At 40.1% G+C, this 121,896-nt stretch overlaps 2 protein-coding genes and 1 long non-coding RNA gene across 6 annotated transcripts; 2 read left to right on the top strand and 1 right to left on the bottom strand.

Moving 5' to 3' along the window:
* Window positions 1–341: 341 nt before the first annotated feature.
* Dennd4c (DENN domain containing 4C) lies at window positions 342–104,884 on the bottom strand. Of its 4 annotated transcripts, NM_001427785.1 has the most exons (33): window positions 103,184–103,455; window positions 88,900–89,224; window positions 82,156–82,408; window positions 80,033–80,102; window positions 78,195–78,364; window positions 72,703–72,941; window positions 70,238–70,304; window positions 69,061–69,119; window positions 67,291–67,435; window positions 63,563–63,738; window positions 60,547–60,647; window positions 59,297–59,515; window positions 55,723–55,868; window positions 53,870–53,905; window positions 53,648–53,778; window positions 52,326–52,458; window positions 48,628–48,834; window positions 47,763–47,891; window positions 46,673–46,817; window positions 46,281–46,427; window positions 41,029–41,148; window positions 39,735–39,881; window positions 34,235–35,382; window positions 32,204–32,384; window positions 24,482–24,591; window positions 24,037–24,212; window positions 18,917–19,099; window positions 17,986–18,178; window positions 15,734–15,979; window positions 14,616–14,733; window positions 11,787–11,937; window positions 8,853–8,917; window positions 6,333–8,115 (listed from the first exon to the last, which is right to left on the bottom strand). In NM_001427785.1, the coding sequence occupies exons 2-33, from the start codon at window positions 89,205–89,207 to the stop codon at window positions 7,979–7,981; spliced, it is 5,856 nt and encodes a 1,951-aa protein (NP_001414714.1). In that variant the 5' UTR covers window positions 89,208–89,224; window positions 103,184–103,455; the 3' UTR covers window positions 6,333–7,978. The 4 variants fall into 4 exon arrangements, with proteins under 4 accessions (XP_038967017.1, XP_038967018.1, NP_001414714.1 ...); XM_039111089.2 differs by lacking the exon at window positions 46,281–46,427 and having other exon boundaries at window positions 342–8,115; window positions 103,184–104,884; XM_039111090.2 differs by lacking the exons at window positions 80,033–80,102; window positions 82,156–82,408; window positions 88,900–89,224; window positions 103,184–103,455 and adding an exon at window positions 79,421–79,557 and having other exon boundaries at window positions 342–8,115.
* Window positions 1,286–4,146, top strand: Rps6 (ribosomal protein S6). Its single transcript, NM_017160.1, is given in 5 exon segments — window positions 1,286–1,306; window positions 1,819–1,950; window positions 2,294–2,504; window positions 2,633–2,779; window positions 3,857–4,146. Coding segments are annotated over 5 exon segments (750 nt in total). The 5' UTR covers window positions 1,286–1,300; the 3' UTR covers window positions 4,111–4,146.
* On the top strand, window positions 103,734–106,050 carry LOC134486947 (uncharacterized). The gene is made up of 2 exons (XR_010066542.1): window positions 103,734–103,870; window positions 105,597–106,050. It is a non-coding gene; the product is annotated as an uncharacterized LOC134486947 (long non-coding RNA).
* The last annotated feature ends 15,846 nt before the right edge of the window (window positions 106,051–121,896 follow it).

The following is a 121,896-nucleotide window of genomic DNA, read 5'->3' as shown; positions in this document are numbered from 1 at the left end:
TAGAGGCAGTCACTAATGGCAGGTCTAACAATCCAAAATTTAAAAATAATAGGTAACAGGGTCTAGAGAGACATCTCAGTGGTTAAGACTAGTAGCCACTCTAACGGAGGACCAGTATTCAATTCCCAGAACCTTCATGGCAGCTGACAACCATTTGTAACTCCAGTTCAAAGGGATCAGACACCTTCTAATGTCTAAAGGGCTTGAGGCATTCATACTCAAGGATGTTGTGTACGCAACTTGAATGTTCATCAAAAGAATCAGTACACAAAAATGTGAACACACACACACACACACACACACACTGCCTTTAAAAGAAAATTCCATCATACAATAAAATATAAACCTTAAAGACTACATTTAATGAAACCAGCCAGTTATAAAAAGGCAACTCCCATTTGATTCCATCGCATGATGGGCTTAATCAATATTTCATTGTCAGAAATGGGTGACAGTAGTAAGCAGACCAGTATGGTGTGCATAGGGAATTTCAGAACAGCCAGAGTTATACAAAGACACTTAGTCTCAAAAATTGAGTTCGGACAGAACAGCATGTAACTGCAGTAAACAAGAGAAGCACAGAAATGGTGTTGTTTTGAAAAAGAGCTGAAGATGACAGTGACACTCGGGAGACTAGGTTCAATCTCCGATCTGAGTTGTCACCCTCACCCCACCTACAAAGCAGAAAGTTTTGGCAGAAGAAAACAGAAAGCCGAAAGGCTCAAGACTGAGGCATCTGATAGTTGTCTGTGCCAGGTAGACGTGATGGATCGGCTGGACTGCTTGTCTTCTGCGGTCCGGCGACTATAGGAGTCACTCTGATCGATGCAGAACAAAGCCTGGCTTTCAAGATTTCTCCCGTCAACCGCTGGGACCAGGACAAGATCCTGAACTGGAAATCTTCCGCAGAGATGAGGGACAGGCCAGCCCGGGCGACAATTCTGATCGAGCTTTTCCATTTAGGTACTACTAAAAACCATGGTCGGAAACGGGGATTCGGCTCCTCAGTGGACCAGTCTGGTCGGAAACGGGAAAAATTAGCTAAGAAGCGGCTAACATTCGTGATAAACAAGTTGCCCTGTCACCGGGAACATCCAGAATACCAACCAACACCTCACTACAAACCAGCCTCACATTATTCCGGCTAGTACCGCCCCCGGAAGTACCACCCACCTCAACTCACTTCCGCCGGCTCCAGCTCGGGCTATTCTCGCGAGAACTTAGAGTGCTATGTGACCTGGGCTAAGCGGAAGTCGGGCCTCTTTTTCGTGACGCCTCCTAGGCGGTCGGCTGTGTCAAGATGAAGGTAGGCGTCCCTGACTGGGACTGAGTGAAGCAGTTCGAGTCCCAGAACGCGGGACTGCCTCAGCCCCAGGCTTTCACAAAACCCGGACTAAGCGGGGAAGGGTCTGAGGCAGGAGGAAGCTTGCTTTTAGGGCCTTGGGACCCTTTGGGAGAGCGGATGGCGGGCGATTGCAACGCCGCGACAGCGGACGTAGAGCAATGGCGGCGCCCGGTACCCGACCGGGCACATGCGGGCCTGAAGCCCCACTTGCAGCGGGTGTCCCGCGGCATTTGACCCCTCCTGGACACTCTGCTATCCGAGATCGCGAGGGTGAATGCTCTGACGTCCTCATAGCATTCTACAGAGCTTTGGCAAAATGTTCCATTGACGTGTGGCACTTTGCAGGGCCTGCGAGTCCGAGTCGTGGGTTTTCTGCTGTGTGTGGGAGCTGCTCAAAACGTTCTGCGCACGTGAATTGTTGAAGTTGTGTAGGTGCCTAAAGTCGTCTTCTTTTGCCCCCTTTAAAATCCTAGCTGAATATCTCCTTCCCTGCCACTGGCTGTCAGAAACTCATAGAAGTGGATGACGAACGCAAGCTTCGTACGTTCTATGAGAAGCGCATGGCCACAGAAGTAGCTGCTGATGCTCTTGGTGAAGAGTGGAAGGTAAAGTTTTTGGCATCATTACCCCAACTCGTCACAGCAAGTGCTGTTGGGTTTGGTTAAGTTTCATTGCTAGAATCAAATTTGGGGAAACGTGCCAAGAGGAGTCTCTCTTGCTTGTTATAATTCAAGGCCTTAAGTCTTGCGTGTTGTAGTAAGACCTGGGTAGTTAGGAGTAGAAGTTGAAATGGAGAGATTGCTTGTTGACCTTAGTTGGAAACGGAGACAAAAAAGTGAGTGGCTGAAGTTGAACTCAGTTGTTCTTCCTAATGGGGTTGCACACAAGAAGTTAAGAACCACACTTTGGAACAGAACTGGTAAATGTACCGTTTTATGTTCGATGCAGGGTTATGTGGTCCGGATCAGCGGTGGGAATGACAAACAAGGTTTTCCCATGAAGCAAGGCGTTTTGACCCATGGCAGAGTGCGCCTGCTTTTGAGTAAGGGGCATTCTTGTTATAGACCTAGGAGAACTGGAGAGAGGAAGCGCAAGTCTGTCCGAGGATGCATTGTGGATGCCAACCTGAGTGTTCTCAACTTGGTTATTGTAAAAAAAGGTAAGGCTTTTGTTGGAGTTTATTAGTTGAAATTGGTTGTCCTGGACACAAGGTTCTGCCTCCTAGGTAGTGGGGCATTGACCAAAGTGGGACAGATTTGATGTCTTAATTCCGATTGTTTCTTCAAGGAGAGAAGGATATTCCAGGACTGACAGATACCACTGTGCCTCGTCGGTTGGGACCTAAAAGAGCTAGTAGAATCCGAAAGCTTTTTAATCTCTCCAAAGAAGATGATGTCCGCCAGTATGTTGTCAGAAAGCCCTTAAACAAAGAAGGTAACAGGGATTTGGGCCTTTGTGCTATTGCTGCAGCTGTGCTTGCCACACAGCTAAATTCATGGCTTCGGCATTAGGAGCGACAAGGATTTTTTACAAAAGTATTCTCATTTTAACATGAAAAACTTTTAAAGCACTTTGTGTGTATGTTGGGGGGGTTAAAGGACAACTTGCAGGAGACAACATTTTGGAGGGACCAGGCTCTAAGTTGGTGCTTTGGATTACAGAAGAACCACTTTAATTTACTAATGAATGGCTCCACATATTTTTCATCTCTGGGACATAGATTGTGAAAATCAGGAGAAACACCCATTTTAAAGGGAAATGTATGAACAAATACATACTTTTTAAAGCTTTTATGTATATGAGTACACTGTTGCGCCTTCTAACACCAGAAAAGGGCATTGGATTCCATTATAGATGGTTGTGATCCACCATGTAGTTGCTAGGAATTGAACTGTGGTCCTCTGGAAGAGCAGGAAGAACAGTCTGCTCTTAACCGCTGAGCCACCTCTCCAGCCCTCATAATGTTAATGCTTCAGTAGGAAGCATAGCATGTATATTAATACAAATAACTCAGGACTGTTGACTTGTATTAAGAGTGTGCTATTAGAGAGAATGTGTAACTTAGTTGACAAAAGGTTTAAAAATGGTCCATCATCCCCTCATGAGCAGTTCAGAGTGGCTGAACTGTAGCAGAACTTGGCTATCCAGCTTATTTTACAAGGGTCTGAGCTGAGATGATAGCAGGGTTCTGTTTCTAGAGAGGCCTGTAATGTGGGGTAAGGAGTGTAAATCCAAAAGGCTAAAATGAATAATTTATAACATACCGTTAATTTCTAATAGTAGGCACGGACTGAAAATAGGATTAAAACATAAATGAGAAGTTGAAAATACGGTGGGGTTATAACAATGCAGACCATGGGGCCAGAGTAATACTTATGTTTGGGGGACAGCACTGGCCTTGGGTAGATGGTGGGGACTGAGTTGGGCTTGGGTGTGCTAGGCGTGTGTTATACACTGGGCATCGCCATCCAGCATGGTGGATGTTAAGTGATTACTCATCTGGATTTTTAGGTAAGAAGCCCAGGACCAAAGCGCCCAAGATTCAGCGTCTTGTTACTCCCCGTGTCCTGCAACACAAACGCCGACGTATTGCTCTGAAGAAGCAACGCACTAAGAAAAACAAGGAGGAGGCTGCAGAATATGCTAAACTTTTGGCCAAGAGAATGAAGGAAGCCAAAGAGAAGCGCCAGGAACAGATTGCCAAGAGACGTAGGCTGTCTTCGCTGAGAGCTTCTACTTCTAAATCTGAGTCCAGTCAAAAATAAGTCTTTAAAGAGTAACAAATAAATAATGAGACCTTGAATCTCTTTTACTGGCTTTTATTAATAATGTAACTACATAAATGAAGGAAAAGAAATGAGTCATAGAAAAAGGAATACAAATATATAGGATATACAAATATCCCTAGAATATGGGGCAAGGGATTCTTTTCAAATTATGTGCATCTAGCCTCTACCCCAAAGTAAATGAGTACATTTGGAGACCGTTAAAAAGTAGGATGGCGTAGAAGAGGCCTTAAATCGATAACGTTAAGGTTAATAAAGAAACACAGCTTTTAAAGGCCTTTACTAAAGATAACTAGTCCCAAAGGAATCACCCATCCACTGCTACCCCTAATGTACCCTAATTTCTACAGTGGCAATGGCCTAGTAGGTTGCATTCTTGGTGAATGGTAATGGCAGGAATTAAGCCTAGGCCTCAGTCATTCTTTCCCAGTCACTGCCACTGATTTGTATGCACCCTCTTAGGTGAAGGTAGTTTAGGTTGTGTTTCACAAGTTAGAAGCTGTGAAACAAGTTACTTTCTCCATCTTATTTTTGTTACACATGACTGTTGATCATAGGTGTACTGCAAACAGTAAAATGGCAAATACCCTTCCAAGGACCTGCTCTGGATTTTGTTTTGGGGTGAGGAGTTAAAGGCAGGGTTTCTTTTGTCTAACTTTGGTTATGGAATTCACTCTGTAGACCATCACACCTGCTGCAACTCATATCTGGACTCTGCCTCCCATGTACTGGGATTAAAGGTGTGTTCTAAAATTGCCTGACAGGTTTAGGATTTTTTTTTTTTTTTTTGGTTCTTTTTTTTCGGAGCTGGGGACCGAACCCAGGGCCTTGCGCTTCCTAGGTAAGCGCTCTACCACTGAGCTAAATCCCCAGCCCCAGGAATTCTAATCTAGTAACTTAATAAGATTTTTTTTCTAGTTAAAGAGTTAATTCATACTTGGGTGTTAGGACACCATTCACAGGTTATGACCCTACCAGAACAAGGCAACCTCTTGTTTTAATGCACAGGTTTTACAATACAAATTACCTGTACTCAAATGAAAGCCTTTAGTTTGTAAAACATTCCAGGTGCTTCGGATCACTTTTGGTAGTTGCCTGTAATTCTGTCTTATGTCATATGCCAAGATTTAACTGATCTCTGAAACTAGTATTAAGTCCCAGGTGGTATTGATCAATGTTCAAGTACATTGTAATTCTGGAAGCTGGTTAACTTTGGCTGTGAATATCAGAATTCCTAAACCTGTCAGTCTTGGGCCAGTCATTGATAAACCCTTCCCTCAATCTCTGTTGTCTTTTCCTTGTACATCTTGTAGGCAGGATAAACTTTGGATTGAAAGTTTTTTGGTTGGGTTCATGACCTCTCCCTCCATTGGAAGTCCCACCTGGCTGGCTATAGGAGGCCACTTCAGTCTCCATATCCCCCAGGTGCTAGGAGTCCCCATAAACTGGGAGATGCCCCCGTTTTTACACACACACACAGGATCCCCACTCCTGTTCCACTATTCCCCCTTCCTCCTCTTCTGATGTCTGTTTTATTTTTCCTTCAGAGGGAGATTCAAGCATTCTCCCTTGGGGCCTCCTGTTAATTAGCTTCTCTGGGTCTGTGGTTACCCTGTATTTTATGGCTAATAGCCACTTTGTACTTTTTTTTTTTTTTTTTTAAAGTCTCCTATAGCCCAAGCTGGCCTCAAATTCTGAATCCTTAAATTCCTGGATTTAGCTGTAAGCTATTAAATCCAGACTGTACTATAAATGTGATTAGTACCTCTCTATCTCTACAAAGGTACTAGAGAAAGCACTTAAAAAAAAAAATGAACAAAGCCGGGTAGTGGTGGTATACACCTTTAAATCCAAGCACAGGTAAGCAGGCAGATCTCTGTGAGCTTGAGGTCACCCTAATCCACAGAGCCAACCAAGTTCCAGGATAGCCAGGGATACACAGAAATCAAAAAACAAAGGAACACCAGAAAGTGGTTCTCATGAATCTAAATGGTAGCAAAATTGAAGTTTCTAAAAAGATAACAAAAGGTGTAACTTCATATTTTAAGTATGTAACTATCTCATAAATTTGGTAAGTAAAGTACTTTCAACAAGTAGCAAGTCAAGTTTCACAGAGCAGAAAAAAAACCCCTCAAACAGAAAATGGAATAGTAAATCCTGGATATTGCAGCAGCTTTAGAAATTGAACAGACACACCAAACTTGAGGTTTTTCTTTTTATTCAACTTTAATTTTATATATGTAAGATAATTTCAAAATTTGTTGGGTCAATAAATGTTAAGGTATAAGCTGTAAAAAATATATATATTTGAAACTGTAAAAGATCCAATTTAAATGTAAGAAAGCCTTTACAAAACTCTGATAAAACTTTTAACACTCAAATTCAGACTAGAATCTGCAAAGTCAGATTAACAACTTTTAATGTTAACATTGAAATGTTGGTACATAATTTTAAAAAGTTCCCACCACATTGAAGAGATTCATGCTATTAGCGTGTACCATGTTGAGGTAAGTCTGTCAACCGGTTTAGTCATCTGCACTATTATTATAAGTGCACACATAGCCACTGGTTTTCTAAACCACACAGACAGCTAAGGCAAACTTGCTGTTCTTAAATGGATGTTTTAACAAAAAGCACAATTTATGTCAAGGTGGGGCATGTGAGGTCATGATTTCCTTAAACCTGCCAATGAGCTCAATAAGCTTTAAAGTTTTTAGACTTAATTGATTCAACCTAAAAAAACAGTATTTACAAATACACACTTTTATTCACAAGCATATAAATCAAAATATTGTACAAGAATAAAACTTTTATGTGCAGTGCAAATTCTCCATCCCACAGGTTTTATCTATGTATTTATTTACTTACTTACTTATTTTGTGGTACTAGGAACTGAACCTAGAACCTCATGTATGCTAGGCAAGTGCTCTACTAGTGAGCTACATTCCTAGATCTCCTTTCAAGTTTTTGAGACAGGGCTCACTAAAGGTTGTTCAGGCTGGCCTTGAACTTGAGATCCTCCTGCCTCTGTCTCCCATGAAACCAGGATTATAAAAAAGTAAACAACACCAACAAGTGGCCTGCCTGAATAAGGATTTTGGGGTCAAAGACTATTCATTAGCATTTTAAAACATGTTCTGGATAATTTTGTTAGGTAACAAAAATTAATTTCATTTTACCTATTGGATTCCAATGAAAGCATTGCAGATTAACTTAGTATTGGAAGAAGATGGAAAGGAGCACCTGGATATCTAAGATATAACCTATTAAGCAAGATAGTACATAATTTAAAAGGCAAAGATATGTCACAGGGAAGGCAGTTGTTAAGAAAGACCTAAATGTTTTTGGAACTGCTGACTACAAACAAGTGTAGTAGTCACTGACGGGGCAACGAGGCCTCCTTCAGAAAACTGCTGCAACATGCAACCTCAGTATTGTAATAAATAGACACACATACACATAAATTGACTACATAGCCTCACACATACAATCATACACAGCTACTCTTGTAAGTGAAATATAGCATGTCTTTCGGTTAGGCAAATTTGATTTGCCATTCCCTAGCTGGACAGTTTCAATAAAAGCAAATTATATAGAAAGATGAAAATTTCATTTTTTTTTTTACACATACTATGCGTTTTCAGCAGAGGCAGGGAAATAGGTCAGGAATCTCCAACATCAATAAGCCTTGGGGAACTGAGTGGTGTTTTACATTCTGAGAGATTCAGTATGAAATACAGTTCATTTGTATTTCATCCTCAGCTTTCACCAAGTTATGATTTGGGAAGAACAGTTTCCCGACAGGTCTATTTCCCCAATACTCTACCAAAATTTGAATGAATCTTATTTAAATGAGAGGTGCTCCAAAACACTTCCTGCACCACTCCACACTGATACTGGGTGGGGCATCGATTTTCTGTAACTTTTCAAGAATCTCTGAAGACAGACTTCTATATGCGAGTCCATATTCATTGTCAAAAGCCTCTGAAAGACATTTTCAAAAATGCAATTGTAATTTGTTAGTTAAACAAAAGCTATGTACTTTAAAAATTATACTGAATCATGTGACACAGATTACATTGCTTATTTATAAGTACTGATTATTTATTATCTATTTAAATAGAAATTTTTAGGGTAGAGTGGAGTAGGCAATACAGGGCCACAGCATAGTGTGGAGATCAGAGGACAATCTGAAGGACTCAGTTCTCTAGCTCCATCATGTGGATACTGGGGATGGAACTCCAATAAGCCATCTCCCCTCTGTCTTATCTTAAGGCAGTCTTACTAGAATAAATCCTCCCACCCCCACTGCCCTCCAACTGTGGTCCTCCAATCTTAGCCCCAGGTGCTGAGAATATAGGCATGTGCACTGGGCCCAGCTAAAAGCAGTAATCTGTTTTGCTTTTCTCTTTAAAGAAAGGCTTTATTTTAGCTTACAATTCCAGTGGGACAGTTCACAATGGTACAAAGGCATATGACATGACAGCAGGTGTAGAAAGCTGTCCAATCACACTGCAACCTTTTTAAAGGCAACTACTTAATAATACCACGATTTCTTCCCTTTTTTTTTAATGCTGATGAATGAGCTCATGTCCCTGTATGCTAGGCATGTGATCTAACACTCCCACCAGCTCCATTAAAAAACAAAACAAAACAAAACAAAAATAATCTCTTAACTTCGAAAATAAACTAAAATTTTTATTGATCCCCCATTAACTTACCAATATCAATGTTTTCTCTCCCAAGAGACACTAATGATAAGAAAAGGATTTCTCTGTATAAACTCCTATTAAAAAAAAAAAAGATTCTGAAGTAGTCAGCAGAACAACAAAATGCATACAGAAGGAATGTTGATTTGGGGGCTTCATCATGACAGAGGGTCATTCTAGTCCAGGGTAGCTTGGAACTCACTGGTTAAGACTGACCTCAAACTCTTGGCCATCTTCCTGTCTTGCCTAAGTGCTGAGACCACAGATAGGAAGCAGTACACCTGGCAGGGTACAGTAAAAATACATTCAACTGCATACTTAGCTAATAGCTATGTAATTATTTCCTGCTTTCATGTAACACCTCAGGTACGGGAGGTATCTTTGAGGAAAGCAGTTGAATGGTACACTAAACTTTACATTATAAAAAGTACCCTGTGAGCCTCTGATTCAAATTTTAAACTTAAAAAAGGTAAGGGGGTTGGGAGGTGTGTTTCCATCACACAGCCCTGGCTGAACATGTACAAGGCCTTCTCTGGGTTTGAACACCAGTACTATTGCTCGAGGGCTGTGACACAGTGGCACTGTGTTTTTCCACCAAGCACAAGAGCCAGAGTCTAACCCTTAGCTACCAAGACAAACATTAAAAAGAATGATGAGGTGGACTTGCAAGCTGTCCTGGTGGCTCATGCCTGTAATTCCAGCACTTGGGTGATAAAGACTTCACCTGTATCAAAAAGCAAAGAAACTTGGGAGCAATGCAAATTGTAATTATGCCTCATATGAAGCTTTCTTTAGAAGCTTCAGAAACAGTAAATGACATTCAAACCCTTTTTAGCATGCAAACTACAAATGCAAGTTACTCCTGAGACTTAAAAATCATCTCAACTTCAACAGTTAGATGCTAAATAAGTACACCATCAGGTACCAGTGTGAATTCTTTTTTTTTTTTTTTTTTCCGGAGCTGGGGACCGAACCCAGGGCCTTGCGCTTGCTAGGCAAGCACTCTACCACTGAGCTAAATCCCCAACCCCACCAGTGTGAATTCTTGTTCTCTTACTTTTGAGGTCATCATCTAAGGGGCTATAAGTAAGAAGTCCCCAAAAGGAGTCTGGGAATTGGTGTGCGGTGGCGCATACCACTGATCTCAGCACTCTGGAGGCAGATACAGGTGATATCTATGAGTTCAAGGACAACCTGATCTACACACTGAGTTCCAGACCAGTCAAGGCTACACTGGGAGACCTTATCTCCAAAAAAGGAAAAATAGGCCTCTGGGGAAATTCATAATGTTTGATATAATTATGCTCCACTTCCAAAGCTTGCACAGTAAAATTCACTTAGTCAAGAGTGGAATATGTATAGGTCCCAACAAAAGGTTAGGAGGAGACTCACATCTGAGTTTTTATTATTTCCATCTCTTTCCTTAACCAATTCTACTTCCAATCTCATAATCTTTTTACTCAACAAGAAAAATGTATGAAGTCATCACAGGATGGCACATAGATACTTATGTATATAAAACTTTAGAAATTAACAGATCTCCAGTGAAGAGGAGAACATTTCCAAATATATACCACATACCATCATCATCTATGATTTAACCTCTTTGGCTCATTGTACATTTGTGATGAGATATGAAGGCATATATTTGAGTAGCACCCGTTTCTTTTATGACTGGGGGTATTACATATAATATACAAGCTCGTGTGGCCTGGGCAGGCAAAGCAAACCCAAGAGAACCCCTTCCTGGTACCTGCTAGGATCTCTTATGCACTGTGTATGAAGCTTCACCTATCTCAGTGTTTTATAAGCATCTCCAAACCTTCTGATTGCTTTAATAAAGAGTTAATGGCTTCCAGCAAGGCAGGAAAGGATAGGCATTATTTTGGAGAAGAGATAGGAACTCTGGGAAAGCATAAGGAGAGAGATTCACCAGCCAAACTCAGAGGAAGAATCAAGTCTTGGTACTCAGGAGGTAACCAGCTATGTAATAGAATGTAGATTAGTATAAATGGCTCAATGTAAGTCTAGGAGCTAGTTGAGAACAAGCCCAAGCTAAGGACAGCTTTCATAATTAATAAAAGGTCTCTGCATCATTACTTGGGCAGCTGGCAGGCCAGAGACAATCAGGCAACAAGCGATAGGCTGGCCCTCGTTATGGAGGTTGCAGGTGGGACCCAAATGTGTGAGCAAGAGCTAGCCCTGATACTTGTATGCCATGCAATGGTAAGAATGAGATGCCACCCCATCGTTCTTTGCCACCTACAGCAGGCAGGAGAGCTGGCCCTGCTGGTATGGGTATGGGTGAGCCAGCTCCAAGGGTATGAGAGCCAGCTCTCTGGATCTGCCCCTCGTTGGCTGTTGCCTTGGGTGAGCTAGCCAGGCCAGTGCTGGGGAACTTGCCCCAGTGGGGTGGGTACTGGAGAGCTGGCCAGCTGATCATCTCAGCTACCACCCAGGTATAAATCTAGGACTTTTGAGTTGGAACATCCCAACAATGCCCCCATCTATGAACTGCTATAGCACATAAAGGGACCAGTCCTGCAGATTCAAAGCTGCAGGACCTTTATGACACAGAGCAACAACCAATCTGCATGGAGTCCTGATGAGGATTTGGTATTAATAGAGGACCAGGAGCCAGAGGTCTGGAACCAGACCAATTGCTCATTGTAATGATCATTTGCAAGTAAAGAAATGTGGACAAAAGGGTATACTGTGGGGCACATACTGTACATTGTCACGCTGTACAGCATCTATAATGAGATTTCCCCCCCTTTTGGTAGGGAGGTTGCAAGGGTGGAAGGCAGGTAAAAAGGGACAGGGAGATGAGTGGGTTTGAGGCATATAATGTAAAATTCACAAAAACTAAAATAAAATGTTAAAAAACCCATATATCATAACATGTTAAATCAAGTGGAATCAAGTAAAAGATAGTGAAATCATTACCTTTGTCTTTTGGTGTCTGGCTTCATTTGCTGGGAAAGCAGGTTGATGGGCTTCAGAACATCATTCTGCTGAATACTCTGCCGGATCGTCTCCACTAACGCGCTGGCTGCCTGCTGCTCCTCTGACAGAAGGGACAGCTTCTTCTCAGAATCTAAAGAGCCATACATGGAGAGCAGGTTTCCAGAGCTATGTCACCTCTCACTGTCTACTCAATATCACCTCCAGTAAAATCATGTGACAGTGCGCTTATAAAACACATTCTCTGTTCTTTTCAAATAGGATAACCTTCTTCCCTTTACAGTTTCTTCCCAGAGGCTGGGGTATCATACTATATTTCAGAAACTGTGGTGGGACCAAGGTGCCCTCATACCCAGAAAACAGTGTCCAGGATCCCCTGGAACTGGAGTACAGGTGGCTATGAGCGGCACTGACTGCCCACTTCGTGTGGGTGCCGAACTGCAGTCCTCTGAATGAGCAGCAAGCACTCATGACGTCACTCTAGCCCCTCCAGTTCTTACACCTTTACTGAGCTACAATCACTAAACCAAGCAATTCATCTTTAAAGTTTTCTTATTTCTGTATATGTGTATTCATAAATGCACACACATACGTGGAGGTTAGAGGACACCTTTCAGAAGTTGGTTCTCTCCTCCCATCTTGTGTAGTTAGGCTGGAAGCAGGTGCCAAGAGCTGAACCATCTTTCTTTCTTTTTTTTTTATTTATTTTAAAGATTTATTTATTTATTGTATATAAGTACACTGTAGCTGTCTTCAGACGCACCGGAAGAGGGCATCTGATCTCATTACAGCTGGTTGTGAGCCACCATGTGGTTGCTGGGAATTGAACTCAGGACCTCTGGAAGAGCAGTCAGAGCTCTTAACCGCTGAGCCATCTCTCCAGCCCCCTGAACCATCTTTTTATTCATCCTTTTCTTTCTTCCTTTTTTTTTTCTCTCAAGACAGGGTTTCTCTGTATATCCCTGGCTATCCTGATACCTAATCCATAGATCAGGCTGATCTTGAACTCAAGAGACCCACCTGCCTCTGCCTCTCAAGGGCTGGGATTAAGATGTGCACTAGCTACCACTGCCCAGCTACCAGTCATTTATCTGTCTGTCTGTCTGTCTGTCTGTCTGTCTGTCTGTCTGTCTGCCTGTCTGTCTGTCTGTCTGTCTGTCTGTCTATCTTTCTTTCTTTCTTTCTTTACTTATTTCTTAGAAAAGGAATTAATTTATTTTATGTATGTGAGTATAGTGTAACTGTCTTCAGACACACCAGAAGAGGGCATCAGATCCCATTACAGATGATTGGGAGCCACCATGTGGTTGCTGGGATTTGAACTCACAACCTCGGAAGAGCAGTCAGTGCTCTTAACCACTGAGCCATCTCTCCAGCCCCAGAAAATAATGTTTAGACATAGATAAAAATGTCAGCAATATAGATGAAAAAGTTGTCAACATGGATGAGAAATTGAGATTAAAAGACCAAAACAAAACTAGCAACAATAGAAATGAACTCGGTCAGATGACAAACACAAAAGAAAACATCCTGTTAGTAGAGGAGGAGCCAATAGAAGAAAGAACATTGGACTGGAGAGATGGCTCAGGCTCAGTGGTTAAAAGCACTACTGCTCTTCCAGAGAACCTGAGTTCAAATCCCAGCAACCACATGGTGGCTCACAACCATCTGTAATGGGATCAGATGCCCTCTTCTGGTGTGTCTGAAGACAGGCACAGTGTACTCATATATAATAAGTAAATCTTTAAAGAAGAAAGAATATCGAGAATATGGAAAAGGGGACAGGTTGAAGAAAAGATATATTCAGATACCAATAAAGGATAGATGGATGGATAGACAGACAGACAGACAGCTAGATAGAGCCATCAAGATGGCTCAGCAGAGCAAAGTCCTTGCTGAGTACTTCCTAAAATGTAGGGAAATAGATATCTAAGCACAAGAGGCATTTAGAACCCAGAAAGACATGACTATCAAAATAATCCTCCATGACATTATTTTACTTAAAATGCCAACTACAGGAAAAAAAAATAATACACACACCCAGACAGACAAACTGACACATACACACACACACACACACACACACACACACACACACACACACACCCCAAACTAAAGTGAAAACAAGCAGTCTATATCCACATCTGAGAAAGAAGACTTAAAGCCAAAGATAGCATAAAGATTACTATATTTATTTATTGATTGATTGATTGTATGTCTATGTGTATACACATGTATGTGTGGAGACCATGTATGTTTGGAGGTCAGAGGTCAAGTTTGGGGAGTCTTTCCTTACAACCTGTGGATACCTAGACTGAACTCTGATGGACAGGCTTGATGGCAAGAGCATTATCTGCTGAATAACCCTGCCAGCACAGTTCTGTCTTCGTTTGTTTGTTCATGCACTCATTTATTTGGTTTTCTGAAACTGAGTTTCTTTTTGTAGCACTGACTGTCCTGGAACTTGCCCTGTAGACTTAGCTGGCCTAGAACTTGCTTCTGCCTCCAGAGTGCTGGGATTAAAGACACTATTTTGTCTTTTTTTTTTTTTTTTTTTTTTTTTTTTGGTTCTTTTTTTCGGAGCTGGGGACCAAACCCAGGGCCTTGCGGTTCCTAGGCAAGCGCTCTACCACTGAGCTAAATCCCCAACCCCTATTTTGTCTTTTTTAAAGACAGTGTCTTACTATGTTGTGAGTCCTGGCTGGCTTAGAACTCACAGAGATCCACCTGCCTCTGCCTCTGGAATCCCAGGATTTAAGAAATGTCCTACCAAGCCCAATCCTGTTGTTTCTTCAATTTTCTTTTACTTACTCAAGTTCCTCCAAGAGACATACAGAGGCTCTCCTGGCTCCTGATGAAGGTTGATATTATCCCATAGCAGTTGTATATATACCAGTTTGCTGTCCTGGGACAAAGATGATAGAGGAAGCTAAAAGAGATTAATAAAATTAGTTTTCCAAATAAAATGTTACCAGTAATAAGAAAACTTGTGTGTGTGTTTTTTTTAATTATAGGCTCAAAGTTCTGAGCAAAAGTTTTAATTTTTATTAATGCCTGATGACAAACTGTCTTGCTTTCTGGCACATACGTTTGGTTTTTCTAACATTAAAAGACTGCATGGATAATTTGGTAAATAGTACAAAGGTACAATGATGTAATCATCATTACAATAAATCATCATCTGTTACTTTTATGAGGTATCTTTTTTTTTAACTCATTACTTGTTAAAATAAACAAGTCAAACTAGACTTTATAATACTTTAGGAAAGATTGTTATGTGGCAAGTGTGTCGGGTCTGGTGTCTCCCAACGTTCGGTAGTATAAAATAGAGGCATGCCGGCAGCTCCTTGTCTGCAGTGAGTGACCCCAGCATGGACTTTGGGAGGCAGGCAGCTACAGTGATCTTAGTGTAAGCACTAATTAGAAATTTACCTTACACAAATACTTCCCTAATTTTTAATTATATTTTTTGAAAATTATGAATATTTCCAATAAGATAGCTGTGCATTTTTCATGAGAAAATATGATAGTTAATGATAAAAGCTTCCTTTTCTAGCCACCAGCACAGCTAGACAGAGCAACCTAAATCCAGGCCATATGACACATACATGTGGAAAGACTATGTGCAACTCCATGAGCTCTAAGAGATAAGATACTCTCCTGGCTACCAATTTTTTCCTCACTGCTGGCTGGGATATGACTATGGTAGCCTGAAAACAGAAGTCAGTTATCTTAGCATGGAAAACCTTAAAAATGGAGAGTACACACAGCTAAGAAAAACAAAATAGAAACAGAAGACTCAGAGCTCAAACACTACCTACCCTCCGGGGTCTTAGCTCCTCTGTGGAGCTCCTGTTACAGCTCAGGAGTTGAGGTTCATCCTCACCAACCTTCAGCAGTGCAGTCGAAGTGCAGAAAGCAGTACTCACCTGCACACCTTCATTACAGTGTTCAGAGGTGAGAATAAGTCCTGGCAAGTTGCTAGGAAGGTCCAAACGTCTGAAATACCAAACCAGGTTCCAGAAAATGATTGGGTGTTGATTGATAAACGAGGATGTATGAATAACCTGATCCCCTTCATTTTCTAGCAAAGATTCCAGTTCCTTCCGAAGCACCAGAGGACTCAAATAGGGCACAGACACAGGAGGAGGATTGGGCCGCTTTCCTAGATGATCCTTTAAAAATGGACAAAAGTGGGCATTATCTAACTCTGTATGCTTGCCAGTACTCTGCAGTGAGACTATCCTGTTAAAATTGTTATTTCAGGGCTATTATTATATGTGGTAAGACATTTTAATGAACAAAAACAGAGACAGCCTAGATTATGTTTAAGTTAAATCATTATAGGACAAAATTGATAATATATATTTCAATAGACTCTTTCGTCTAAAAGATGGATGTTTTGTTTTCTTTGTTAGCTAGGAGTGTGGCTGGCAGAGACAGAAGTGCTCAAGTGTGAGGCCAAAGTGATCTACATACTGAATTTAAGTCATCTAGGCCTATAAAGATGTCTCACAAAGGCAAAATTTACAAAGACAAAACGTGAAAATGTAAAATCCAACATGAAGGCTTACAACCTCAAAGTACTTATTCCAGATGGGTCTGGTTAATTTTGGTGTCTAATATTTTATTTCCAAGTTTTTTCTATTTCCAAGTTTTTCTATTTTCCAAGTTAATTTTAGAATTAGATTTAAAATTTAAAATGTTAAATTTAGAATAAAATTAAAACACAACAAACCCTGAAGCTAACCATGTTTCTAGATTCAAATGTCAATTTGTAAGGTTTCAATCAACCAAATCAGGACTGTGGAAACCTCTAGTACCTAAAGGACAATGGATCCAATTCTACCAACAAACAAACTAGTGAGAGAAAAAAGGATGCTTGCAATTTAAAGACTAAAGTGTCCCAACCAAGCAAGTCGTGACTTGACTTTACCTTGATGCCCGAGACCACACCCTGCTCCAGACACACTTTTGACACAACTTTCATGATTAAAACTCTGAACAAAGACTGAATATCCTGATGATTCCCTAGTTTAGGGGTGTGTGCGTGTTACAGATGCCTGCTGAAATATTTACATGTAGCATAAACATTGCTTTACTTTCAAATTAATCTAGTTAATAAGGATTTTCATAAAAGCAAAAAAAGAATGGCCATCAACTAAAACTTACTAAAGTAGCTGTAGTGTCAGGAGACTTTATGAGCTAGATACAGAAGTGTGCACACACACTACTTGGAAGGCAGAGGCAGGAGAATCTCTGTGAATTGGAGGCCAGCCTGGCCTATACTGTGAGACCGTGTACATCTTTGAACATTTCAATACTAAGAGTTTAATCAGGGTGTGGCGGCACATGCCTGTAATGCCAGTACTTGGCAGATTGAGGCATGAGGACTCCCACAAGTTTGAAGCAAGTCTCATTTACATACCAAGTTCCAAGGCAGTTAGAGCTACAGGGCAAGATCACGTCTCAAAGGAGCCAAACACATGCACACACAAGTACATTTTCAGTTTGAAAATCTTTCAGTCTCTTTATGGATTTTTTGGGATAGGCATGCATCATTATACCTGGCAAATTTCTATGTTCCTATGTGTTTGTGTATGTGCAGAACATGACACTGGGTATCTCCCTCAACATTCTCTACCTTATTTTTTTTTTTTGTTGTTCTTTTTTTTTTCCGGAGCTGGGGACCGAACCCAGGGCCTTGCGCTTCCTAGGCAAGCGCTCTACCACCGAGCTAAATCCCCAACCCCTCTCTACCTTATTTTTTGAGACAAAGTTTCTCATTGAACCTGGAGCTCAACAATTCAGCCTGACTGACTGACTAGCAAGCCCAGTAATCTTCCTGTCTCCACCTACACAGTGTTTGCATTATTAGGCATGTACTATTCTATGTGGCTGCTATCGCTGGTGCAGAGAGCTCAACTCCTGAGTTTTCATGCTTGTGCAGCAGCCTTTTAATGGCTGAGCCATCTCTCCAGCAGGACAGGATCTTGCTATGTAAGTAGTTCTGCCAGGCTTAAAGTTCACTGTGTATCACAAAGATAAATTTAATCCTCCTGTCTCGGCCTTGAGTGCCACTAAAAAAATTGTACCTATCACTTTCACATGATACCATGAAATTGTGAGGTGTTCCAAGTGATATTACAAAAGTATACAGTGTGGTTACAACAATACACACCACATCTTCCTGTAGACTATTTGGAAGACTAACTGTTGAAATGCCATGAAATGGTCGCTGGGAGACGTCAATATTTTGCAGAGGACCTCCAACACTATGACTTCGAGTCAAAGATACATTTCGTTTAGATAAACTATTAGGCACAGAGGACATTTTCACACTCTGGACATCACTGGTTTTCTTTATTTCATCACTGAAAAAACAAAGAAGCAATGTTAGTCATGAAAAACAATCTAAATTCCAGAGAGGCACAGTATTTTCTACAGTGGATTTAAATGTTCTGAATCCATTGAGAAGAACTGGCATCTGTTAAGAATTAAATGTGGGGCTAGAGAGATGGCTCAGTAGTTTAAGAGTTCTTCCAGAGGTCCTGAGTTCAATTCCTAGCAACGGCAGCTCACAACCGTCTATAATGGGATCCAATCCCCTCTGCTGGTGTAAACCTTAAATGTGAAGCTGGAGGTGTGGCTCAATGGTGGAGCACTTGCCTCCTGAGGCCTGCCATTCAATCTCTACCATCTCTCTCCCCATAAAACCATCAAACATTCACCGAACATTCTCCTAACCCTGGTCAGATGGTTAACTGGTGACAGGTATGAGAGGACATGCCTAGTCAGTTGTTTTATTTAAACATTACTTCATCTTTATTAAACACAATCTCAAAGTACTTGTCCATGTAAGTAAATACAGATTTGCTGAGAGGCTTTTAATTTCTACTGGGCTATGATCTAACTAAAAAACAGAGACAGGATATGATTTACACTGGCAGGAGGGGCAGGGATGGGACAGACTGGTCTTGAATTTATAATCTTCCTCATTCAGCCTCCTCATTCAGCCGTGCACCACCAAGCCCAGCCAGGCTATGTGTAGGTGCAGAATGTTTACAGGAATACTGACTTTCTTACAGTGAACTCTGTGCACCCTTCGGTACCTCGATTCGACTGTATAACTTGCTTCTTCTGTTATGGTCTCGCTGTGTTTCGAATAGTCCATAAAGCTGATCAAGTCAGGTTCTGCTGAACTGGACACAGGTTTGTGTTCCAAGGGCTCATTTGCAGATGGAATGCTGCCACTTTGTAAACTGTCACCAGATGTACTTGGTTTCAAGAAAAAGCTAAGTAAGGAACAGAAAGGGGGAAAAAAAGGCTTAAAAAAAATTCCCAAGTCTAGGTTAGTTCAGTGAGTAACATGCTTGCCATGAAAGATTGAGGACCTGAATTGAATCCCTGGAATCCACAGTGAAAGAAGAAAACCAACTGTGGAGAAATCAGTCTCTGACCTCTACACACACTCCTGTTTCCACACATATACAAACACACTCACACCCACAATGTGTGTGTGTTTTATTTCTTTATTTACTTTGAGACAGGGTTTCTCTGTGTAGCCCTGGCTATTCTTGAACTTACTCTGCAGACCAGGCTGGCCTCTAATTCAGAGATCTATCTGCCTCTGCTTTAAAGATGTGAGCCACCACCAGGCTTACAATATATTTTTTAAGGTAGGGTCTTACTGTGTAGCCCTTGTTGGCCTGGAATACAGTATGTAGATCAGGTTGGCTTCCAATCTCTGGTCTCTGTGACACCAAGTGCCTCTGCCTCCCAGTACTGGAATTAAAGGTATGTGACCAATTCCCTCCCTTTAAATCTCCATGTCCTCAAATAATCGTATTTAGAATCACTGATTTACAGGAAATCAGCATTAGCTGGGAGTCTCCGGGGCCGTGCTCCCTCCTCAGATGCACGCTTTTGCTTTCCTCCCCCTCTCCATCCTAAGACCTGCAAATGAGAGGGCCGCAGTGCTGACTTCTGACACTATGAAAGAAAACTTGAAAAAGGAAAACAAAACATTCCCTAATTTAAAAAAAAAAAAAAAAGGCATGGAATCTGGAGTGACGGCTCAGCACTCAAGAGCACTTGCTGCTCTGCTGAGGACCAAGTTTGGTTCCCCTCCCCGACACGGTGCCTTATACTATCCATAAAGCTCAGGTCCAGGGATGATGTTCCAATGCTCCCTGGGACTGGGCAGACACACAGTGCATATACATATGTGCAGACAACAAAACACGCATACACATAAAGTAAGGATAAAAGTCTTTTAAAGAAAATTTAGTAGAGACATGCTAACACAAGCCTGTAATCTGAGAAACAAGCCTGTAATATGAGACACTGGAGGCTGAGGCAGGAAACATTGAGTTCAAATTCAACTTGTACTACCTAACAAGATCCCTCTCAACCACTCCCAAACCAAACGTAGGACCAGGTAAGGCTAGCTCCAGCAGTATGTTTTAGGTTGATCTTCCTGGGCACTGTGCTACACGCCTATAATCTCAGTCGTTAATCTATGTTAATCTTTTTTCTTTTTCTTTTTCTTTTTTTTTTCTTTTTTTCGGAGCTGGGGACTGAACCCAGGGCCTTGCGCTCTCTAGGCAAGCGCTCTTCCACTGAGCTAAATCCCCAACCCTCTATGTTAATCTTTAACTGCTCATAATGACACATTTATAGACCTCTATGTTGTGTCCTTAATTTTGTCTTCTCTTTCCTTCTTTCTCTGGGTCAGACTGGGTGACAATAGGGCCATGCAAAGGACATTATTATATATATTTTTTTATTTTATGTGTGAGTACACTATATCTGTCTTCACACACACCGGAAGAGGGCATTGGATCCCATTACAGATGGTTGTGAGCCATCATGTGGTTGCTGGGAATTGAACTCAGGACCTCTGGAAGAGCAGCCAGTGCTCTTAACCACTGAGCCATCTCTCCAGCCCCAAAGGACATTATTAACTAAGCTAATGATGTTTTACTCTTGATAAGGGTTTGATTTCCACTAATGTATACATTTATTCTTCAAATGATATTTTACATTTGCCTATTTTCTGTATGTAATGCTAAATTACATGTATGTAATGACAACTCATTTAAATTAAGAAGTACATTAATATTTACTGTGTATTTATTTGATTTATAAATAATTTATTATATATATATAGCATATATAATAGGTACCTGTGTTTATTACCTTGTATTTATTTGATTCAAAAATTTTAATTTTACTGATTATTAATGTATGTACATATATGTTGAGTCCCTAAGGTATGTGATCCCTAAGGCATGGTAGCAGGTGACTTTACCCACTGAGCCAGTCTCACCCCTTTTGTTTTGTTAAGACAGAGACTCACTCTAGCCTAGACTGACCTCAAAGGTGCAGCAACCCTTTTGCCTCAGCCTCCAATTCAGCTACCATACCTGGCTTTTACTTTTCAATGAATAAAGGTATACAAGATTAATAAACATATGGGGAGATAGATGATAGATGAATGTGTGTGTGTGTGTGTGTGTGTGTGTGTGTAAAGGAAAATTTAGCAAGGAAGCATAGACAGTAAAAGAAATCAACCATGAATATTATATATGAAAGAATAAATCAAGTAACACAGCAGCAGCATCAGATAACACTAAGCAGGAAAAATATCAGGAAAAGAGGACAGCGTTGAGACAATACACACACGGAGAAAGACAAAAACTAATGAAAAAAACTTGCAAAAAGTTGGGTATACATTGAGACCAAACTTAAGAGCTGGATAAAATCTAAGGACTTGGACCATATATTCAAGATAATTATAATTGAGAATTTCCAAAACCCAGAAAAAGGAATAGACGTGCAGTCATACACATGGCCAGACACACTCCACACATATCACAGTGATGTCAAAATACAAATCTGGGGGTAGAGAGATGGTGCAGCGTTAAAACAGCACCTTCTACTCTTGCAAAATAATAGAGTCTGGTTCCTAGCTCTCATGGGGCAGCTCTCAACTGCCTGTAATTCCAGCACCAACACCCTCTTTTGCCCTATATGCACATAGACACAGACAGATACACACACACACACACACACACACACACACACACACACACACACACACTAAATCTTAAAATAAACAAACCAACAAAAATCACAAAGCAAAGTAACAATACTAAAAGCTATAAAAGAAAAACACTGAGAGAGAAAAATAACAGAATAACATCAGATTTGTCACCAGCATCCCTAAAAGCCAAGAAAGAATTCTTTTCCCAGCCCCAATCTTACCAACCAAGTAAGAACAAAACCAACAACAACATGGAGAAGTAAGACCATTTCAAGACAGAGCTGGCTTAGCAGTTAAGAGCATTGGATGCTCCTCCAGAAATCCTAGGTTTGATTCCAGCATCCACAACCAGCATCAACAACCATTAACTCCAGTTCCAGGGGATCTGATGCCTTCTTCCAGACCTGGAGGGTAGGGTACCAGGCACAGATGGTACACAGAGATACATGTATCCAAATATTCATACACATAAAAATAAACTAATTATAAAAAAAGATTATCTCAAGGCAAACACAATTCAAGACAATTCATGACATTTAAGCCAGCAGTGCAGAAAATTCTTAAGGTAGTGAAGGACGACAGTTTCACACAAAAGAATGCAGGACAGTACACAGTCCATAAATATAACAGATGAACAGAAGAGAACACGGGAGGGATCAATCATGTCCAACACAGCAAACCAGTGAACACCCAACACTGCCAAGACTGAAAGAATTACCAACTGACCAAGCAACCAGAGCAAACCACCATAAAGAGCAACAAGCCCTCACCAAAAGTAACCTTTAGTACCAATGGCCTTAATACACCAATCAACACACAGACTTTACAGACTGATGGAAGAACACACAGCAGGGCCAGGAAGATGCCTCCATGGGTAAAAGTGCTAGCTGTACAAGTCTAAACAATCTGAGTTTGACTCCAGGAACCCACATAAAGACATGTGTGATCCCGCTCCTAAAGCAAGATGGGAGGTGGAAGTAAGAAAAACAGGAAGGACCTTGCTTCAACAAGGGAGAAGGTCTAAGTTGTCCTCTGACCTCTACATATGCATCAGTGTCACACATGTATCTGTAATCACGCTCACTGACATGTAATAATATGAATAAATAAAATTTTTTTAAAAACACTTTAATTGAAAATTAAACAAAATCATCAGCAACAACAAAAATCCCTAAGGGGCTAAGAATGTAATCAGAGTGCACGCTTATATTACATGCATGAAGTGCTGGCTTTGATTCTCAACAATCAAAACAAAACGACAAAGCAAATAAAATATTTCTCAATTACTCACCTATTTTGTCAACTTTCAATTGATCACAGACTGATTAGTCTCATTTCTTTTGTTTCCAGGCTAGGACCTTATGCATGCTAGGCCAAGAGATCTACTATTAAGCCATATCCCAGCCTCTAATTTGTGGCATTTCTATTATCTAGGATTTGTTCATCTCACTATATCAGACAGTGGCAACAAGATGTGAAGATTTAATTTAGATCACTATAGCAGAAATTTTGTGTGCATATGTGTTTGTGTAGTTGAATGCACAGGTGTATACATGAATGAGTGTATATATAGGATGTGGAACTCAGAGGTCAATGTCCTGTGACTGCTTCAATCACTTTCCAGAAACTGGTTTTGCTTTTATTTTCAAGACTCTGATTATATTATATAGCCCAGTCTGGTCTTGACATCTGCTTGCCTCACATTTTGAGTAAAGGTGCCAGACCTGGCTTCACTGTATTTTGTTTTTATTGTTTGTTTGTTTTTAAAAACAGCATCTCTCACTGAACCTGGAACTCAGTGACTTAGCTAGGCTAGCTGGCCAGTAAGCTTCAGAGACTTAGCTGTCTTCACCTCCAGTGCTGGCATTTCAGATGGGTGCTCAGCTTTTCCCAGGAGCTCAGGATCCAAATTCAGGCTCTCTTGTTTGATCAAGAAGCACTATCGAAACCAAGCCACCTCCTCAGCCCAGGAGTGCTAAAGTGTCCCTAAAATATTAGTTCTGAATCAGCTATACAGAGTTTAATTTCAAGACACTGCTCCTGTTATTCATACATTAAGCAGAGCAGAAAGGTAGTCTAGAGAGAGGAGAGGACACCCTTACACAGTCCGCTGGGTGTGGACCTTTCCTGAACAGTCATGTCTTTAGGGCACTTACCTCCTGAGGGAGCTTGCACAATACTAACCTGGCAGAGCCTCTCAGGTCTTTAAACTCTACATTGAGAAGAGGCAAGAAGTTGCTTTTACAGAATGGGCAGGTTGTATTCAAATTTGAGTCATCTGCTGTCCACCCAGCCATGATTTCTTCATCGTAAACCAGAGCTCCACAAGCTCTACACTGCGAGCAACTTGACATCAAAACCTAAAGGAAGAATAGGAAGACAGAGTCTCTATGGTGGAAATGGATCTCAGTGGTCTATTCTACTGGGGAAAAATACAATTTTTAGTTATTTTATTGGTTTCAACTAGAGGTAAAAGCTCTTTTATATTACAGACAAACTAATGCTTCAAAGATATTAAACACTCCTCTGACTATCCTCATAGATCCCATTGAATCCTAGTAAGGGTTATTATGAGGTAAGAATGTTTACAGACACTTTACCACAGGTACAAGAACTATAGAATCTTTACCTCCATCGCACAATTTTGATAGATGCTAGACATACTGGTATTCTGAGAAGAACCATGGTCTGATTTTTCAAAGTCCTGCCCTTTGATATTTCTTGAAAATGGAACTTCACCTAAAGAAAAGAAAGAAGTGGAATACATAATGTAGGAGAATGTTCTCAATGCTTTGGAAATACATGCTGAAATATTAAGGTGGTAAGTACCATGAAATCAGGTATTAATAAATATTTACTATATAAATGTGGGTGCATATAGATATAAACTGATACAATTGATGAAAGTTAACTAAATGTAGGTAGAGGATATATAAATATTTATTAAATAATTTTCTCAACTTTTCCTACTACCAACTTAGATGATTACAGGTATATATCTGTACTACCAGTACTTATAAACAGGGAAAAGGAGAACTGGCTGGGGGGACAGGTCTGTGCTATACGATGAGACTTTGTCTTAAAGAATCAGAAAAAAAGCCTTCCAGTCTCCATCTGGACTCAGAGCTAAAGCTGTCGCACAGCCCTCCTTATCCAAATTCTGCCTGGAGAGAGCTGGTCTCCTACGAGCACTGTCACTCCTAAGATCACAGGCTCACAGGCCCACAGGAGGACAAGCTCCAGTCAGAGATAGAAAGGTCAACTAAGATCAGAGACAACCTGATGGTGAGAGGCAAGTACAAGAACCAAGACTACAACAGAAACCAAGACTACTTGACATCATCAGAGCCTGGTTCTCACACCACAGCAAATACTGGATATCCCAACACACCAGAAAAGCAAGATTTGCATTTAAATCACATCTCATGATGATGATTGAGGACTTTAAGGAATTAAATAATTCCCTTTAAGAAATACAGAAGAACATAGGTAAACAAACAGAAGCCCTTAAAGAAGAAACATAAAAATCCCTTCAAAAATTACAGGAAAACACAACCAAACAGGTGAAGGAATTTAACAAAACCATCCAGGATCTAAAAATGGAAATAGAAACAATAAAGAAATCACAAAGGGAGACAACCCTAGAGATAGAAACATTAGGAAAGAGATCAGGAGTGATACATGAAAGCATCACCAACAGAATACAAGAGATAGAAGACAGAATCTCAGGGGCAGAAGATACCATAGAAAAATATTGACACAACTGCCAAAGATAATGTAAACTGCAAAAAGCTCCTAACCCAAAACATCCAGGAAATCCAGGACACAATGAGAAAACAACCCTAAGCGTATTAGGTATAGAAGACAGTGAAGAATCCCAACTTAAAGGGCCAGTAAATATCTTCAACAAAATCATAGAAGAAAACTTCCCTAACCTAAAGAAAGAGATGCCTACAAACATATAAGCAGTCTACAGAACTCCAAATAGACTGGACCAGAAAAGAAACTCCTCCCATCGCATAATAATCAAAACACCAAACGCACGGAACAAAGAAAGAATATGAAAAACAGTAAAGGAAAAAGATCAAGTAACATATAAAGGCAGACCTATCAGAATTACACCAGAATTCCCAACAAGATCCTGGGCAGATGCCATACAGACCCTAAGAGAACACAAATGCCAGCCCAGGCTACGATATCCAGCAAAACTCTCAATTACCATAGATATAAAACACAAAGAATTCCGTGACAAAACCAAATTTACACAATATCTTTCCACAAATCCAGTCCTACAAAGGATAATAGAAGGAAAACTCCAACACAAGGAGGGAAACTACACCCTAGAAAAAGCAAGAAAGAAATCGTTGACCAAATCCAGAAGAGAGCCACACAAACATAATTCCACCTCTAACAACAAAAACAACGGAAAGCAACAATCACTATTAATTAATATCTCTTAATATCAATAGACTCCATTCCCCCAATAAAAAGACATAGACCGACAGACTGGATATGTAAACAGCATCCAGCATTCTGCTGCATACAGGAAACAAACCTCACTGACAAAGACAGATATTACCTCCAGTAAAACGCTGGAAAAAAATTTTCCACATAACTGGTCCCAAGAAACAAGATGGAGTAGCCATTCTAATATTGAATAAAATAAACTTTCAACCAAAAGTTATCAAAAAAGATAAAGAATGGACACTTCATACTCATCAAAGGAAAAATTTACCAAGATGAACTCTCAATTCTGAACATCTATGCTCCAAAGGCAAGGGCACCCACATTCATAAAAGAAACCTTACTAAAGCTCAAAGCACACATTTGCACCTCACACAACAATAGTTGAGAGATTTCAACACCCCACTCTCATCAATGGACAGATCATGGAAACAGAAACTAAACAGAGAGACAGTGAAACTAACAGAATTATGAACCAAATGGATTTAACAAGTATCTACAGAACATTTCATCTTAAAACAAAATATACCTTCTTCTCAGCACCTCATAGTACCTTCTCTAAAACTGACATATACTTGGTCACAAAACAGACCTCAACAGATGCTAGAAGACTGAAATAATACCAAGCATCCTATCAGATCACCATGGACTAAGGCTGGTCTTCAATAACAACAGAAACAACAAAAAGCCCACATACACATGGAAACTGAACAACGCTTTACTCAATGATATCTTGGTCAAGGAAGAAAGAAAGAAAGAAATTAAAGACTTTGACAATGTAGGCACAACATAACCCAAATGATGGGACACAATGAAAGCTGTGCTAAGAGGAAAATGCATAGCTCTGAGTGCCTCCAAAAAGAAACAGGAGAGAATATAATATGTCAGCAGCTTGACAGCATACCTAAAATGAAAAGAAGTAAATACACCCAGGAGGAGTAGAAGGCAGGAAATAATCAAACTCAGGGTTGAAATCAACTAAGTAGAAACAAAAAGAACTATACAGAATAAACAAAGCCAGGAGCTAGTTCTTTGAGAAAATCAACAAGATAGATAAACCCTTAGCCAGACTAACCAGAGGGCACAGAGAGTGTGTCCAAATTAACAAATTCAGAAATGAAAAAGGAGACAGAACAACTAAAACTGAGGAAGTTAAAAAAAATCATCAGATTCTACTCAACAAAACTGGAAAATCTGGATGAAATGGACAATTTTCTAGACAGATACCAGGTAGCAGAGTTAAATCAGGTTCAGATAAACCATCTAAAAACAGTCCCATGGGCTGGGGATTTAGCTCAGTGGTAGAGCGCTTACCTAGGGAGCGCAAGGCCCTGGGTTCGGTCCCCAGCTCCGAAAAAAAAAAGAACCAAAAAAAAAAAAAAAATAAATAAAAAATAAATAAAAACAGTCCCATGACTCCTAAAGAAATAGAAGCAGTCATTAAAAGTCTCCCAACCAAAAAAAGCCCAGGACCAGATGGGTTTAGTGCAGAATTCTATCAGACCTTCATAGAAGACCTCACACCAACACTCTCCAAACTATTCCACAAAATTGAAACAGATGGAGCTGTACCTAATTCCTTTTATGAAGCTATAATTATACTTATACTTAAACCACACAAAGACCCTACCTACGAAGAAAGAGAACTTCAGATCAATTTCCTTTATGACTATCAAGGCAAAAATACTCAATAAAATTCTTGAAAACCGAATCCAAGAACACATCAAAACAATTATCCATCATGACCAAGTAGGCTTCATCCTAGGGATGCAGGGATGGTTTAATATACGGAAAACCATCAACGTAATCCACTATGTAAACAAACTCAAAGATAAAAACCACATGATCATTTCATTAGATGCTGAGAAAGCATTTGACAAAATTCAACACTCCTTCATGAAAAAGTCCTGGAAAGAACAGGAATTCAAGGCCCATACCTAAACATAGTAAAAGCCATATACAGCAAACCAGTAGCTAACATCAAACTAAATGGAGAGAAACTTGAAGCAATTCCACTAAAATCAGGGACTATACAAGGCTACCCACTCTCTCCCTACTTATTCAACACAGTACTTAAAGTCCTAGCCAGAGCAATTAGACAACAAAAGGAGGTCAAAAGGATACAAATTAGAAAGGAAGAAGTCAAAATATCACTATTTGCAGATGATATGATAGTATACAAAAGTTCCACCAGAGAGCTACTAAGGCTGATAAACAACTTCAGCAAGGTGGCTGGATATAAAATAAACAAGTCAGTAGCCTTCCTCTACTGAAAGGATAAACAGGCTGAGAAACAACACACTTCACAATAGTCACAAATAATATAAAGTACCTTGGTGTGACTTTAACCAGGCAAGTGAAAGATTTGTATGACAAGAACTTCAAGTCTCTGAAGAAAGAAATTGAAAAAGATCTCAGAAGATGGAAAGATCTCCCGTGCTCCTGAATTGGTAGGATTAATATTGTAAAAATGGCCATCTTGCCAAAAGCAATCTACAGATTCAATGCAATCCCCATCAAAATTTCAACTCAATTCTTCATAGTGTTAGAAAAAGCAATTTGAAAATTCATTTGAAATAACAAAAAACCCAGGATAGCAAAAACTATACTCAAAAACAAAAGAACTTCTGGGGGAATCACCATCCCTGACCTCAAGCAGTATTATAGAGCCATAGTGAAAAAATACAGAGACAGGCAGGTTGGTATACAGGAACTGAGTAAGGAAGAAATAAGGGTTTTCCACCACACCAGGGATACAAGACCCTAGGCTAAGATGTCAGACCTGAACAGAACTACACTTGGTTCATGTATGTACTAACAAGACTTTTCTTCCAGGAGTTGAAGTATTGACCTAAATCCTTTTGCCTTCCTGCAGCAGAATAAAGAGGAACTAGCACAGAAGGCAGCCTTCTGGGAAGACATAAAAGACAGCATTTTCAACAAATGGTGCTGATTCAACTGGAGGTCAGCATGTAGAAGAATGCAGATCGATCCATACTTATCACCCTGTACAAAGCTCAAGTCCAAGTAGATCAAGGACCTCCACATAAAATCAGATACACTCAAACTAATAGAAGAAAAAGTGGGGAAGAGCCTGGAACAGAAATTTCTTGAACAGAACACCAATGGCTTATGTTCTAAGATCAAGAATCGACAAATGGGACCTCATAAAATTGCAAAGCTTCTGTAAGGTAAAGGACACTGTCCTTAAGTCAAAACAGCAGCCAACAGATTTGTAAAAGATCTACATCCAATAGATGGCTAATATCTAATAGATACAAAGAACTTAAGAAGGTAGACTCCAGAGAACCAAATAATCCTATTAAAAATGGAGTACAGAGCTAAACAAAGAATTCTCAACTAAGGAAATGTCTAATGGTCCAAAAGTACCTAAAGAAATGTTCAACATCCTTAGTCATCATGGAAATGCAAATCAAAACAACCCTGAGATTCCACCTCACACCAGTCAGAATGGCTAAGATCAAAAACTCAGTGACAGTTGATGCTGGTGAGGAAATGGACAAAGAGGAACTGTTGGTGGGATTGCAAGCTGCTACAACCACTCTGGCAGTTCCTCAGAAAATTGAACATAGTACTACCTGAGAACCCAGCTAAACCACTCCTGGGCACATATAGTCAAAAGATGCTCCAACATATAACAAGGACACAAGCTCCACTATGTTCATAGCAGCCTTATTTATAATAGCCAGAAGCTGGAAAGAACCCAGATGCCCTTCAACAGAGGAATGGATACAGAAATGTGGTACATCTGCACAATGGAGTACATATACTACTTAGCTATCAAAAACAATGACTTCAGGTTAGAGAGATGACTCAGTGGTTAAGACTCTTCCAGAGGTCCTGAGTTTAAATCCCAGCAACCACATGGTAGCTCACAACCATCTGTAATCAGATCTAATGCCCTCTTCTGGTGTGTCTGAAGATAGCTACAGTGTACTTATACATAATAAACAAATTTTTTTTTAAAAAAAGATAAAAACAACAACAACAAACAATGACTTCATAAAATTCTTAGGTAAATGGATGGAACTAGAAAATATCATTCTGAGTGAGGTAACCCAGTCACAAAAGGACGCAGATGGTATATACTCACTGATAAGTGGATTAGGCAAAAAGCTCAGAATATCTATGATACAACTCACAGACGATATGAAGCCCAAGAAGAAGGAAGACCAAAGTACAGATGCTTCAGTCCCTCTTAGAAGGGGGAACAAAATACTCACAGGAGGTAGGAGGTAGGAGGGACTTGGAAGGAAGAAAGGAGGAGAAGGGGAAAAAGCGGGGCAAGATTTGGTATGAGCGGAGAGGGGATGATATTCAGAGGGCCAGGAATTTGAACAGAGGTATGTAGTAATAGGGAATAGCGATGGGGAACTGCGGGTATTACTAGGGATTAGTGATGGGAACTGCGGGTAGTGATAGGGAATAGTGATGAGAACTGCGGGTAGTGATAGGGAATGGTGATGGGGAATTGCGGGTAGTAATAGGGAATAGCGGTGGGAACCGGGGCAGCCACCAGCAAGTCCCAGATGGCAGGAAAGCAAGAGGCTCCCAGGACCCAGTGGGGATGAGATTAACTGAAACGCCCACCCAACAAAGGGGAGGGAGAACCTGTAGAGACCATACCCAGAGGTTAGGCAAGGATGGGACCACCCACCCTTCTCAAAATTTTAACCCAGGATTGCTCCTGTCTAAAGGGAATACAGGGACAAAGAGTGGAGCAGAGACTGAAGGAAAGGCCATCCAGAGACTGCCCCACCTGGGGATCCATCCCATATACAGACACCAAACCCAGTCACTACTGCTGATGCCAAGAAGTGCTTGCTAAGAGGAGCCTGAAATGGATGCCTCTTGAGAGGCTCTGCCAGAGCCCTACTGATACAGATGCAGACACTTGAAGTCAACCATCAGACTGAGCATGGGGACTACAATGGAGGAGTTAGGGAAAGGACTGAAGGGGCTGAAAGGGTTTGCAACCCCAGAGGAAGAACAACAATATTAACCAACCAGACACCTCAGAACTCCCAGGGACTAAACCACCGACCAAAGAGTACACATGGAGGGACCCATGGCTCCAGCTGCATATGTAGCAGAGGATGGCACTGTCTGGCATCAGTAGAAGTCCTTGGTCTTGTGAAGGCTCCATACTCCAGTGTGGGGGAATGCCAGGGCGGGGAGGAGAGGGAGCATCCTCATAGAATCAGGGGAGAGGGAATGTGAGAGAGGAGAACCAGGGAAGGGGATAACATTTGAAATATAAATACATAAAATATCCAAAAAAAAGGAAAAAATTATCTTTCATAATTTCACAATGGCATTGCTCTTTTCCTTCCCCTTCGCACAATTATTTAGAACTTGTTTTTATCTTGTGGTCTTCCTTCTGCATTTGTAGGCCTTCCATCAATTATAGATTGAAATAATTATAAAAAAAAAGAATCAGAAGAAATATAGATAAAAGGCTTAATAATAGAGGTGATACTTCTCTGTCTTGAAATTGTAATTGTATTCTCAGAGATCCTTAAAATCTATTTCAATCACTGATTTACCCAGAGAACAAGTTAAAAAAAATACATACTCCCAAGGCCGCATTCCACAAATTCAGTTTCGGAGGAGGAAGGGAAGAAGGAGTGGGGAAATAGAAGGGAGGGGATTCCTAAGTGGTTCAGTTGACAGCACATGGTAATAATACTTGGATATCATAAAGTCAGAGTAAAACATATACATGGGGTATAGTGGAAACTGAATGAGAGTGTAGCTAAGTGGTAGCACTGCTGCCCATATGTATAGGCCCCAGTCCAATCTCCAGCACCACAGATACATAAACAACACGCAAAACCAGAAGGCGAGAGAACAAACGTTCCCATACCTGTTGGACACTGCGATTTCCCAACATCTCCACTGCTGCTACTACTGCCGAGGCTGGTGCTGCTCTGGGTAAGTTCACTGGGAACCAACCCTGAGATACTTGTAGTAGGCGACAGACTCTCCCCCAGTATATGATGATCTTCTAGGCCAGCTGGGAAACTATAATCTTTATTAGGTTCTTCCTATAATTAAAAAGAATAAAACCTTGCATCATAAGTAATATCTTCTGCAATGGAAATGGATTCACTTTACTCCTTTCAGATTGATTGAAATTTTGTATCTTAAAGCAAATAACCCCTATGTCTTTTCAAAACTGTCAAGTTATCTCACTGACTTATGAAATTTCCAGTCTTAAGACATTCAAGAAGTGACATACCTGGATGGGTGCTCAAAAACTGTCCCCTCACAAGGTCACCTACTATCTGCCCTAGGTGAACTAATCATTCACTTACATATTACATAATTAGTAAATCCCCTATTGCTTAATTAAGCACCCCAAATACATTGATTCTTTACGAGACTGTATACAGTTATAGAGTCCAAGTTCAAATGGCCATGAAAAAAAATCCTTTCTAAAAGTCAGAAAACATTTCAGAAATAAAATGATTCATTCTGTTCTTTATCATAATGCTAAGTAAGCTACCTCCTCACCCCTACTCCTATCCACTACAACTCAAGGAGGGGAAAAATCAAGGGCCTTCTATATAAAGCTGGCACTCTACCAAGTAAGCCAAATCTCAAGCCTTGGATGAACACTTTTGAAGTTATTCTGTGTATGGACTGATCTTATAAAGCTCTTTAAGTACAAAGGCTAAGAAAGAATGCAGAAGGTTTAAAGCTAACCTAGCATGTGCAAAGGCCCTAGTACTGTACAGGCAAATGTCAGTTTGTTGTTGTAATCCTGCACTTTTTATTCAATGAGTACCTTTCCTAGAAGCTTTTCCTCAATAAGTCTTATTTATCCAGCTTATTTTCCAGCTTCTTTACTGTCTTTGCCATTTTTGTTTTGGCTGACTTTACACCAGAGGGCTTTAGCAATCTGGAGTCATATTATCTTAAAATACTCATGTACCAAACAATTCTGTGAACATGAAGGAGAAATTACAACTTTTTTTCTATAATTAGTTTTCCTATTTGTATTTTCACAAAAAGAAAATAATGATTTAGTCTATTCACAACATTTTCAGCTGCAAGGAGACTTGGTATATAGTAAGGAGGTAACAAAGGCAAAAAGCTATGAAAAATGGAAGTGCCCATGGAAAGTGGGGTGGCAGACACGAGCAAAACCAATGCTGAAGAGGCTGAGGAGGGAAGAGAATAAGACTAAAGCCTGCCTGGTCTGCACAGTTACCTTCCCATCTCTAAAAACCCCAGAAGAGAAAGTAAAATGTTATGTATATATAACAATGATGATGTTATAATTTCAAACACTATCAGTACTTTCAAGTTTTAATTTAGACTTATTATGGAATTATAAAGTGATTCTAATGTTTTTACTTGTTCATTTTTATTTACATTTATTTTTTTATTTTATGTTCATGGGATATATTTCTGCACTACCTGTGTACACCACATGAGGAGGTCAGATCATATAAGATCCTCTGGAACTGGAGTTACATATGGTTGTGAGCTGCCATGTAGTACCAGGAATTGAACCCAGGTCCTCTGGAAGAACAGCTAGTGCTCTTAACCACAGGGCCATCTCTCCAGCCTCCTATTTTTCCTTTTTAAGACTCATGTAATCCATACTGGTCTCAAACACATAGTGAAGGATGACCTTGAGCCTCTGATCTTCATGCCTTTACTTCCCAAGTGCTGGGATTATAGTTGAGTGCCACCATACCTGGCAATTCTGACACTGTATTTTTACATCATTTAAGTCACTTTATAAAACAGAACATGAATAAAGTTTTTAAAATATAAAACTACCCTTAGCAGAAACCCCTATATTATGCAAACACAAACATGCGCATATACAGTAAAGCACTACAAGCATCCTACACAGACGGCCTACACAGTACAGTATTCTTACCTCATCATCTGAGTAGCTGTAGGCAGACGCTACAGCCACCCACATCTTACTGGCTACTGTTGCTGCTTGTTTCATACTAGATTTTAGGACATCTATCTTGGGCCCTGAGAGTATATTGTCCAACTTTAGCCCTGATAGAGAATTTACTACAGAACCCAGAGAGCTGTTTGGTGAAGAACGGACTAATGCAGATAAGGAAGTGGACCGGTCTTTGTAAGTGCGGTAAGGAGTCTGTGGCTTGAAACGCCCAGTCAGCGTTTTAGACCTGGACACTGCAGGGGGGCTCTTCTCAATCTCAGTACTGTCTTGTGCTGAAGGTAGACTCGATCTCCTTTCTAAAGGGTGAGTAAACAAAGCAGGAGAGCCAGGTTCTTGGTTCCCCTCTCCATGCAATTCCATACTAGAAGATTTACTACCTAGCGGACTCTTTAGGTTCATGTAACTTTCAATTTCATCAGCCAGATTACGTGAAATTACTGGAGAAAATAACTTATCTTCGGAATCAGAAGTTTTTTCTACACATTCAGTGGCTAAAAGAGACAAAGGATCTAGTCCAGTTTCAACATCTTCCCTCTCAATGGCTTTCCCAGTAGTATAGGAACTGCTCCTCTTATTCACTGTATCTTGGGATCCTGCTTTTGTGTCTCTGGACTGGTTACTGTTACTGTTACTTTGTACATTGTTAAATGACATCTCTACTGCAGTCTCTGCCACAGTATCACCAACCACAGGTTCCAGGAGCTCCTGGCTTTCCTCCAGCATCTCTAGCACAGGAGATGATCTATGCTCAGAATCCCAGATGCCTTCGGACACACGAGTCCTATTGTCAGCTAGATGACAGTTAACGTTCTCGAAGCTATGAGTTCTTGCGACGTGAAGCGGAGAAGTCTTAGGACATGTCAGTGCTGCTGTGAGGATCTTGGCATCAGCTCCCATCATGATGGCCATTTCACTGGAATTGAGATCCAAACTGCTCTTCTTAAGCAGCATCCCCGCTCGACTTTCAGAACTAAAGCTACAGCTCCTCTCTGGAAAATGCTTCTGTCTTTTTTCTCCTCTATCACCACTCTTCTTGAAATTAGTAGCCTCACCGAAGACTGCATCCTCGACTGGAGCTTGAGTAGAAAATAGCGCATTTGAAGAACTACCTAAAGGGGGCAGCAATATATCAAAGTGAAACATAACTACTTTCCAAAGTAGCAAAGTGATTATTGTTCTCATTATACTGAGAGCAAGACTACAGAGAATCTGGAGGGTATAAAAGCAGCATCTCCCAAGGGGTCTAGCAATTAAAATGCCTGGTTTTCATCTAGAAGCTACATAAAGTGTTGCAGAACAAGTACAGCCCAAACCTATCCAAGCCTGCCTCTTACAGGTAATATCTACCCTCCTCCTCTGTGCACAGCATGCCTATGAAAACACACCATGCAGTCCATGCTGGATATGCCTGCACTGCTTACCTTTGTCAACATACAACTATTCTTCTTATATTTTAATAGTCAATTTAGGAAAAATACTCTGAGTTAAATACCAAACTCAAAAAGAAAAATTCTCTTCTAGTTTAACTTTCATCTATTCAATTCTGCAAACACTCGCCAGGAGTCTGGGGATATAGCTAAGTGGTAAAGCACTTACTCAGCTTAAAAAGAGAAAAAGATTTGGATTTAATAACTCTGCACACATAGAGGGGGTGGAGAAGAGACCTACTCTATATAAAACAAGTTGGTAATTATGGAGATATTACACATTTGTTACAGCCAAAGCATTACTATATTAAAGTAAGAGGATTGCTTCAAATTAAAAAAGAAAATAGAAAAATCCTTGATGGTTGATGAAATCTTAAGTGAATTTTATATTTGACATTTGAACAAATATGTGAATGCTAGTTATTAACTATATAAGGTACTACAAAAACAATGGCAACTAAACCAGGCTGAACCATTAGATCAGGTAAACAAAAGCATGCAAAAAGTCTGAAGAAGCAACAACTGCTTTAGGGAAACAAGTGGTCTTTTTGTTTGCTTGTTTTTGTTTCTTGAGACAGGGTTTCACTGTGTGGCCCTGGCTGTCTTAGAACCAACTCTATAGACCAGGCTGGTCTAGAAATCAGAGATCCATCTGCCTCTGCTTCCTGAGTACTAGAGTTAAACTCATGAACCACCACAGCCCTGCTACTCTGTCTTTTTTTTTTTTTTTTTTTTTTTGGTTAATTAAAAACTTTGTTAGGTTCATTTTGTGAGTATGAATTAATGTTCTGCCTATGTCTATTTAAGTACAAAACATGTATGTAGTACCCATGGAGGCCAGAAGAGGGTGTCAGATCTCCTGGAACTGAAGTTCTGGATGGTTGGGGAATTACAACCATAAGGGAAGCACATGAGTGCTAGAAATTGAAACCAGCTTCTCTCTGCAAGAACAGCAAATGCTCTTAGCCACTGAGCCACTTCTCCAGAATGCAAGTTTTTTTAAATTCTTTGTTACCATACAATTTTTCATTTCCTCTATTTAAGTGAACTGTATGTATATGCATATGTGCATATATATATACACATATACGTTTATATGTACACATATAAGTTTATAAACATATATGAACAAACTTATTTTATGTATATGGATGTTTTATATGCATGATATGTATGCCTGTACAGCGTGTATGCCTGGTACCTCAGTATATCCAAAGAGGATGCCCTGCAACTGAAGTCGGTGCTCTAAATGGCAGACCATCTCTCCAGCTCCATGTTATTATAATTTAGCATTTAAGTCCAACATGGTTGCATGTCTGTAATTTTAGGTTTAAATTTTAGCCACCAGCACACAGGTGGCTGAGACAGGAGGATCAGGAGTTCCAGTCTATCTTCTGTAACACACAGCAAGTTCAAGGCCCTGTCTCTAACAACCAGAGGGCTGTTGAGATGATTTAGCAGGCAGAAGCACTTGCCACACAAGCCTGCCAATCTGAGTGTGATCTTCAAACCCTGTACAGAGGTGAAGGAGAGAATCAACCCCACAAAGTTGTCCTCTAACCTCCACATATGCACTATGGCACATTCAACCCACTCAACAATAATGAAATAAAGTTTAAAAATTTAACACTGGGGAAGCAAAACAGGAGGATCTTGAGTTTAAGGTTAGTCTGTGCTACATAAGGAATCCTAAGCTAGCTGCACAGTGCAACTATCTCAAAAAAAACAAACAGACAAACAAAAAACAAAAACAAAAACCCCCAAAACATAAAACCTGGAAAAATAAAGACTTAAGTCTAAAATCTGAATACAGGAGATAATTAGGGCATAACAGTAACATTCTTATGAATGGATTATGATACTTATGGAAAAGAATCCAGAGACCTGTCTTTGATCTCTCATCCGACCTGTCTCCCAAGTTCTAGGATTACAAACACGTTCTACCACACCCAGGCCTTTACAACCCAAGAACACAAAGAGAAGTAGGTAATCTGCAATCTAAGAAGACCCTCAGTCAAACTCATCATGTGGCAACTCCAGTCTTAGACATTTCTGCCGTCATATGTAAGCTGCAATCTGCAGTGTATTCTCTCAACTAAAATATCACCCACTCACATCTGAATTTGTTGTTTTTCCAACTTACTACTTTATTTATTGGAGTGGGTGCATGGGAGCTCATATGTGTATTTAAATGTGCCAGCCACAGTACACACGTGGCATCAGAAGACAGCCTGTAGGAGTTGGATCTCTCCTTCCACAACATGGATCCAGAAAGTTGAACTGGGGTTGTAGCACCTTTACCTGCATTTTCCTGAGGGGTGTGGGAGGGTAGGGTCTCATTGTGTAGTCCTGCCTGGCCTTGAACTCACAGAGATCCACCTGCCTCTGTCTTTAGGTGCTGGCTTTAAAAGTGTCCACTACCATAACTGGTTGGTGTTCCTATTTTGGAGGTGAATGGGGTGATATTTCAAGACAGGGTCTATCCTGGAACACATTATTTAGACCAGGCTGGCCCTAACATCAGAGATCTGCCTGCCAAGTGCTAAGATTAAAAGAGGTGTGGCACTATGTTAGCTTTAGTTTAGTTTTTTGTTTCTGTTTTATTTGCTTATTTGTTTTTAAGAGTATAATGATCTAGAAGCTTTGAAGGAAAAAGTTGCCTTTTATATAATATACTTTTAATCTTTCAAACTGGTCTAATTAACTATTGACTGTGTTTCACATATTTGTAAACTGTTTCTTTTAAAAATAATTTATACTTAATTTGTTCTTTGAAAAATTCAAAAAGGATTATTTTTTTTCTTTTCTTTTTTTTTTTTTTTTTTTTTTTTGGAGCTGGGGACCAAACCCAGGGCCTTGCGCTTGCTAGGCAAGCGCTCTACCACTGAGCTAAATCCCCAACCCCAAGGATTATTTTTTCATTTTAACTTTTTAATCATTTATTTTTGCTGTGTGTGGTCAGGGGCACACTCATCAAAGAGTAACTTGTGGGAGTCAGTTCTCCCCTTCCACCATGTGTGTCTCAGGGATTGAACTCAGGTTGTCCAGCTTGACAGTTAGGCTTTACCCATTGAGAGACTTTTAGAAAAGGCTTTTGGGGGAGTTCAAGTAACCTACTCTATAGTTAACTACAACACTCTATAGTTATGCCTGCTTTGACACCTTTCTCAGGTCTCTGTGGTTATTTAGGCTCTTACTGTTGTTCCGGCTTGTTTGAACAGCTTATTTCCAACTTAAAATAAAACTGACTGACACAATACCAAGGCCCTCTCACTGCCTCTCCCTTTCTTCATGGAATAAATCTTCTAAGATAGTGGTACATTCTCCCAAGTCAGGAGCAGTAGTGATCACGTCTGTGATCATGGGGCAGGGGTGAAAACTAAAGGATCACCGCAAGGTCAGAATCAGCCTGGGCTCTACACCAACTCTGCCTTGGCCTCAATCCCGTCCGTCCGTCCGTCCGTCCATTCATTCGAGACAAGATCCCTCTGTATAGTCCTGGCTGTACTATGTAGACCAGACTGGCCTCAAATTCAGAGATCCACCTGTCTCTGCCTCCTCAGTGCTGGGGTCTTATCAAATCACTGCTTCTGTTCTTGACAAGCACAACAGAGACCCTCCAGTACTCCCATTATCTATCATGAAAAGGAACGACCAAATAGATGAGGTACTAAGGCAAAAAAGCACACCAAGTTAGTAAACACCTCATACCTGTACTTCAGAAAGTTTTATCAGGTGACTACCAACATACCAACACTCAACTCCCTTACATAAAATGGTACTGTATTTTCATATAACTTACATATTTTCTCACATCTGCTTTAAATTACTCCATAGTACTTTTTTTGTATGTGCCGCTGTGTAAAGCTCTCAAGCTATCCCTTTAAGTTACAAACTTTAACTTTACTTTAGCTCACTTATGGAATTCAGACTCAATCATGGCTTCCTAGTACATCCACTGTAATAAGTCAAGAGAAATAATATCATTAAAGACACTCTAACTGAGCATGGTGGAAACAATGCTTTCTACTCACCAGTACTACTTGTCCTATTGTTGGTATCAAATAACCCGGATGGGACTTTCACAATACTGCTGCCCCATGCAGGAGGCTCAGTAGGACTCTGAGGTTCTGGAGTAGGTTGCGAGTGTTTTGGGACAATGGTAGATAGGTCAGACTCCTCTGAAAGAAAGTATTTGGATGTTATTGTTCTGACTTTAACAATAATGATCAAAAAACAGAGATTTTTAGGTATGGATCTAATCTTTCATCAGGTAGGGATGTGTATGATTACTCATTGACTTATTGTATGCCGTAAATACCAAGAATACTGACTAAATTTTTTTAAAAGATTTATTCATTATGTATACAGAGTTCTGCCTGCATGTATGCCTACAGGCCAGAAGAGGACAAGAGATCTCATTATAGGTGGTTGTGAGCCACCATGTGGTTGCTGGGACTTACTCAGGACCTCTGGAAGAGCAGCCAGTGCTCTTAACCACTGAGCCATCTCTCCAGCCCTGACTAACTGTTTTATTCTAGCATTTAATAATCTGGACCTGAGCATTTCTTAGTGAGTCAATTAACCCTTGGCCTTGACTTCTATTTCTTTAATTGTCAAGTAGCTTATTAATAACTCTAGAGCATAAGGTAAGTATTATAATAAAGGAAAATATACATTTGAGTAAGAGAACAGGAAAAATCTATTGCCATAAACCAAAATACTCCTCACAGATTCATAAAAGGATTATAACAGATGTTCTCTACCTCAAAGAGTCCTGAAAAAACTTGGAAAACCAATTATATTTATTTTTAAACTACCATGCAAACTATATACTTGGAGACACCCAAAAATGTTCTAATAAAAACCCCTTTAAAAAAAAAAAAATCAAAGGAACCTCAGGGCCTGGATATGTAAACTGTTTATCTTCTACGACCCTGGGAATAATCCTCAGGTTCAGAGTTGGGAGGGGAGAAGAACAATAAATATCAATTTAACAGATCAAGTGTGGTCTTATTGGTGGGCTTGGTGACTGGCATGCCTGTTGTCCCAAGACTCTAAAGACAGAAGTAGGAGAAATGGAGTTCAAGATCAAAGTAGGACAAAGTTTAGTCCTAGTTTTGTCAAAAAGTTATCAATGTAACTTTGCCAATGGATAAAGGATGATCTATAAACTTTCTAAAGTCGCTACAATTTCAACCATAAAGACTATCAGAGTCAATCTATGAATCAGGCCTTAAATTCCTGAGAATTATTGCTGTAATCATTACATAAAGTAAAACGATCGGAACATTCTTGTACACAAAGCCCACAAACACCAGCACTCACCTTCAATGTGCAGTTCTGTGGCTGTCAGTTCCTGTGGCATGTGCTCTTCCGATGCGTGGATGTCTGCATCCTCCTTTACGAGCTCATCCTTCGAGCCATAGCCCTGGTCAGACTGACCGCCTGTTTAAAGGATGCATGCTCGTAAATACTTTCATGTGCTTAAGTACAGTCACAAACAGAAAACACCAAGATCTATACAATCAAAACTATACAATAAAAAAGAAAAAAAATTAACTCTCACAAGACGGATTTAAAAAACAATACTAGGCAAAAATGAGAGCAGAACAGACTGAAGCTGTTCTACATTAATCTCCTCACCTAAAATGAAAGGTGATTTGGGCAAAGCATTTTTGAATCTCTTACGAAGAGGGTCTACAGCATATTGCCATCCTTATTTTTTTATTTTTGGTAAGAACAAAAAGGGACTGAAATGCCTACCTGCTACTTTTATAAAAGAAATGTAGGAAGAACAATAAGATTTTTATTGTAAGAAAATAATAAAAATAGTTTACCTACAAAGGATGGAGAAGAAGAGATTTGAAAAAAGGAGGAGGGGGTTGGGGATTTAGCTCAGTGGTAGAGCGCTTGCCTAGGAAGCGCAAGGCCCTCGGTTCGGTCCCCAGCTCCGAAAAAAAGAACCAAAAAAAAAAAAAAAAAAAAAAAACCTAGAAAAAAGGAGGAAACTTCCTCAAGTATGGTTTACTGTGCTGTTTTATTTTTAATACATTTCTACATACTCAAAAAATTAAACCAACAAAATTAGTGTTCACTAAAACTGATGCAAGTAGAAATAGGTACAGCCAACTAATACTATACACAAAACAACATAAGCTTATAAGGGTAAACAAAGGGTAAAGGGTAATCTATGTAACTTTTAAATTGGACGTTTTAAAACTACATTTCTTTTACATACATAGGTGGAGATCAGAAGACGAGACTGGGAAATTGGTTGTTTTCTACCACATAGTCCCAAAGATTGGACTCAGGCCCTAAGATTTAGCAGCAAGTGTCTTCTCACCCAGTGAGCTATCACGCCATGCAGTGAGCTATCATGCCATCCTCTGAATGAACTTTGTTTCTTTTGAGACACTGTCTTATGTAGTTCAGGTTAGCCTTAAATTCAATACGGAGCTAGCCTTGCTTCAACTCCTGATCCTCCTGCCCCCACCTCCCAAATACTGGGTCTATGTGTATGCCACCATACCCAACTCTAAGTTTAAGCTTAATAGCTTTACTTAGAGTCCATCCACACGCTACTCATGGAAGTGAATGTCAAATCTATAAAAGGTAAGGTTTGTTTCCTATGGATAGATGTGGTGGGGTGGAGTGAATTTGAAAAATATTAGACATTTTAAAATTTATTCTTTGTCAAATTCATACTTGCAAACAATGTATCTTTATCATATCCAGCCCCCACCCACCAGCCCTGCTTTATGCACACTGAGTAAACAATTACATGTAATGGTATTAGGAGACAAGGGTTTCACTATGGGAGAACAGGAGATTTTATGTGCATGATACTGGGAACTAAGTGAGAACATGTGTGTGTGTGTTAGGCAAGCATTCTACCATGCCCCCAATTAGAAAAAAAAAAAAAAAAAGACTGAAGAAAGGTAAAAAAAGGATCCTGTGGAGTTGATTTGGAACTAGAGGTATTTCTACAACACTACATATAATTAGTTTCTCATCCTCTTTGTTAAAACTCTAAAAGCAGGGCCACAACACTTGCTGTAGCAGTGGGCACACCAAGACCCAAACTTGGACTTTGAAAACCTAATCTCCATTAAATGAACCCTGGGGTTGATGGGGGTTATTCCTAAGCTCAGGGAGAAAATACACAAAAGTAGGGACAGTGGGGTTTTGCTCCAGAAAAGAACCATAATCATACATCTAAAAAACATTAATAGCTAAGTTTAAAGTATTATCCACTGGGCCAACACTGAGGTAATCTGAGAATGGGTAAAGATTAATACATTATAATCTACTGACTAATACAGCAGCCAATAAATCCACGCTTCATCAGAGAAAAGGAAAGAGCTTCCTGGCTATATTACAATGCCACTGTCTAAACACAGCAGTAAGGAAAGATCCCTTCAGGCAAGCTTCATCAATGAATGCTCATGTTTAAACATGTGATGAAAAACAGGATGTCACTACACAGTCTCATAGCTTCCCCAGACCCTCTAAAGACAGCTTATGATCTAGAAAAGGCAAGAGATTTACATTCAGAGAAACCAGACCACGCTGATATCAAGTGCTAAAATTAACACTACTTACAAAGTGCAGATAGGTATATAACAATCTGAGGAGGAGAAATCACATATGCAGTACACAGAACCTAAGCTAACTGCAAAGAAACATACAAACACGTTAAAAGAACATCCTATTAAACAAGTTGAATCTTCCAACAAGGCTAAAGTCATCATGAAGAAATGCTGATGAGCCTGCTGTAGGGTGCACACCTTTAATCCCAACACTCGAGAAGCAGAGACAGAGATCCTGAGTTCCAAGCAAGCCAGAGCTACACAGTGCTCTCAATAAGTAAAAAAATGAACAAATTCTATGTATCAGGTTAAAGGTGACTAAGGAGGAGTTTAATCACCACTATTTAGAATCACTAACTTTCAGAGCTGACAAAATGGCTCAGCAGATAATGACTTATGCTCCCAAATTTGACAACCCTGGGATTCATTTGGCCAAAGGACAGAACTCACGCAAGTTGTCTTTCGACTTCCACACTAGTGTCGTGGAAAACTGCTCATCCTCATACCCCCATCCCTAACCCCACTCCCGCATCCTGCCCAGACCAAATAAAGTTTTCTGGTTTTGTTCTTGGTTAGCTTCCTCAGAAAGTCAGCTGTTAAAATATGGTCCCATAAGAAAAAGATAAGGTTCAGGGGTCTCTGAGAAGTATCTCTGTATTGGGCACCAAGTAGAAAGATTTCACAAGATAAAGAAAATGATCATAATCAGCACAGGCCAAAGAGACCCACTAGAAGCTCTAAGGACACAATCTTGCTGGAATTTAGTGTCTAATGAGAAATTCAGCTGAGCCGCTGAGAGACAGCTTGGCAGGAAAGAGTACTAGCTGTTCTTCCAGAAGACGGAGGATTAGTTCCCAGTACCCACACAGCCTCCCAGAACCAACCAGTCTCGGAGGATTTGATGCCATCTGTAGGCCTATGAGGGCACCAGGCATACATGTGATATTCAGACAAACATGCAGAAAACACCTGTATTCATAAAATATAGTTAAAACAATGAAGCTAAAAACCCATAAAAATCTGCAAGGTGCCATCCTAACTACTTAAATTGTTATACCAATTATTAGAATAGTAAACTATTAAATTACATTTATAAGACAAGTTTTAAAAATTTGAGGATGTATCTCTTGTTATCATACCATTCATAAACTAAGTTTATATCAAAATTACATACTTAACTTTTTAAAATAAAGCTAATAAAGCTAATTTAAAATAAAACATTTTTAAAATAAAGTTTTAGATGACTTCATATATTCATATGAAAATATTATAAGAAACATTATTTTGTCCAAATAATATACAATAAAAACCAAAACATTAATTTGATATAAAAAAAAGTAGCAGGGCTAGATAGATGGCTCAGTGGTTAACAGCACTGACTGCTCTTCCAGAGGTCCTAAGTTCAAATCCCAGCAACAACATGGTGGCTCACAACTATCTGTAATCAGCTCTGATGCCCTCTTCTGGTGTGTCTGAAGACTGCTATGGTGTACTTATATATAATAAATAAATAAATACATCTTTTTTTAAGCAGCAAGAAAAATCAACAGAGGAAACAAATAAAGTAATTTAAAACAAAAGTGCCAGGGCAGGGGAGAGGATCATGGGTTGGCTGAGAGCACGTCTTGCTCTTGCAGAGGACCCAGTGCCCACATGGTGGCTCAGTGTACTTCCAGTCCCAGGGGACATGAATGCCCTCTTCTAAACTCCTCAAGATTCCAGGCATGCACATGATGCACACACAGAACATATAGGCAAAGAAACCATATACATAAAAATAAAACTAAAAATTAAAGTCCCACGAAAGTGTCTTGGTTTAAAAGGCTAATTACTACAAGATGGCAAACTACAGGCTTGTGCTGTCTTAGTGGTTTACATACGCTCCTGTAATTGTGCAAGGCAGTTTTAGGCACAAAAGCTAAGCAGACTTCTAGAAAGCAGTGAGTACCTAAACATCTGGATTCTTTCATACCCATGATACCATTTCATGCAATAATACTACAAACAAACTTAAAATTATAATTGCAGAAAAACACTTTATTTCTAAATAAAATAAATGTTTATAAATTGGTCATAAATTATCACATAAAAATCTTTGAGAGCCTATATACAATTACCCTTATCTAAAGAAAAAGGCCAAGAAATTGAAAATTGTCCCTTAAAATACAATACTTAAAATACAACCAAGTATCTTACCCCCACCCTTGAATGTCAGCAAACTTTAACCTAATAAATGGGAAATTACCTGAAGCAGTTAACATTCAAAGGTAGAATTAAAGCACAGGTGTATCCATAGCTTCAGTTCACAAAAGTCTGTTTGCCCCACACCTTGACAGCCCAGGACAAATGCAGCACCAAGAAACAGCACAGAGTAAAAAGCAGAGCAACAAAGAGCAGAGAAAAGGAAACTTCAGTCACTGAGACACGTTCATCAGAGAAGCACAGGAGCTAGACTGTGAGCCGCTCTTTCAAGGAAGCTCGGGTACGGCGGCCAGATGTGAGGTATGTACACCTGCCGGTGGGCTTTGAATACAAAGAGGCTGTGCCCGTGGCTGGCACATACATATAAGCAGCTTTTACAATCAGAAGTCTTAAAGGGAAACTCCTTCTTCAAAATGACTTATTTTCTTCCCTTTATAGGTAGGTATTCATGATTTAAAAGTTCTAAGTCAAACTTTCAACTTCAAATAAATCCTGTCGTCACATTCAGTTCATTAGGTCATGACCTAACAACTGTCTCAGACACATTCGTAAACTGAAGATGAGCAAATGTAAAGACATACCATGCAAGCACACTGCGCACTGCATCCCAAAGTTAACGTCACACTCCAGGAAGTAAAGAGAAGTACAGAAGCACAATCCTCTCAGTGACATATACACTTTCAGACTACTCCCTTTACGAAAATTCAGGAAATGTAATTTTTTTTTAAAAAAAGAAACATTTAAGTGGTGGTAACTAAAAGGTTAGTAAAATACATATTTTAGTACCTGTGCTAGAGTGATTATCAATGGAATCAAGGCTGATTAAGTCTTTGACGAAGACTGTGTGCTCCCCATTGTTAGCATCGTTAGAACTATCCACACTACCATGGCTCACTGTGTCCCCATCACTTCCACATGCAGCATTCTGAGGAGCTAAAGGTAAGGACAATGTAGTTCAATAATTCATGTATGATATTTCTGAAACTAAACATGAATGGCCCACAGTTAGTTTATAATTACACAACAATTTACAGATTTCTGGGAGAAAAAAAAACCCAATATAACCTATCTTTACTTTTAAATAAAATATCAAACAGAATTAAGTTCTCTTTCATATAGTTAAAACTTCATGTCTATAAACCTATGATTTAAAACATCTTTCCAATCACATATATTACCTGATATTGAAAAGACCTGTGATTTTTGCCCAGTCTTTTTAAGTGGTTGTCTAAATTGGGCCAAACCATGTACGACATTCCGTACTTTCGTCCACAAGAAAATACCACTGCGAGTGCTGCTGGGCCATGGGCTCTCCAAAACTACCTAAAGGTTTAAAAAATAAATAAAAGTTATTTAGGGCCAGGGGCTACCTCAGTGGGTAAAAAACTCTCTGTACATGCCTGATACCCCAGAACCCTAAGCTAAAGTAAAGAACCAAAAATTGTCTTCTAACCACCACTCAAATTTTAAAATAAAAAATTTGTTAAAAAGAGAAATATATAACATATATGTGAAGAAAAGAGGGCTTTGCACCATTGATGGGAGTATAAATTAGTAAACACACAGTGGAAAAAAATATGAAAGGTTCTTAAAAGCTAAAAACTACTGAATACATGTCCACAGGAAGTGAAATGACTATTTCACACAGGCATCTGTACTCCCAAGTTCACTATAGCATTAGTCCCAACAGTTGAGAAATAGGACCAACCTAAATATCCGTGACTGGATACAGAGAATGTGGCATATATACACAATGAAATACTAGCTTAAAAAAACAAAACACAAAAACCAAAAACCTTGCCAGAACAATCCAGGGAACCTTGAGGACATATGGTAGGCAGAACAGGTAGATCACATGATCTTGCCTTTCACATAGAATTCAAGAGGTGAATGAACCAGAAGCAGTTATTCACACAGACAGGGGCAGGCGGTAGGGAGTAGTAAAGAGCTGTTGCTGGTCTACAGTTAGACAGAAGGAATACATTTAAGAGATCTACTGTTCAACATGGCAACTATAGTTAATAACAACATATTTATTTTGAAAATTGGTAAGAGTAGATTTTGTGTTCTTACCACAAAAATTAGTAAATATGCTAATTAGCTTGACGAAGCCATTCCAAAATATATACACATTTCAAAACATGTTGTGTATAATTTATAAAATTCTGTCAATGAAGATGGGCAAACAACCTCCTTTTAACTTAAGTTTAACAAACAATAAAACTTTTTAACAAATATGTTACCCTGCCTATCGTTAACCCAACTCACCTTATTATAATAGCCATAAGTAATAGCATTTGGTTTTATTCTAGCAGTTTTCATTTCGAACAAGACTCTCACTGCTAAGACAGGATGAACCCAAAGTCCACAAAGCTGCATTACCACTCGATAGCACACCTAACAAGAACAACAAAGCATTAATCCTTGGCACTTAGCTTACTTGAGACTTACAGAGACTTGAAAAGACTCCACTCAACCAGGTGGTTAGATGGAGGCACAGGCAGGAGGATCAGGACTTCAAGGCCATACATAGAATGAGTTTCAAAATACTCTTGTCTAAGAAAACATAAATAAAATACAACAATAAACCCTACTCAACCTAATAGAAATAATCAACAGCATTATTTCATGCACATGCCTCATCTGTTTAAGAAAATAAATCTATATAAGGACAATCATTGTTCTCCATAATGTGAAAAAGAACTCATTTCTAAACTCAAACATGGTTAAAATACCTTTCACCCCAGATGGTATGCTTTGCATTCTATGCAAAGGAACACCAAGCCCAAGCCCAGCAGACTAAAAACTTAATTAACTAACTTTCCTACTTCCCTTTTTGTTTATTACTTTATTTTGTTTTATTATGCTTAAGACAGGTTGTGGTTCTGTAGGGTCAGGGTGTGCTAGCCTCAAACTTGGGACAATCTCCTGCCTCAGCCTCAAAAAGTGCTAGGATTATAATCACGAGTCACCAATACCCAAACACTTAAAATTACAAAACAATAGGGCTAGGGCTAGGAATACAGCTCACTTGCCAAAGCTCACTTGCCAAACACAAGCAAGGCCCAGGATTCATCCCCCACACTGCAGCAGCAACAGCAGCTGCAGAAACATCTCAATGTCTTGTACTTGCCTCATCTAGTGGATCCACGTCTGTCTTCCTCATCTTAACAAGCACATCATGTGCCTGCTGGAGTGCTCGGACCTTAGGGTGAGAAACTCTAACATAGGCTGGGAGACAAATAAACCACAAACTGTAACAATGGCTGAATAGATACTTGGCCCATTGTGGTGGATTTGTATAACATCTCTTCGCCAACTTATGAGCTGTTTTTATCTCCTATAAAGAAAATAAATATCACTGTATTCATTAAAATCCACTTTAGTAAATGAAGAAATAAAGAAAAGGAAAAATTTTAATGTAAACTTAAGACTTTAAAAATGAAGGACTTTATAATCTTTTTTTTTTTTTTCAGAGCTGGGGACCAAACCCAGGGCCTTGCCCTTGCTAGGCAAGTGCTCTACCACCAAGCTAAATCCCCAACCCCTGGACTTTGTAATCTTAATTTTGTGTCACATAGCTGGTTCCAAGAACTTTGGCTTATAATCCAGCTTCTTTTTTGTTAATGTGGTTACTTCTTTTCTTTTATTCTTTTCTCATACATTACACCCCAACTGCAGTTGCCCCTCGCTTTACTCCTCTCAGCCCTTCCATCACCTCCCCTCTACCCCAGATCTCCTCCTCCTCAATTTCCCTTAAAACAAAACAAACAAACAAACAAACAAACAAAACAATAGGACTCCCAGGGATATTCACCAAACAAGACTTAACAAGCTACAATAAGACCAGGCACAAAACCTCCTATCAAGGCTGGAGGAGGCGATCCAGAAGGAGTCCCTCAAGAACACTAAGCTATACAACCATAAAGTTTATGCAGAGAATCTAGACCTAGCTCAAACCAATACAAGCTCCCTGACTGCAGCTTCAGTCTCTGTGGGCCCTATGAGTCCTGCTTAGTTGGTTCTGTGGGCCACGTTCTCCTGGTATCTTCTACTCCTCTGGCTCCCCCCAATCATTCCTCCCCCTCTTCTGTGGGGTTCCCTTGGCTCCACCTAGTGTTCAGCCATGGGTGTCTGCATCTGCTCCAAGTATACAATAGCCAAGAGTAATTCAAAATCAGACATATCAAGATTCCAAGGTGTGTGAGTGCTCACGCTCCATCACCCACTCGCACTGGACACCCAATCACATCACAAACGCCAAGAGACACTGTCGAAAAAGCCTTTACTGTTAATCAATACAATTGAATGTTAGGAACCCAGTGTTTTTACAACACATGAAGTTCCTTGCTCTTACAGAAACACAATGGCTTACTTGTGTAAGTGTAGAAGAGAAAAAAAAAACAGACTTACTATTTCCCTATCCCTATCCTAGGTATGTAAACATAAAAAAATGATTTTTGTGTGTGACACCTGTTCAGATTTTTATGTGTGTAGACATGTGGAGACTAGAGGTCAACCTCAGGTGTCCCTCCTGTGTTTATCAACCCTGGGTTTTTTGTTTTGTTTTTGGTAGGCTCCCGTATCGGCCTGGACCTCTCTGGTTAGATAAGGCTGGCGACCAGCAACCCCAAGGGCCCCTCCTTTGCCTCTCAATACTGAGATCACAACGGTTAACCATCTCACCTGCTCTTCTCAGGCAAGAACTCAGGTCTACAGACTTGTAGACTGAGCATCTTACTTACTGAGCTACATCTAGTTTTACATTTGGACCGTGTTATATCATAATGTTTTACTTTTAAAAATGTTATATGGGCTACTGACTTGAGTTTCATTTAAAAAAGAATCACTGGGGTGGGGGGGAAACAAGAATCATTAACCAACTTTCTTTGGCTTACGATTAGGACAGAATTTCTAATAACTTGTGGACTGGTCCTAAACATACTTTTGCTATCTTGTAATAAATATTTATGCAAAGTGGCATTTTTAGCACTAAAGTATAAAATCAAAGTATCCATTAACTCAGAAAAACACTGAATATGCTGTATATCCTGCAACATGTCCATGGCTCATGTGCAGGGGTTAGAGAACAGCTTTGTGGAATGATTCCTTCCACATTTTCTCATTCTTCTCCCTACTAACAATTAAGATGCCCTAAGTTATTTACTGCCAAGATTTCCACTTAATTTTCCTGTTTGAGTTAACTGCTTACACATTCCCTCACCGAGTAGGTCTTTAAAAATAACTGATCCAAGGCTAGACAATGTGGCTTATAACCACAATACCACAAAAGCAGACTGCCACAATTTCAGTTCGTTCTAAAGAACCTCCAACAATCGGTGTATAAAGGATGGCATTTTTAATGCATCTCAGCAGAGCTTACTCCTTTCTTCCTAAATTAGGTGCTGCGGTAATATAAGATACCAAGGCTGTCCTGAGTTAACTCCCTTTGATGTAGTATTTGTAATACTGTTTTGTACATAAGATACAAAGAAAATACAAATCAAAGCTACAGTGAAGTATCCATCTCTTCATATTCATCGGCTGGCAGTAATTTTAAAAAGGCAGATAATAAGAAGTGAAAAGGATATTGTAGTATCAGAATCCTTAAACAGTGTTAATAGAAATGTAAAATGGTGTAGCCATTCTGAACTATTGGCATTTCCTCAGAAACAGAAACACAGAATTACCATATAATAAATATAACAGCTTTATTCCTAGATATTCTGGAAAGACATGAAAACATACATCTACTTGGCAACTGCACACAAATGCTTACACCAACATTATTTATAGTAGCCAACAATAAGAACTGCTGCATGCTTATGAACAGATAAGCTGCTGTGCACATGCCGCTCAGTCAAAATTAAGACTAATGCATGCTAGAGCATGGCTAGATCCTAAAAAAGCTATGCTAAGCTAAAAGAGATAATCACAAAATACTATTACAGCATTATCCTACTTAGATGAAATGTCTAGAATAGTACACCAGTTGTGGAGGCAGAAAACAAGATTAGTGGTTGCAGAGGATATAAGCTTTTCTTCTAGAGTTATTTTCATCTCTAAAATGAACTGAGGTGGTGGCTGCACAACTCTGAGAACACATTAAAAGTACCAGGGTAGGGGTTGGGGATTTAGCTCAGTGGTAGAGCATTTGTCTAGCAAACGCAAGGCCCTGGGTTCGGTCCCCAGCTCCGAAAAAAAGAAAAAAAAAAGTACCAGGGTAGAAGATAAGCTACTGAATTACAAATACTGAGAGTGGGTAAATTATGTGGTGTATGAATTTTATCATAATAAAGTTTTATACACACACACACAAACACACACACACATTGACCTCCAACTCAAAGGTCTGCCTAACCCTGACTTTCAAGTATTGGGATTAAAGGTATATACCACCACTGTCCAACTAAATTACATACTTTTATTTTATTTTGTTTAATTTTTGAGGCAGGGTCTCACTAAGTAGCCCTGGCTAGCTGGAATTCACTATATAGGCCAGGGTGGCCTCAAACACAGAGAAATCCTCTTGTCTTTGCTTCCTGAATGCTGGGATTAAGTGTGCCACCACGAGTCCAGACAAGTTAAGGTTTCTTTGGTTCCCAAGACTTCCCTTAAATATAAATGGGTGCTTTAAACTTCAGTTTTAATATCAAGTTGGATATAAGAAAAAGCAATACACAAATGACAACCACAGCGAGCCTTCGAATGGCTGCTAAGGATTTATACACACACACACACACACACACACACACACACACACACACACACACACACACACATATATATTTACATTGTCAATGAGCATGAGTTATATAAAGAGTATCTGACCTGTTTAGTTCTTTTAGCCATGAGGGCAGGGCTATTTGTAATGCCACTCCCAGGAGGATGTCTACTGAAGCGCAATTTCGGCTCCTGTGGGCTGTCAAAAAGCTTAAGATCCAATCTTGGAAAGTATGTGTAACTAAAATAGAAAGCAAAAATAGAAAAGCTGGTTTACAATCCATCAAATTCTTCAAATACTCAGTATTTAGGTAAAAATATCTAAACTTCAAATATTATCCTATAATATTCTTTAAAACTCCATATAATTTGTTTCAGAGTATGAGAAAACACAGCTAGTACTACAGAATGTCCTGTCAGGACCTCTAGCTGGTCCCAGCTATTTGTTATTTTTAACCAGTTTGCAAAAAAGAAAAATTCCTGATGTCTGTCTTACAGAGGAATTCATAACTCTTTTAAAAAAATCTCTATGTTCATGGATAATTTTATTTAAAATATCAGTTAGTATATTTAATAATCTTCTTTTTCTTTAACACATTAGTTTACATCAGTATTTAAAATAAAAATGTTCAAATGTATGTATGTTGTATATATGTACATATGTATGTATGCATGCATGCAGATACAAATAACTATGAACAAACCCACAAGAAACAAGGTAAATAAATTACATTAACTGCACACAAAGTGGGTGCGTGCTAAAATTATAAGCCATGAAAATTTTCAGTGGCATGAAACAATGTTCAGACCATTAAAGATAAACACAGGTTTCAAATTAAATGTTTAAGATAAACTTGTCTACACAATATATACATATACCTAAAGTTACTAATATATCTAAAATTAGTACTAAAATTGTGTGCTACATTTCTGATTTTACTTAAGTTTATTAAGCCATGTACTGTGATGATTATAATAAGGAAAAAGCTTACTGTAATTTCTGAAAGGATTCTTATCTAAGTTCTACTTGCTAGGCTGTCTTTAAACAGGCTGATTCCTCTACTTTCACATTTCCTCCATCTCACTAACTGAAGAATCTCACAAGATTAAAACTCCTAAAAGTTAGTCAGTAGGGAATCTCAAAACAAAACAACAAAAAAACCCCAAACTCAAAACTTTTTTTTAAGAAATACAATTCTGCAGATTAAACTATAGTGAGACTCCTAAGTAGACATTACTGCCCCACCTCCCTTCCAGTAAGGCCACTTACCCTTACACTGAACACTTGGTTATTAACTCCACAGAACATTTCTCTCAGGTCACTGAGTTCACACTGAAAATTATCTACACATATTACAAACATGTGCATCTCTTAATCATGGCAAAAACTGAGACATATGCCCAAGTAGCTCTTAAAAAAATTCACCCACCTGTACTGAGGTGACAGGTCACTCCCGTCATCTGGAGGGGGCTCAGGGGGCGTTATAAATACAGTGTGCTCGCTTTTCTGTGAGTCGTCTAGCTCTATCAATTTGGTGTCTTCTGCTGAATCCAAATCAACCTGAAAATAAGAATGTCCTCCAATTAATGTACATATAAAGTAAAATCTAATTCTGAAAGGCAATATTTAAACCTAAGAAAAAAAATCATACCTTGTCTGTTTTCTCTACACCTTTATCTGGAAACAACTAAAAAGAGAAAAAGAGAAATTCTAAGTGAAAACCTGTATCAGGTTGAATAATTTTTAAAAATTTTAAATCCTAATTTTAAAAAGGAGGAGGAGGAAGAGGAGAAACAACTTGGTGCTGGAGAACTGTTCAGTGATTAAGAGCACTTGATACAGTAACATAAGGATCTGAGCTCGACCTCAGCGCCTGTGAGCCCAGCACCAAGGGGAAGAGACAGGAAGGCTGCTGGACCCTGCTGACAAGCAGCCCAGCACCAGGTTCAGTGAGAGACCCTGTCTCAAAGGAGCATGGTGGAGAACGGAACAGCATGACACCCAACATCCTCCTGTGGCCTCTGCACATGTCCATCACCACACGTGTGTGCATGCACCTCACATACATAAAAATAAACTTTTTTTTCAATACCAGGTATATACAATTAGGCTTTCTATGCTTGCATTAAAGCATATTTGTTGATGACTTATATAGGTCAGAGGTTATTTCTTTTTATTAGTTTCTTTTCCTTCTTCTTTTTCACTCTAGGCCATGCTGGCCTAGAATTTGCTGTATAGTCTAGGCTGACCCTGAAAACTTCCCATCTTTCTGCCTTATCCTCTCAAGCAGAGGGGTTATAGGCATGTTATCATACTTGACTTTGATTAGTTGTTTCATAAATTTTATTCAAACATGGTTTCTAAGGTATATGAATCACTGAAGACCAACAAAAATTAAAACATAATACTCAATCATTCATGAATACAATCTCAAATCTTATACACAACATGATTTGTGTAAAGAAAAAGTGGCTCCGGCCTGGAGAGATGGCTCAGCAGTTAAGAGCGCTGACTGCTCTTCCAGAGGTCCTGAGTCCAATTCCCAGCAACCACATGGTGGCTCACAACCATTTGTAATGGGAGCCAACGCCCTCTTCTGGTGTGTCTGAAGACAGCTACAGTGTACTCATATACATAAAGTAAATAACTATTTAAAAAAAGAAAAGAAAAAAAGCGGCTCCTAGATCTATTTAGAAAAAATGTGAAAACTATTAAAATTAGGAAGACATAGGAACTTAATTCCTCACTGTAGAAAGTTAAGAGCTGGACATAGAGGTAGATGGCTCTAATCACCCCAGTATTTGGGAAGCAGAGGTACAATTTCAAGTTCCAGGCCAGACTAGTCTTAGTCTACACAACAAATTCCAGGCCAGCCAGGGTAACATATCAAAACCCTATCAAAATAAAAAGAAAATGATATGGTGTGGGGTTGGAGAAGGGGTGACACATGCCTAAATTACAGCACTTGGAAGGAGGAATTCAAGTCATCCTTAGTCAAGTAGCCAATTCAAGGCCAGCCTGGGTCACATAAGACTCGGGCTCAAAAGAAACCTTGAACAGTAACAAAAAAGTCTTAGAGATACTATCAAAGTATTCTGAAAGACATTAAAGCAAGAAGACATAGCACATCACTACCCATAACTCCATAGCTTTTAAATAATAAAACTAATTATATCCTATTCATTTAGATTAAACCAACAACAGATAGACTTAAAAAAGTAAGGAAACAGTTTCAACATTCAAGACTCAGAGAGAAAAGCAAATCAAGTATAGAAGGAAGTACATACCACAGAGCAAAGATATTCATTCTCTCTCTCTCTCTCTCTCTCTCTCTCTCTCTCTCTCTCTCCCCCATCCCTCTCCCTTCCCCACTCTTCTCTCTCCCTTCCAACATCCCTGCTGCTCTCTTTTAAACACACACACACACACACACACACACCCCTATTACTATAGATATTAAACCAAGGTTATTTCTCTTAAATTGGCATATAAAACAAATATTACCTTCTCAATGCAATCATCAAAAAATGCTAATCCAGTATCTTTATCACTTACAAAACTGCATTCTTCAATGAAACGAATAAAAATCTGTGTTTTGGATAAAAGTGTATAAAATTTTGTATAGGCACGATCCCGACTTTTCAAAAAACCTGAAGAAGACAAAATCGTAATAAATTTTAAAAACAGACTAATGTCGTGTCAAACATTATTCTCATATAATATATACATATATGCATATATATTATATTATAATATAATAATATAATATATTATATTCCCTTCGTGCAAATTCACATCATTTATGGGAGCTTCTAACAATAATGTAAAGTTCTTTCTGCCTGATTAACGATGAAAACCCCTGATACCAATCTCTTCACTGAATTATGTCACTGAATTATGAGTCTTCTAAGGAACCTCGTCTCTATGTCCTCAGCAAGATAGGAACTCTTATTCTCTAGCTAGGCATGGTGCCGTATGCCTTGAATCCCAGTACTTAGAAGCAGAGGCAGGTGGATCTCTGAGTTTTGAGTTCAGGTCTAGCATGGTCTACAGAACAAACTCCTGGACACCCAAGTCTACAGAGAGAACCCTGTCTCAAAAAACAAAACAAACTAATTTTTCTCTGAGACTCTTCATTCTTTTTTTTTTTTTTTTTTTTGGTTCTTTTTTTCGGAGCTGGGGATTGAACCCAGGGCCTTGTGCTTCCTAGGCAAGCGCTCTACCACTGAGCTAAATCCCCAACCCCGAGACTCTTCATTCTTAAGCCAATGGCTGATATATATTAATGGGTCAGTTTCTTCCTCTGCTATCAGGCATCATTCCTGCACGTGATGAAGATTGCTGTATGGTTCAAGTTTAAGCACTTTGCTAGTAATCCACTGTTTCACTGAAGCTAGGAACCTCTCCTTCTGTGAGCACACATCCGTCCCTCATTCCTACCATCGTCAATCATTCTTCATTGTTGTGTTCTGGCTTGAGGTGTCCCATGAAGTGGCTCACGCCCACAGCTAAGGGCACTATTGAGAGGTGACCAGGTTATTCACCAACAGGTTAACCCATTTAGTTCAAATTAAAGGAGGAATTAGCAGGAAGGTCCACAGGAGGAAGCAGGTGAGTATGGGCAGTTCTGGAAAAGGAATGTCTTGCCCCAAGAGCCCTGTCTCTCCCTGTTTCCTGACTGTCAAGAGGTGCACAGTTTTCCTTAGCCATGCTCTGCCATGGGAAATTCTGTCTTATCACAGGCTATTTTCCTCCGGCATATTGTCACAGTGATTAAAAGGTAACTAATGTGCACAAACCATGAAAGACCACGGTTCTCAATGAGTCTTCACAGAGGCATATTCATCATATGTTCCTTGCTGGTTCTCAATATAACTACTAATCTTTAATTTCCATGTCACTTTCAGATGACTATCTTTATTTGGTTTGCTTCTATAAAGTTGAATTACTACTACCAGTCCTTTTCCCTTTTTTTTTTTTTAAATTTTAACTTTTATTTCTTTTTCTGGTGAAGGTAGCAGACAAAGAAAGTGAGGAAATAGGCTTACTGAAACCACCACTACACCAACCCTTTAAAAAAGACTTTTAAGATTTATTTGAGCTCTTTCTCTCTCTTTCATTGTCTGTGTGTGTGATTCCCTGGAACTAGAGTTAAAGGCAGCTGTGAGCTGTTCAACAATGGGTTCTGGGAACCAAACTCAGTTTTTCTACAAGAGCAGTTTGTTCTCTTAACTGCTAGCTATCTCTTTTGTTTTGAGACAGAGTTTCGCTGTGCAGCACTGGTTGGCTTATAGCTTTCTATATAGACCAGGACACCCTTGAACTCAACAGATTTTTCTCCCTCTGCGTCTTGAATGCTGGAATTAAGGGCATGTAACCTCAGCCAATTCATTCTTCAAGACTGAAATTTTAACTATCTCAAATAGTCCTCTCCATGCTTCAACATCATTTAAAATATGATTTTTAGGCTACTTTTTCTGTCTTCGTTTTTGTTTGTTTTGTTTTGCTTTGCTTTGCTTTTTTTTTTTTTTTTTTGATGCCTTAGGGCATTTGGCATGCAGTATTCATTCCCACCCTCTTGATCAACAGAAAAATTATTAAATAAAATAGGAACAAATTATGAGGGTAAGTTAGGAGAGTGGGAAAAGGTGAGGAGGGAAGGAGAGAAATGAACAGAGAAGAAGAAAGGAAATAGAGGGAAAGAGGAAACCGTAAGACAGGAAAAGAGAGAGAATGGATGGCATTCTGTTATATGCCAAACTACTGAACTTCAATCTTTAATAATGAAGCTGCCAGTCCTGTACTACTCAGTTCAGTAACCATGGGTGGTAATACACCATCTTAAATGCAACTAATGGAACTATACTGCAAGTTACACAATACATACTGCATTTTATAGATGATATAAACATAAGGAATGTAAGGCTATAGCATTAGTAACTAAAAATTATTGATTGGGTGCAGGAGAGATGGCTCGGTGGTTTAGAGTACTGACTTCTCTCCAGAGATCCTGAGTTCAATTCCCAGCAACTACATGGTGGCTCACAACCATCTGTTAATGGGATCCAATGCTTTCTAGTGTGTCTGAAGACAGCTATAATATACTCACATGTATAAAATAAATAAATCTTAATTTTTAAAATTTTATGTTGAAATACTCTTTCAAATATGTTAGAGCAAATACAGTTACAATTAGTTTTTCCTGATTGTTAAATTTTTATGTGACTACTGAAAATTTAAAACTCTGTGTAGCTCACAGGGTAGTTTTTACTAGGCAGAGAGTGGCTCTTGACGCAATCAAGTTTCTAAGAAATAGGAGATAAAAACGTTGATCAACACAATGATGTAGCAGCTCATACATGTAAATCTAGAAAATTCTAAGGTAACAACAGTTACTGAAGAAATGATGGCCTGTTTACATTGTGCTTCAAATAAAATGGGGGGAAGGGAATGGCCGAGGCACACAAACCACTGAAGCTGGATGACAGCTATGTGAGGGATTGCACAGGTGTTTTATTTGCATAGAAGTTAAGCCAAAGCCACTCTCCAATTCCTGTCCACTTTGTTACATCTTCAGGACAAACCTCTTATTACCAAGTTAGCCCTTTCATGGAATGAACACTGAACCTAGTATTCACAGTACTTTGTTGTCCAATGTCTTCATTCCCTAGAACAAGTGCTGTACTATTTACATAAAACTTCAGACCATGCCATAAAAACTGGTGCTTTCAGTCTGTAAAATAATTGTTGAGGCACAAATTACAAAACTGAGGAAAGAAAAGCTGCCAAAAAAAACCCTGGCAAATCTCAGATGTGTCTTGAAAATAACTGATCATACGGGATCGTACACAACACATTGGACTAATCAAATTAAACACATTCAGTTTCACATTTCTCACAAAAAACACTGGGGCATAAAAACAGAAAGTTATGCAAGAACAGAGGTAGGTCACAGAAAGTGGACGTTCCTTACATTTGAGTATGAACTTCTATGGGTGTAGTAAGTGCATCTGTGTACCAACCCTAATAGAAGTACCTCTGACTTTCATGAAGGCAACGTGAGCTCACTGGCACTCACCCTGTCGGTCAAACAGTGAGTCTGCAGCTGTGGCTTTATTGGAGGGAGCTTCTGTGATTGGTCTGAGATATGACCTGTATCCTTTTAAAACAGATGCCATAAATCGCAAAAATGTCTCTTGAATTTCCATCTCAAGTTGTGTCATCTTTTTTTGCCAAGAGAAATCTGCTTCAATTGGAGTCATCTCAATTGCTGAACTTTCCTGAGGTTTTCGGTGAACTGACAAAGGAAGTAAAAGCAAAACAGGTATTAATATATAATATTATATCATGATTGGATGATAAGAAAATGGTCAAAATAAAGTTCACAATACTCCCCACACCCCTCTCATTCTCTCTCTCCCTTGACAGCCTTGCTATATCTAGCCACACAGCCACATTCATCTTTTGTCTCAGCCTCCCTAAGTGCTGGAGTTACTCAGATACATAGCAGGCTGGAACTAGCCCTCGGACAAACACTAGCTCCAATCTCAAGAACCCTAAACAAACAAACAAACCAACAAAACAAAAAATCGGACTCAGGTTGCAGCTCAGATGGTGTGCTTACCCACCCCTGGGTCCAATCCCAGCACTACACAAACTGGCCTTGGACTTTACACTCATAACTCTAACAATTGGGAGGTCGAGACAAAAGGATCAGGAGTTTGAAGTCATCTTTAGATCTCAGGACAAAGAGTAGCAAAGAGGACAAGGTACAAAGAATATGTTAAAAAAACAAAAAAAAACTAACCAAAGATTGTTTAGGTCTGATATAAAAAAATTCACTAAATAGAATAAAATGTTTAATCAACAATTATCTTTATTTTAATTATCTTATCTTGTTCTCACATTTAAAATACTTTCAAAGGGTAGAGGCAGAAACAAAGGGATCACAAGTTCCAGGTCAACTTGAACTGTGTAGTAAAGAGACTGTCTGGAAACACAAAAAGGGGCTCGAGAGATGGGTCAGTGGTTAAGAATGCGTACTATTCTTGCATAAGACTAACCACCCACGCTGGGCAGCTTACTCTTTGGGACTGCACAGGTACCTAACATATGCATGCACCTCTCTCTCTCTCTCTCTCTCTCTCTCTCTCTCTCTCTCTCTCACACACACACACACACACTCTCTCACTCTCTCTCACACACACACACTCTCTCTCTCTCTCTCTCTCTCTCTCTCTCTCTCTCTCTCTCTCTCACACACACACACACACACACACACACACACAGATTGTGGCAAGCGCCCCAGCCCTCCCTCCTCACACTCACCTGAGCAGAGCTGGAGATACAGCTTCCTCAGGGTGCCAAGCAGACTCTTGCACGGCTTTTTGGGAAGCTGCTTCCAGTTTGTGTTCTTTTTTTCATCCGCTCTATTAAATGAAAGTTAAGAAAATCTGCTATATAATTCATTTGTACTAAACAAAATTCTTCTATCAAAGTTAAAAGAGACATTTTCATGCACTGAAGACTAACACTGGCATGTGGAATTGGAGGTGCTCTGGGGTGTTTCTCTCCTCTTTCCAATAGACCTTAGACAATGTGACTGTCTCCAGCAGCCTTCACAACCACAGTACAATACTGACTTGAAGTCTGCCTCTAAAAAAGTTACACTTAAACCCTATAATATTTTACGAGTTAAATTAACTGACTTGAAACATTAACCTATTGGCAGAACTCTAAAATACTATATGCCCAAACCAAGACCTGGATGAAATTTAACAAAGAATCAAAGTACATCTAGTTCATTGGATTCCTCACAGAAGTATAAGAAGAAATCAAACACAACATTATTTAACATAATCTATGACCATAAAAACATTAAAAAAAAAAACCCTAAAGACTCAGATAAACTAAAGACACTTAAAATTTTCAAAATTTTATAATCCAGAAATATAAAATAGAGCAGAGACAATAGCTCTGAAAAGTGTTCTTCTACAAGTCAGCATATATGTACCAGGTTTTCTTTTTTAGTGTTATAGCTTAGTCTTCAGTCTTCGGTGATCAGAAACTTACAGAAACACCAAAGCCCCATCTGACCTAAGGATTAATTAACAGGCCCCTGTTTTGGTCACAATCAAGTACAGTGTTGAAAGAAAACCAAACTAAGACTCAGTAACACTGGCTTCACTTAGATTTCAACTGGGAAGAAGGGATTCCTTCCTTTAATAACTACTATCCAACCAAATTTACTAGTACCATCCAAGGAACTCCAAGTAGAAATTAACTTCCAATATTCCCTGGCTGATAATGCTACCAGCACAGAGCAAATATGGTATCCTCCCTACAAAGAAAACTGACTAAAAGGGCTGTAACCACTGCCATGTTCCAGGTACTGTTGGACTCACACTTGACTTGAGCATGATGGTCCGTATCTATGACTTAGGAAGCAAAGACAGGAAGATCACCCCAAGTTTAAGGACAGCCTGAACTCTAACAAGTTCCAGACCAGCCAAGGACACATAGTAAGATTTTTCTTATAATTAAGTAAATAAGATGTCAAATCAACTATGAAACTTTCATGTATTTAAAATTGATGGCATATAACATTTAACTCTGATCATGTACTCTCACTTGATGTAATTACACAGTATCTATTTTAGTGCTGCCCTTTAAATCCCCAAATGAACACTGTCATCCTTATATGAATCATCATCAGTTTGGAATCTGGCTCTAACATTTACTATCTATCTGACCTTGAAAATTAATCACTTTGAAAGTCTGTTACTCAAATTTCTTCTCTACAAAATGATGGGCTGGAGAGATGGCTCAGCAGTTAAGAACACTGACTGCTCTTCCAGAGGTCCTGAGTTCAATTCCCAGCAACCATATGGTAGCTCACAACCATCTGTAATGAGATCTGCTGTTTTCTACTGGCCTGCTGGCATACATGCAGGCAGAACACTGTATACATAATAAAGAAATCTTTTTAAAAAAAAAAATGGCGGGGTTGGGGATTTAGCTCAGTGGTAGAGCGCTTGCCTAGCAACCGCAAGGCCCTGGGTTCGGTCCCCAGCTCCGAAAAAAAGAAAAGGAAAAAAAAATGGCAATGATAATGTACCAAATGACTAGGAACTGACATATATCCACATGCCACAGTCTGTCTAATCCAAGGAGAGCCATCAACTATAAAACACTTATTTTTACTGCCATAAAAGAAAGGATGTTAGACTTGGTGTATGACACATACCTGTAACGCCGAACTTTGGAAAGGCAGGAAGATCAATTCAAGATCATCCTGTCTACCACAGCTAGCTCTAACTCAGGACCAGTCTGGGATATATGAGACTTTCGCAAACAAACAAAAATTTCAGAGATGGCCATTCAGAGGCTGAATGGTAGCGATCAGACCTAACTCAAAGCAGACCCTGGGCTCAATTCCCAGGAGAGGATGGAAAGAAATGTAAGAAATGAGGGAGGAAGATGGGGAGGTGGGATGGAGCTAACTGAATGCATGAAGTGACTCAATATTCCAAGTTATCTATAAATCTAGATATACGTAATAATGAGCTACGGTAGGGATACAGTTTCAAAATATAGTGTATCTACTTCAGTACTGTTTTAACTTTAAATTTTTTGTGGGGTTGTTTGAGGCAGTATCTTACTCTGCAGCTAAAGCTGACCTGGATCTCACTATGTGGCCCCACAATGATCTCTAATTCAAGATGACCTTCTTTAGCCTTCCAAGTACTGGGTTTACAAGCACAAGCTACCACACTAGCTTCAGTATTATCTTCTAAGCAATGCTTTCTGCCTTTCATACAGATATTCTGTCAGTCACATACAGGTATCTGCCCAAACAATTGTCCTGCAGTGACCATAGGCCTGGATAAAGAGGGCCTCATGTAGTATAAGCTGACTCCAAAATTCCTCTGTAGAAGGTCCATGAATTTCTGATGCTACTACCTCTGTGACCTAAGTGTAAATACCACTACAGCACTGGACCTGGAACCCAGGCTTCAGGAATGCTAAGCAAGCCCTCCACCAACTGAGCTATACCCTCACCCCACCCCTTTTATGGATTTTTAAGATAGAGTTTCTCTGAGCAAGCCTGGCTATCCTGGAACCTTGCTCTGTAGACCAGGCTAGCCTTGAACACAGAGATTAACCTGCTTCTGCCTCCCTAGTGCCAGGATTAAAGGCATGTACCACTACTACCAGTAGCACCTCCAATTTCTTTATCTACACATTTCCTGGCAACTCAACTTATTCCTAAATGCTTCTAAATAACTTTAATTATATATGGTGGAAAGTACACATGGGAGATAATAGAAGATGAATCACTTACACATATAACGTGTTCGTATCCAAGTCAATGCAAACAACATCTTGTGGTGGGTCATGAAGATCAAAGTACCTTGAGTCCACTCCAACTATAAATGGTAAAGGTGCACTAAGCACTCCAGCCAATGAAAGAGGACAAAGAGGGATATATGGGCACTGCCACTGAAATGGAAAGATCATCTAGGGGAAAAGTTTTTTAAAAATTAACCAAATTTGAATTTACAATGACAACTATACAATTAACTATTACTGAAAGGAACCATTGAAAAGCAATGAAAACCATTTTTTTCAACTTTAAGTTTCATTCCAAAGTTAAGTGATTACACATATTATTGGGTTAAAATGTTCAAGAATACTGACGATCATGGCACACTAATAGCTCTTTGCAGTTTAATTGTTTTACACAAATCTTATGCATACTTTATGGAGAATCAAAGTAAAAAGATAAAACTGTCCCCAAAATAATAAAACAAACCTACATTTTTATAAACTTGGGCATTTTACCCACTTATAAGCTTTGACCAAAATCTAAGTGCACAGAGGGCCTACCGGCAGTGAGAGAAACAAACTAGTGTGGGACTATGGTTAGGTACAGTGTTTGCTTAGCATGTTTTAGGAACCTGGGGTTCCATCTCAAGCGCCACACTAAAAAATAAAATATAATAATTAAAATGTAATCACTTAAAGATCTCAACAAACATTTTCTACACTTCAAATAAATTAATTAATAATTTCATTTAATAATAATTTATTTAAAATAATTCAACTTCAGTGAAGCTTGACCTCTACAAAATATAGTTGATGTTAAATATTCTCTGAGAATCTCAAATAAATAAACAAAAAGCCAGGCATAAGGGACTCTCAAAATCCCAAAAATGGGAAGGCAGATGCAGGCAGATCTCTGTGTCTTGCTAGCCATCCAACATAGTCAATGAGAGGCTCTGTCTCCCAAAAAAGTAGAATGCACCGGACAAGAATGATGTCAGATGTTTGTCTGTAATGTGTGTGTGCGCGCGCACACACACACACACACACACACACACACACACACAAACTTATACACACAAAAAAATTTAATGGAAGTTTTAATTCACAAATTGCCATCTTAATGTATGTGTGCTTAGGTTTTTGTTTTGTTTGTTTTGTTTTGTTTCTATTTTTAAGAGCAGTTTTTAATAGGTTGAAAAAAAATAATACTAAGGGGCTGGAGAGATGGCTTAGTGTTTAAGAGCACTGGCTAGTCTTCCTGAGGCCCTGGGTTCAATTCCTAGAATTCACACTGAAGTGGCTCACAACCTTCTGTAACTTTAGTTCTAGGAGATCTGATGCCCTGCTCTGGCCTCCATGGGCACTAGCCCATACACACACAGGCATAGACACATAAAACAAATCTAAGAAGAAAAAAAGAGAGTAAAATATTGTTTGGTTCATATAAAGTTACCTTCCTAACCAAATGTACTGTAGTGACTACAAAGCCTCATTCAAAAAACATACTTTTATATGAGACAAGCATTACATAGTATAGGTGGCTTCAAACTCATTATGCAGACAATGGCCTGCTCTGGCACCTGAATGCTCAATAACAATTGGCTACAAATGTAATCAGTGATGACCTATTGCTCTAAGGTCAGGTTCAATTTTCACTCTTATTCATCATCACCAATCCCAAAGGAATACCTATAGCACCACCTCTGCTAGGCATTACAGATAATTATTCAAGACTGGCATTTCTGTATTCAAGAATTATATACTAATAGATACACGAGCATTTGTTAAGTGCCAAGCACTCTTAGACCATGAGGTTACAGTATCAATAAAACAGACCCATGACTCCTAGCTTTGAAATCTAAAATTTTAGTCTTTTTTTTCCTATAAAGTGCAGAGTATTTTAGGTCTCAAAGCCCTTGTAACAATTACTTAATTCCGCTACTGTACGAGGAAACAGTAACAAGTAATAAGTCAGTAAGTAGTCCATGTTCCAATAAACCTATTGTCATATACTCCTGGCAGACATGAACTGGCAGGCCTGACCTGCTGGGCCTGTTGACACCTAGTCTGACAGGAAGAGGTACACAATAAACAGAAGACATAAAAAGTATATATTCTGTCAGAAAGCAAATCATACTGTGGAGAAAAAAAGCCCATGAACAGAGTTCAGCGCAGGTTGCCCTAGTACAGGCGAAGTGAGCCTTACTACAAAGAGACAACTGCCTGAAACATGAACAAAAATGTTCCAGAAATACACCAAGGAAGCAGGTGGCAAGCATGGCAGCTTCCACCTCTAATCACAACCCAGTCAGCCAGTCAAGGCAGGAGAACTGTGAAAGTTCACACCGCCAACCTGTAAGTTAGTTCCAGGTAAACTCAAGCTGAATGTGAGCCTGCCTTTAAAAAACAAAATGAAGCACAGCCACGGATGGGAAAGATGGCCTGGCATTGAAGAGTGAGTTCTGCTCTTGAAGACCTCAATTTAGGAACCTACGTCTAATAGCTCACAACACCTGTAACTCCATCTCCAGGAGATCCAATGCTCTCTTCTGGTCTCCACAGGCACCTGCACTCATGTAGACAGACAGACAGACAGCTGCAGGATCATATGAGTTGAGGTTCAGATCCCAGCACCCACATAGCAAGCCCAGTATTTCATGAATGCAGAGGCATGTGCACACAGCTACATACAGCAACGAAAAACTCACTGTGATCTGATTTCTAAGTGCATTACAGTGTTTTAAATGCAATTTGACTTCATCTGTGATTTACCCAGGAGTGAATCATTTTTATAGTATCCTATTCACAATAAAGCCATATATATATTGCAAGAGACAATAGTTAAAAGTTAAAATTAGAAATTAACCATGTAATTAATTTGCACAACTTAAAATAAAATCAACTAGAGTTTCATTAGTGTTTTGGTTTATTTCTTTTTTATATTTTTTGAGGCAAGATTTTGATACACACACACACACACACACACACACACACACACACACACACACACACACATTTCTGGTTCAGCCTCCCAAGTGCTATGATACTGTATAGCAACTTTCTTCCAATTGAAGAATTCCCTTCTTGGAAAAGCAGAGACTCAGGAGATTAAACTAACAAGTCTGGGAAACTTGACTGGGATTCATAAGGTCCCTCTCCTAGATCAAAGAACAGTAAATAATCGCACCAGCTCAGTATCTGGAAGACTCTGACCTACTGAGATGCCTCAAGTCCCTCCCATAGAGATGCTAGGCTAGGGGTTCCAGCGTCCATGAGTGGTCATCCAGGCTACAGCGAACCGCTCCATGATTCAGCTACATCAGGGTTGTCCCTGCTCCTCTGTGAAACTGCTCATCTACACTCTTGTGAGTGATCTCAATAAAACTGGTTTCCAATTTGGACTTTGGGAGATTCATTACTTTAGTCTCTCCTGGATTCTCTATTAGGATGACAAGACCCTTGTTTGTATCACCCCAGACAACATAAGACTACAGGGAGAGACTGCCAGGCTCCACTTACAAGTTTTACTGTTATGTAATGAGAATTTACTCTCAAGAGAACACTAAATAAAATATGAAAAATTAGAAAGTGACATTTTTTTTCCTCAAACTTTTATTTCTTTTATTCGCTCAAATTACATTCATTTTAATGTGACTGGGCTGGAATTTGCAAAGTTGCCTTCTTTGAAGAAGAGTATAAAATCCTCTAGTAATAATTTTGTTCTAAAAGAAAAACCATACTTACAGCAACAACAGCTTCGGCTACCCCAGTCAGTACAGCTGGCCTAAGAGAATGTAGCAGAATCTTACTCTCAAGTAAAACCAGCAGCAGCAATGTTGCACAATTCTCAGGACCCAGATTCATCAGCAAGGAACTAAAGTTGGCTCCACTAGAGAACAGAGAAAGAAAGGACTGGGTACTACTTTACTAAACATATCAAGAGTTACTTATTAAACAGGTTAAGAATCTAATGTTAATTTCAATTCATAACTTTGCAGAATACAACTAATTTAGTGAGGTAGTTTATGGTTATGATTCAAATGAACATTATTAAGAAAGATTTTCTGTGAAGGCTTGATGCCCCAGTGTAGGGGAATGATAGGACAGTGGGGTGGGAGTGGGTGGGTGGGTGGAAGACCACCCTCATGGAGGTAGGGGGAGGAGGGGTGGAATGGGGGGTTTTTGGAGGTGAAACCAGGAAGGGGGATAACATTTGAAATGTAGAACAAAATAACCAATAAAAAATAAAAAAGTAAACATTTTCTGAAACTCAAATATTTGAGCTGAGTTTAAAGGAACAGAGGTAGGGGTATAATGGGCCTGGGAGACAGCATTATATAAAAACTCTGAAGTAGGAGAAAGTTAATATCATAATCCAAGAATTTCAAAACAAGGGAGCATATGAAAATAACAAGAGATTATGGTGAAGAGAAATGGCTCAGTTAAACTCATACTCATAAGAGGATGCGCTGGCTGCAGGTAAAGAACTGAAGGTCTAAGGGTAAAAGGATCAATCAAGAGGTTACTAAGGAAATAGTCCGGAGAGTAGCGGGATCCGTGATGCAGATGAAAAGCAGCAAAGGGGTATGTCGGGGGTAAACATCAGCTTACCATGGACATTTACTTACAGACTGACTATGAAAAGGAGAGAGGAGAAAGAGCACTTCCTGTATTAGATCTTATGGTTGCAGATTTTGTAGAACGCCTGTGCATCAAGTATGTGGACATGTATGTGGTGGTCAGAAGACAGCTTCAGGTGTTGGTCTTTGGCACCTGCCATCTTTTGTTTACAAGAGTCTATCCCTGGCCTAGAACTTAACCAAGTGGGCTTCCTGGCTGGCCCATGATTTCTAGAGTTCATTTGTCTTTGTTTCCTGTCTGCCCACTGTTGGGATTTCTGACATGTATGACCCAAACACGCTTTCTACATACATGGGTTCTGTAGACCAAAATTCAATTTCTCAAATTTGCAGGGCAAATGTTTCACCTACAGAATCGCTTCCCCAGCCTTGCAATTGTCTCAAAGTGCCTCCATATTAAATTAGCCATACCATCCACCCAGGTATCAAGGATGGCAATACTAAGTGAGACCCTACCCTTACCTAACGTCATCCTGCCTCTACAAAATTCTGAATTTAAAGAAGCCCCTAAAAGTATTCTGACCCTGTTTCTTTTTCAGGCTGCACTCGGGCGGGGTGCGAAGCTACACCAGTGCTCTATCAGAGGTTCTATACGACATGCAGTCTGATTTCTCACTTAAGACAGGGTCTCATTAAGTTGCCCATGCTGGCCTTGAACTTGCAATTCTCCTGCCTGAGTCTTCCAAGATTTTAGGATTACAAGCTTGTACAGCCATGCTTAGCTCAGTAAAATATTTTAAAGCATTTTGTTCTAAGCAAATAAATACAGCATTTCAAATATTCTAAAATGGGATGCGGGTGTGGATCATAAGGCCCAACATATATAACATCTGGGTTCTAGCCACAGACAAACAAACAAGTAAACCATCATTACCTTAACGGCAAAGGTGTGGAAACTGGTTGTGATAATATTAAGGCATCGTGGACGGATAGCTTAAACAAACAAAGAGATAAATTAGCCAAAGCAATTTTATACTCTCAATATTTAGATCAAGGGCTAAACAGAAAATTGCTTAATATACAGAAAGGTATAAAATTTCAAGCACCGAGATGTAAATGATAAATGTGAATACTCAGAGGTTTGTTTTTAATCAGCTCTTCTCATATTGATGACTGAGGTTTGACCCAGTTAGGAGATTAAATGCAGTAATTTAAAATTTTGGAATAATTTTTATAAGAACTTCAAATTTATTCATTCAAGAAAGTTAAGCATTTAGTAGTTGTCTAGTACAAATTAATACTTGCGGCTGGGGATTTAGCTCAGTAGCTAGCGCAAGGCCCTGGGTTCGGCCCCCAGCTCCGAAAAAAAGAAAAGAAAAAAAAAAATACTTGCTGAACTGAAATAACTTCAAGACCAACAGTGTCTGTCTTAGTTCTGCTAGAGTATAGATAATATCTTAGAAGAAATATTAAATAGATTGTTAGGCTATAATGTTACTCAGTGTCAGTTTGTAAACTGTTATGATTCAGGAAGAGACAGTAAATAAACAGAAAGCTAAATATTTTGCAACTTTCATAACAACCTGATCTCATTCATATAGCCATGCAGTAAGTCTATGGACTCTTGTCTGTACTGATTCTAAATAGTAAATGTCACAAGTTGTGCACCTACCTAGGCCTATCACTGCCTAGGCCTGAGAAAGAAGCAACTTCTTTAGTCTAGTCTGAAAGTACTGTAAAAAGCTGTATCAATTTCCTTCCTCCCAAATAAATTTTAAATACTTAGCATTTAAATATTGAAACACTAAATATTATCAGTTACTCAGAAACTAAGGACATGACCATAACATAATCTTATGTTATGGGCTTAACTATTTAATTATTAAATTTAGCTATGTAAAAAGCACACATAGACCATAAAAACAATACCATGAATCACAAGCTATATTTACTCCAGTTCTATTCACCTGGGGTCTAAAAGCCGACTAGGAAAGAATGCTTAACACAGCTACTAAATAACGAATAGTCAGAACTTCAAACACACATACTGCTTCATCTCAAACTCAAAGAACTTAGCACAAACTAACATGAATAGACTCCTTTTTCATTACCTGTACAAGGATTCTTGGTCTTTGTGGCGAAGGAAAAGGGATGTTTTGCATAAAATGTGAAATGTGCCTAGAAAAGATCGTAAAATGAATACCATAGTTACTTTTCTTAAATGTATCTCAGATTTCAGCAAGCCTTTCATTCCACTATATATCATCCCAATAGAAAAACTATTTATTTAAAACTGAGCCAAAGAACAAACTCCTGCAAAGCATACTGGTAGATTCTTGTAATTCTGGTACTTAAAAGGTTGAGGCAGGAGGATTACTACAAGTTGAAAACTAGCCTGGGTTTCCTAATGAGTCCTAGGCCAGCCTGTACTACAGAGTAAGAACTTTTCTAATAAAACAAAACCAAAAAAAAAAAAAAACCATTATTTTCATCAGGAAAACAATAAATGTAGCTCCAATAAAATACAGAGGCAGCCAAGAATAACTACACTCTTGCAGTGAGCCTGAGTTAAGCTCACAGTGGCTCACAACAACCTCCAGCTCCAGGGGTCCATGCCCCTCTTCTGGCCTCCATAGGCATCATAGACTTGTGGTATACATATATATGAACATGAACATACACAAGTAAAAATAATCTTTGAAAAAGCTAATTTTGCCAGGCAGTGGAAGTATATGCCTTTAATCCCAGCACTCAGAAGGCAGAGGCAGGTAGATCTCTGAGATCGAGAACAGCCTCGCCTACAGAGTGAATTCCAGGGCAGTCTGGGCCACACAGAGAAACCCTGTTTTGAAAAATAAAAACAGGGGCTGGGGATTTAGCTCAGTGGTAGAGCGCTTACCTAGGAAGCGCAAGGCCCTGGGTTCGGTCCCCAGCTCCGAAAAAAAAGAACCAAAAAAAAAAAAAAAAAAAAGAAAAAGAAAAATAAAAACAAACAAGAGTTATTTTTATAGCCCTGCTTATCAATGCCAATATAAGGAAGTACAGATAAGAAATTTAATCCAGGGGGTTGGGGATTTAGCTCAGTGGTAGAGTGCTTGCCTAGCAAGCGCAAGGCCCTGGGTTCGGTCCCCAGCTCCGGAAAAAAAAAAAAAAAAGAAATTTAATCCTAGATTTACTACTTGAACTTTGAACACCTAAATGTTATTTCTCTACTTAAAAACAATGTTTTTCAAATTTCTCCAGAGGTCTGTGGAGAGACCTCTGGGGAGAGACAAAATGTAGAATTTACCTTAAGAGAACAATGATCACATCACTGATCTCTGCACCTACTGTAGAAACCAGACTCTCAACTGTCCACAAGTTGCTTACTTACCACCAACATTAAATTTCACCTCAATGTAATTAATCTGACAACTGAAAATTAAATGTAAAACCATAAACCACTAATTTGCATTCTGGGAAAAAAGTAGAAATCCTATTTTTATACTAAATTTTGATCTTGTGATGAGTTTACACAAAGTTCTTGACCTTTCTTGGTTACTAAAATCTTTATTAGATACAACAATCAACAAAAAACATGGGCCAGAAAGATGGCTCAGTGGGTAAAAATTGTCTGCTACCAAGCCTGACAACCTGAGTTTGATTCTCCCAGAGTCCACGTGGTGGAAGGAGAAAACAGACACTCAGTTATTTTCTGGCCTCTATTTATGTGCCTTGGTGGTATATATATACATGTGTGCTCATAGATAAATGCATATATACCGTAAGTTTTTATTTACTCATTTATTTCATTCACTAATTTTATGTGTCTGAATGTTTTGTTCATATGTATGTCTGTACATGCACAACATGTGGAGGTCAGAAGAGTGTATTAGATATTCTAGAACTAGAGTTATGGTTAACTTGTGAGCTGACATGAGGGTGCTGGAAATTCAACCCAAGTCTTCTGCAAGAGCATATCCTCTTACCTGCTGAACCATCTCTCTGACCTCAAAAAATAAATGATCTATGCACACCCATAAAGTCCCTGAACACAGAAACTAAGAGGCTCAGGAGTTTGCAGCCAGTCTGGGCTACAAGGAGAACCCTATCTGAAAACAACCTCCCAAAAAACAAAAAACAAACAAAAAAAATCCACAGTTCTCACAGTTCCACATCTGTTTTCCTTCCTTAAAAACCATTTCCATGTCAAAGAGAATTATGGAGCATTCTGCTTCATGCTAAAACCATGTATTTGAAATCAGATAATGTACCTTTCTAATTTCCCCATTAGTCTAGAGGTGAGCATTCATTATACCTAGGTCTTGTTTTGACCACTCACACAAAGCCCAAGTGTACACTCGTTGTCTTGATTTCTGAAGAATGAATAGGAAGAACACCCACATCTGTGCCAGTTAATTCCTCACCAGAACTCTTAGAACAGTCATAAGGCAAGTTCCTAATTTAAACGATTCAGGTGGAGAAGGGAAAAAGCTGACTCTCCTTTCCTTTCAACTCTGCTGCTAAGTTATATAAACAATGAAATGAGCATTACACATCCGATTTCCATAGTCATGACCCCTCCTCATATACATACTTTTCAATGGGAAGAGGATGTGGTCCAGACACAGAGACTTTGTAAATAAACATAAGAAATTTCTTAAAAGCTTCAAAAAAAGGCCAGTGTGAAAGCAAACAAATGCACTTGTTTGAATTGATGGGCTTAGAGACCACTTTTCTCTCCACGGGGGTCAGCAGGCCCAGCTGTGACAGTTGTTTCTCTGTGAGAAGGTCCCGAGAGTAAGGCTCATAAAACTGGATGGCAGCTCCATATACCTACAGTCAAAGAACTGTTGTAAGACTTGAAATTGTTTTTGAAAATTCAACTTTTTCTCTACCATTTTTCACTTTTTATATTTCATGCTGAAATTAAATCCAAAGCCCCAAACATCTTAGGCAACCACTCGGCCAGTAGATATTCATGCCCAATGCTCTTTTTTAAACAAATATTTTATCGGACTATATACCAAACAGATAAATAAAGTGAAATATCTTGACCAGATTTTGATGCAAACCCATCTAGATGTTCCCACAGTATGATTAAATATTTTAAACATATGTTATCTACAAAAAGAAAGAAAGAGGGGGAGAACAGAAGAGAGCAGAGCCAGAACAGGGAAGTAAAACAGAAGAGGAGGAAAGGGCAGCCTTTTGTGCAGGTGAGCGGCTTAGCAGGCACATTTACCTTGTAAGCCTGACACCCTGAATCCAAACTGCCAGATTCCACAATAGGAGGGAACGGACTCCTAAAACTTGCCCTCTGACCACTACAGGCATATGCAACACATGTATTCCTACACTAACACATGCATTTTTTAAAAAGACAACCTTGTTTTGACTTGTTCTCACCTTTAACCACTTTGTATTTTTACCCAACACCTAGAGAGAATACTCTAAGGACCTTACTCAACTTGTACTTGCTTGTATGCCATTTCTTAGAACACTGAATATACAGAAACACACAACTGGTTACATTTGTCAGTTTTTAAATGTACCTACATGTGAAGCATGTGCCATGGTATATATATATCAACCCTCCCTTTCCACCATGACACAGGGTCTCTGTTGTTTGCCATTGTATATGCCCAGCTAAGAGGCCTAACAACTAACAAGTTTCTGGGATTCTCCTGTTCCTGCTTCCCATCTAGCCACTGGAACACTGAGGTTACTACCATATCTGACTGTAGGTGGGCTCTATGGATTCAAATGTGGGCCCTCATACCTGCATGACAAGACATTAAGCACTGAGTCATCTCTTCTGCCAACATTAATTTTCCTTTTTTCTCTTAAGATACATAACCTTGGCTGGTCTGGAACTCATAGATTCACCCATTTCTGTCACCTGAGTGTTGGGGGTTAAAGGCAGATGTTGCTCACCTCTGAACAATTAATCACTCTTACGAATACAGCTCAGTGGCATTAATCTTCACAATCGTGGGTAACCATCACTCTTATCCACTTTCAAAATCTTTTTGACCACTAAAAAGAAGCTCTGTACCCTTCAAACAATAACTTCCCTTTTCTCCCACTCTTAATCCAAATTGTTAATAGTTTCTATTCTTCTGTCTCAATAAAACTTCCTATTCTAATGGTACCTACTATAGTTACAAGCAGTGTTTATGCTCTTTGTGTCTTGCTTATTTTTCTTTGTATGTTTTCAAAGTTCATTCATGTTACAGCATGTAGTTGAATTTTATCTTTAAGGTTGAGTAATATTCTATAAAATATATAAACTAAATTCCACGTTCCTTCCACTCCTCAGTGGACACTTGCGCTGGGATAATACCGTACTGGCATCCAGGTTCTTTCTAAGGCCCTAGGTTTAATGAGTTTCAGGTTCTCTGGGTACAGTCTTCAGAATAGAACAACTTCATCAAGTAATAATTCCATTTTCCTTTCAAAAGAGCTGCCAGTTTGTTGTTCATACAAGCAGGGTTCAAGGGTTCCACTCTCTCTATATCTTTAGGAATACTGACTTTGTTTTTTTGCTGTTACAAAAGCCAACCTAATAGATGTGAAATACTCGCTACTTTACCATAACTTTGCATCTCCAAATTACATGAAGCTGAGCATCTCTTACAAGCTCACTGGCCATTTATGTCTCTTTGTTGGATTACTGTCTATTTAAGTCTGTGTGGTGGTTTGAATAAGACCGGCCCCACAGGCTCATAGATTAGAATGCTTAGTCATCAAGGAGTAGCACTATTGGGGAAGGATTAGAGGTGTGGCCTTGTTGAAAGAAATTCATCCCTGGGAGTGGGCTTTGAAGTTTCAAAAGCCCAAGCTAGGCCCAATGTCACTATTTCTTCCTGAAGCCCATGAGTTAGGATATAGAACTCTAAGCTACTCTCCAACACCATGTCTACCTGTGTGCAGAATGCTTCCCACCATGATAATGAACAACCTCTGAAAGTATAAGCCAGACCCAATCAAATGTTTTCTCTTATGAGTGTTACCTTGGTCATAGTGTATTTTCACAGCAATAGAACTGTAAGTCTGTGATGACTAATCTTGGTTGTCAACCTGACACAACTGAAAAGAGGTTTTAAACCTCAATTACTACTTCTACCACAATGGCCTGTAGCTATAACTCTGAGGCATTTTCTTGAATGCAAATTGATGTCTCAGGGCCCTGTCCACTGTGGGTGGTACCATCCCCACAAGGGTGAGCCTGGGCTATTTTAAAAGTAGCTGAAAATGAGCTGGAGAAACACACAGTAAACCATTTTCATCCACAGCCTCTCCTGCATCAGTGCCTGACCTGAATTCTCTCAATGATAGACTATGACTTGGAAGTGTAGGATAAAATAAACCATTTGCTCCCTAAGTTGCTCTAAGCCATGATGTTTATCACAACAACAGAAATCAAACTTAAACACAGTCCCTTGACTCATTTTTGAATTGGTCAAGACTTTGTTGTTAATGTGGTTATATACTTTGAATATAAACACTTATGAGCTAGGTGTGTAAACAGAACATTTGCCTGCAAAGAGGTCCCTGAGTTCAATCCCCACCAGAGAAAATAAAAGCCTTTGAAGATACATATTTTGCAAATATTTTCTCCCTTCTTGTCAGTTGTGATTTCTTTCCCTCTCTTAAAATGTTGGGGCTTTTTATTTGTTTTGTTTTGTTTGTTTTGAGATAGTCTCATGTAATCTTGGTTGGCTTCAAACTTGAGAGGCTCAGGCTCCTTGTCCAAAATGCTAGAGCCACACGTGTGCACCACTCATATATATTTTTTGACAGATCAAAGTTTTTCATTTTGGTGAAATCTAGTTTAGCCAATTGACCTTTTGGTGTCATGTTAGCAAATTCAATGGCATGCATGAAGACTTTTCCCAAAGGTTTCTTGTAAAATATTCCTTTAACATTTTATCATTAGAGAGAAGAGAGTGTGTGTGTACAGTGCATGTTTTCAGTGTGGAGATTAGAGGGCCAATCTGTGGAATCAGTTCTTTCTCTTTACCTTTATGTGGGCCCCAGTGACCAAAGCTAGATGACTAGGCTGGTGGGGCATGTGCCTTTACCTTTCTGGCCAGTCCTCTAAGAGATTTATACCTTTCAGTCCTCAAGATGAAGCCTGAAGTAAAATTTGAGTTTATTTAGCATGTGATTTGGTTGTTTGTCTGGCAATACAACTCAGGGCTGCACACAGCAAGCGCTAGATTACTGAAGTACAGCTGATTTTCACATGGTCTAATCCCTGTCTGGTTGTCGGTCACATCTAAACTCTTCTCTCTTTTTCTCCAGTTATCTGACGTTATAGGTCCCTATGTGTCCTGAATGATCTGCTATCCCGCAGCCTCCCAGTGAAGCACCTGTGGCAGGCTAATAGTCATGCTCTATGTTAGGTAACTGTTTTCACCTCAGCCCATTATCACAATTCTCGTCAAGATTACCAACAATGAGCTAGCAAGACTACTTTCAGTGCTTGCCTCCTTTCCCTCTCTATAACGAAATTAAAATGAACAGTGCTATCTTCAAAATCTCGACTTCTCTGGTATGAGAGTAAACACTTTTCTTTATTCTGCTAACTTCTTTCTTTCCCACAGTAGATCCAATTCTGCTCATCATTTAAGTTTGTAATTTTTTTTTTCCGGAGTTGAGGACCGAACCCAGGGCCTTACGATCTACCACTAAGCTAAATTCCCAACCCCCTGCTCATCATTTAAATACTGCCATTTTTTGGCTAATTCTATTGGGAAAAATTTCATTCTCTAATGGTTTGAACTACAACCATCTCACTAACAGAACACAAATCTTTATTTTTGTCTGACCTCATCCCAGAAATCAATTCCTATGTCCAAATGACTTGGTAACATCTCTATCTAGACCAGTAACATAAGCCACTATTTTCAAAAGTCAACAGACACTGGGAGGATGGCTCAGTGAATGAAGCACTTGCCATACAAGCATGAGAAACTAAGCTCGGATCCCCAGTACCCAAGTAAGTGCTAGGCACTAAAAATGCAATCTTTGCTATTGCATTGGAATTCATTTATTGACCCTTTTAACTACTCTATATGTTATATTTTTATTTGTTATCTGCTTGTTTGTTTGTTTGTTTAAGACAGGGTCACACTGTCCCCTACTGGGACAGAATTGCTATGTAGACCTGACTGGCCTCAAACTCAGAGATCCAGCTCCCTCCCAAGTGCTAGAATTAAAGGTATGTATCACCATGCCTACTCATATCTACTATATTTTTGAATTTCATTTTCTACTCTTTTCAGTGCTGCATTTTAGAAAGTCTACCTTTCTCTTCATTAATTCTCCCTTTGGGTATTTAGATATGTGTTGTTGAAAGCTAGGCATTGTAGAACATGCCTATAATTCAACACAAGAGGCCAAGGCAAGAAGACTGATGTAAATGAGATCAGTCCAGTCTAAGCTACACTATCTCAAAAAACCAAAATCAAAGTCACTGAATTTTAATTGCATTTATTTTTTTTAATTTTAAAGATCATATTCCTAATTTCTAGTCATCTGTTTTCTTCTGTCTATTAATTTTGTTTGTTTCTTTTTTTGAAACAGCATCTCTCTATGTACCTCTGGTTATCCTATAACTCGCTATGTAGACCAGGCTGGCCTCAAACTCACAGATCTCTCTGAACCTGCCTCTCTGCCTCCCAATCACAGTTTTCATGTCAATATTTTAAAATTTTATAAACTTTATTATTTTAAAAAGCTTGCAAATAAATTAAAAAAAAGCATATACTAAAATCAACCTACCCCAAAGTCTGTTAATTTTAACTATATATAAGTTCACTGGGGGGTTGGGGATTTAGCTCAGTGGTAGAGTGCTTGCCTAGCAAGCGCAAGGCCCTGGGTTTGGTCCCCAGCTCTGAAAAAAAAAAGTTCACTGGATTGTGCATACTTTGGGGCTGGTTATTTTTGACTTTTTGACTGGGAATTATAGTAATACCTTTTATCCAAATAATCCTAACATTCAAATAAAACATATATGAACCACTTTACAACATTAAAATATGGACAAAAAAGGTTTAATGACTAAGACCCAAAATATACCTTTTCAGCTGAAGAACCTGTCAGGACAAATGTTGAGAAAACCGGAAGTGGATATTTGGTTTGAGGATCCCAGCATTCAATAGTGGCTCCCATAGGAAGGCAGAAGAGAGGCACAGATTCTGAGAGCGGAAAAGACTCATAGTCTTCTTCCGGATATCGAAAAATCAAACCTTTCAGAGAAAGGATAACATTTCTTTTTAAAAAATTTGCTTTATATAAATTATTCATGAAACATATTTAATAACACATTGTAATATCAAATTTCTTTAAAATATTTATATAAAATTTTAAATTAATTTTTGCTATAACAGAAATTAAGATAAGCTAATCTATCCTTTATATGTTATCCTTGAACTTATAATTACAACATAAAATATATTAAGAATAATAATATTCCAGGACAGCCAGGACTCCATTAGATGGAAAACCTTACTTTAAAATAAAAAAAAAAAAAGACACTAATAAAGAATTCAGTCAATCTGATCAACAATCCACATATTTATGTATTTGCTTAACCCAAATATGTCAATACCTTATAAAGAATAATAAGAAAGGCAAAGGCAAATTTACTGACTACTCCAGTTAATATTTGGGAGAAATTCAGAGACCAGCTAAATGTTATTTCTTAAACTAAGGCAGTGCTGAAAGCTACAGTGTGAAAGTCGTTCAACATGAGTAAGTACGTGACACCCAGGAAGAGGGCAGGTAGCAAGCCGCACTGAGAGCCCTAACAGCCCCTTCAGACGAAGGAGCTACACACCATCAATTAGTTAGCCTATAATGTCACCAACACACAGCCTATTTCAAAGCTAAAAACTTGAAAGTTCAGTCTTTAAAACTCTGTATTCTATGTGTAAAATTCAGATTCTAAATACTTTTGTAACCTTTCTGTAAATAATTTAGGCTTGAGCATTATCTATTGGTACCATGTCCCTTTCAAAGAAAAGACTTCAAGGAAATCGTGTATTATAGACACATTACAACAATATCACATTCTAAAATGATTCTGAATTTCCAATTAATTGTTGCTTTTGTCTTATATAAAGTAAATGGTTTAATCCATTAGTATACATGATATTATGAGGACAAGAGTTTTCAAATATGGATTTGCCTAATTTTCCTAAAATAAAATTTCATATTAAAAACTGTATAAGCAAAAAGTAATTGACATTGCTTCTTTTCACAAAGAAGCATTCCAGTATCTGCTATTTACAACTGGAGCATACCTGTATTCTCAGATTTTATCCCACCATACCAGTGGGATGGAGAAGGCACATTTAAATCTTTACAGCCCTTGACACTTTAGTGTTCAGTTAGAATGTGGCGATAGATTTCCCAAAAACTTCATGGCAGAAAGTTTCTCAGGCCCTCCTCTCCTCCACATAGCTGATTCTTTGCAACAAGAGAGAAAGGAAGCAAGTCCACCTTTCATGGCAAGTAACATGTGCTTTCAAATCAGACACACAAAGATAAGAGAAGGAAATGTAAGAAGTAAAGACGAAGTTTGACACTTCTATGATTGCCCAAATACAAAGACCAAAGAGTAAGCAATTTCCACTGAATTATTAAATCTATTAGTGTAGACCAAAAACTTGGAGGTTTATGCCTCAAATACTTGCTTGGACAAAAGTTTAAATTTAACAACATATAGAGGGTGGTATTAGTAATCGTACAGCATATAATAAGAAAACGTCAGCATTTACATGCTAAAATTATAGATAACTAATAAATCAATTCTACAAAGTATATTACAGAACATATTTTGTCTCTTCTAGCCAGCCCAATGTATACAGCACCCACCAGTTTGTTCAATTGGGACAGATCTTCAGTTCACTTACCAGCCTTGTATGCTATTGCATTTGAAGCAGGAACAGACTTCTTGTAACACAGAAACACATTGGAACCCCACTGGAAAAGATAAATAGGTTTTCAAAAAACTACCAAAAAGTGAAAAGGGCAGAATTGATGCTCTCTAATGTCATTTAGATTTTGATATTCATCCACAGAAATCATTTTCACTGGTAGTGAGTCAGGAGAGGCAATACCTGCCTGTAATTCCAGCATTTAGAATGAGGAAGCAGAGGACAGTAATCTGAGGCCACCCTGGGTTACAAAATGCACAGCTCCTGTCTTTGACAACAAACAAAAAGAGCAACGGTTGTGCTCGCCTTTAATCCCAGCATTCTGGAGGCAGAGGCAAGAGGATGCCTAGGAGTTTTGAGGCCAGTCTGGTCTACAGAGCAAGGCAAGGGTCAGCCAGAGCCAAACAGAGAAACCGTGTGTGTGTGTGTGTGTGTGTGTGTGTGTGTGTGTGTGTGTGTGTGTGTGTGTGTGTGTGTTTGTGTGTGTGTGCTGTTGGGAGCAGGAAGGGCAGGGAAGAGCTGTGTGTCCTAGTTAATAATAAATACCTGCCTAGTATGTGTGAAACCCTGAGTTTGATCCCCAGTGCCACATAAAATTGGGCTTGGTGGTGCATACATGCTATCTTGGCACTGGGGGGAAGTGGAGACAGGAGTTCAAGGTCTTCTTTACCTACATAACCATTTCCAAACCAGCCTGGAATGGCATATGTGAGACTCTTAACTCAACAACAGCAACAATAATAAATATTCTTAAACTAAAACCTACATTTATAAGGGTAGAAATGTTGCTCAGTGGTAGAGTTCAATGCCAGCACCCAAAAATAAATAAATAAAAATACTATTTACTAAACAGAATATATGGAATAATGTAAAAATATGGTTGACAATACTAATTAGAAAGAAACAAGCTGGTTTTTTGGTTTTTGTTGGTTTTTTTAAAAGACAATTTCAAAAAGTTTAGAGTTGATGAGGCCAGTGGGAAGATGGCTCAGTGGACAAAGGTGCTCACTGTTGAGCCTGACAACTGAGTTTAATCTTCCGGGAGCCACATGCTGGAAATAAGAGACTCAACTCCCAAAAGTGATCTCCTGTCCTCCATGTGCACTTATGCAAGGCAACACACACATGCACGGGGGTGGGGGGGTAGCTTTTTAAATAAAAAGTGTACAGTTTTGTAATCATTCAGAGCCTACTAGTACTTGAAAGAAGCCACATAGAGAAGAATGGACACTAAAGCCCAAAACAGGAAAACCTGAATCCCCTAGACTATGAGGTTATCACCTCCACTAACAGTTATGGGTGTGAAAATCACCATTGACCTTTACAGTAAATCTAACCCAATGATGTCTTAGTCTTATGAAACTATAATTCAAATGCATATGCCCAATTCCCTTCTTCACCACTCTGTGTGCTTATTTGAGGTAGGTCTGACTTTTGTAACCCAGATCGGCTAAGGAATGCTCTATTCCATCAAAGTTGGCTTTGAACTCCTGACTCTTCTGCATATACCTCAGTGCTGGGATTATAGTCATGTCTGAATTTTACTAGCCCTGTCAAAAAGTAAAACCACAATGTAAGGAGAGTTGCCACTCAATCTATCTGCAACTGTCCTTAAAGCTACTTGAAAGCCAAGTTAATAAATCTCTGTATTGATATAACAGAAAATACTAAAATACAGACATATATAAAATCCCAAGCTGAAATTATACTTTCTCTGTGTCACCAGAACATTAAGATTCATGATTGGTGGGGTTGGGGATTTAGCTCAGTGGTAGAGCACTTGCCTAGGAAGCGCAAGGCCCTGGGTTCGGTCCCCAGCTCTGAAAAAAAGAACCAAAAAAAAAAAAAAAAAAAAAAGATTCATGATTGGTGCACATTAGAAAGACACAGCTAGTACTCCATAACAAGAGAGCTGGTCTAGTGTGCACAAGGCCCTGGCTTGATCCCCAGGCTCCACGAGTTTTTTAATTTTAAAAAATGGAGACATAAAAATATAAACAAGAATCATATAAATATGAAAATATACTATGAACCCAGAATTAAGCTTTTTTGGCTTATTTCCAAACAAAACTTTGAAAAGGAAACAACTTTGTTCTTACCATGCCACAGTTTAAGTTTTTATCAACTTTGCAGAAAGTATGAGGAGGGGTTTCTCCTTTACTGGTTATAATAACACAGATATCAGTTACAGCCAAGGAATTCTGGGACCGCACTGGAGGAGCCCTTCGATAGGTGATAAAGATTCTCTGAGAAGTAGTTGAACTATTGTTGACATTGGCACAGCGGCCATATGGCGTGGCTTGGATCACTTCACATCCTGGAATAAGCCTTTCTTTCCCTTCATATAGCACTCTGTATGGCAGGGAAGAAAGGAAGAGAAAGGTTTTAAGTTAAGGCCATTTCTTCTTGAAATGAGCAAACAAAGCTTAGCCATTCCTGTTGCTCTCCAAACTTCAACTAGAAACCATAACTTAAAGTATTATTTTAGAAATTATTCTTCTCTGCATTAATTTTTAAAATCTTAAACATGATTTAAGAGGCAAAATTTGGATTGAGCAATTCAACTTTTTATGACAGGACACATAAGAAAGGAATGGGAATACTACAGACATCCTCTGGTCAGGCTCTAAAATTTCTAGAGTATTAAGCTGGTTTTAGAAAAACATCCCTCCTAATTCTTGTCACACTTTTACCTTTAAAAATCCTTAGACTGAATGAGTTCCATTTACTAGGGAGCCAGAGGCATGAGGATCTCCCTTAGTTCAAGGTCAGCCTGGTCTATACAAGTTCCAGGCCAGACAGGGAAAGAAGGCAAACAACAACAAAACCATACACTCAGTAAATACTATCAAGTAAGGAAACCGTGCCAAGCAACCCCACTGAGGCACACCACTGACAAAGTCCAAGGCCTGCCTTGAATACACAGCCAATTCCAGGTCCGCCTAGGCTACAGAGTGAAACCCTGGATCAAAACAAACAAGCGCCAGACCTCTCTGGCTTGAGAGGTGGCTCACTAGGTAAGGGCACTTACTGCCCAGCCCGACCTTAGCTCTGATCGCTGAGACCCACATGGTGAAAGTAGAGAAAGGACTCTTGTAGGCTAAACTCCACATGTACCCACACACACACATTTGCACACACAGAAAATGATTTTTAAAATGTAATGTCAAAAAGAATAAGTAAAAAATTATACAAAATGTGAAAAAAGTCTGCAAGTAAATAATACAATTTGTAAATGTACACACAACCGGACATGGTAGCACACACCATGTCCTGCAATTATGATGCCGAGACTGCAGGGAGTATAATTAAACTGCCTCAGGAAAATAAACGGGGCTAGGTGTGGTGGTACACACCTTTCCTCCCAGAACTCAGGGGCAAGCGGCAAATAGATTTCTACATAATGTCTGTCTGAGTTCCAGGTCAGTCAGAGCTACATCGTTAAGACCGTGTCTCAAAAACATGAGTCAATCAGACCTTCATAGAAGACCTCATACCAATATTATCCAAACTATTCCACAAAACTGAAACAGATGGAGCACTACCGAATTCCTTCTATGAAGCCACAATTACTCTTATACCTAAACCACACAAAGACCCAACAAAGAAAGAGAACTTCAGACCAATTTCCCTCATGAATATCGACGCAAAAATACTCAACAAAATTCTGGCAAACCGAATCCAAGAGCACATCAAAACAATCATCCACCATGATCAAGTAGGCTTCATCCCAGGCATGCAGGGATGGTTTAATATACGGAAAACCATCAACGTGATCCATTATATAAACAAACTGAAAGAACTAAACCACATGATCATTTCATTAGATGCTGAGAAAGCATTTGACAAAATTCAACACCCCTTCATGATAAAAGTCCTGGAAAGAATAGGAATTCAAGGCCCATACCTAAACATAGCAAAAGCCATATACAGCAAACCAGTTGCTAACATTAAACTAAATGGAGAGAAACTTGAAGCAATCCCACTAAAATCAGGAACTAGACAAGGCTGCCCACTCTCTCCCTACTTATTCAATATAGTTCTTGAAGTTCTAGCCAGAGCAATCAGACAACAAAAGGAGGTCAAGGGGATACAGATCGAAAAAGAAGAAGTCAAAATATCACTATTTGCAGATGATATGATAGTATATTTAAGTGATCCCAAAAGTTCCACCAGAGAACTACTAAAGCTGATAAACAACTTCAGCAAAGTGGCTGGGTATAAAATTAACTCAAATAAATCAGTAGCCTTCCTCTACACAAAAGAGAAACAAGCCAAGAAAGAAATTAGGGAAACGACACCCTTCATAATAAACCCAAATAATATAAAGTACCTCGGTGTGACTTTAACCAAGCAAGTAAAAGATCTGTACAATAAGAACTTCAAGACTCTGAAGAAAGAAATTGAAGAAGACCTCAGAAGATGGAAAGATCTCCCATGCTCATGGATTGGCAGGATTAATATAGTAAAAATGGCCATTTTACCAAAAGCGATCTACAGATTCAATGCAATCCCCATCAAAATACCAATCCAATTCTTCAGAGAGTTAGACAGAACAATTTGCAAATTCATCTGGAATAACAAAAAACCCAGGATAGCTAAAACTATCCTCAACAATAAAAGGACTTCAGGGGGAATCACTATCCCTGAACTCAAGCAGTATTACAGAGCAATAGTGATAAAAACTGCATGGTATTGGTACAGAGACAGACAGATAGACCAATGGAGCAGAATTGAAGACCCAGAAATGAACCCACACACCTATGGGCACTTGATTTTTGACAAAGGAGCCAAAACCATCCAATGGAAAAAAGATAGCAGTTTCAGCAAATGGTGCTGGTTCAACTGGAGGTCAACATGTAGAAGAATGCAGATCGATCCATGCTTATCACCCTGTACAAAGCTTAAGTCCAAGTGGATCAAGGACCTCTACATCAAACCAGACACACTCAAACTAATAGAAGAAAAACTAGGGAAGCATCTGGAACACATGGGCACTGGAAAAAATTTCCTGAACAAAACACCAATGGCTTATGCTCTAAGATCAAGAATCGACAAATGGGATCTCATAAAACTGCAAAGCTTCTGTAAGGCAAAGGACACTGTGGTTAGGACAAAACGGCAACCAACAGATTGGGAAAAGATCTTTACCAATCCTACAACAGATAGAGGCCTTATATCCAAAATATACAAAGAACTCAAGAAGTTAGACCGCAGGGAGACAAATAACCCTATTAAAAAATGGGGTTCAGAGCTAAACAAAGAATTCACAGCTGAGGAATGCCGAATGGCTGAGAAACACCTAAAGAAATGTTCAACATCTTTAGTCATAAGGGAAATGCAAATCAAAACAACCCTGAGATTTCACCTCACACCAGTGAAAATGGCTAAGATCAAAAACTCAGGTGACGGGGGCTGGGGATTTAGCTCAGTGGTAGAGCGCTTACCTAGGAAGCGCAAGGCCCTGGGTTCGGTCCCCAGCTCCGAAAAAAAAAGAACCAAAAAAAAAAAAAACTCAGGTGACAGCAGATGCTGGCGAGGATGCGGAGAAAGAGGAACACTCCTCCATTGTTGGTGGGATTGCAGACTTGTACAACCATTCTGGAAATCAGTCTGGAGGTTCCTCAGAAAATTGGACATTGAACTGCCTGAGGATCCAGCTATACCTCTCTTGGGCATATACCCAAAAGATGCCCCAACATATAAAAAAGACACGTGCTCCACTATGTTCATCGCAGCCTTATTTATAATAGCCAGAAGCTGGAAAGAACCCAGATGCCCTTCAACAGAGGAATGGATACAGAAAATGTGGTACATCTACACAATGGAATATTACTCAGCTATCAAAAACAATGACTTTATGAAATTCGTAGGCAAATGGTTGGAACTGGAAAATATCATCCTGAGTGAGATAACCCAATCACAGAAAAGCACACATGGTATGCACTCATTGATAAGTGGCTATTAGCCCAAATGCTTGAATTACCCTAGATGCCTAGAACAAATGAAACTCAAGACGGATGATCAAAATGTGAATGCTTCACTCCTTTAAAAGGGGAACAAGAATACCCTTGGCAGGGAGTAGAGAGGCAAAGATTAAAACAGAGACTGAAGGAACACCCATTCAGAGCCTGCCCCACATGTGGCCCATACATATACAGCCACCCAATTAGACAAGATGGATGAAGCAAAGAAGTGCAGACCGACAGGAGCCGGATGTAGATCGCTCCTGAGAGACACAGCCAGAATAAAGCAAACACAGAGGCGAATGCCAGCAGCAAACCACTAAACTGAGAACGGGATCCCCGTTGAAGGAATCAGAGAAAGAACTGGAAGAGCTCGAGACCCCATAGGTACAACAACGCCAAGCAACCAGAGCTTCCAGGGACTAAGCCACTACCTAAAGACTATACATGGACTGACCCTGGACTCTGACCTCATAGGTAGCAATGAATATCCTAGTAAGAGCACCAGTGGAAGGGGAAGCCCTGGGTCCTGCTAAGACTGAACCCCCAGTGAACTAGATTGTTGGGGGGAGGGGGGCAATGGAGGAAGGATGGGGAGGGGAACACCCATAAGGGAGGGGAGGGGGAGGGATTAGGGGGATGTTGGCCCGGAAACCGGGAAAGGGAATAACACTCGAAATGTAAATAAGAAATACTCAAGTTAATAAAAAAAAAAAAAAAAATGAGTCAAGTTGGGCTGGAGAGATGGCTCAGTAGTTAAGAGCTCGGCTGCTCTTCCAGAAGACTCAGGTTGGATTACACATAGTGTATAGACATATATAACATGAAACACCCTTACACATGAAATAAATAATATTTTTAAAAATAGGTAAAAATTTACAAAATATATAAAATAAAAAGGCACAAAGCGGCGCTGGAGAGATGGCTCAGCGGTTAAGAGCACCTGACTGCTCTTCCAGAGGTCATGAGTTAAATTCCCAGCAACCACATGGTGGCTCACAACCATCTGTAAGGAGATCTGATGCCCTCTTCTGGTGTATCTGAAGACAGCTATAGTATATATAATAAATAAATTTCTAAAAAAACAAAAAAGGCACAAAGCTTGGTTAAGGACATGAGAGAACTCTGTTACCCTTTCAGTGCCTGTTTCAAGACAAAAATGTTTTCAACTAAACTGGTTTTTGCCTGGACTCAGGACAGCTAAGCAGGACTGAAAGCTCTAGAGCAGACTGGGCTGTGCAACTAGACCATGTCTCCAGAAACCAAGTAAGTACTATTTTAAAAAATGCTTAAAATGAAATGTCCCTGTTTTGTTTTGTTTTGTTTTAAAGATTTATTTATTATATATAAGCACACCATAGCTGTCTTCAGACACACCAGAAGAGGGCATCAGATCTCATTACAGATGGTTGTGAGCCACCATGTGGTTGATGGGATTTGAACTCAGGACCTCTGGAAGAGCAGTCAGTGCTCTTAACCACTGAGCCATCTCTCCAGCCCATCCCTGTTTTTTAAAGTAGGCAAAGAATGTAAACAGACATTCAAAAATAGACATGCAAATGGTGGAAACCACAATACTTGTGTGTGTGTGTGTGTGTGTGTGTGTGTGTGTGTGTGTGTGTGTCTGTATGTGTGTCTGTGTCTGTATGTGTCTATGTGTCTGTGTGTTAGAGATGGGGATGGTTCTAAGACAGGCTTTCAAGAAATCTATCAAACTAGACATATAGCCAAACAGCCTTGATTACTGATCCTGCCAAGATCACAGGCGTGTATCTCTATGACTCCCAGTTCTACCATCAGTTTTTATAGCAGTAGTTATAATAAACATGACACTTCAATATAGCATCCACACATAGTAAATCATCAGGGGATTATAAAAGTAACATCATTTTCAAAGAAAAATATCAATACAAATTTTGAAATTAAAAGTCTTTGCATCAATTACAAAGAAGAAATCTTAAGGGACAATTAACAAACTACTTTACAACTACTGATTTTTTTTAATGATTTATTTTTATTTATGTCTATATAAGGGTGTCAAATCCCATAGATTTACAGACAGTTGCGAGCTGCAATATGAGTTATGGGAATTGAACCCAGGTCCTCCAAAAAGTCAACCAGTGCTCTTAACTACAAAGCCATCTCTCAGCCACTCACAACTACTACTAAAAAAAGTTGTTTTGGTTTTCTTGGTTGGTTGGTTGGTTGGTTGGTTGGTTGGTTGGTTGGTTGTGTTTTTCATCACAGCCTTGACTGTCCTAGAACTCACTCTGTAGACCTGGCTGGCCTGGACCTCAGAGATCCATTTGCCTCTGCCTCCTGAGTACTGGGAGTGCTGAGTACACCATTACTGCCTAGCTCTTTTTTTAAGCAGTGCTGGGAATTGAACCCAAACACTTATATGTTAAGCAAAGCAGGCCCATCTCCAGGGAGAAAGAAGAAAAGACTATCCCCAACCCCAATATTTGAGATAGGATCTCATATAGCCTAGGTTGGTCTTGAACATGTTATACAGACAAAGATGAACTCAATTTTTAAATCTTCCTGCTTCAATCTCCCAAGTGCTCGGATACAGGCATGAGCCACCACTTGACTTCCAAATATGTATTTTAAAAAGGAATGTTCTTTCCTAAAGATGTTCATGTTTATAGTCATTCATCATTCAACACTTATCTCTTAAAAACACAATGCCCATAATCATAACTCCTCATGTTTTATATCTAATTAAGAATACATTTAGATATACAATATATCTTTAAACTTAATCTTGAAATAAAAATAATAACTATCAGAAACTTCTAATTTCTACTATGTACCTTTTTTTAACCTTTAAATAAATTTAATTCCCTTTACCATAGCAAAAGAAAGTGATCATACCCAATATCTGTCAGGGGTGGTTTATCTCTCCCCCTCCTATAACACAGGAAAAGCTCTGGGCTTTTTAGACTTCCATAATTCAAGTTTGCTTGGAGTGCTGATGGAGTGGCTTCAACACAGGTGTAACCTTCAGGTACAGTTTCCCCAGCTGATTTGATAATAACAGCAATGTCTGTGATTGGAGCTTTAGGGCCAATTGATTTATTTGTATCTATACGATTTATTTCTTGATCCAAAAGAGTGGATGTATCAGTGAGACCTGCCACAACAAAGTAGTCTGTCACTCTTGGTCCTTTGTCTTCTATCATGATGGCTGTTCTATTTCCTAAAAGAGAAGAAAATGTATCATTGGTTGGAAATACTTTATACTGATCAAAATTAAGATATTCTTGAGTTAGGAATAATCAGCTACCACATTTCTCAAATTTGTAATCAAACTTCATTCTGTAGAACATTTTACCATTTTTGTCAGCTTTTTATTCCCTCGGAGCTGGGGACCAAACCACTGAGCTAAAATCCCCAACCCCTCTTGTCAGCTTTTATCTACACCAAAATCTAGTACATTTGCAACACCACTATATTCATTTCATATACCTACAGTTCTTCCTTTAAGATCATCAGCTGAGTATGGTGCAATCCCAGCACTTGGAAAGATAAAGCAGGAGGATTTTGTGTTTGAGACCAGTACTACACAGTGAGATCCTGTTTCAAAACCTGAAAAAGGGGGGCATTGGGGTGACTTGAGGGGTAAAATATGTGCCTCAAAAATCTAATGACCTCAGCTTGATACCTGAAACCCACAAAAGGACAGAACTAGCACCCCTGCAATCTGTCCTCTGACCCTTACATTCACAATGTGACACGTGCGCAAGCGCGTGTACACACACACACACACACACACACACACACACACACACAACTATTCAATCATATATGCACATATACATACTACTATTCAGTAAAGATTTATGCAATGTTGATCTATGGATGAATAATAAAATGATGTGAAATTAATAAGTAGAAGCAACCAGAGCACCCCCAAAAGGATATGATGGCATTTGTATTATTGTTCTTATTAGTGTGTGTGAGTGAGTGTGTGTGTGTTTTTTGTATGTGTGTGTGTGTATGTATGTATGTGTGTATGTTTTGTGTGTGTGTATGTATGTATGTATATGGGTTTTTTTGAGAACAAGGTCTGGGAACCGAATCCAGGTCCTCTGAAAGAAAAGCCAATGCTCTTAACTGCTGAGGTATCTCTCCAATCCTCTATTTATTTGTTTAGCTTTATTTTTTCCCCAGTGGGGGCAGCAGAGGAATGGGACTCAGACACAGCAATCCTTTTACCCTTTGGCCTCACCCTCTGAAATGCCCAGACACTAGACATTTAACTCTCTTTACCATGACCACTTCATACTGCATGTACTTTATGGCTGAAGACTAGCTCTGTGTGTATGTGTACCTGACATTTTTTATTCGTCCATCTACTTAATAACACTAAGTTATTTCTGTACCCTGCTGCTATCACAATGCTGAAATGAGCTTGAGGGTACAGGTATCACCTCAAGAAAGAAATTTTACTCTGGTTAAATAACTAGACATTTGATTGCCAGACCATATAGTGGTTCTATTTTTAATATTGAGTAATTTCCCTAATTAATTCCCATGTTTGTACCAATTTATAATCCCACAAATAGTGTTTCATGACTCTCTGCTCTAAACCTTGAGCAACTCTGTGTAGCAAAAGCTTTTCTTTCTGTTTGTTTTTTAAAGACAGGGTCTCACTCTGAAACCCACACTAGCTAGAATTCAAACTCTCATTAGTCATTCTGCTGAAGGGATTTCAGGTATAAATCATCATGCTTAGCTTTAACAAAGCTTTTCTTTTTAAAGTGTATCTCCATCTCCTCATCACCCCACAATCCCCACATATTCCTGACTGGCCTCTCTTTGGAATGGCTACATTTAAACATTGGCTACATTTAAACAATGCAAAAGAAGGGGTTAGTGGTTTCCTTTAGACAGCTCTATCAAGATCAGCTATACCACTTAAGCCAAAGAACTGTAACACTGAAGTCATTTTGAATAAAATCAGCTGACAGAACAATGATATTCTCCACTGTTGTGTATGTGGCTCAAAGTTTTACACAAGAGTGACCTAAAGAGAGGCTGCAAACACAAGTGCTTAAAAGTATTTAGGCCAGCCTACAGAAGGCTAAAACAGGAGGATTAAAGCAAGTTCCAGGCCTAGGCTAGATGGTGAGTTTCCAGGTCAGCAAAGGCTACTGACTGAGGTCCTATCTCAAGGGAGCTAGGGCCAGAGGAGTGAGGGGATTGAGGGGAGTGAGAGGAGGGAAAGGAGGGAGGGGAAGGGTGGGAGGGGGGAAGAAAGAAAAGAGAAAGCCAGGCAGGATAATTAAGACCTGGAAAGTAGAAGAAGATGCAGGCAGCCACTAATAGGGTAAATCCAGTTGTTAACTGCCTGATCCACTTGGGAAAACTACAACTTCCATTTTTGAATGTTATACAAAGTCAAATTGGCCAGGTGTGGTGGCAGACAGAGAAGTTCACCAGGAGCTTGAGGCTGGCCTGGTCTTCACAGTGAGTTCTAAACCAGCCAGTGAGACCTAAACCAGCCAGTGAGACATTGTCTCAAACAAAGGATGTAGGGGTGGAGGTGGGTGGCAAAATCCCAGAACTTGGGAGGTTGCAGTAGAAAGATCAGGAATTCGTGGCCAACCTAATGGAGGGATTCTGGAGCCAGCCTGGGCTGCAGGAGATTCCATAAAGGAAAGAGGAAAGAGGCAGAAGAGGAGGCGGCCATTAGCTTTACCTTAAGGTAAATACCTTTACCTTAAGGTTCATAAGCCAACGCACCTAAGTATCTGAGAGTATGACACATGTTGGAAAATTTAAAAAGAACAACTTTGGGTCTGGTTAATTTTGATGTGTGTGTGTATTCATTTTTGGCAAGGTTTTATATATATTAAAAAGTTTATATATATAAAGTTTATTTTTAAAAAAAATCAATTATTCCCAGTGAAAGAGTACTTTGACAAGAACTGAAAAAGAAATTTTGACCCTTACTGTTTTGTGTTTTTAGAAAGGTTCTTCCTCATGGTGGTATGGGTGTGACAATTTTGAAATTATTCTGTGCTTACGTCTATCAGTACGCTTGTCAGAATTCCTGCTGTAAGAAAAGAATACAAATTTGGAAAGTGTGAAGACAAGATTCAATACACTAGAATGAAATCAGAAGCAACAGTGTGAATGCACATGTATGCTAAGGCAATTTCATGCCCTTAAACAGCATATTAAGCTAGGTGTGGTGGCACTAGCCTGGCCCATAATCCCAGCACTCAGGAAGCTGAGACAGGACGATGTCAGGCCAGCCTATGTTAAGTAGCAAGGTTCTGTCTCAAGAAATCCAAGCAAACTGAAACCAAGCACCTGCTGAATGTTTGGATATTTAATGAACAGGCTATCTATATAACCCACACCAAGGCTCAAGGAACAGCAGAAAAGAGAGTAGAAAGAAACTAAGAGACAAAGTTTGGGATGGAATGCTGTGAAAGTCTATCACCCAGGTAAAACTTGATATGAAGCCTCAGCAGAAATGATTTCCTGAACAAGACGACATCCATTAACATCCTATGTGGAAGGATGAGGGAGTTATAAGGTACCACCCACTCCATGGGAACTATAGACAGTTAACAGTTCTTAGACGAAGAGAGACATTTTCTTCAATGTTGTTCCTATAAATAACCTGTTCCCTATGCCCCTGTAAACAACCCTAATTAAACTTATTAGGTCACAAAAAAGATGGGAGCAGATGGAGATGGAGAATAGTAGGGAAACAAGAGAGTAAGGGATGAATAGGATTACATTACACTACATGCATGTATGAGGATGTCATAATTAAACATATTATTATGCATAAATAATATATGCAAATAAAAACATGAAAAATTTTAAGGAAAACTTAAATAAACATGTATTGATATAAAACCAAAGTATGTATGGACATTAAGCTCATTAGTAGGATAGTTATGCATCGTTTCATTTTTGCACAATGTTCATTTTCAATTATGCAAAATGTTTCATCTTGAAGAAATCTGTTTTTTGAGACAAGGTCTCACTTTGCCACTCACTATGTGCCCAGTCTGGTATGGAAAACATGGCAATCCTCCTGCCTCTGCCTCAACAGTGCTGGGATCTGAATTGTGAGCTACCACATCCAAATAGTAGCGTAAAATGTTATTAGAAGAAAAATACAAAAATTCATACAATCTTTTCAACTTTTCTACAAACCTAAAATTATTTAAAAAATTATAATTTTAAGGTTGAGTACATATCTCAGTGATAGGTCACTTTTCTAGGGAGTTCTGAGTTCAATCTACAGCATCACTAGATAAAGTTAAAATTTGATTTTCTTTAATTTTTTTATTGAAGGAAAAGGACGTGCCCATGACTTTGTGAACACAAGCCTGTGATGGCCATAGGTAGATCCTGGGTATCTTCCTCAAGTGTTTTTCTGTCTTATTTTTGAGCCAAGGTTTGCCACTGAACCTAGAGTTCACCAATTCAATAGATTGGCCAGCAAGATGCAGGGATCCTCCTGTCTCCTTATCTTCTCAGTGTTGGGATTATGGGAGCACAATGTCACACATGGCTTTTTATGTGGGTGCTAGGAATCAAGTACTCTTGCTTGCACAGGAAACACTTTAACAAATGAGTCAATATCCCTGCTCCAATAATTTAAATATATAAGTTTTATTAATTTATTATGTATGTATGTGGACAGTATTGTCAACAGCAATAAAAACAGTCTACATGCCCATCAATTGGTACCATATATTTATTTACACAATTGAGTGCCATTCAACAATAAGGAATAAAGTACCAACACACGCTTCCACAAAGATGATGCTTGAAAACACTCCACTAACTGGAATCATCTAGCCACAGAAAACATATGCGATATGGTTCTATTTCAGTAAAATGCTCAGAACAGCAGCAAAAGTGGATATAGAAGCAGAAGTGGATGAATGGCAGACTCAGGCAGGCAGGGACTCAAGAGAAATGCAGAAGGGCTGCTAATAGAAAAGAGGCTCCTGTTCAAACCATGATGTTCCACAGAGCCAAGGATGGGCCAACATGCCTGTGATCCCAGCACTAGAGAGAAAGAGAGGAGAGCTGGAGATGTAGAAGCCAACTGGGGAATAGAAGCCAACTGGTCTCACAACTATTAACAGGTACTAGACCCCCTTTGGGGGTCACGTGTTAGATACTTACATTATGATTCATAATAGTAGCAAAATTACAGTTAAGAAGGGGATACAAGGGCTGGAGAGATGGCTCAGTGGTTAAGAGCACTGACGGCTCTTCCAGAGGTCCTGAGTTCAAATCCCAGCAACACACGGTGGCTCACAACCATCTGTAAGGGGATCAGATGCCCTCTTCTGGTGTGTCTGAAGATATCAACAGTGTACATTATACATTAAAATAAATAAATCTTTAAAAAAAAAGGGGATACAAAAACAATTTTATGCTTGAGGTCACCATAACATGAGTACTGTATTAAAGGGTTGCAGTATTAGTAAGACTGAAAGTGCTTGTTGCTTTTCCAGAGAACTGAGTCCAGTTCCCAGAACCCACGTGAGTAAGTTCACAACCACCTATAACTTTAGCTCCAGGAAATCCAATATCCTTTCATGGCCTCTGTGGGTACCTGCATTCATATTTACATAGCCAAATGCATATACACATAAGAAGAAAATTTTTTAAAAACTGTGTATATGGGGGCTGGGGATTTAGCTCAGTGGTAGAGCGCTTACCTAGGAAGCGCAAGGCCCTGGGTTCGGTCCCCAGCTCCGAAAAAAAGAACCAAAAAAAAAAAAAAAACTGTGTATATGGGTGTCCTTCCTAGTTCTGACTGGTTAAGAACACACTCAGAGCCAGAAGAGGGTGGCTTACTTCTTTAATTCCAGGGAAGCAGAAGGAGCTGGATCTCTGAGGTTGAAGGTCTACAGAGTGAGTTCCAGGACAGTCAAAGCTACAGAAAAACCCTGTATTGAAAATTCAATAACCAGGGGGCTGGAGACATGGCTCAGCAGTTAAGAGCACTGGCTACTCTTCCAGAGGTCATGAGTTCAATTCCCAGCAACCACATGGTGGCTCACAACAATCTACAGGTGGATCTGAGGCCCTTTTCAGGCAGGTAGATGCATATGCAGCAGAGCACTCATAAATTAAATGAATAAATTTTTTTTAAAAAATGAAAAACCAAAGCAAAATACAAAAACAAACAAAAGCCCACACTCGCAGAAGTAGTGTCACCAAAAACAACAAATATTACCTAAGCCACCCCCTACAGTAACACCCTGGGGCAGGGTCCCTTAGAGAAATGACAAGGCTGAAATGAATCAAGGAAAATGTATGGTACACCCAGAATGCCACATGCAAAGGGCAAAAGGCACTTTAAAGATTAATGGAGTCCTGTCAGTAGTCACAAGTACTAGGTTAATGAGTCTCCCATAGTTCAAACTGTGGATGATCTCTGAATCAAAATGTGTGGCAGAAACTGGGGCATGACTCAGGAGTAAACTGCATACAAAAAGACAAAGGATGGTAGCAATAGATTATAATACATTAAGTTTTCTAAATATGAGCCCATTCTGTTCCTACAAAATGAAGGTCAGAAGACTTTTTACAATAGAATGTCAAGTGGTACAGGTGGGGAGAAGGAATGATAGAATATAGCCATTTTCTAATCACACATTCAGATGTGAGCCAGAAAGAAGGAGACTAAGTGTTAGGTTTCAAACCTGGGACAAAGGGCTGAGGGCCTGTTTAACATATCAAAGTGGACCAGGCTACCAGGTTCTCTCTGCATCCCTTAGTCCCTACCTAACACAGAATCTTCCTGGCTAGCATACCTTGGCCCCCTATCCTCAACTCTAGTCCAGATACTGGACTGTCCTCCAGGGGCCCTTTCTATATAATCCAGTCATTTTGGTTACCCCTTCACTTTTGGGCCTCCTGATTGCTGCACCTCTTTTCCCTCCTTCCCCTCCCCTCTTTCCCTTCACCTTCTCCTCACATGGTTCAGAGTCATGTCCACTCTGGACTCCCCCAGATATCCCTGTCTCTGGCTACACACTCCTTTTTATCTATAATAAACTTTCTCCTCCACTATACCTAGCAGCAGTTACAACCTTTTTTATTTATGTTGGCATTCCTTCTAGGCTCCGCCCAACAGTTACCTGGCAACAGCCAAATAGGCCTGGCTTGCAATAAAAGAAGCTGTTGGACTCCTCACTCCCTGACCCCTTTTCTTTCTCTCCTCATCACCCCCCTTCTCCATGTGTTCCTGGCTGACCCCACCCATCTTTCTCTGTCTCTACTCCCTTTTCAACTCCCCTTCCCATGCCCTAAATAAATTCTATTCCACACTATACCTGTCTACCATACCTCAGGGGAAAGGGATACCTCAGCATGGGCACACTGAGGCACCCTTCCCACCTCACCATACTGTGCTCTATAAAACATATTCTGGACTTTTTTTTTTTTAATAAAACACAACAATTACTTTTCCATTCAAAGAACACTGAGCAAAAGTCCACTAGAAACTGTTACAGCAGCTATAAAATGTTAGTCTGGTGAGAGACAATATACCTGGAACTCAGCACTCAAAATGCTGGACAGGAGGATCTTGCATTTAAGGATGCCTGAACTAATAAATATGGAACTCCAGGCTAGTCTGGACTGCAAAGAAAGATCATGTCTCAAAAATCAAAACAGATGGCTCAGTAGATAAAAGCACTTACCAATATACCTGACAACCTTGGTCTCCAGGCCTCAAATGGTAGGAGAAACCAATTCCTACAAATTGTCCTCTGACCACCACACAGGCACCATGGCAACCACACACACACACACCACACAAATGTTTATTTAAAAGGGGTGGGGTGTCAGAGATGGCCCAGTGATTGCAGTTCTTGCCCCACAAGCAAGAGTTCAATCCCCAGAACCCATGTAAATTCTGAGTGGGCCTATAGCTTTCCTATAATTCCACCTCTGAAGGCAGAGATGGGAATCCCAGAATAAGTGGGCTTCTGAGACTAGCTTAGGTGAGCTTTTGGGTTGATCCTGCCTGTAAAGAAATCAGTGGAAGAAAAATTGAGGAAGATTCCCTGATATCAACCTCAGTCCTCCATATGTACACTCACATGCCTGCATGCACACCTGTAAACATGCTTCACACATGTAAACACATTTAACACATATACATAATCACATGGAAAAGTTTTAAAATAGTGACATGGAGGGGTTGGGGATTTAGCTCAGTGGTAGAGCGCTTGCCTAGGAAGCGCAAGGCCCTGGGTTCGGTCCCCAGCTCCGAAAAAAAGAACCAAAAAAAAAAAAAAAATAGTGACATGGAAACACACACACACACACACACACACACACACACACACACACACACAGCCTTATCTTTAATCTCAGCACTCCAGAGACAGAGTCTGCAAGTTGAAGGCCAGGCTAGCCAGTACTACATAGTGAGAGACCCAGTCTGTAGGGGGAAAGGAACTCTCCAAATAATTGAAAGCCAGGCTTCAAGCCAGGTATGAAAGCTAAGGCAAAAAAATTTTTTTTGCAAGTTTAAGGCTAGCCTACCCTATAGAATGAGACCCTGTCTCAAAAAGAAAAGAAAAACATACAGGCTGGAAAGAGGGCTCTGTGTTTAAGAGTTTAAGAGCACCAACTGCTTTTCCAAAGGACCTGGGTTTCATTCCTGGCAACCACATGGCAACTCATGTCCATCTATAACTCCAGTCCAGGGGATATACATGCGGGCAAAAGACCCATACACATAGAATTTTAAAAATTAAAGAAGATGCTGGGATTACAGGTGAGAATAGTCTTTCAGAAAAGAAACTGTCATGTAATAAGGAAACTATTTTATAAGAGAGAAGAAAGCTTAAGGCCAGTTAACTAAGTCTTTTATCTGAAAAGTAAAGAGCCCCACACCTCCAACATATCTCATGGTTACCACTGTGTTACAGTCTACAGTGCAACCATGGTCTCCTATTGATCATGGAAAAACCAAATTACTGAATAATTTCTTTTATAAAACACATATGTAACATCTGTCTATTTTATGTGAGAGGGAAACACAGCAAGTGACCTTATCCACTGAGCCGTCTCATTACCTCTGAATAATTCACCTTTCTATATATTAAAATCTCCTAGGTAGGAGCTGGGAATCTCACTAAATGCTGATGTACATGACCACCTTGTAAAAGAAGGCTCCAAATTCAATGTACAGCACCCTTTTAAAAAAAATTCTACCTTCTGTTTCATTCCATTAGCCAATTCCCAAGCAACATCCAGTTAATTGTGATAGGTCTGTGGTTTGATCTTGTAAACTCCCTCTCTTCACTCTTTCCAAAACAAAACAAAACTTTTCAGGTTAATTCATTCAGAAGAAAGAGGCTTGTTTAGTGGTACATACTTCTAATCATGGCATCCAAGAGGCTAACGAAAGGACTGCCATGCGTTTGAAGCCTATCATGCCACACCGTGAACTGTAGGAGCTTGGGATATACAGAAAAATCTCACTCAATCAACAAATAAGAACAAAATGTTTTAGAGGGAGCAAGTGGAGAGTTTTGTTTCTTTTTAAAAGATGTATGTATGTGTCTGAGTGTCTTACTCCCTATATGTATGTGTACCAAATGCAACCCTGTACTTGTCGAGGTCAGAGAAGAGTCAGAAGGTCTGACAATCTCTGGAACTGGAGGCTACATGTGGGTGTTGGAACCAAACCCAGATCCTTGGCAAGAACAAGTGTGCTTACCTGCTGAGTCACTTCTCAGCAGCCCCAGAACTACTGTAAAGCACAGTACAGGGGAATCGGGAGACAGCTCCGTGAGTAAAGAAGCTTACTGGTAGGCCTTGTCCAAAATGTTAAGAATTAGAACAACGAAGATACTGAACACAACTGGGATTACAGTCCATCACTTAGAAAGCAAAAAGGAGAAAAACAGCTACTAGGACATGAATTTGAGGACTGATGATGGACACTCCTCTGGCATCTGCAGGCATATACATTCACATGTACGTACCTACACACAGACATATACATGATCAAAATAATAAAAATAAAGCTTTTAAGACAAAAAGAAAGGCAAACTTAGGAAGAGATGGCTCAACAGTTAACACTTGCCACTTTTTCAAAAGACCCAAGTTGAGTTCCCAGCACCATATCCTTCAGATCTAATCTACTCTTTTAACCTCCTCAGGCACCACTGAATGTGCAAGCAATTTTAACAGAGAGAAATCTAGAGCAACAAAAAAATCAAGAGCCAGCATAGTGGCACACACCTGAAATCTCACCCCTCAGGAATCAGTGGCAGGAGGGTCTCAAATCTAAGGCCAGACTGTGACGATTAGCCCAGCTATACATACTATAGTTCCCATATAATCTCACCAGTGCATAGCCACCTCCACTATAAACACCCCCTTCAGAGTGTTACCTGTGTTAATAACTGGAGAATCTGCTGTGTCTGCACACTGTCATCATGTACAGTCTCTAGTGTACAGGGTCCCTCTTGGTATTAATTCTATGGCTTTGAACAAATGAATAGTGCACACATCTACTATTATAGTTTCATTAAGTATTTTCTGTGTTCACCTCCCCCCACCTCTTCTTTTACCTACCCCCCCCCCTTTTGTTGTTATATTTCTTTTCCTTACTGCTTTTTTTGAGACAGGGTCTTATAGTCCAGATTGGCTTTGAACTCAAAATCCTCCCAAGTACTAGGATGACAGGCATGAACCAAAACCATATTTTGTTGTTCCTGGGGCTTTGGGGTTTTTTTTGTTTTGTTTTCATTTGTCTAATTTTTATTGTTTGTTTATTCTTTTATTTGTGTATGTAAGTGAAGCACATGGTATACAGTCACATGTATGAAGATCAAAAGACAACTTGCAGGAGTCACATTGCTCCTACCATACGGGGCCTAGGGATCAAACTCAGATCATTAGGGTTGGTAACAAGTGCCGTACATGCTCAGCTGTCTCAGTGACCCTTATTTTGTTTTCTGAGACAGGATCTTAAGTAGCCAGGCTGGCCTCAACCTCACTCTAAAGCTCAAGCTAGTCTTGATTCTTCCTCCTGTTGCCACCTTCTAACTACTGGGGATTACAGGCATGTGAATTCACGCCCAACTATTTGATTCCATTTATTGTTACTCATTTTAGTGTAGGGTCACTAAATTTCTAAACTACATATGTGAGCTGGAGGTATGTATGACTTAGTGGTTGAGGGAATGTTCATTATGCATAAGGCTGAGTTCAACCTAAAAACTCATAGTAACATAAAGAAGTTATGAGTGAGAATTACACTGCCTCTCCTCCACAGCAGCAACCCAAGCAGATCCAATCTGAAGAAGGAAGTACCGACAGGCTTCTCAGCAAACACTATGAATGCACTCGGGGGAAAAAGAAAATAAATGTAAGAGCAATTGGAGGTAAAATGAAAGGCTGAGCAGACCACAGTGAGGATGACCTGCAAGCCCTGCACTTGGGAATAGGAGGCAGAAGAGTTTAAGTCATCCTCAGCTGTGTAGTAAGTTCGAGGTTACCTAGGCATTTACCTCTTGCAGCATTTAAGACAACAGCAAGCACAGCATGTTCCAGGCTTACCTAAACTATATACCAGGACTTTGTACCAAAAAAAAAAAAAAAAAGGCAGGTAGGCATGCCTTTAGTCCCACACTAAGGCAAAAGCAGGAGGGTTATAAAAATTCAAGGCCTTCTTCCCACAAATACTCTTATAAATCTTAAATAATATAAGTATCTAAATTTGCAATTCCTTATACCATGATCCTAAAAAACCTCTTTTACTAGGTTATCATACAGGACACTCTTCCCTGTTTTTCAACTCTCTGTTTGGTGCTCTGTTTTGTTTCTTCTAAACAAGGTGTCACCATTTAACCCAAGCTGACTGACATGGAATGATGAGTATGAAGGCTGGCCTCGCTTCTACACAGTCACCCTGCCTCCACCTTCCAAGTGCTGGGGGGAGTACAGGTATGCAACACCACACCTGGCTTCCCAAAGTTTAACTGGTAAAGACACTTCCCATTCCACCCAGGTGTCCCATTGCTATAAATCTATAAAACTGACAATCTGGTATGGCTTGTGCACCACAGTCCTTAAAAGGGTAACATTTTAATTCATGCATTATGAAAACTTGTGTCCTCATTTTCTGCAAGCATTTTCTACTAGAAATTCGAGTTATAACAGGCACTCTGTTTTCAAATCAGAGCAGGCGGACGAGGGAGACAACTTGCCACTGACTCAGCTGCTTTCTTTTTCCCTTTACAACCTGTACTTAAGGTTCAAGAACAAGGTGAAAACGTAACTTTCAACGTGAGCAGCAAAGCCAATACGGTATTTGTCTTAGCAGGGAACACCAATGAAAATATGAGATGCTTCTGTCTTAATTGGCAAACACACAAAAAAGCGAAGGTGCCTTGTCATTATTTACCATGCAAAACTCTTCATGCATAAGTTACAAACTGCCTTTTACTACAGATGCTTAGCGTGTTTCCTTAGAAAGATCTGCAGCCCAAATAACCATCCAAATCTGCCATCCTCAACTGTCACAGCCTACACAACACAGCACTTCCTTGTGATTTAAAACATTTGGTTTTAAGAATAGTCTCCACCCACAACTTTTCCACAAATCTCTTCAGCTACAAGTAGCTCAAGTTTACACTGCAAAACACTGTATTTATTCCAACAGGATGCACTCATTTACAAACTACACAGGAGTAAATTACTAAAATGCAAAACATCAACATTTCTGACACATCGTTTCTATTATTCAAATAAGCAAACAATTATACTCCAACCAAGGTACTGTTGGCCAAAAATCAAATGACATGGGATCATTTCACTAAAGCCGGTAATAAAGACGATTAGACCCCTTAATCTCAATCCATTGCTTTATAAGTAGCAAAGAGTCAGAGGAGTGGACCGAATAGCAGAAAACCTTTTGCTACTAACTAAAAAACAATTCAAAGCAGCCCAGTAAGAAGCAGGTCATGTTCATGAGCACAGATCTAAGATTATGTCTGAGATTTCTGAGTTCCCAGTCTTACATCAAGAAGGCAGTTTGCCAACTTTTAACATTAATATTGAGAACAGAGCAGAAAATATAGAGGGTTTTTAATGGTCATAATGACTGTGGTACAAAAAAAAAAAGGTTTCCTTTTGCAATTCTTTTTTAAACAGAAAAGTCACATAATGAGTTCAAGATTTAAGTTAGTTTAGTATATATTCATGATTATCAAATCAAATGTTTACTGAAAACCTGGCACCAGGACATTACACCTAAGGATCTTTTCTACCTTCTCCTTGGAAGCATGGAGATAGACGGCAATACCTATTTCTAGGGTTAACTGGACTCGAGTTTGCACACAATTAAGTAGCCTCAGTATGTCAGCTACTCAGACTACAGTGCATGACCTCTCTAGATACAATCGCACAGCAAGTTGAGCTTTCAGTACGGGGGAATGACACCTTCTCTCACATTTGCTCAAGTAACTACGGTAACTGCCCTAAATTTTCCCGTGTGAAACCAACAAATTTTGAGGGAAAGAAAGAGAGGGGGCATTTTAAAAACTGGGTCATTCCTTATTTGTTCTTTCCAAGCACATTCTTCGTGAGGAAAGGGCCTACGAATCACAAAAAAGGGAGCGGGAAGTCGTGACAGCATCTCCAATGCTTTAAAGTTGCGGCTCTTACAAGAGTCAGCACTAGGGGCTCATTACTTGGCTTTATTTGGGTTTAGTCACTCCGGAGCTGAATGGAGCCTTCCTATAAGTTATCCCCAACAAAGTAGCCCTAAACATCAGCCACGGTCCGGCAGAGGAGGAAATGCCCTGGATTCACCTGCGGCACCTGCCTGCACCCCGGTACCTCCACCTCCGCAGCGTCCGCGGATCCTTACGCTCCACCCCAGCCGCCACCGCTCAGCACCCCACCGGCCTAGTTCCCGCTTCACCCCGGCGGCAGAGGCCAGGCCCTGTCCCTGCACTGAGGCGATCCTCAGGAGACCCTCCAGCCGCAGCCTCTCCGCACCGCAGCCCACAAGCTCTGGGGACCTCCGGCCCGCTCGGCGACTAGGCCAGCCGGCCGCTCCCCCCTCCAGCTCTACCTGAGCGGCCTGACTGCGCGGGAGGGAATAGGCAGGGCGGCGGTGCGGACTTACCTGCGCCCGCCCAGTCGGTGACCGAGCCGACACCGTAGCTTCCTGAGGCAAGAAAGCGCCGGCTACGCGGCCTGGACACCCTCGCTGGCAGGGCCGGGACTCCGGTGGCCCCTCTGCGCCTGCGCCTCAGCGCGGCCGGCTCTCCAGGGACACAGCCTGCAGCGAGAGCAACTGCCGACCGAGGGGCTCGCGGGCCGCGAGTGCTGCGGGAGGACGGAGGTCTAGGCGCTGCCCGCGGCGAGACTGTCCCGACTACAGACCGCCATGTTTCTGTTTCCTTTTCTCTTTTGCTTTCCACTCCTTCCGCCCCTTTCCACAGAACACCACTTTCCCTCCCTCTGTCCCTCTCCCTTTCCTTCTGCGGGGGCGGTAGAAAGGACGCGGGGGTGGGGTCCGAGGTCGGACCCGCCCGCTAGGACCACGCCCCCTTGGTTGGGCTCCGCCCAAAGGTTGTCCCACGCCCCCAGACTCCTTCCAAGACTCGCGCTCAGGCCACGCCTCTTCAGTTGCGCTCCGCCCCGTGAGCGCCCTCCTCCTGGCAAAGGGACCCATTCCGGCCGACCTCGGAGCGCTCCTTGGAATCCTGACGCTGGCCTATCGGACCCCGAAGCGAGAGACCGCCAGCTCTCCGGGCGCTAGTTGCAGCCTTACTGTTTGTTCTGCGTTTTTTGCGGTGGCCTGTGGCAGGTGACTACCTAGGCCTCTCAAGGTCGGACTTTCAAAGACTTAGAAAGTGACACAGAATAGCTCAAGGTCAATGGAAAAAAAAAAAAAGCCAAGGGAGACTTGCAGTTTCTCTTTAGTAGAGGCTGGAAGTCCCACCCATAACTGTGTGACCCCAAAGTCTGAGTGACATTGGAGGACTGCCCTTCTCTAAGCTATCCAAAGACCTCTCGGGAGAGGCCTTGGCTGCGTTGGCTTTCTGTACTTCTGCCCAGATTGTGATAACGTCGAACGTGTAACTCTTTAATTTAGATAATCGTAACACGCTGCCTCCCAAAGGTAACTTAGATCGAGAGGTAAACATTCTGAAGCTGAGGTTGTGAGCTTCAGGACAGGGTGCCAAGGATTTAACTCTGGTCCTCAAGAAGAGCAGCAAGTACTCTGAAATACTGAGTCATCTCTTTAGCACCCATTTTTCAGTTTTGCAGGTACAGACGAATGGGGTTGGAGAGTCTTCACTGTAATGCAATTTTGGCAAAATATTTCTGGCTTGTTTTGGTTTGGTTTTGTTTAGTGGAGAGTGAGGGTGTGCAGGGTCTCTCTATTTAGCCCTGGCATTTCCTACAAGTCTTATTTGTAGACGAGGCTGGCTCATTTCATTGCTGAAATTAAAGACTTGTGCCACTACTTGGTGACATTTTTTTAAAGGTATCAAGTTTTCAAGAAACAGAATAGCTTAAAATATGTTAACAACTTTTTTTTTCTCCTGGCAAAAGACGGGTTGGCCCATGACCTGTAGCTGATTGAAATTAGAACTGATGAGATGGGGGTGGGGGTGTAGAACAACAATGACGTATGTGAGCATGTCTTAGTGAAACTTGTTTCTTTGTATGCTGTTTAAAAGTTCATTAAACTATTTTAAAGATTTGTGCAAAACTGGTGAGCACCTGTGTACATATATCATTTTACTGAGAATTGCTCTTTCATTTGCTCACTATACTTGCTAACAAGTATAATGTTAAGTCTGGTTGATACATGCCGGGTTGGCGATCTATTTCTGAAGTTAACAGCAGGTTTGAAAAGTTTTGGCTTTCGACCTCTGTAACAGATGCCATTTTCCTAACCACATTAGCAGTCAGAATTGATTCAAGAAGAAACACTTAGCAATATGAATATCGCCTTATTAACAATAGTTAGGAGTTGGTCTGGGGTCCTGGAAGCATCCTGTCACTAACAGTCCAGACAGCAGAAACGATAAGGACACATTCATATTTGAAAACCTAACTGTGAACTTCTTGTATTTCCTTGTCAATGTAAAACTAATGCTTTCAAAATATTTAAACAGAGCTATGGGTTTAACTTAATGAGAGAGAGCATATTTAGCTAGAGCAAGACCAGACCCTAGGTTGGATCTCTAGCTCTGATGGGTGCATATCATTAACTCTTAGGCACTGAAGTGCCTACCTTTCTCCTCAAGCCATACTCTTTGGTACCTGTAAATCTGAAGAGTGGATGCCAGAGACTTACTATTTCAGAGTACTTTCTGCTCTTCTTGAGGACCAGCATTAAATTCTCAGCACCCAGTCCTGAGGTTCACAACAGGGGATCTAACTAACACCCTGTGATGCTTTGAATATGCTTGGTCCAGGGAGTGGCACTATTTGGAGGTGTGGCTTTATTGGAGGAGGTGTGGATGTGGCTTAAGACCTTCCTCCTAACCACACAGCAGCCCAGCAGTCTTCTCTTACAGGCCTTCAGATGAAAATGTAGAACTCTCGGCTCCTCCTGCACCATGCCTACCTGGATGCTGTCATGCTCCTGCCTTGATGATAATGGACTGAACCTCTGAACCTTAAGCCAGCCCCAGTTAAATGTTGTCCTTATGAGTTGCCTTGGTCATGGTGTCTGCTCACAGCAGTAAAACCCTGACTAAGACTCACCCACCATACATATAAATAAAAAAGCCAGTGTGCTGGCTTTTCTCAACTGAGGTTCACTCTTCTCTCATGACTCTAGCTTGTGCCAATTTGATATAAAACTAGCCAGGACACAGGCTGAGCAAATCATGGGGAGCCAGCCATTCCTTAAGGCCTCTGCATCTGCTCCTGCCTCCAGGTTCCAGACCTTCTTGAGTTCCTGTTCTGACTTCCTCCAGTGATGTACAGTGACGTGGAAGTGTAAGCCAAATAAACCCTTTCCTCCCCAAATTGTTTTTGGCCATGGTGTTTCATCACAGCAATAGTAACCCTAACTAAGACAGAAATGCCAAAACCTTATCCCACTTAAAAGAGAAAGAAGAAAGAAAGGAAGAAAGAAAGAAAGAAAAAAGAAAGAAAGAAAATTGGAAGAGGCCATTTTTCCATATGGTGGATTACAAGAGTTGAGAAAAATCCATATTTTTTTCCTTGATTTTCCTTAATGTTTTCATCACCCTAAAGTTTTGCCATAGTTTTTCATCTCCATTTCCTTCCCAATATCTCGTAGAATGGACTGGCACGTCTAACGTCTCATCTGAGTCACCTTTCTCTTCTTGCACGTTTTCATCACTCTTGCACATCCAGGATAAATAAGTTCACGTTGGTGTTTAATATAGAGCTATTCGTCTGTCCCTACTGAGGAACTATTTGCAGTTAATAGTTGTTCAGGGAAAGAGAGTCCTTTTTTGAGGATCTGGCCACTTGCCAGAGTCCCATGTTCCAGTGGATTGTCCCTCACCCAAGGCCATATGAGCAGCACTAACTGAACTTAAAAGAACATACATATATTTGGGTGGGAATACATAGGATCATTTCTCATTGTGTACGATATGAAATGCTAAAGAATAAAGACAACATTCAATGTTCAATTAAAAAAAATAAATAGGGCTGAATACATGAGCCCAAGATTAAGAGCATTTACTCCTCTTGCAGAGAGCCTGAGACTCCAGTTCTGGGAGACACAATGCCCTCCTCTGGCCTCTGTGATCACCTGCACAAACATGGTGTACATATGAATGATCAAAAACACATATGTAACATAAAATGAATAAATCCTTACAAAAAAAAAACAAATTATTTGTCTAAAAAGCTGGAAGAGAACTGAAGAGCCCAATAAGCATATAACTTATAATCATTACAGCATCAGAGTTTTATTTAAATTTATAGATACAAGAATACATACAAGCCAGGCATGGTGTCATATGTCTTTAATCCCAGCACTCGGGAAGCAGGGGCAGAGACAGGGGCAGAGGCAGGGGCAGGGGCAGGGGCAGAGATTCTAGTGAGTTCCAAGCCCGCCTGGGCTACATAATCAGACCCTATCACTAAATAAATAAAAACATACTTAGCTCAGTGGTAGAGCGCTTGCCTAGCAAGCGCAAGGCCCTGGGTTCGGTCCCCAGCTCCGAAAAAAAGAAAAGAAAAGAAAAAACATACTTAAGGGACGAGGGTATAGCTCAGCTGCAGCCCTCTTCCCTAACATGTATGAGGTCCCAGGTTGACCTGGCTTAACAAAAAGAGGAGGGGTGGGGTGCACAGGACTAATCTGGCCAACCCTCCATAAAAGGAAGTGACATTCTAGCTGGAAGCTCCTCCTCACCCCCACCCTCCAGTGCTCATGATCACTGTCGAGTCCTCTGGATTTACAGAGCGAACTAGACAGACGGAAGAGTTATCTTCTTCAAGTAGGCAGGTTTTGGTGGCTGTCTTCAGCTCTGCATCTTACAGGTGCCATTTTTGCTCATTCTTTCTGTTCTTTTCAAAATCTTCTGATATTCTCCTGTGGGGACAAGGTCGCATGGTGTCCTTTCCAGGTGCACAGACCCTGTCACAGAAAAACATAAAGAGTCGTCTCAAAAGTAACGAGGGCGGATGAAAGATGAGGGTGCGGTCAGAGGTAAAGGGGAGCTGTTCAGCACTGGTCCACTCCTCAGTGCCACAAACAAAACCAAAACAGAAAGGATGGATGGAGAAGAGGAAAAAGAACTGATGAATGGTTTACACAAATAACCCTATGCTTTGCTCATTTTCATTCTATCTGGGGGCTACTCACTTAACTTTTCCTCATCCACTGGGTAGAACGATTTTCCCAATGAAATTACTTTATTAATATGCAATACTGTCTTGGGGTTTCTTTTGATGCCATGAAACAACATGGCCAAAAAGCAAGTTGGGGAGGAAAAGGTTTATTTGGCTTACACTTCTGCATTGTACCCAACACTAGAGGAAGCCAGGACAGGAACTTAAACAGGGCGGGAACCTGGAGGCAGGAGCTGATGCAGAGGTCATGGACATGTTGGGTAAACAGTATGCAGGTGATAAGCAGGCTTTCCTTTTTATAAGAGGTCCTGCCTTCTAGGTAGTTCCTTTTTTTTTTTTTTTTTTTTTTTTTCTTTTCTTTTTTTTCGGAGCTGGGGACCGAATCCAGGGCCTTGTGTTTGCTAGGCAAGCGCTCTACCACTGAGCTAAATCCCCAACCCCAGGTAGTTCCTTCCTTCTGTGTATAGGGTAGAAATATTAACTGATTTCATTTTTCTTTTTCTTTTAAAAAAGGCACACTCAAGATGGTGGTACCTACACCTCCACAGGTAAAGCAAAAGGATCAAAAATTCAAGGTCAACCTTGGCTACAGATCTAGTTCTAGGCCAGCCTCAAATTCATGTAACCCTGTCTCAGAAAAAAAGAATGAAGAGGAGGTGTATCTTTATTTTTTTTCAAACCTTATTTTTTTTTAAAGAAGTCTTTTTTTAAAAGATTTATTTATTTATTTATAAGTCCACTGTAGCTGTCTTCAGACACACCAGAAGAGGGCATCAGATCCCATTTCAGATGGTTGTGAGTCACCATGTGGTTGCTAGGATTTGAACTCAGGACCTCTGGAAGAGCAGTCAGTGCTCTTAACCACTGAGCCATCTCTCCAGCCCCTCAAACCTTATTTTTAATGATGGTTCATAACTAAGAAATGTAAGGTGAACCAATACATGTGTGTTGTTAGCAAAGAATCCTTCATCACCTGTGCTTCCACATGCTTGCTTTAACAGAATATCCTCTCTCCTGCGTCTACTTCAGCAAAACGTCCCTTCACCAGTCGGCCTTAGTTTTTCACACCTGTGTCCACTTCAGTTAAATGTTCCTTCACATGTTTGCCCCAGCAAAACACCATCCAACACAGCTGAATTTCCAGAGAACCCTTAAGTTTCCACTTTAAGGAGGAGAGAGCAGGGGTTGGGGATTTAGCTCAGTGGTAGAGCGCTTGCCTAGCGGTCCCCAGCTCCGAAAAAAAAGAAAAAAAAGAAAAAAAAAAGGAGGAGAGAGCAAGTGGAGGAAAGGAAGGAGACCAGAAGGAGAGAAGAGGAAGCTAGTGTAGTTCCTCCTGTAGAGATGTTTGGAGTCTTGGAATCTTGATTAGTTTGACAACCCTATATTCTCCTACAAGTGGAACTTGAGAGCCTGTTTGCAAGTTTTAGCAGGAGAGCAAAATTACTCTGTATACGTTTGACAGAAGAACAGAGCTCAACAATCCATCAAGGTTAAGGGCATGGCTTCAGGAGGAGTACTGATGAATCTGTGAGGGAAGAGAGAAATCTGCACCTCTCCAGCCAAATCAACACTAGTGTTACAGCCATATCTTTGTAGGTGGGTTTGTTTGTTTACTATCTTTTCTTTTTTTTTTTTTTTTTTTTGGTTCTTTTTTTCCGGAGCTGGGGACCGAACCCAGGGCCTTGCGCTTCCTAGGTAAGTGCTCTACCACTGAGCTAAATCCCCAGCCCCGTTTACTATCTTTTCTGTTGCTTGGATTTGAGGGTTTTTGTTGTTTTTAACATTTGTCTATTTTGTGGGAGTCAGGGTTAGAGGTCAGAGACCAACTTTCCATTGTTGGTTCCCTCTTTTCACCTTGTAGTTTCCAGGGATTGAACTCAAATTTGATGCAAGTACTGTTACCCACTGAGCCATCTTGCCATCTCGATTAGATTTGTTTTGGAGTTTTCTTGAAACAGGGTTTTGTGTAGCCCAGGCTATCCTCCAACTCTATAGTTAAGGATGGCCTTGAACTGATCCTTTTTCCTCTGCTTCCCGAATAGTCTCTGCTATCCTGGAACTCATTATACAGATCAAGCTGAGCCCAAACTTGCAGCACTCCTCCTGTCTCTACCTCTGAGCCCTGGGATCACCACATCTGGCTTTGACAGCTCTCCAGAAGCACAGGCAGGAGGATCACTGCAAGTTTGAGAGCAGCCTGGTCTGCATGGCACGAATGGAACAAGCTTCATGGGGCCATTTCAGGAAGGTAGAGAGCAAGAAAATTTAAGACTGTGAAATGATAAAAAACACTTGCTCTTCCGGTATGTCTCTCTGTCTTACGTCTTAAATATGAGAGGTCAATGTTAAAAACTTGGTCCCTGTCTAGAGGCAATATTTGGAGTTATTCTGAAAATCTGACTAAGGACTAGAGTGTAGTTCAGTGGAAGACACTTGCCTAGCATGGACAAGGCCCTGGGTTCAATCACCAGTCACATTAATTAATTCACTAATTAATTAATTGACTTAAGCCTGGTATGATAGCACATGCTTATAACCCCAAGCAGCAGGAAACAGAGGGAAGAGGATTGCCAAAAGGTTTGGCAGCAGCCTAAAAAAAAAAAAAAGTAAAGAAAAGAAATGAAAAAATAAAAAGAAGAAAGAAAATTCAGACTGCACATTCAACTTCTGGAATTGTTGCTTGCTCTTGAGAAGAAAATCACCTACCACGTGAACACATCCTCCTGCATCTTCCCCATAGCTCCTGAGCATGAATGCCAACTATTTCATTCCAGAAGCCTTTAGTCACAGAAACTATGAGATAACAAACATTTCTTTCTTTCTTTCTTTCTTTTTCTAGCCACGAAATTTGGGAGGAATCTGACACACAGCAAGAACCGACTAAGTCAATTTAGTGTGCATAGAAGTGAGCAAGAGCTCACCAATGGCAGCACTTCCCACATCGAATGTTATTCTGGCTTCTGCAGGCGCCTACGCACATGTGCACACATATACACATTAAAAAACAAGTGCCGAAGACAGAGGCAGGTGGATCTCTCTGACTTTGAGGCCAACTGGTTTGCATAGAGTTCCAGAACAGCCAGAGTGATCTAGAAAGATCCTGTGTCAAAACAAAACAAACAAACAAACAAACAAAAACAGGGAAAAAAAGTGTTAAAGTGGTTTGATTGGGAATTTCTTAAAGTACTCTTTTTAAAGAAGTTATCCATAATGGAAAAAAGAAACATGTCTTCATTATTTCATGAAGCCTTAAGTTTGATGCTCAAGGGAGTATTTAGAGAGGACTTCTTCTAACAAACTGATTTGGAAAATGGAGTAAGTATGATTTCTGTGGTCGGGTCCTCACTGTCTCTCATTTGTCTGTTTAAAGCAAGATCTCACATTATGATGGCTATTCCTGGTTGTCAACTTGACTATACCTGGAATGAACTACAGTCCACAAATGGAAGGGATACCTGTGACCCAGATCTTGAGGTTGAGGTGAATTAATACATACTCTTTTTTTTTTAAGATTTATTTGTTTATTATATGTATTACATATGTGTGTGTGTTCTAGAAATTGACCTCAGTCCTCTGCAAGAGCAAGTGTGTGTGTGTGTGTGTGTATGTATGTGTATATATATATATATATATATATATATATATATATATATATATATATATATATAAGCTGTCTTCAGCCACACCCGAAGAGGGCATCAGATCTCATTACAGATGGTTCTGAGCCACCATGTGGTTGCTGGGATTTGAACTCAGGACCTCTGAAAGAGCACTCAGTGCTCTCAACTGCTGAGCCATCTCTCCTGCCCTACACAATTCTTAATCTGGGTCTTTACACATATTTAATCCAGATCTTGAGGCTCCCTTTAATCTGGGCCATACCTTCTGCTGGAGGCCTACATAAGCACAATGGAAGAAGGAAAGATTTCTTATCCTGCTTGCACGTACTTGCTAGCACATCTGTTGGACCTACTTCTTCAGGATTCCAGCTTATACAGAAGACCAGCTGAAACTCTCAGCTTCATGGGACTGAGCAACTACGAGATTGCTTGGACTTCCATTCACAGCTGCCCATTGTTGGGTTAGTTGGAGTACAGACAGTAAGTCATTCCAATAAATCCCCTTTATATATCTATATAATATATACATATATTGGTGTATATATTATATATAAATTTATACATATAAATATTTATTCATTTATTCTGTAAGTTCTGTTACTGTAGAGAATCCTGACTAATACACATATATTACAGCTGCCTATTGACCTGCTATGGAGCCAAATATGGCCTTGAACTCCTCCTGCCTCTACCTCCCATTGCTAGGATAATAGACATACCATGAAGCCAGACACTGTGTATGCACTGGGGGTTAGGGAGAACTAGGTCATGCATATGCCAGGCACGTACATGTTCCATTAAGCTATACCGCCAACAATCTGCTTTACTCTTTTTTTTTTTTTTCTTTTTCTTTTTTTCGGAGCTGGGGACCGAACCCAGGGCCTTGTGCTTACTAGGCAAGCGCTCTACCACTGAGCTAAATCCCCAACCTGCTTTACTCTTATGATACCTAAATGACCTAGGCAAGCTCCACGTCTCTCTTCTCGCACCTTGTCTGCATACACTTTGTCCCTGCATTATCAGGATGGGCTCATGTGAGAATCTGGTGGTTACTCAGCAGTCTCTATTCAGCCTCCTCTTCGAGGCCTCTCAGGCAAGTTTGACGGGATACAGCTTGAGTTGGAGGAAAGGAAGCGATCCTCAGAATAGTGTGCAGAGAGTAAAGAGAGGGGCTAGAGAGATGGCTCAATGGTTAAGAGCACTTGCTCTTGCAGAGGACCGAATTCAATTTCCAGAACCCACACTGAGTGGCTCACAAACTTCTGTAACTCCAGATCCCAGGGGTCTGAGCCCTCTACTGATCTCTCTAGTTACCTGCATACATGAAGCATACACTACAGAGACACGTAGACATAAATAAAAATAAAATCTAAAAAGAGTAAGGGGAAAGTCATATGTGGTATAAACCCTTGAACTTGGGAGGCAGAGGCAAGAAGATCAAAAATTCATGGTGAGTCTAGACTGGACGACTATCGTACAAATAGTACTGTTGGCATTTAGTCTAGTCTCTGCCATACAGTTACCTGGCAACAGCCAGGTGTGCCTGACTCTCACTATAAAAAAGGCTGCTTGCCCTTCAGCTCTGTCTTACCCTCTTGTTCTTGCTCTCTCCTCTTGTTCTTGCTCTCTCCCTTTCTCCCTATTCCCCTCCCCGCCTCCATGGACTCATGACTGGCTTCTCCTCCTCCTCCCCCTTCCTCTTCTTCCTCCTCCTCCTCTTCCTCCTCCTCTTCTTCTCTCTTCTTCTCTCTTCTTCTTCTTCTTCTTCTTCTTCTTCTTCTTCTTCTTCTTCTTCTTCCTCTCTCTCTCTCTCTCTCTCTCTCTCTCTCTCTCTCTCTCTCTCTCTCCTCCCCTCCCCATATCCTGAATAAACTCTATTCTAGACTATACATCATATGGCTAGTACCACAGAGGGGGAAGGGATGCCTCAGCATGGACCCTCAGAGGCACCCCCTTACCCCATACCATACTGAGCCTACACCAAACGTATTCCTTCCTTCCTTATCTTTTTATAAAATACAGCAATTAACACACCAATTAATTAGAGGTAAGTAATTGGAACCAGATAGGTGGTACATGCATGTAATTCTGGTGCTCAGAAAGCAGAGGCAAGCAGAGCGCCGTAGCACAAGCCTCCTCCTGAGGCTCTCTATCGGTGTCTGTCAGTTCACTCCCAGTGAAATTTTCTAGAGTTAGAAGTGATGAGCACTTGTGTAGCATATACAAGGCCCTGGGGTTCATGTCCAGCACCAGAAATAAATAAAATGGCTTCGGTATCCTTTGCCTAGCTTTATCAGTTAGCTAATGCTGATCTTATTTTCTGTGTGCCTCTACTCTCTTTTTGCTCTTTCCTGGGTATTTTGGAGCAAGCAGCCTATCATTTCCTGTATAAACATCTCATTGTCTCTCTAAAAAAGGTTTTTGCTTTGCTTTGATCCCAGCACTCAAGAAGTAGAGGTAGGCAGATCTCTGTAAGTTTGGGGCCAGCCTGGTCTATATAGTGAGACCCTGTCTCAATTTTTTAAAACCTTAAAAGAGAATATAGTGAGTTGATAGAAAAAAACTGTTGGGGCTAGGGATAAACAGTAGAAATAAGGTTAAGTATAATGCTTACCTACCATGCACAGAATCCCTAGAAGGTAGAGGAAAGTCAGAAGTTCAAAATCATCCTCAGGGGGAAGAGAGTGAGAGAGAGAGAGAGAGAGAGAGAGAGAGAGAGAGAGAGAACAGTGCGGTACTTCCTGATGACCCTGAGTTGTCCTTTCATATGGATTCCAGGGATGGGACTCAGTTAGGCTCAACCTCTTCCCCTTTGATGGAGAGAGGTTTATCCCAATAGTATTAATTCTGTCCTTGATTTGTTTGCTAGTAAATACATTTTTCTAATTCCCCAAATTCCCTTGAATGATAGAGTCAGTTATCCAACTGCCTCCCTTGTCCTTGTCTAATCTAGTACTTTATACCAGGACTACATGTTGAGACTCTGTCTCAAAATCAATTAATTAGAGGTAAGTAATTGGAACCGGATAGGTGGTACATGCCTGTAATCCTGGTGCTCAGAAAGCAGAGGCGAGCAGAGCGCCGTAGCACAAGCCACCTCCTGAGGCTCTCTATTGACGTCTGTCAGTTCACTCCCAGTCTATTTCCATATTCCTTCCATGCAGTTTCTTCACTATTGGAGGTTCATACCTGTAACCCCAAACCTCGGGAAGTTGAGATAGGAGGATTATGAGCCTGAGTCTACTCTTTTACCACGTAGAGAATTTGAGACCAGCTTGTGCTAAATGGAACTCTGTCATAAAAAGACAAAGCCAGAGGGTTCTTTGAGTTGGGTCCACAGCATGAAATGTGGCTGTGAGCATTTACAAGCTCACAGTCACCAGGACAAAGCAAGAGTCCACAGAGAACAAGTGTCAACCTTCAGTGTTCTATCAATCTTTGATTCAAAATTTTTTTTTACTCTTTCTGCCACCTCCATCAAATATTATTAGAGGGTTTTTTTTTTCCTTTTTAGTTTGTCAAAGGGAAAATTGCATTTCAGTTTAGTCACCAAGTGTAATTGCTACCTTATATTTTTGGTTTTGAGTCTAGCCTTTAACGGATGAGCCATCTCAGCCCTGTAATCGCTATTTTAAATGCTCTTTTGATATATTAATAAGGAACATTAATTAAGAAACTAAAAGAAGGCAAGTTTCTGCAGACATTTTAAATCTAGTCCCTCTATGCTCCTAAACTCCTGATCTGTATATCCCGGAATCTGCTCATTTATACTGGTTTTTTCTACAGCCTAGTACAACAAAAATGACCACTTATGGAACAAATAGAACAGCTCTTGGATCTCAGTCACTTTTTAGCTATTATTGGACTAGTTACTCAAAATTTCTGATTCTCGGTTTTCTCATCCATAAACTACCCACCTTGCAGAGCAGTTTGGTAGACTAGAGGACCCAGAAAGCAATCCACAGAGCTACTGTCATCTGATTCTCAACAGTGGAGGGCAGGCCAGATTCACATTGGGGAAAAAGAAGCCTCTTTAGCTAATAGTACTGGACAAACTGAAAAGCTGAATAGGCATCAGAAGGAGACTGTGTGCCACTCTAGGCATAGTTTGAGCTTAAGAGGCCTCAAAGCCTGCCTTCATAGAGACATAGTTCCTCCAACAAAGCACACCTACTCAAACAAGGCCACCCCTCCTGTTGTGACATTCCCTATTGGCCAAGCATTCAAACACATGACTCTATGGGGGTTGGGGTGGGGTGGGGTATCATACCTAATGAGTCCACCATAGCACAGTAAAGAGAAAACCCACAGAAAAGGAGAAAGTATCTATCTACCATTCAACAGACAGAAGATTAATATCCAGATGTAGAATGAACTAAAAACTTGAACACCAAGCCAGACATGATGCTATATGCCTATGAGCCAAACATGTGGCAAGACCAGAAATTCAAGGTTAGAATGTTGCAGAATATTCAATCATACTACAAACACCCGAGGTTGTGTTATTTACTGAAAAAAAAAAGTTTCTAGTTGTAGTGTGGCTGGTCCTTTAGTACATACCTTAAGCTCTCTGACTGGAATACAGAAGCACCCTTAGTACACACCTTTATTCACAAACAATGAAGGTAAAGTTTGAAAGTGATGTCTAATTGTGTGGTAGACAAAGGGATGAATAAGAAAGATTTGACAGGGGGGTTGGGGATTTAGCTCAGTGGTAGCCCTGGGTTCAGTCCCCAGCTCCGGGGAGAAAAAAAAAAAAAAACGATTTGACAGAATACAGTATGCCCATCTCTTATGAGAAGAGAATAAAAAAGAGAAGCTTCTTGAGGAGCAGGGCAGAGAGAATTGGAGAGAAGCAGTTTTAACAGAATACTTTTACGGAGACAGGCTGAAGAGGGAAAAAGCTAGACACAGATGTAGACAGACTGAGGAGTCAGATCAGAACGGATTGTTAGAGTTAGTTTGAGGCCAAGCAGACCAGTGCAGTCAGAAGTAAAAGAAGTCAGTATGAATCAGTTAACGTGAAGAGGAGTTTCGAGCCAGACCTGCTGAGTTGAATCAGCCAGCCAGAGAAAGGACTAGAAAGGGGTGAGCTCATTCAGCCAGTCTCACAGCCGGAAAACATTCTAGGCCTAGATTAGATTGTATGGAGGCAAGAAACTTCCAGGACTAGGTCTAGGTTTGCAAAATGAAGTCAGTAAGCCTGAAGAAAACAATTACATCAGGCAAATAAAAGTTAGTTTTATACCAGGGTGAGCTTGAGATAGCTCAATAGGTAACGGTGCCTGCTACTAACCCTGGGAACCTGTGTTTGTTTGTTTGTTTTCATTAATTAATTTACTCACTTTATATCAACTATCACGAAGCAGGAAAAATGGCAATAAAAAATTCTGTAGAGAATGTAGAGAAAAGGAATGTCTATAAACTGTTGTCTATAACCTATTGGTCCCTTCTCTTCCCACAGGTCCTCTCCACACCTTTCCCACCCCTTCTCTTCTCCTCTGAGAATGAGGAGCCCCGCTGTGGGTATCAACCGCTCTGGCACATCAAGTCTCTGCAGGGCTAGGCACATCCTCTCCCACTGAGGCCAGACAAGGAAAGCTCAGTTAGGGGAAAAGGATCCACAGGCAGCAACACATTCAGGGACAGCCCCCTCTCCAGTTGTTGGGGGATCCACATGAAGACCAAGCTGCACATCTGCTACATATGTATGGGAGGCCTAGGTCCAGGCCATGCTTGCCCTTTGGCTGGTGATTCAGTCTCTGGGAGCCCTAACAGTCCAGGTTAGTTGATTTTGTTGGTCTTCCTTTGGAGTCCACATCCCCTTCAGATCCCTCAGTCCTCCCACCTCTTCTAATATTTGGCTGTGGGTCTCTGCATCTGTTTCAGTCAGCTGATGGGTGGAGCCTCTCAGAGGTCAGTTATACAAGGCTCCTGTCTGCAAGCATCACAGATTATCACTAATAGTGCCAAGGATTGGTTCTTACACATGCGATGGATCTTAAGTTGGACTGGTTATTGGTTGGCCATTCCCTCAGTCCACACAGAGAGTTCCAGGACTACACAGAGAGTAGCCAGGAATACATAGGGAGTACCCTGGAATATGTAGAGAGAGATACTGCCTTTGAGAAAAAGAAAGAAAGAAGCAAAGAAACAAAGAAAAAGAAAAAGAAAGAAAGGGGAGAGAGAGAGAGAGAGAGAGAGAGAGAGAGAGAGAGAGAGAGAGAGAACAATAAACACTAAAAGAACAAATAATAACAGTGGAGCACGGAGTTGCAAATCTAATTCCAGGATTCAAGAGACTGAGGCAAGAGGGTTGCTGTGAGTTGAATTTGAGTCCATCCAGGGCTACACAGCAAAACAAACACTACATTAAGATTTCCTGCAGCTTGAGTGATGGTGCAGCAGGTAAGAACACCAGATGCCTTTCCAGAGGACCTGGGTTTTATTCTCCACACCCACATGGTAGCTCACAACTGTTTATAACTCTAATTCTGAGAGATCTCTCCAAGGGAACCAGGAATGCATATGGTACCCAGACATACATGCAGGCAAAATGTCCATACCCGTAAAATAATAAAGTCAATTTTGAAAAATGTTATCTTACCCATACCAGAATAACAACTATCACAAAGCAGGGAAAATGACAATAAAAAAAAAAATTCTGGAGAGAATGTAGAAAAAAGGAATGTCTATAAACTGTTGAAGGGTATGCAAGTTAGAGTAGCCACTAAAGACATCAAGATAAAGTTCATTTAAAAGGGGGGGAGGGGCAATGAAGTGGTTCAAGGATCTAGAGAGATGGTTCAGTGGTTAGGAACACTTGTTGCTCTCGAAGAGGCCTTGGGTTCAGTTCCCAGCACCCACATGGTCGTTTACAATCATCCGTAACTCTAGTTCCACCCTCTCCTGGCCTCTAAGGACACTGCGTTCATGTGGTTCACAGATAAACACTCAGGCAAAGCACCTACAGATGCAAAATAAAGATTAAATATTTTTTAAAGGAAGGATGACACATAATTGATATAATGTAAAAAACGTTTAGAGCATTAGAGAGAGAGAGAGAGATGGTTCAATGAGTAAAGGCCCCCATATAAAAGTGGAAGGAGAAGACGTCAAAGTACTATCCTCTGATCTTACACACCAGCACACACGTCACATATGCAAACAATAAGAAGAAGGGGGGGCTGGGGATTTAGCTCAGTGGTAGGGCGCTTACCTACGAAGCTCAAGACCCTGGGTTCGGTCCCCAGCTCCGAAAAAAAGAACCCCAAAAAAAAAAAAAAAAAAAAAGAAGAAGAAGGGGGGAGGGGAAGGGAGAGAAGAAGGAAGAGAAAAAGTAAATTTCTTATTATTTTATTTTATTTTGGATTTTCTTTTTTTTTTTTTTTTTTTTTTGGTTCTTTTTTTTGGAGCTGGGGACCGAACCCAGGGCCTTGCGCTTCCTAGGTAAGCGCTCTACCACTGAGCTAAATCTCCAGCCCTTATTTTGGATTTTCAAGACAGGGTGTCTCTGTATAGCCCTGGCTGTCTTGGAACTCAGTCTGTAGACCAGGCTACCCTCCAACTCAGAGATCTGCCTGCCTTTACCTCCAAAGTGCTACCACTCAGCAATTTTTTATATTTTTAAAGAGAACTACTTATGATCTCTAGCTGTCATTTCCAGATATTTACCCAAAGGAACTTACGTCAGCATAGAAATGTCTACACACCCATGTTTCTCAGAAGCAGAACTATTCACAATGACCAAGCTATGGAGTCAGCTTAAGTGCTGTTACTGGATGAATGAATGAAAGACTTAGGGTTATATGATTCGATGGAGTATTATTTGGCTATGAGGAAGAATAAACTAGATATAATGGCTCATACTTGTAATCCTAGGAAGCTAAGAAGGAGAACTTCTCTGCGTTCAAAGTCAGACTGAGAGACATAGAGAGTTCCAGGCCAGTCTGGACTGCTGAAAAGTGAGTCTTCACCTGCAAAATACAAGAACAATGATTCTGTTGGGTGTGGCATCCTGCATTCCTAGCCCTTGCAAGCTGAAGAATGCAGCCACAAGTTCAAGGCCATCTTGAGCTACCTAGTGAGTTCCTGACCAACCTGAACTACAATGAAGACCCTTTCTCAAAATTAAGTCAATAAAAATCGAGTGTCTCCCTCCTGGAGCCCAATCCATGTCCTCAGGTGTCTTTGTCTTTGTTTTTGTTGGTTTTTTTTTTTTTTTCTAAACGCCTTTCTTAACCCTCATACTTAAAATCCTTTTTCAAAATGTCCTTCAATACATTCCAACTCTGCTTTTTTAAAAAGGCTTATAAATAAAATAGACAGAGAAAAAGAAAAGAAAAGCAGACAGAGATGGCCCAATGTTTATTGAAAGGAAGGTTTGCTTTTTCTTGAAGAAAAGTCTAGATCTCCTATGTGGGACTTACTCTGTCTCCATAGATGTTATTTTTGTGACTATCATCTCTTTATTCTTATGCCAAGTGGAAAGAGAACAAAGCAGGCAGAAGAAGCTGATAAGGCCATAGCTGTAGCTGACTGGGGAGTCAACTAAAAAACAAAACTAAATTAATTCTTGATGTTATCGTTTATAGCAAGAAAATAGTTAATCTTATTAAAATGTAAAAAAAAAAAACTTCATTGCATTCCTGTTACCAAAGGGATTTTGCATGTGTGTGTGTGTGTGTGTGTGTGTGTGTGTGTAGAGTTTTTTGTTTTGTTTTGTTTGTCTGCATATGTGTCTGTGTACCACATGCCTATAGAGGCCAGAAGAAGGTCTTGAATTCCTTCTGTGATTTCCCTGGATGATGAACTGCAAACTATGAGATGAAATAAACCCTTTCCTCCCCAAGTTGATTTTGGTCATGGTATTTTATCACAGCAATAGAAACCCTAAGATATATTGCCTGATATAAATACTGTATGTGGCAGTTTGAATAAGAATGCCTCTGTGTTTGGTTTGGAAGGAAATGGCCCCCATAGACTCATAGGTAGTGGCACCATTAAGAAGTGTGACCTTGTTGGCAGAAGTGTGTCACTGGGGTTGGGCTTTGAGGTCTCAAAGGCTCAAGTGTGACATTCTCTTCCTGCTGCCTGCAGATTCAGATGTGGAACTCTCAGCTCCTTCTCCAGGACCATGTCTGCCGGTGTGCCTCCATGCTTCCTGTCATGATAATAATGGACTAAACCGCTGAACTATAAGCTAGCCCCAATTAAATGTTTTCCTTTGTAAGGGTTGCCAGCATCTCAGTGTCTCTATAGCGGTAGAAACCCTAAGAAAGGGTTGGTACCAGTGAAGTGGGGAATTGCTCTGACAGACTTGACCATGGTTTTGGAAGGATTTTCGAAGGAATTTGGAACTCTGGGCTAGAGAAGTCACTGAGGTTTGAGAGCTCAGTGGGACATTCTGTGGGAGCTTGAAAGATAAGAGTGGCTCTTTGTTCTTCTCTTCTCTGCTCTCTTCCCCTCTGTCCCTGTTCCTTCTCTCCCCATCCCCCCTTCCCCCCATGTGCCCATGGCCAGCCTCCTTTACTTATCCGCTCCCCTCACTTCCACTCTTCTTCTCTCATTAAACCTCTCCACATGGAAAAAAGAAAAAGAAAAAAGAAAGAAAGAAAGATAAGAGTGTTAAGAGCACTATTAGGTGGTATGGCCCCGTTGGAAGAAGTGTGTCATTGTAGATGTGGGCTTTAAGACCCTCATCCTAGCTGCCTGGAAGCCAGTCTTCTGCTGTCTGTATCTGGATGAAGATGTAGAACTCTCAGCTACTCCAAGCTATGACTGCATAGATGCTGCTATGTTCCCACCATAATGGACTGATCCTATGAACCTATAATCCAGCCCCAATTAAATGTTGTCCTTTATAAGAGTTGCCTTGGTCATGGTGTCTTTTCACAGCAATAAAACCTTAACTAAGACAAGGGCCATTTGCGATTCTGAATTGAGATTCTGGTCAGCTGGAGCTGAAGAGTCAGCCATGATTAACAAGAGACCACTAGCACCATTAAAGGAAACCTTTGTGTGACTAGGACAATTGATGCTACTTAGCTGGAGCTAAGAAATTAGCAGCAATTAAGAAGAGACAAGCATCACTGAGGTGAAATCTTCCTGGAAGTGTTTACTGAAAGCATAGAGAAGCTGTGTTCCAGAGGTGGCCACGTACGTCCCTTGTATTGGCAGCTGGACTTAGTAATGTGTAAGAGTCACCTGGGTGGTACTAGTTTTGAAGGCATGACCGGGTCATGAAGAGCAGCTGAAGCTTGGCACTGTGAGAGACCAGGAGAGGCCTTGGGTGAAGGTGCAGCCTCAGTGGCAGTTGAAGGCCCAGGACTGAAGCAGTCAAGCAAAGAAGTTGAGGCTTGGCACTAGGAAGAGAGCCTGTGAGAGGCTATTGGTGAAAGTGCAGCCTGCTCAC

The sequence above is a fragment of the Rattus norvegicus genome, chromosome 5 (assembly GCF_036323735.1).
Source record: "Rattus norvegicus strain BN/NHsdMcwi chromosome 5, GRCr8, whole genome shotgun sequence".
Lineage (NCBI taxonomy): Eukaryota > Metazoa > Chordata > Mammalia > Rodentia > Muridae > Rattus > Rattus norvegicus.
The sequence above is the reverse complement of the archived record's forward strand: the minus strand, read 5'-3'. Positions and strand labels throughout refer to the sequence as shown.

What these genes read in the sequence shown, in the direction of transcription:
- Dennd4c (NM_001427785.1), bottom strand. Translation starts at nt 89,207, where the DNA reads ATGATAGAAGACAAAGGACCAAGAGTGACAGACTACTTTGTTGTGGCA. An exon ending in CTTATGGCTATTATAATAAG is followed by an intron (nt 46,818 to 47,762) that starts GTGAGTTGGGTT and finishes TTAAACCTTTAG; the next exon opens with GTAGTTTTGGAGAGCCCATG. An exon ending in GAAATCGCAGTGTCCAACAG is followed by an intron (nt 24,592 to 32,203) that starts GTATGGGAACGT and finishes TCTTTTCTTTAG; the next exon opens with GTGAAGTTCCATTTTCAAGA.